Below are 144,179 nucleotides of genomic sequence, written 5' to 3'. Positions count from 1 at the left end.
GCACCCGGAAAGGTTCTGCATTGGTTTCAGTTGACCTCATTTGTCAGTGTCTCACTTCTTTCAACAAAAGCAAACCACGACCTCATAAAGGGCTCAGTTTCAAAACAAACTCACCTGAATAGTTTGGGAAACAATCAGCTTGTCCCTTTGCTCCATTTTGTTTGGTGCACAATTCCTAATATGTTGACAGGGCGTTAAAGGGAATGGCATCCTCAAAACACCACTGACAGATTTATTATCCTTATATTTTGTCCAGGAAGGGACAATTGTATTCCTGGAGTGACTAGTAAATATTTTTCACTTATAAATTAGACTGTACTTGTACTGATATGAGAGCGCTATTGATCTTCTTACATATCTCTTGGCAAGAAAGTGAATAAGCAGGTTTCCTAAAATGTTAAAATATTTAGTAAAAATAAAGTTTGAACTTCAGCCATATATTATTATTAAAAAAAATGTTGTTCCTTGTTTGAGATATTCCAAAGAAAAATATATGGTCTTTAGAATAAAACCCTTCATAAAATGCTTGGAAAATGATTTGAATGGTCTGCACTGACACTAGTGATCCAGTCTAGTCCAGTCCATCATCTTACAAAGCTTTGTAGGTTAACGCTGATAAATCAAACCAAATGCCCACATTTTTATGAATGCCTGCTGGTGTGTGTTTGCCAGGATGACGGTGTGTTTGAGGATCATTCCCAAAACACTGATGAAAAAAGTGAAAGGCTCTGAATCATTACTAACTACATTTACACGAGAGTATTGCTTAGGAAAACACTTAGTCTGTGACCAATCCTTCTACCTGAGACTGCCCGACACTGACTTATTGTTGGAAAAGAAGTGGTGACACACCGTCGTCAGCCTTAAAAACTGCATGTGCAGCAGGGGCAGCCCTTTAAGCCCTGTAATAATGCAAGTCTAATTGTTATCTTCACCACTTTGCAACTGCAAGTTTTAGTTTTTAATTTTTTCTTACCAAAATAAAGTTTGTGGTAGGAAGTGTAGGGAGGAAGGGGCAGAACCAGCCTCCACCAGCTGTTTTCTTCTTGAGTGTGAGGGGAGTGTCAGTCTGGGCTTTCCGACAGTCCCTCCCTCCTTTAAAGCTGCCCAGGTGTAATGGTCTAACTGCCAATCTGAACCACATCAAAACTCACGAGCAGGAAGCGTCTGCTCACTGTTATTACTGAGATAAAGATCCTGCGCTCACCACATACACTATTGTCATTCTGCCCACCATAAATCACCTGCAATGTTTACACCTGCAATATAGCCAAAGAAAGTTACCTCTGCTGTAATGGTAAGGAGGGAGAAAGAGGCAAAAGGCTTTAAAGTCGAATGTATATTAATATTTTATGCTTTTTCATACCTTTTATTCCCCTGAAGTTAAGCACAAAGGCTCATGAGAGATTAACTACCCTCTTCAGGCTCAGATCCTTGACCCTCCTCGTCTTTGTGACCTGTCTCTGAACCAGCAGCAGCAGCTCCTTCAAATAAGAGCCTCTGCGAATAAAAACAAGTTGCTTCTAGCTGACTACTAGCCTTGTCTCACACAGTTAAATCTTAGTCTGTCACTCTCTTTCACTTGCCTCCTCCTCTCTGTGAAATATTCATCCCAGGCGGTACAGACAATTTACACCAACATTAGCCATCAAACATGAAAGCCCAGCTCTGACTGGAAAATAACACTGTGAAGTCCCAGGTCTAATTATGCTGGTTTAGTTTATGACCTGTCAGTTCATATCCATTATCCACCGGCACAGAATGGCAAACAGCCTTTCAACTTCAGTTTCCAGCTTGCTCATCATTTCCCAACCCAGGTGGGAACAAGTAAAGACTTCACTTTTTCTTTTCTCTCCTGTTTTCCCCAAATTGTGTTATTCACTGTTTTACAACACGTGTTCATTGTGTTATTTTAGAGGGCCAGCTCTTATGCCACAGAACAGTTTCTCACAGTCTGAAAAGATCCAGCTGTCAGCTGTTATCTTTTATATGAGGTTTAAAAATCACTATTGATCCAAAAATCTCTTTACATTTAATCTAAATTAGTGAGTTTTTAATGTAACTTTCTGTATTTCAGGTGGTTCCAGTGACACTCGCATTATTCAGTTGGGGGCTCAAAGATAAATTGCATGCTGTCACATGTCTGGGTATTATTATTATAAATCACAAATAACTGAGAGTAAGATAAAAAAAAATGACTGCGTTCCATAACCTTGGATTGTGTTTTGATTTTTTATTTGATTCAATATCACTCCTGGACCAACTTAAGGCAAGTGGACAACTTCTGATTTTCTTTCAGTTTCAGTACATGTTACACCATAAACCTGATTCTAATTCTGATCTAAAAAAGATGTGTTAAACATATCTACATAGGGAGTGGGTCCTTTTCCACGGAGCTTGCCATGTTGCATGCCCATGTTTCTACAGTAGCCCAGAACGGACAAACCAAACGCATTTTTGTGTCACCTGAAGGCCACCGTAGATTCTCCTGCACGCTTGGAAAGTGAGGGGTAGGGGAGGGGTATTTAGTTTGTTTCAATCTGTAACCTCAGCGCTAGATGACCCTAAATCTTACACACTGGTCCGTCACACATATTCTTGATGTGAAAAATGACTTACTGGGACAGAGTCGTCATTAATGTTTCTAGCAAAACCTGTATTTTTTACTTGGAAACATATTCCAGTGACAGGTTTGATGGCTCAAGATCACATATCACATATAGTAGATTCCACAGTTCTCTTTATTGTCTCCATTTATGGTTGAAGTTTTACTCTCACTATGTGAACAGGTATTTCGTGCTGCAGTACGTACTAGAACTGACCACCTTTGCTGAAATGGAGATGCTTGGAATTTCTGAAGCTGGTGTTTTTGTGGGAGCGGAGATGATCCGTGACTGCTAACACAGAGCTTCTGAGCGGTTAGCTTCTAAGATGTGAGCTTATCATCAGCTGTTAAGAGCTGTGTGAATTCCTCGGGCCTCAGGCTTCGGCCCTGAGTGTTTCTGAGCAGATAGGAAGAGAGGGGGAGTGCAGGTGCAGATGTGGGCCTTACGTCCAGACGCACGTGATGATTAGACTGAGAGGGCCAATGTTACTTCCCGTGTGAGAAGAATCTCATCTGTGAGCGGAAGATGGAGCAGGAGTGAAGCCAAGCATGGTTTATAGTTAGCATAAATAGAGTGATTTTGATAGAAAAGAAGTGGTTTTGCTAAATTAAAGTAAAAGAGCAACTACTTTTTCATAATTATTTAGAGCATATAGGCCTATAAATGAGCATGCACGTTCTTTATGACCCTAGAAATACCTGTACTGGCTACTGGCGTTTTCCCCTGTCAGTGCATTGACTTTGCTCAGTTGTCATCACATGTTATTGCCTAAGTGTGGATCCTTGTTCACATGATAATGATGACAGAGACTGTGAAATGAAGTTGATAGCTCCGGAAAAAACAAGTAAGTGGATTTAGAGTTAAAAGTTAAAAGTTTTGTCTGCAGACCTACAGTTACTTAACACATACAAATCTATTAAAACGACCAAAAAGGAAAGCAAAGGTAAAGGTAAAAGCAAACAGTTTAAATTAATGATATACTATATGTTGTGATACTATCTCTTGCAGTGAGGCTCAGCTTTGGATGCAGCTTCCATAATGTGTATTTATAAACCACTGGACACCAAGCTATCAGTGTGATTTACAATTCTGGGGACGAGCACATTTTATAATTTTAGATTTAATGGTTATGACTCCTAACTATCTATTTTTAATAATTTAGGACGAGAAGCTGTAACACAGGACTCCCAGTGGTCGTATGCGATCTGTTGACCTGAACTCTGGGGTGGGGGTTTTCCCTTTACTAACATCTGAACTGGCTGAGCAGTGTGGCAGCTGCAGCAGAGCATTCATCCGCTGTGTCCTTACCAAGTTTTTGAGGAACAGGACAGGGGCAGCGAGGCAATAATTTCACACTGGACTGTCGAGGGCAATGTCCCAGAAGATCTTGCTCGACTCCAGATCTGTTGAAAAGACAAAGAAGTGCATTATGATGTTAAACTCAAAAACAATTTGTTTGTTGGTCAAATGTAGGAGGATAACAGTAAATACTTAAAAATCTATCTTTAAATGTGACAGTACCTTGACACTTATACTTGATGCAGTTAGTAATTAAAACAAAAAAAAAAAATCAGCGGAATTAACCCTCCACTTTTTCTCTTCTTACCTACACAGATAATGTATAAGACTACTATTACAAGTGGGATATGTTCTGATTATTTCAAATCTATCTTAACAGCTGATATACAGTACAGCACATATGTAGGAATCTATTGAAAGAGTTCATCATTGTAACTGCTCCTCATGTTAAGTGATCACATCCCTTCCTAGGTCCTACTCCACTGTAAGAGATGGGATTTATGAAAGTGTTTACATTTCAGATAGTAGAGGGAATTACAATGACTATTTGCAGGGGACACATATTTTAAATACCAACCTGTAATCTGAATGAAGTTAGCATTGTTGCTGTTGTTGTCATTTGTCTCCTTCAGCGATTCCACTGAGGTCTTGTTGGAGACAGCGCCTTCATCATCAGTTTTCTCCTCCATGCTCGGCTGCACTGGAGCAGGAGGACTCTGCTCAACAACGTCCTCTTTAGGTTTGTCCTCAGAGCCAGAGATATCTGGAGAAGGAGCTGGAGCTGGAGCTGCAGACTCAGCGGCGGTGGGATCAACGACAGATTTATCAGCCTCAGCTGTGAAGGACAAAAAGCAAACCATAAAGCTTTTTCAGTGGTTCTCAAAAGCATTAATGCTGTTTTTTTATTTTGCATCTAGTTAGCAAAACAAATGTAAATGAAAACATGTGGATGACTACAAACAACACACAGCCTGAGTCATATTGAAATACATTGGAAAGACCCAACATTCATCATGTCTTGCTATTTTAATAGGAAGTTAAACTGTTGCAATAGATTAATTGTGTAATGTTGTTGAGACATTTTAAACTTCTATTCTTCTATTCTGTGTTTAGCTGCCACATAATAACAGTATTTCCACTCATAGCCTGAAGTGGTTTTGCCCTCTCTGACAGTCGGGGTGGGGTGGGGGGTGGGTTTCTCCTGGGCAAAGGCATTTGGGGAGGCCACCATGTTGGTAATGAGGCGGCTGATTACTGACCAGTTCCTAATGAGCTACAGCCATGCAGCTGTTGGAGGCTGTGGGAAAGTAGGGCGGCCCCATCATTATCTGACCCAGGGTTAGGTGGAGGGAAAGCGGAGATGAAGGGGAGAGGAAGGTGACCGTCGTGCTACACATAATTCTGCCTTGACTAAGATGGCTCCTCAGGCATCATTCCAACCTTAAGAGAATCATCATGTCTGTCTGGTTTACTGTGGATGACTAGACTCTTTATTACAGGTGGACTGTTGACCTGACTGTCAGCTTAGCATTCTCATTTCATATACTGACACAGGAAATGTGCTCTGCAGGCTAATTGGTATTATGTTAAAATATATTGGTTAAAATGCAATATTTAAATAAGTTAAACATTTTCTTCCAGGGGTTACATGAATACTCTCACGTCTGTGCGTTAAGCACTGAGCTAGAGCCAGGAGGAAGTTAGCTTAGCATAAAGACTACTCGGTAGATGGATAAACTGTTGTTCATACAAAAACACCACGTGACTCTGTCTAAAATACCTCAAGAACTATCAGATGGAGAGTCAAGATATTTCGAACAGATATCGAAGAAGGGTGATCCCGATTTTAGCCGATATCTACCACCACCATCAGGTCAAAATGTGTTTATTTGCTAATAATATCCCAAATCAACCTAAGCTCTAGTTTGAGTTTAATGCTAATTAATAAATGTTAACATGCTAACATACTAAACTAAGACAGAGATGCTAGCTGTTAGCATGCTGACTTTAGCATTTAGCTCAAAGCGCTGCTGTGCCTAAGTACAGCCTTACAGAGACTTCCACAGCTAGCATGACTGTAGACTCTGTCTTGTTTGTGAGTTTAAAGCATCATTAAGGCCTAAGCTTCAAGTGAAATACCTGTCGGATGGCTGAACAGCATCTCAAAGCCACTTGAGTGTATGTTACCTGCGCTTTAGCATTACAGAGCCCAACAGTAGTGACGTCAACACGTAAAATGACGAAAATAGATTTGAAGTATAAGAATAATCTCCTTTGCGTTAACACATATATAGTGCGAATGAAACACAAACCTAAACGCTTGAATTCCTTTCCTTAATTTCCGTCACATGCGTGAGACTGACGACTGAAGAACTTATCTAAGACGTCTCCTGTGTTCAAATGTGCGCTGTTGCGCGAACATTTATCGTGTCTCGAGCACACCTTGACTTTAGACAAATAAGATACAACCATGTCTTATTGCTAATCTAAGATAATCACCAATAACTCTAGCTCAGTACCCCAGGTCCACCTGCACAGGTGATGTCACTTATTTCAGCTGATTAGACCATTACTCAGGGATGTGTGGGATGGTGGGCCCCTCCAATATTTTTGCTGGTTTCAGTACCTCTGTGTGCATCTTTATAGATAACTGCCATGTCCTTCAGTGTGTCAGTGCGACCGTTTTCTTAGCGTCTTTATGTGGGCTGTATCTATAGTTATAACACAATTATGCATCCTTGGCCAGTTCTGTAGAAAAAGTTTTAAATCGCAATAACACATTTCCCTATTAAGTAAAAGAAGATAAAGAAGAAGTATTGTACATAAGCACTCAACCCACAGGAAGTGACTAATCATTTGGAAAAGATAAATAAATGAAAATAATAAAAATCCTGATGAAACTTGATTAACAGTTGATTATTTTTTGCCCCTTTTGTCACTTCACTATCCTTTGGTATGAGACATAACAAAGCGGCCATGGTGTACTTATGTACAGCTTGCAAACGTCAGCTTACAAACTTTCAGTCTAACAGTCTAATTTTTCAGTTACCTCATACAAGTTGCTTAAGTTACTTTAGTCATAAGTTTGCAGGATGATGTGTGTTTTCTGGTAACACTTTTTTTTCATGCTTATCTCATGCTCTCATTCAAGTAGTTTCTTCCTCTCTCTTCTTCTTACTCTCTGTGATGAAAAATGACATTTTCTGTCAGAGCTACTGTCACAATAACCCAAACCCAACCTGTTTCCGAGGGGCCCCTAAGGATGGGGTTAGACTGTATGAGTGTTTCCATGAGGTCATGGGTGTGGCTTTGTGTTAAGCAAAATTGTGGTTATTTTCTGTCTTATCTTGCATATGGACGTAGGTGCTGTAACAACAAGCCTTGGCGAAGCCAGAGGTTTTGTAATTGTGGAAACCATAATTTGCCAAGCGTCTGGCTGGTTTCTGCAGAGTTCCCTTTAGTGATTGAAACAAGTGAGCCTGAGTGCACTGGACAAGCAGTCATCATCAGATCAATCTTTTTGCATTCAACTTGAACCAAGCAACAATTACAAAAACTGGCTCCCCACCTGCTCTGATTGCTGACAAAGTTTCATTATTTCTTTCCCATGAGTGGAAATGAACCATTTGAGCTGCTTTTCAAAGCAGCCATCAGCACTGTCCGTTTTAAACAAAATGTGGCTCAAGGCAGAGAGACAGGCCCAGACATGACTGAACCTTTTACCTTTCAACATGGGGAGACCTCTGAGTAAAACAGGAACACAATCAGGACAAGAATAAGCAATTTCTTTTTCTTTTTGCTTGAGCAAATTGTACACTGGGGGACCAAATGTTTGGTTAAAAATGTAACATAAGATATACAACTCACAGAAGAAGCATTCCTCTTGAATTCACAATTATTTAATATATGACTTGCTGCCTATGGATTTGGTATGCTTGTATCTGAATTTGAATTATACAGAATAACACTACATGTCAAAATGACAGGAGATATTGGATATCAGCTGTAGTCATGGTAGACTGCATTGGCTTGTAATTTGTTAACTTGGCTTCCATTTCCATCAAGTGGTGGTCTTTAGTACTGCAGGACACATATCATTTTTTTTCTCCCTTCCAACTAAGGAACAGTTGTTTAGTTGTGCGCACACTTTCCGTCACAAACATTTCAAAATTTTCAGTGAGTCCTTAACTGATCTTATCTTTGCACAAGCTCTTTTTTATGCTCCGTGTGAGTCAGGTGTTCTTGCATAACGTCAAATGTCCCTTTCTATGAAACCAACTGTGGTGATAGACACACTGTGGTATCATATTTTACAAAGTTGTATAATGTGCACTAAAAATCTAACATTGTTTTATTAGGCTGTTAAATCTGTTAAATCAATCCTTCCCTACAGGCATCTGGACGTTCAAACTACCTCACTTGATGTTAGTGTTAGTAAATATAGTGCAGAGTGCTGTCACAAACCACACTTCCTTCTACTAAGTTTAACTGATCTTACAAAAGAGGAAAGAAAGTAGCACATACAAAATTTAAACTCACAGCTAAAAGAAATGCTCTCCTTTGTCTCTCTGAACTCCATTGATAACACACAACAAACAAAATACTTATCAGTCACAGACTAGCTCTCACTTTTCTGCTCCTCTTGCACTTCTGGTGGTGCTGCTGGTTCTTGTGGCTCTTTCGTGGTAGTTTCTAGACTTTCAAAAGTTTGCAGACCTGAAAAATGTACAAGGATCAGGATTCATTTTTGTGCAACAACAGAACAACACAACCCCTTTCAAATTTGGAAGAAGTGTTTTTTTAATCTATTCTCATAGATATTGTTCTTCATATACTTTGACTGACCATTTTGAGCAACAGCATCAGCAGGGTCCACAGGCTCCACAGTGCTGAGAGGGATGTTGGCTTCATCTGGTCTGGAGGTGAATTCAACAGAGTAGCGCTGAGGCGATTCAGAACACACACAGAAAAACAAACATCAGTGCCACAACATTTAAGAAATGGTTTGATATTTTTGTAAATGGGAAGCTCGATACCACTTTCATGTGTGAGCAATGAAGCAAGAGCCTGCAGCCAGTTAACTTAGCTTAGCTCAAAGACTAGTGACAAGGGGGAAATGGTGGCCGGGCTTTGTCCAAAGATAAGAAAATCCGCCTTCCAGCAACTCTAAAGCTCACTAATTAACCAATTAGATCTTGTTTCTTTAATCCATACAAAAAGTGAAATGTAATGATAACAAAGTCCTGGTTTTACAGAGTAATTTAAGTTGTGTAGCGCATGTAAGTGTTTTTTTGTATGGATTGAATTAACTAGATGTAATGTGTTGAACAGTACATACTACCAACTATAACTGTTCCTGTTTGGAAGTGGAAGTGAAGAGCTAATAAACTCTACTTACTCTTCCTCTCCTCCGTGCAAGGAGGCAAGCGAGTCCAAATCCAACACTTACAATGATGATCACAACAAGGATGATAATACCTGAAGGAGCAACAGTTCATGTTTATAAAGACATTTCTCACGCTTAGCGATGCAATGTGGATGCAGATAAATCTATTGTGTGTGCCTAAGCCTACAGTATAGATACAACCTCAAAAATACATTGTGGTTTGATATCATTTTAGATTTTAAATTTAACTCACCAACATTGTCATTTGTTTGTTGTGGCTTGGGATTGGCTGTTGCTAGAAATACAAAAAGGTATATTTAAAGAGAAAGGGTTTACTTGAAACAGTGCCAACAATTAAATGTCACCTTCTATTATCAGAAGATGATTGGGAAAGCTGTTGCTTTAGTCCATCCTTACTTACATATTCAACTGGTTCATGTATCTAAGATCATTATTCACTTTGGTCTCTACCAACTCCTGAGGGACACATCTGGATTTTAGCTGTTAAATGCTCCACTATGTTCTAAAGCTAGTTACCAACTTTTCAGTCAGCCCTTAATACTCGGCAGGTAGTGTACAGTGGGTTTATTAGAGCCTTTTCTCTAAAAGCAGCTGCCTAATGAGGCGGGAGGGTGATGAGGGATGTGAGAATGAATTTAAACAGTAAAGCTGCATGCTGTAAAACCAAAACAACTGTAAGATACTAAAATTCTCTGTAGAGCTGAGGAAATCTGTGAGTTTGGTGAAAATTTTCTGAGGCAATGCAAGTGTCAAATCCTCAAACTAATCAGGGAACACCAAATTGTGGAATATAGTTAATTCATAAGCAGTCTCCACTCACTTGTCGACACTTGGGTACTGGTGGCAGATGTTCTTTTAGAAGGAACAATGGGTTTAGGTGTGGTCAAGAGACTTGTGGGCCTTTGGGAGGCTGTGCCACCACCTGAATCAGAGAAACACAAGAAAACAGACAGGCACAACCATAAAAGAAGGAAAACACAATGATGGATGGATTGGCTCTCAGGTCCAAAATCTCTGACGGAATTGGTTTTGGGTAATACAACATTTCTGGATACACACATTAGGCTATAAAAAGTTCAGATAATAGCTTTCACCTCTCTGCTTTGTTGTTGAGGGCATGATGGTGCTGCTGGTGCCATTGATGTACATGTCGCTAGTTGGACTGGAGATACTGCTGTCGGTGTTTGGGTTGGTGGTGCTGATGGAAGGTGCATTGTTGGGGTTACTGTCATCAGTGCTGAAGATATGGGTGTTAAATTCAGTTGGAACTGTGGCTGGCCATCTGCTTGTTGAGTCCTCATTTGCTATGGCCGAAGCCACAACCAAACCTGCAGGAAAAAAAAAATGACCAAAGTTTAAACATGAAACATTTGTATTTTTTCTTTTTCTGTTATCATCGAGTTAAGATCCAACAAACCAGTAAGTCCTCCAACCTGAACATGTAGGTCATTTGTCCCCACCATAGGAGCATCTTTTGACAAAGCACCCCTATGGAGGCATGGCATACTGGACCTCATGTTGTCATGGTTACAGTAGTAAACACGTGGTTAAGCTTATGGAAAAGTAATAGTTTGGTTAGGTTTAGGCGCTTGGTTTGGGAAAATATTGTGGTTTGGATTAAAATATGTGTTTTCGTAAGGTTAGGTAACTTTTGTTGTCATGGTTACAATGATAAACACACAGTTAAGGCTGGGGAGTGGTCATGGTTAAAAGAAACAATGACGACTATTTGTTTCAAATGGTAAATGGGTAACCCGGTCCCGATGTTGAAGTCCTGTGTTTTGTGGACCCATCCATCCACCCCGATCTCCTACTAACATGGACTTTGTCGCTCTGTATACCATGTCAACAATAAACCGTAACTATGGGTCACAATAAGCTGCTAGCATAGATGACATATGGGCTTGTTTTTTTTTATTTGCTGACCCTCACAGTAGTTTTTTTTAACTGAAAACCTTAAAGGGAACCAGTCACGCAAGTACTGTATTTCAAGGTGTGGCCCTATATTTCTGGTGACGTTTTACTCATACAGTGTTCCGAGTACAGCATATAGCAGTCTGACTTGCTTGTATGTTTTTACTCATCAATAATTATCTTTAAATACTTTTTTCTTTGTTCTAATACATTATTACCATCTACAATAAATTACCTGAGCCCAGAAAGAACATTTGAGGATCAAGGCTTTCAGAAAGATATTGACAGCAGCACTTAACACTTTGTTAGTTATAAAATTAATGATTAATACAGTGATAAGCAAGATAAACACATAAGGAGCCTTACCCAGGATAAAGACAGAAGAACCAATCAATGGCATTGTAAGTTTGCTTGACAGCTGCAGTAAGGTGAAAAAATCTGCAAAGTCCAAATAAATCTTTGATCAAAGACTTATGTCCCCAAGTGATGCTTTCATACACTGCTTCTTCCTCAATGCCTCACAGCGTTGCTTGCATCTAAAGGCACCAAAAAAAGAGGATCAATGCCTCTGACCACAGCAGGATGTACAAAATTGCTTAAATGGTGTGAGAGGAAATATGCTGATGGTACATTGCTTCAGAGCAATATGAGGTTGCAGATGTTTATTTGCTGAAATAGCCTATAATCTCTAATGGTTCACTGTTGATCTAAAGTTTAGTGAACAATACGGACTATTTGTATCAACTTTGAGAGAGCAAATATTTTATCTCATATTTGCCTCTTAGTGTTCAAGGGATTGATTTGGCTGTTTAAGTCTTTGAATTAGTTTCCTCTTAGCAAAACTGTATGTAAAGGTTAGATTACCAAGAAACGGATAGTGTTACCAAATAGGTTACTTGGTACAATTTTTCCATTGTTGTCAGTACCAGTTTCTACTCACTAGATGTCGCTGTAACTATGGGGAAATATGCCAGACAGGCTTAAGGCAGTTGCCTTCTTTTCTTGCTGAAGGTATGACAAACTGAAGGTATTTCTTGTATGATACACTGTGAAAGAAAAGAGGTACAAAAGCTTCACAAAATTAAGCAATCATGTATAAGTTTAATGATAAAGATCAGTTACAACACTGGAGAAGCAAAAGCAGACATTGTGGTATATTTTGTGCTGTGGTGGCTAAGAAAAATATGATGATGGATGACTCAACAGATCAGTTGATAACTCAATCAACAGAAAATTGATGGCAACTATTTTGATAACTGATGAATAATTAAAGTCATTAATCAAGCAAAAATACCAAATTTCACAGGTTGCAGCTTCTCAAACATGATGATTTAACTTACCTTTCTTTGTATTATATAAATATCTTTGGGTTTTGGACCATTGGTTCAACAAATTATTATTCACACACATTTGAATACACCTCCTTGGAATCATGAAAAATATTTGTCACTATTTTTTCATTTTACAGACCAAACGATTAGATAATCAATCAAGAAAATAACTGACAGATGAATCAATAATGGAAAGTTATCAGTTGAACCCCTGAAAACCATATTACAAATCTGTAATGCTACTACTTTTTGGATGTGTATGTATGTGTGTATAACTGTACAAGTGTATCAGCATGAATTGTGTGGGTGGAGTTGTTGTGAGGGTGCATGTGTGCTGAGCCTTGTAGGTTCATTTATTACTGTTTATTTCCTCATGCCAGTGGTAATCAGCAGCAGGATTAGTGTTAACTGCCACCCAGTCACTGGCAGGCTCCACGTGGGCCACCTCAGGCCCCTCTGCCGAGTGGCCTGACCGGGTCTGTGCGGGACCTGCTCGCAGGAACTGGGAGTCCGCTAATCCTGAAGAAAGACCCCCGTCTGGCTTCCTCTCTGGGCCACCTATCACCACATCACAGAACCCAAGCACCAGCACTATGCCTGGCCCAGTGGATGAGCTAATGAGCACTGAGAGGAGAGGAGAGTAGAGCAGAGTAGAGTAGAGGAGAGGAGAGTAGAGGAGAGGAGAGGAGAGGAGAGTAGAGGAGAGGAGAGGAGAGGAGTGTGTTTCTATGTGTATGTGTGTGAGAGAGACACAGAGAGGGGAGAGAGCTGGACCACCCACCCGGAGGATTCAGAGGCACAGGATTCACAGCCCATTCTGTTGACCTGCCACACCGCCCCAGCTCTGGGCAAGGCCCTCCCCAATTGTTCCGCCTGCTAACATGAGGAGGGGGGTTAGACAAGGAGGAATGGGGGTGGACGAGCAGTAAACAGTGGGCTGAGCTTCTCTCCTTCAGCGCACAAAGGGGCTGAATTGTGTCGGGACTGGAGCACTTTTTAGAGTGGCCCTGCCATGGGGCCTGAATGAAACATCTGTGGAGGCTGAGCCCGAGGGAGAAAACGCTATTTTGCTGTTCAACCACACTGACAACCTGTTTTCTCTTTCTTCAAACCCCCCCCCCCCAAACACACACACACACACACACACACACACACACACACCACCACCACCCCTCACTGTTATTTCTCCCTTGGCCTTGTAAAACTATTCATACTGTATACTCACATTTGCCAAGCAAGTAACAGAGAAGCAACAGTAAATGAGGGAAAAAGCTGAAAGGTGACATTAAAGTTTGTTTGAGGATGCAGTCAACTGCAAAACTGCAGATTTTTACATATGCTTATGAACCGGCACAAAACTTTTTTTCAATTCAGTTTAATTCAATTTACTGTATTTCATCCAAATACATATTAAAAACATTCAATGTGAAAATTAGATTGAAACATATCAAACACTAGTAACAGTCTGCTGTGTACCGGCGTCCTGATTTCAGCACATATGTGAAAGCCTCTAGATTCCCCATGTACACTCCAAGTTTACTGTAATCACTCTGGCACAGCTTAGAAAACAATGTTTAAATCACAAGGACAAATATTAAAAAAGGATAAATGTAGAGGCTTAATTGTTTAAATGTATGAATTAACAAAAATTGCAAAAAAAAAAAAAACTGTTTAAAAACCTTAGAAGAAAACTGCCAGTTTATTACAACTTGGGAGATGTTTTAATAGTTTTTGCCATCACTTCTCCTATGTTATGATAACATTGTTCACATTCACCGAGTTAACTGCTGAGATCTGGCTTCACTGTGGTGTTAGTGATCCAAACCACTTTATTTGGAGTGGATCAGTGTTGATGGTTGATGATGATGATGATTACAGTCGGTTTAAAAGATTGTCATCAACTATAGTAAGGACAGTAGGTCAAAGTTGAAAGAAGGAGTCAGTGTATGACGTGATGGATGTTTACAGTATGTGGGTTGTAATTTTGCTGTTTGCCTAAATTTTCTCCTACGTTTGGCTAATCTGAGGGCTTGTTTAAAACCTGTGAGTTCGACTGACTGCTTTTCTTTTCTTGCCCCATTGAACTTCTTTTAAGCAATGTTGCTGCCTTTCCAGACCTTGACAGTTAACTAATGATAGCGATGGCAGTGATGGTTAAAACAGAAGTTATAAACTGGATCTGTACTTTGTGCGAGTCCGCAAGCTGCAGGTAGCCGATGTGCTTTCTTCAGATGGATACAGTGAATACAGTAGCGTATGGAGGCTATCATGGAGTGTCAGCCTCTATGGAGAGTGCTGCAAGTCCATCCATCCATCAACATCACCTCCGTAAACTCCTCCCTCCCTGAGAGAACCCCCCACACTCTCAGCCCTCTTTCCCCACAGCCCTGTCCTCCTCCACCATATGCAGCTCAAAGAGAGAGACTACTGAGACATTTCAGTTTAATTGAAGGGGAAACAAAGATCCCTGCTTACTTCCTGGTCACCCATTTTCTTTAATCAATTTCCTCCCTTTGGTCCTATATCATCTGTAATTACTTTCCCTTTCCCGCCCCTTGTGGGTCCCTCCTGGAGCAAAGGTCCACACAGAGACACACACACACACACACACACACACACACACACACACACACACACACACACACACACACACACACACACACATAAAGACACACACACTTATTGCTAACCCCCTACCGTAAGCAGGCAATACCTTCAGCATCAATACTCGCTGCCCCCCTTTGGCTCCTCCAGCCTGAACAATGGAGAAGACCCACTGGCTCCAGAACCCCACCAAGCAACCCCTGACCCTGCCCACCTACTCTACTAAACCCTTACACACACACACACACACACACACACACACACACACACACACACACACACAGGTTCATGTGGTATGTACTCTTATATTCCAGTCGTAGACATTGTCACACATGCACACAGCTCACACGAGCCTGCAGTGAATGGGGGGAGGGAGAAAAGGAGGGGAGGTGAGGACGGGGGGAGTAGGGCCACTTTAAATACCAGCTCAGCTTATAATCACTGGAGTTTGAACTTAGAAGACTTCTTATGCTAAGAGGTCAAGAAGCCAGAACACTCATTCGCTCTTTTCTTTCTTCCCGGCTGCCCTCTGTCACTCACTTCTCTCAATGGCTCTCTCTGATCCATAAGCTGGTTACGTACAGTGACACCAGCTGAGCTGCGCCAACGCTTAAATCTTCCAGCAAAACAATGAGTGTGTTGTCCTCCCGGTATTTGCAACAAGTATACATAAGTATGAAAAATTCAACTTTGACTTTCTCTGGCGCTTAAGCAGCACAAAGTGAATCTTTTGCCAAATGAAATTTTCTGGGGGATCTGAGCTTATTATTTGTGAACATTTCCCAAGGGAATTCATTGAATTTATCTTACCTGCCAAAATGAATTATGAAGACAATGTCTGTAAATATAACATCCATGTTGAACACACTGCTTACCTCAGGACATTTTGTGTACATCTGGATGAAAATTCCCTCCAAATTATACACCTTTATTGGACTTCACATTTCCCAAATATGACCACCCAGAGAACACAGACCGTACCACCCACGCACTATTGAGTGGATTTATCTCTCAGCTGATGCTGCTGTGCCTCATGAATGAAAGCAGCTTACAGTATTGGCATTGTTACCTTGTTTGATGCGGAAGCGAAACGTCAGAAACCCTTATATAAATAGGTGTTAACCATGGGAATAAGAGAGGAAAGGTGTTGCCTGCAGGCAACAATCACAATCTAAATGCCAAGGAAAGTGCTGTTGCAATACTGTAAAAAAAAATAAAGAGCTCAGGCGGAAATGTGTGTGTGTGGTAAAGACAGATCTAAATTTGGCTCCCAGTTAGTCAGCAGTGTAGTGGGATTACACAGACAGGAGGTAAACAGTGGTATCAACCAGAGGATACAGATAGTGCAGCAGCTAATGATTATTTTCATTATCCCTTGTCTTTTGATCATTTTTTTTTTTATCAATCTGGCAATGATTTGGTCCAAAAATGTCAGAGATTTGTGGAAAAATGCTTTTCCTCACAATTTCCCAGACTCCAAGTTGACTTTGTCAAATAGCTTGTTGCTAGAAACATATTCAATTTACATCAGTATAAAACAGAGAAAAGCAACAAATCCTTTCATTTATCATTAGTCAAGCAAAAATGTTCAACATTCACTGGTTATAGCGTCACAAATGTGAGTATTTGCTGCTTCCTTCTGTTTTATATGACTGTAAATCTTTGGGTTTTAATGGATGTTCAGACTGAAAACAGGCCTGTGTGATATTTTATAGACTAAACAATCAATCAATAAAAATAGGCAGATTAATCAATAATGAAAATAATCTTGAGCTGCAGCTCTGTAGTTACAGTGATGAGATACTTGTGTTCAGGACATGTGGATTCAAGATAAAGGCTACAGTCTCTCTGTCTGTCAGTGTCCATTTACCAACCAGCTGTTTTTAAATTCAGACACACTGGCAGGACTCCAGCACTGTCAGCATACCATCATCTGTACTGTGCCACCTAGGCAGTAGATAAAACCAACTGGTATCTATCCTCTCACACACACACACACACACACACACACACACACACACACACACACACACACACACACACACACATGCTTGACAGACCATTGATGTGGTCCTTCTTGTGTGGGATTAAAGAAAGAAGACAGCAGGAGGAAGAAGAGAAGGACAAGATGGATTTTGGCCCCAGAATTTCTGGACAGTTTTCAAGAGTCTAATGTGCAAATGATAACGGTTCATCCAAACCGTGTGTGTGGTCAGGTGATGACACACACGCAAGCGTGTTCACACACACAACCGTGCCCACACACACACTGTATGCAAACACATCGACTCTGTGATTGGAGCCTTTGGTCTTCATCAGGTCAATCAGTGGAACCGTGAGACCTGGAGGCGGTGAGGCTGGATGTCCTTTTGCTTCCAGACTTCAATGTGGCCTGTTCCAGTAACTCCTGAGCAAATACAGACCATCAGTACTCACTGATGTGTGTGTGTGTGAGAGAGAGAGAGAGAGAGAGAGAGAGAGAGAGAGAGAGAGAGAGTTAAAGAGAGGGAAAGAGAGTAGTAGTAGTTGAGTCTGGGAACAAGCTCTGTGTGGGGTACAAAATGAAAATTAGAGGGTATGACCTCATTGTCATTTACTGTAACACACATTGCACATTATCCATCCAGGTCATTAGCCCAACCATCAGCTCTGAGGCACCCATAATGCTCAGGGTCTGCTCGGACATCACATACAGGATGTGTAATGCAGTGATCAGTAGTTGGGAATATGCTCTGGATGGAGTGTGTTCATTAAAGACTAATGGACGTTTGCTGTTGCTATCTCATTGGGGGCCCACCTGCGACTGCCTGTGAGCATGTGAGTGCACATGTATGTATTACATGTAGCTGCTTGCTTCATACACACACACACACACACACACACAAACACAAGTAAAGCCCACCACAGGCGGAGCCCACCACAGAAGGTGCACAGATGTGCCGCTGGCTACAAGCAGAGGTAGGTCTCGCATTCAGAAATGATAGCTCTCATATGGCATATGGCAGTAATAGTGAAATCTGACATCATTTCCATTCTGAAATATATGGCCAGGGAAAGAAGACAGATTGTAATGCTATGTAGTGTAAAAGGAATATTCATGACCTTTTTTTTTCAATCAGGTTATGTATGGACACTGATAAGAAAAACGTGTAATCATGGAGTTCCACTTCACTGGTGGTTGTGTGACAGCTGGTGATTGATTTTGTTTGTGTTGGGGATTTCTGAAAAATATATATGTTCAGCCTGAATTCAGAACCACATTAGTCGGAAGACCACCAGCTCCTTCCTCAACAGGAAGACTAACACATTTCTCTCCTCCTCACAAGCACACATCCAGAGCTTTGTGTTTGGATGTGCAAAAAAAAAATACACATGCAAAAAAGAAAAGCATTAACATCAATTCAAGTACAGTAACTGCAGTAACTCACCCCCCCCCCCAAAAAAAATAAAATAAGTACAGCTAGTGTTATAGACAAATCCTCTAACCTAAATGACCATATAAGTAATTTGTTCAAACCCACTGAAATAATGCTCGAGGGTAATGCATACTTTGTCGCTCAACAATAAAAGGTAACCATGGCTTGTAATAACCTGCTTGGACAGACGACCTAGGGTCTTTTCTTTCTTTTCTTTTTTTTCTTACAGCAGGACAGTCTCTGCTCACAATGAAAAGCTAACATGCTGATGTTCAGCAGGTATAATGGTTGCCTTGTTCACTAGCTTAGCTTTGTGTGTTAGCATGCTAATGTTAGCTAACTGGCACTAAACTACAAATGTCAACCTCATGGTAGCACCGAAGAAAAAGTCAGAAGATAATAAATTGTCTGGAAATCATGAATGTACAAAATTTGTGCCAATATATCTCTAAGATGTAGCCATATTTCACAGGATAAATGAAATAGCTGACCTACTGGTGACGCTAGATGAAGAGAATCATTAAAGTCATTAGCATTCATCCTCTGGAAACTATGAATACGTGTACCACATTTCATGGGAATGCATACAGTAGTTGTAGATATTTTAGTGAGGAGCAAGGCAAATGATGGACAGACCAATGGCGTTATGCTGCTGACGTGGCTAAAAATCCAGCAGCAGTAGCTTTGTTGTTACTACTCTGGACAATTCACAAAAAACACAGTTAATAGTTTTCTTTGGAACTCATTCTCCCAGTATAAAGTAGTTCTTTGGTAGAAAGTCATCACAAAAAAAAAAAAGAAATGTTCTTTCATGACGAGCACCACACACGAATTAAGGATGGTGGTATAAATGAATCAATCCCCAATATCTTAAGACCTGGCCAAATAAAACCAAAACTATATGAATGGCAAGACACAACTGGATTAAATATGGGTTTTTTTTGTGTGTAATTATTCTTTTTTGTGTTTCACAAACAAACAGCTCTGAGCGAATTCAAACCAAATGGCAATCAAACATGATGAAGAAAAACATCCCTGCCCGGTGCCAAAATCATCTCTTTTTTCGAGAAAACCACAAATGTAGCAGATTAAAGCTACACCAGACCAGGCCTGCCAATACCAACCAGCTTCATCTGCCATTTAAAGTCTTCTAATCCATCATTAGCAAGAAGTTAGGCCTGACGCTGACACAAGCTTTTCTCCTTTCACTGGGGTGCGCCCATGAAATCTGCTCCGACTTGCTCCCACCAGGTTTGATACTTCCACTGAAACACATGCATGCGCACACACTAGAAAATTGTCTCACTTCCTGACAACAGCATGCCCTTCTCTCCACCTCGTAAAACTTGTTTATCTCATTTTAAGTTCCTTCAATAAAAATCATTTTTATAGAAAGTCTCCCTGCTTGTTTACTCCCAACAACTTCCTTTTGATCTCATCCCGCAACAAGTGCCACGCTGAGGGCACGGTGTCAGTCTTACTGTAAATCACGAACCAAGTTTTCCTAGCACCATGACACACGGTGCAACCAGTAATGACCATGGGGAGGGTCGTGGTGGAAATGTCGTGGGGGTGAAGTGGGAGCAGAGCAGGGGTGTCCAGCAATGCGTCACCGATCCCCTGAGCGCTTTCATCTCCTCTGATAAGTGCCATACCTAATCAGGTTAAAGCAGCGCATGCCACGGAAGGAGAGGAAATTCCGGCCAAAACGGTAACGTATCTGTTCCGCTCTCATGCGTCGCATTCCTCCAGCTAATTAGGAGTAAATATCTGACCCCGGAGAGAAAACGTCCACATTAGTCCAACCAGTCAGTCGGTGTGGTCCATCTGCACTCTCTCTTTTTGCCCCCCCCCCCCCCCCCCGCCCCCCCCAAACCCCCACCACCCCTTCTCCCCTCTCACCCTAATTTGGCACACAGATGACAAAAAACATAGGGGAGCTCTCAGTAGGTTTCTTTCTTTCTTCTACGGCTCCCCTCCTTTTTCTTCTCCAGCATTAGGCCCCATCATTACTGACAGGCTATCAGTTGTTCTCATACCAGATTATCTACTGCCAATGACCTCTAGGTCATGGCACCGTGCTCTCTGCCACTTTCTCTCTTTGCTTTGCCTTTGTCTCGCCACAGATACACTTCAGTGAGTTTTTAGGCTTTGCTAACACCAAATCAAAGATGCTATTGATCATAGCGCCAGTTTAAGTTTCGGTAGTTTTAGTTAAAGGAGAAGCTTAACAGCATTGCATGTTAGTCTAAATTAATCGACGAGATAAGATCGGTTTTAAGAGAGATATTCATCACTGACTGCAAATTTTCAAGGCTTTGTCTTATTTTACTATCATCACAATATTAGCATTAATGTCATCAGACACTCAAAATGGTGCATTAATTGCACTACATAATACTTTTCTGCCTTATTTGACAAAGCGCTTTACAATTTGCCTCTAATTGAACCACTCACTCACATATCGATTGCGGTGGAGCTTCCATGAAATGCAGGGGCCTGCCCATCAGTAGATATTTGAGTGTCAGTGTCTTGCTCAAGGACATTTCGACATGTGGACAGGAGGCTCGAACCACCAGCCCTGTGGCTTGTGGACGACTTGTTCTATCTCTTTTGTCACAGTTGCTCCGTGTGAAGTGGGTGTGAATGCCATTGTCAATGTTGGAAACATGTGGCAGGAATGGCTTTCCAAACCAATATGACCATCCGACAAGGAGGGAGATGGAATGCATTGGTGCCTTTGGTAATGACTCAGATAATTCACAAAGTAAAATGGACTTGTCAGACTGAGAAACAATACTGAGGTCCCGCTGTGGCCTCATTCTCATAATCGCGGCCTTACTCTTGTACCATCATTAAATAAATTTCTTGTTTTTACTTATTATATTTTGGCATTTTGCCTTTATTTGACAGACAGTGCAGACATAGACAGGAAACATAGGGACAGATACAGGGATATGACATGCAACAGGGGCCCCTCGGCTGGGTGTTGAACCGTGGACATTGTGGTTATGTTGCATACGCCTTAACCATTTAGCTACTCGGATGCCGCAAATGCTTAATTTTAGAAAGAAAAAAAAAATCACAACTCTAAAAGTTTTTTTTTCTCTGTCGCATGGAATCAGGAATTAAGTAGCATACAAAGTTTTACCTTCGTGCTTGGTTTCGTGTGAATATTTCACTCACTCTCACTCTGTCTTTCGTGTGAAATTCGGACTTGGTGTGGAAATACCTGTAGATGGCGCCCTTCACCACCATCATCAAAACACCAGCTGAAGGAATATTCATGTTACAGAGACTTCTAGACACTCGTAGTGACCCAGCACCTTACAAAGACATTTTATGTTGGTTTTTAATTTGGTGTCCATCTGTGCATACAGTATATAATTATAGTATCCCAGGTCAAAACAACACATACTCTCATTGAGTATGTTTCCTCGGCTGAAATTGGTGTGTGGTTTGTAACAAAGTGTGCCAAACATCACCGTTATTAGTTGACTTAGACTTTCATGCTTTTGATATAAAGAGGAAACAAGCAAGGATGAAATTCAATGAAGCCTGAAGTCCATTTATAACTGACACACACCAGCTTTTTCCTGTCAGAACTTTTGTGCTTTGTTGATTTCATCAGTCTGCAGGAAAAACATGGTGCAATACATGTTCACTCCTGGCGTCCATGTTCAAAGAAACAATAACTTATCCAAAAATGATTTTCATGTCATTGTCGGCTTCATGTCATAATCAATTTCTGCAAAATTTTCCACACCACACTCTGACAGTTAAATCAAAACAGTCCTTGGTAATTTGGCTGCTTCCATTCACAGCCCATGTATTTATAACTGTGCAAACAGACTCACTATGTCTCATCAGCTGACGTACGCAGCATGCCACACACATAGCAGCAGGAAGCAGCCCAGTGTAATACACTTGGAGTTGTTTAGATTACATTACAGAGAGAGGAAGGTGCTCGGGAGGCACATCATCATCCTGACCCATGATCCTGACCTCTGCACAAGTGGATGTCAAACCGCAGTCCAAATGTTCCAAACTGGACTGCGGTCAAGAGCAACATTAGCAGGGGTTTGGCAGGAAACATCAAGATTGTGACTGAACTACAGTGGGCAGACATGCAAAGAATTTTAGAGACAGTGCAGGCGGTGTGAGTGTGTGTGCAGCACAGAGGGTCTGTCATCCACTACAAAACATGTCATACTCTTACTACAACCTTTATGTAACGCTGCACTTGCATGTCATGAGGCATAAAGTTAGGCGATGCTCTGTAACAGCAAAAAAGATGTTAAAAATTATATGGAATGTAAGACTGAGAAACGTTTCCAAGGCCAGTGACAGATCTCCGCGTGTACAGAAGCTGTCATGATCCTTGTCTGTAGACAGTGTAAAGCACCAAAAAAGGCTGCATCAACTTCAGTGTGTTAAACAAGGCATTCGTCAACAAGAGGAGTAGTGATGATATTGCTGGGTTATGCCGCTGCAGCAGCAACGCTACAGTGTAGTAACCCACATAAAGAGCTCACACACACACACACACACACACACACACACGCAAACATACACACACACACACACACACACACACAGGACTTTAGATTATAAAACATCTGAAGACCACATTTGTGTGTAACAGCTAGCATTTACAGCAGGGTGGCTCGCAATGTTTTTTTTATTCATATTTACTTTGTGGAAGGTAATTAGTGAGCTGATCAGAAACCATATCTGTTCCCCTGTGGTCAACCACAGCTCTCTTTCCACTTTGAAGTGTTTGCTGAGCAAAAACAACAACATCTAAATGCTTCCAGATATTAAGACAAGAACTATTCTCAGCATGCTTTTAATCTACTTGTTCTTTTAAACGGGTGGAAATTATGGCTGACTGAAATAAAGTAATTCATATATACACATGTGCTATATGTGGATTACAATATGGACAGATACCATCTCTGTGGTGTTCCACTCCATTCATTTTTCTATACTCTTCCTAATTACCACCAATTATGGCCATAGCTGCTCATTATTTCAAACATTACTCAGTGTAGAAACATTTTAAATATTATGATTGAGTTGGGAGGAAATCGTCCCCACCTAATAAATGATTACACATTATATATATAAAAAATGCTCTTTCTTAAGTTTTAGAACACCTCTGAGCAGCACTCTGATTTTCAGTCTTACTCTAAACCTGCAATCAATTATTTTTGGCAATTTGGAAGCATCAGTAAGAGTTGCTTATTATACCTCCAGCATTAAAGGTCCCCTTCATCCAATTCTCTACCAACTCCTTTGGGAAGCTCTTCAGTTGCTAAATGCTCCACTATGTACACAAGCTAGTTGGTAACGTTGCCTTTGTGTTGTTTAGTGCTGAGCGGGTAATGTACAGTGGCTCGTTCTTTAGCCTGCTGTGACTCAAAAAACGACACTATGAGAGCGGTGAGCAGTTCGGACAGCTGCAGTATACGATGAGCTGAAACTCAATATAAAGCTCCATAGAAGCCCAGTTGAGCTGCAGATTGAGATGATGATTGTCTGTAGGTCCATCTCTATGAGTGACTCCTTTCACACTGTAATTACGCCTTCATGCCAGTGACAGCCAGGGCCAGTGGCATCATGTTTTCAGGTTGTCCGTCCATCTGTTCGTACATCCGTCCGTCCCATTCTCTTGAACCCAATATCTCCGTAACACCTTGAGGGAACTTCTTCAAATTTGGCACAAACATTCATTTGGACTCAAGGATCAACTGATTAGATTTTGGTAGTCAAAGGTCAAAGGTCAAGGTCAATGTGACCTCACAAAACACTTTTTAGCCATAACTCAACACAGCAATTATGACAAAATTTCACACAAATGGTCAATACTAGATAAATAGGGATGCAACCTGAAACAATGTCACATTAAGATCCAAGCTGTTCTGGAGCTTTCAATCATAGCACGTGATCTTTAGCAGAAATTTGAGTTTGTCCAGTGGTCGTGCTCATGGAATCGTAGGTGTTCAAATTTTGCTGGCTTAAACGTTAAGGTTCAAGGATCGTTTTTGACCTTCGAAGCAGCAGCTGGCAACAACGAGGTCCCTTCAATCACTGGTCTGGAGTTTTTGGTCATATCACATAATCTTCATCAGCGGACTGAGTTTGAGTTTACTGTTACCAAAGTAAAGAATGTACTCTGACCATCAGTCTTAGTTATTGCTAACATTAGTAATTTTCTGTTATAAATATTGATATTTATTATTCTCTTAATCTAAAAAGAGGTTCCTTCATCCACTCCATCAATTAAGCACAGAGCTAAAAAACATACTCATGTCAAACTAAAAGCAAAAGTTTACTGATTGATGGTAAAAATGAAAGCTTATGTAATCCACATATCACTCAAGTGCTGCTCAACACACACACACACACACACACACACACACACACACACACACGAACATGTGCACGCGCTGGTCAGAGGTCTGTGGTTTGAGCCTTGTTGTAGTCAGACAGCATGATGAAGTGTGTAGAGACCAGAAGAGAAAGGAAAGTGCTTCCTGGGCAGTGATGTGTGACAGGAGATATCAGAGAACTGGTGCAGGGTCAACCGTCACTGACAGCCACCACACCTCTTGACATCCACCCGAGACCCTGGGAGTTGTGCTCAGCAGATATGGGTCAGTGGAGGCTGGAGACGTGTAGGATCATCACCTCATTGTGTGTGTGATCATCATTTATTGTGTGTGTGTGTGTGTGTGTGTGTGTGTGTGTGTGTGTGTGTGAACTTTTTCTTATGTGTCTCTCTGCTTGTATCCACACTATCTGATTCCTCGAGGAACAGCGTTGGCTACCCAGGTGGTCCTGAGTCGTGAGGAGAAGAGTCAGTGTATTCAGGCAGCAAGCAGGTAACCTAAACCTTCACACCCCCTGCCTGCAGCTGCCTGATCTCCTCCCTCAGGAACCCAGGCTTCTTTTACATGCTCTGCGCTTTGTTCCCCACCCTGCAGAACATTAGCACTACAATGACCTCTGCAGAGAAACCTGAGTCCATAAGAACCTAATGGAATAGGGCAAGGGAGGCACTGGCAGGCTGCAAGAAAAGGGTAGCTGATCAAGAGTTTATATTCCACTAAATTCTTGAAAAATGGGTGTTGATAGCACTCGGTTGGACCTCGTGGGGGGTTTTGTTTTTGAGTAGCGACTGTGGTTTTTTCGATATGGACTCAAGGATTTTTCAAAAGTATCCCCCTATCAGTGGTGAGGCAGGGGGAGAGTGAAGGGGACAGCCATGGCATGTAATAATGGCCTGTCATTTTTCATCAACATTCCCAACAATGCATGACCCAGACTGGAGCCAGAACACACACTTGCACTGAAATACATCACTTAGGTCAGAGGGTCGACCAGCGTCATGATTACTGGGACCAGGAGAGCCTGCGCATGTATGTGTGTGTGTGTGTGTGTGTGTGTGTGTGTGTGTGTGTTGAGTGGGGGGTTTATTCCTAAACGTCATGGCTGGGAGTTTTAGATCGGGGATTCCTCTGTAGTTTGGAGGAAAAAGAACAGAGCGGAGAAATGACGTTGGTCTTCTCCCATTCATCTCCATTTCTGCATGTTCTTCTTGTACTTTGATTTGTTCCATCAGGATGTATTTCTTGAGAGAAAGTCAAGCACACAAGCCCTTGAGCTGAGAGCCCTCTGGGAGAGGATGGCTGCGCCACACAGACCCCCACACCCCGAACCCCACTCTTAGCCCCCTTCTCAAATTAGATCCCAGGTCTAATCAGAGACAGCTTGGCGTTGTGGGTGGAAACTAGCCACAAACCTCATCTTCAAATGACTCTTGGTTGCTGTGAGAGGCCCCCCTGTTCTGTTGACTGGGCAGGATGGAGCACTGTACGAGGCGCTCCCAATTCTCTTGACCACACAATGGAAAATGGGAGAGAGACCACACAACAATGAGTGATTTCCAACACAGCGGCTGACCTAAACCCAGTTTCAAAGTGAAACTTTACGATTATAATACCCCGACAAGAACAATATTCAATACTGTACAGTGTAACATCTTTCTTTCTCTTGGATGGCAGGTCAAACAGCAAGGTAGGAGAAAAAGAAGAGTCAAGTTTGACAGGGAGAGAGGTGGAGGAGGGATGTCTAAAAATCAACATAGATAGATAGATAGATAGATAGATAGATAGATAGATAGATAGATAGATAGATAGATAGATAGATCTAGGAGGATGCTGAGGAACTTCCATGTGCCGTCAAACAGGTAGGACGCAAGCCACACAACTTCCTCTTTACCATGAACAGCCAGAAAGACAAACACACAAGGCCAAACTCAAGGGCACCGTTCACAGAGAGGGAGAGAATAGATAGATGGTTACAGCAGGTCATTTATGTGCAAAAATAACAGGAACCATTGGAAAACAAAACAAGTATCTTGAATCTTAACATTAAAAACTACAAATATAGTAACAGCCATTTGACCTTGGAAGACTCAGCAGTCGTCGACGTCAGCGCTGAATTAGACAGCAATCAGCCAGCTATGAGCCCTCCTAACCCACTGGGATAAAACACAGAAAAACAAAGCAGTAGTGGATTTCTGGCAGCATTTCTTTTGGCAAGCCTTCATGATTATCACTTTGTGTGGAAGCATTCATTTTGCTCTCAATTGTAAGACAGGAAAAAGTCAGCTCCCCTTATTACACGGGTAATGATAGATTGCTCTGGCTGAGAGCACATGTCCGGCCAGCCAGCCTGCTGCGTTGCTACCTACACCACTGATGCCAGAGCAAATGGGTCCTTATTTAAATCTTGTCAAGGGTAAAATTGGGGCCGTAGCTAGTCATTACAAAGTGGCGCATAAAGTCTAATTTGGGTAATGCTGTGGTGGCTTAAAAGCAGTGCGAGTAGTTTTTACTGCTCCCTATGTGTCTTTGTGAAAATGAAATAAATGTGCTTATTTCCATCAGTGACAAATGGAAACTTGTAATGGCAAGCACTCTCTCCCTAAGGATGTTTTTCTATTCTCCAACCAATAAACATTAAGAAACGGAGAACTCCCACCAGCCAGATGACTCCTGGTGGATGTGGATATTTTCATAACAGCAAATGAATTCTGTGAACAATAGCTAGATGTAGATGTGACGCTAACATTCACTCGAGCACCCTGTAGATCCCCCAGGCGTCTTCTATGGAGTAAATTCAGGTGTATAACTTTACCTAAACCACAAAGAATAAGACAACTGAGCAAATATTAACGTCTCAATTATTTTTCCATTAATGAAGACTCCATCTCTAGCCAATCTTCCTCTCTCCATGGTGAAGTTATTAATGTTGAGTGCTCATTACAGCTGTTCAAACACTGGATGGCCAAATGACCCATGCTCTAGGAAAACACCGCAATCTACTCTGGCAGCATGTGCTAGAATAATGTGAAAGGGAGCATAATAACGTTTGTCATAACTCATAGGACACGGAGGACCTGCAGAGAGAGGCCTTCAAACCCAAACACAGTGTGCATGAATGTTTGTGTGTTTGACACAAACCAAAACAGGCAGCTGTTCACACCAGACCAGCAAACAGAGCAGCGGGTCCAGGGACTGAGGCCCTCCTCAAAGGCCGCGTTTCATCTGTTGAGGAGGTCCAGAGATCAGAGGGACTTAGAGGGGTAGGCACAGAAGGGAAAGTGTCTTATGGGGCCGATGTCAGGGGCCAAAAATAGCGGAGAACGCCACACTCTCTGTGTCTCTCCCTCTGTGACTCATCGGGAGTGCGGTAATTAACAAGAGACGGTTCGCCACCATCGTGGCTGGAACCACACAGTGCATGGTGGTGACAAGGCCCAAAACAAACGCTCCTTAAAGAGGGACATGGTGGCAGGGGAGGGGGGTTAAAGAAGGGGAGGGTCGGAGAGCAGGAGCGTGAGGATATGTCACACTTGGAACTGATCGTTATTACCAAATTCTTCCAAGGAGCAGGAGGAAGCAAGAAGGAGGGAGCAGGAAACCAGAACGACAAGAGGTGAGACAGAGAAAAAGAGGAGACGAACAAGAGTTGTCTCATTGCCTGGATGTTCATCCCTTCAACATTTTTCCCCCTGAATTTTCCAGTTATAACTGAAATTACTTGAAAAGTGGAACTCCCTGCTTTTTCCCCTACCTTTGCTGCATTTTCTCTCCATGACACGCAGTAATGGAGGTCTGTTCAGGAGCTAACCAATGAGAAATCCCCAGTTGACTATAATAGGCTGAACAGGCCCCTGGACATTAAATTACACTGCCTGCACATCAATTAATTCACCTCCATTTTCTCTGCAAACATAATGGTCCATTCACATATCATCACAGACCACACTGAGCAAATATATGCCTTCATCATCTCTGTATGTTTTGGGTCAATGTTTTCTTTGCATTTTGAGTCATATTGATTTATGTCTGGACCTGGTAGTGTGGGTGTGTGAGTGTGTGTGATGGAAATAAAGAGATACAGCAGACAGAGACATGTGCATGCGTGTCTGTGTACATTTGTGTGTTTACTGTAGACCTTTGAGATGCTACTGGAAATAAGCCATTAAACCTTACATAGCTCACCATATAAAAACCACATAATATGTTTTGTGGGAGGGATTGTTGGGGATCAAAGACGGAGCAGCAGATATGAGTTTCTGTTCCTGGCTAGTCGAGGAGGGGGGTTGTCATACCAGACATGGTGAGCACATACATTTCCTTGGGCCCTGGGCGTGTGCTGAGGTTCTGCTGGGTGGACTCATTACTCACTGTGAGCCCTGAGCCTGGGGTTGACGGAGAAGCCTGTGTCACACCCACTATGCACTGACCGTTGTGTAATCCCTCCTGGGGTTGTGGAATGAGCTTGTAATGATGACTGGTTTGATACGGCTTCACCCTCTGACACACATGCAGAGACGCTTGCGAGGCATTCATGCAAACAGAGACTAAAACATGCTGTGATGTAAATGATGCTACCCCTCAAGAGCTTCTGTCCATAACAGGAAGCACTTAAAGCAGAAATTTTGTTGCAAAATCAATTATTTCCAACAGAACGCAGTGATCACTGAAGTAAATCTGTGTGAATGTTTTGCGGCAGGTTCAACTTTGGTGAACCACTGACCAGAGAACCACTGGAGAGATCGGAGAGTCCAAAATGGATGAAGCTATCGTAGCTTATTAGCTGTGGGTCACCATCTACTTTTATTCAACGTCCTCTGTCGCAGGTCCACAAACAGGATGGTGAGCAGTTATGAGACAGAAACCGAGCGTACAAATTCACTTTGTCTTTTGAAGAAATTGTTTGTTCTGTTAGCGACCCAGCTAGCAAACTTGTTAAGTTGATGTATGAATTCTCCCGTGCCCATTCCTCAAAAATTTTAGTTCTTAACAATGAATCAATGACTCCCCCGACGTCTCGGCATCCTTCACCTTTACATCTTTTAAGCCTCCTTTAGCTGTTTGTTTTGGTTTTACTGCTTATATTTCAAGAAAACAAGCAGACAAGCTCTGATTTTGCCTATAAAACAGAAGACAGGAAAATTTGCATGGAGATCACCCTGGAGCTAAAAGGAGAGCAAATGTTGGACTTAAATTTGACAGGCGGATGTCTAAAGAGGCATTGTTTGCTATTATATTTGCAATGACAACTTTATAAGGTGATAATACTTCCTCTGCCCCAAGTGGCCAAAAAAAAAAAAAAAGAAAAGAAAAAACGAAAGAAAATCAGTCAATGCAGCTTTTAACACAGTCCTCAAGCTGAACTGAGTGAAGTGAGTGTTTAGTTTCACTGACCAAATAGACCTTTCTCATAGCCGTCATTTTGACTTGTCATAACAGGAAAAGCACAGGTGAAACAAATTCTGCTAACGATGGGTCCCAGTAAGCCACGCCTGTGAGCCAGCATGCACATACACAGTACTGTGGAACTGACTCACTCAAATGGGATACACTTGTTATTCACTGTATGTTATTAATTACACCCGTGAATTTGAATACAGGACAGACTTATTTATTATATTATTATATTATTTAAACCTTTGCTTTGCCTACTGTGACATGTCAGAATGTGTTCTGTGTAAAAGCCCTAGCAGCAGTCATTCATAAATTCCAGACGTAGCACTTTGCACAATCAGTTTCCCTAGAATGTTCCTGTTTCCAGATTCAGACGTTCATAATCTTTAAAAAATGTGAGAATAAAAAATCATTTTGAAACGGCAAGATGAACCAAGCCATCCCGAGTCAGAAAGAGGAGTGGTATAGCTCTCTGACCTGTTCACACTCGGGCAGCATAATTAGGCTCGCCCCCGTGATTTTGTCTCTTTATCAAGAATGTTCACAAATCCCTGTGAATGACATCATCTTGTTCTGGGGAGTTGTAGCCAAACAGACAGAGAGAGAAGCAGCACCAAGCGTAGCATCCAGATCCAAGCCCTCAGCAGTCACTCTCTTGAGCCAGCAGACCTGGACACCAGCGGAGAAAAATATGCCAAATACCTCCCCCATCCAACCACCACCCCACCCCAACCTTGCCCCCCCCCTATTATTTCTGCCCCTCTCCCTGTTCTTGAAAGCTTGGTTACATCATCCTCAGTGTCCACATTTCAATAATGCCTCTGAAATCTCCCACTGGCTATAAGACTCAGGGGGAAGCTGGGATGGAGAGAGAAAAATAGCAGAATGTGTGATAAAGAATAACAACACGCATACAGGACTCACTGAGCAATTGTTGAAAGACGGGACTTTAAAACATTTGAAACATGCCAATCGGATGCAGCTTTTCTGTCTGTCTTCTTCTTCCCTCGTAATCCCTCCCAGTAGAAGTGTAGAAGTGTAGTGGTAAGCGTTTGAATTGACTCAGGCTGGTCAGCCGAGCTGTCTTTTCAACCCCCCCTCCCTCCCCCCTCCCATCCCTCCCCACCATTCAGCCAGTGGGGGGGCTCTGAGCTCCATGCAGGCCCAGCCATAGCAGACATTTTTGTGGTGAAATCATTAAACCCACGTGCAGCTCTCTCTCTGTGGTCACTGGGGGTCGTGCTCCTCTGCCTTTAGCTGAATAAATCATAAAGTTTGCCGGGGGACCACACAAGAAGCCAGCCCAGTGCAGCCAGCCCATCCAGCCTATGCAGCCAGCGCAAAACACATGCACACGCACAGCCCCAGACCTTGTTATTTTTCAGAAAAACACCAGCAGTGAGACAGAAACAGAGGGAATGAGACAGAGAGAGGCGAGGAGGCAAAACTGCAAAGGCACAAAAAATCAAAGGGAGAGAACATTGCATAGGAAATGTTAAAGTGATTGTAACATATATAAAGTTAACAGGGAAAAGCCTCCCTCTCAAACAGAAAAGAAATAAGTACATGGACAGCATGGTGGAAATAAACAGACAGAAAGGGAAAGATTGAAACAGAGTACAGTGAAGGAAAAACTGAAGCACAAAAAACACATTCAGAATCTGAAAAAGATGTCAACAACATTTGCTAGTAACATCAGATCGGATGGGACTGAAAAAACAACATTTTTCAGACCGGGCTCAGGAGCATCATAAAGGAGAGAGATCCTCTCTCCCGCTCTGTCTGGATGACCTCGCCAGACTGATCCTTCAGACAAGTCCTGACGACTAGAAGAGGAAGCACTGTCCTGTCTGAGGATCACATACTGTCTGGGGAACACTTAAACAGGGCCGGCTGAGAATGTGTGCATGTGTTTGTGTGAGTATGTATGTGTGTCAGTGTCCATATTTGTGCACCAATTAATACCATAAATTACTGGAACAGATCACTACTAAAACTGTCACTGTGAGCTTAGAGAGGGAAAAGCTTCTGTTCTGTTCGTGGACACTCCAGAGTCACGTTTTCATGTTAATTTGTACTCCAGAAAACAGTACCGGATATTGTGGTGGAGGAAATATTCAGATATTTTACTTAAAGCTGCCCAAATCAACGTTTTTATATCAAAAGTGGATCAAATGACTGCTTTTAATGTGAAAGTTGTAGCTCAGAGTGATGAACCCACAGATTGTTTTTTGATTTTAGTTCAAGGCCCACAGCTTTTTACTGTTTGGTGTAAACTCAGCACTTGCATCTTTGTACAGGAAGCAGACGACAAAGTTAGCAACATAGTGGAGCATATACCAGCTAAATAGAGATATTTTTCCTCAGAAGTTGGTGGAGACCAAAACAGAGCTAAAAGGAGAGTGAACATTTGACTTAACTTACAGTACCTTCATCAGCTGGACAGAAACTCGACTTTAAATGAATGATAATGCTGCCCTGTGTCTGCTGGGTGTGTAAACAGGCAACTGTAACATGTTAACAACTTTTTAAGGTGTATAGCCTGTTGTGCTGCCCTCAAGTGGCCAAAATCAATTATTGCAGGATTAAGCAAAAGTAGTAAACAATTAATTGAAAATTTAAGTACATAAAGTACATATAGTACATATTTTGTATGACGCATTAACATGTAAGAAGCATTTTAATATTGTAGTTGGTCACGAGAGAGAGAAAGTTTATTACTTTATAAGTATTTATTACTCTCGGCTATTTAAACAGTGGCAATGGATATTTTATATGATGGCCATATATATCTGTATTAGATATCTAATTTCTTAATCTGCAAAGTAATAGGTAACTATCAGTTAAATCTAGTGAGTAACTAATAGGCCTATATTATTTTCTCCAAAATATTGTTGTGTAAAAGTATAAAATAGCATAAAGTAAGACCCCACAGAGGTCCTTGAAGGTGGTTCCAGTGGGTCCCCAGCCAAAAAGGGAAATAATTTATTTTCACTATAATCTCATCCATAAGAAACACAATGACAGAATGTATGACTGTTTTGGTCATGGGTTTCAAACATTTTTTGTAATAACAAAATCTTGTCAAATGGGGGTCCGTGGTCTAATTTGTGTCAGTTTAAGGGTTCTTGATGTGAAAAAGAGAACCACTAGCATACCTCATAATTGTTCCTAAGTACATATATGAGTCATCGCACCACTGATTTTCTCCAAATGGTAAGACGTGTCATTACATATGTGCACGATGCATTTACATCATTGCACCATCAACTTCTCCAAATCAAATTCAACTCATCAACAAATCTAAACCGCCAAACTGCTGCTATCTGATTCTGTTTTTTAACGCCGTGCTACCCTGCTCTGTTGTCTCCTCTTTCTTCACCTCTATCAAGCCTCATGTCACCTGACTAAAAGGTGGGGGTCGTCACGCGTGTCACGGTGAGAAATGTAAGTGGCAGAGCAGCCTGGAGAAAGAGGAGAGGGTGAGGTTGGAGGTTGAAACTCTACCCTCACCGTTAACGGAGGCCATAACACCTCTCGACCTCAGGCCACACATTTCTGAGTGAACTTTGGCCCTGTGACCACACCAGTGGTGCTGGGTACCTCCTTGATTCAGACATGCACACACACACACACACACACACACACACACACACACACACACACACACACAGTATATCCTCAGACACCCTCTGGCTTGCAGGCCGGCAGCCATTACCTGGAGATTGTATCAGTGTCAGTTTGTGGGGGATTCTTGCTCCCTGGGGTAAAGCACAGAGGGCAGGCGCCTGATCTCTCTGTGAAATGTTAATGTGGAACAAAACAGGCTGAACTCTGAGTGTAGCAATATGTGGAGCCCTGCTCATTGGTTAAGAAACTCTATCCCCTCTAGCATCAATTGGCATGTGACCAAACCTGAAACAAATCAGACAGCTTTGAGTGCTTTGCAAAGCTTTTTAAGCACACATTGATGGTTCCACAGTTGGATCAGTGAAGCATGCTTTACAGTATATCTACAGTTCTCTGCCATCATTAAACTGAGACAAAAATCTCCTATTCAAGCTACAGTAAGAGTCTTCATTAGCACTGGTATTTCAATTCTGAAGACAGTAAATTGGCCAAGGAATGCAGCTTGCTCCTTATCAAAGTCTAGAAGCCAGGGATCTGGAAATGCCTTGCTTTGTTGAACGTTTAGTTTATCTGTCCCGTAATTGCACATTGTAAAACTGTCTCTCTGGGCTTCTTGCTATCCCCAGTGGCCAATGTAACCATCTGGCCCTCGCAAAGATCTGAGCAGGAAGTTATGTGAGACGTCAGAGGATAGGAACTCTGATAATGGATATTTCGCCTCACATGAAGTTGGCTGATTCCTTGACATTCCCGTCATTGTCTGAAGTACCTGTCACTGCGTGTTTGGCCATGTTGCCAAAGTCGTCAATCTTAACGGTGCTTTTCTGCAGTAAGGTGCTGAGAAAAATTGGTGTACAGGTGGAACGCATGCAGACCACTATGTTACTCGACCTTTTATAAATGGTTCATTGAATCAGAAATTCTGGCATCTCTTTACATAAGTGCAGGTGGATGGAGCACACAGCCAAGTCTTTGTGCACACTAGCATTGCAGTTTCACTATGGGGAGCACCTGCTGTATTCCTGCACAAATATGTCTCTATTATGAGTTTATATATCAAGCACATGACATGGTGAAGATCTTCTTTTTTTCTTAATTTTTTACCTTTATATTGCTGATATTCTGTCATTTCAGGGCTTGTAAGTTTATCAAGACACATGTTCTGTGTATATGTTAATCACCGGGGTCCCAACCATTAACAATAAATCACTCTGTTAACACGTATGAGCAGGTGGCTGGCAGCCTCTTACCAACCAAGTCACACGGTCCAATTGTATAGGATGAGAGTGTGTGTGTGATTACATCCTGCATCTCTACCTACCCAGAGGGTTGAAGTATTTGAGAAAGCTGGAGACAGAACCACTGATATTAAGACAAGGAGGTCTGAGCAGAGTCACCCCTTGCAGGGAACCCCCTCTGCACAGATCCCTCTTTATGCTCCTGTTTATTATGGTCCCAAGTAATCCATGCCTTGTGCACTACACCAGAGCTGCCATATGTCAACATCTTGCTGGTGGTTTGCAGGGTTCCAAACAACAGATAGGGTGCACTGAACCTACCATGTAAACTTTATAAAACACATTCAGCAGAACTATAATTATTTACAAAACCAGAGCATGGGAATATTTTTAGTCGGGGAGGGGTGATTTTTTTTTTTTTTTTTTTTTTTATATAACAGGAGTTTGTTGCCCATGGTATTTGTGGTAGAAACTTTATTGCGAATTATATTTTACGAGCAGCTTGTTATGATGGCACTTTCAAAGCCATCAAACAGGTTGAACTCAAAGAAGCTCTCATTGGCTGAAATGGCAGAGAAAGCTGCATTGTACATGTGTTTAATTTGCTCAGCTTTTCCCAGCGTGGGTAACACACAGGTTTGTGTATGTCAACATTTCACCTTCAGTGTTTAGTGTCTTAACGGTCTAATGGAGTGTTCTGCAAAATTTAGTCTACCTTTCTGTGGAGCAGGCGTGGCAAAAAAAAAAAGAAAAAAAAAGAAGAAAAAAAAACGGGTGGGGAGAGGGGTTGTTGGTGAGGAGGAGAGGGGGGTTATTTTTGTGAGCACCCCTACAATGCTCCACCTGTGCCTCAGCCATACCCCAGAGGACCACCCACTTAGGGAGAGAGAGGGCAGTCGAGAATCCCTGTAACCTCTTTGGGTGGGCAATAAGGCCTTGTGCTGAAGTAGAGTGTGTCAGACAACTGAAACACTCAGGAGGAACGACTCTCAGCGAATACTATCACACCACCAGCGAAGAATAGCAAGTGCTGGTGTGAATTGTGAATATGTGTGTGTGTGTGTGTGTGTGTGTGTGTGTAGTAGTAGTAGTAGTAGTAGTGCATGCATATCAATATATGTGTGTGAAGTTAATCTAGAACTTGTGACTGGTCTCTGCCGTTATATAATGAAGTAAGAAAAAATGTTAACGTTAATTTCATCATCAAGCTCAATTCAGTCAGATAGCACCGTGCTACACATGATGCTATAAATAACAAACGTCTGCAAAAATTCTTCAGCGCTTCCTCATACTTGTCTCATCCCTCTCATCAACACTGTCAGAGTGAATTTCATGCGGATAACCATAAACATTAACAACTGTCAGTTATAATACCAGCATGAAACAGCTAACACCAGATGAGTAGCAGGCCTCCACAGAAGACACACTGAGGTCTCAAAGGTCAAAGACACACTTCACCATTACTGACATATGTAATGCTGAGCAGGTTTGGCGCAAAGGGAAACCTTGTGGTAACACAAAACACCAGGGACAAAGAGGCAAATAAGCCCAGGTCATTATTGTTTTATCCCTGGAGTCTGCTACATTGTGTTTTATTACCAAAAGGATAAGTTCTCGCTTTCACGTGTATTGTCTGCTCTGATTAGCCTGTGATGAGCGGACGATACAGATACATCTCTTTCCTCGTGTCTTGGTGAACTGATCATGCTTTGGAAACTGTTTTTCTTGGCAATATTCACTTGTTAATTTTTGCTATTTTCCTGAGTAGGCTAGATCTGGCTCTGAACATTAAAGGTGTGACCCGATGTAAGAGAAATAACCCTCCTTATCTGCAAGCTTAACCGGAGGTCAGTCATTATTAAAGCCTTGATGTGACCCTGGGGCTCTAAGGTTAACAGAAGAGCTTGTTGAATGGTTGAGCAGTTTAATTCTTCACACAATTACTTGTGTCACTTTTTGTATGTACCATTGAGTGCAATGCTATGAATGCCTTAGAGAAAAATGTGTGAAAGTTTGCACCAGTATTCCAACTGGAACAATTATAGCATCTCGCTCCTCTCTATGATGGCAGGCTTTTCATCCCGCCTTTTCGTGGAGCTGTTGTGAGCAACTATAAACATGTTTGCCTTCAAACTTGTTTGGATGATGCTCATATGAAATTGTTCATTTTGAGCTTACCCTTTTAGGCTTTTAGGGCTCATGAACAACAACAAAAAAGACTGTCTACTTTCAGCAAAGCAGAGAGAACATGTAAAGAAAATACACATTGGTCATTAAGAATAGCACATGCTGCATCAATCAGTTCCTGGGAACTACAGAACTGGCATGAATAATATACAGCATAGTGTAAATTACAAAATTTTTTCAATGTAGGCAATACTGGTAGAAAGTAAATGTAAATTATACATAATAGCGAGGTGAAAGGATGAGCGTCTGGTTGTGTTTGCTTGTATCTATCTTTGCTTATGTGTATATAAATGATTGATGGCTGAGGAAAGAGGTGAAGGCCTCCTCCCCGGTGGTCTGACTGGGCTCTTAGCCACTGTGCAATGACCGCTGCTGCTGCTATCCCTGACCCACATCACCACATCATTGACACTAAACCGACCGCCAATCTTCCGCTGGCCCATTGCCTTTGGCACCGTCTGCACTGGAACTGTTTGGATTATCACCCTGCTTCATAATGAAGCCCGAACAATAATGAAGAGGAACGCTGTATCCACAAACTACAAGATAAAGTTTGTTTGTCTATCATTATTATCAGACTGAATAATATTTTCCTCTTTTTCTTTTTTTTTAACGTGGTGCACAGTGCTGCACAGGCCAACACTGCGGTGCACGTGTTAAGTGGCAAACACAAGGAGGATAAAACAGCTCAGGAACACTATCCCATGTTCAAATAAACAGAGGTGTGTGGGGTCCGAAGAACAAACACACATTCATTAGGTGTCTCGGTGCCTCCAGACCCGTAGTGTTTGAGCAGTGATGCACACAGATACACACATACACACACACACACACACACACACACACACACACACACACACACACACACACATCTTTGCTTTACTATATTTGTGGGGACCAATCATTGACATAATGCATTCACTAGCCCCTTACACTAACCTTAACGATCACAGCTGAATACCTAACCCCAAACCTAAATCCAAGTCCAAGTCTCAACCCTGAAACAGCCATTTAAACATGTGGGATTCAACAGTTTGGTACCGAGCCCCCCCCCCACACACACACACACTCACACACACAAACACATGCAGTTTCCCTTACTCTCTATTTTTTTATCTCTCATTCTCTGTTTTTCTCAGACACGCACACTCACACAGATTCCAACCCCCAATTAGACAATCAAACAGCTCCACTGACCCTTAGCTTCTCTGGGATTTGGAGTTTACACCCTGACATGGGCCGCCCATTCCTGTTTACCCGAGAAACCTGACTGATGGATTGTATTGTTTGGCCTTTCGCTGCTATAATTGGCTCTGTTGTATAGGTTAAAGCTTGGGATATATTCCGCAGACCCCAAACATGCCACGTATGGCCTCTGGGTCAATAACACTCATATCAGTCCATGGCCCCCTAAATGGTAAAAGGGTCAGGAGCGAGCGTCATTGGCTTGCTAACGACATCAGTCGGTGGCGATGACTTCACCATCTCAACCTCCCCCCTCCATCTCTTTGCTCCTGAACCAGAGACACAAGCTCGGCCAAGTATGCCTCCTAACCCCCACAGCCCCCACCCCAATGCCAGTAAATATTTAGCCAGGACTCCACAATATGACACACAGCCAGTCCAAACAACCTGCTAAACAATGATCATTGGCATATTCTGTATACTGCACTGCCTCCTTTATGTAATGTATGATATTTTGTTAACTTGAAATGTCAAATTGTACTGACAGTGCACTGACTATCAATCTGACACCACAGAGGAAGGAAATCTACATATTCAAGCTGTAAAGTCAATGCTATAAATAATGTACAGCGGCTGGGTGTAGTGTGTTTCTGATCTTATCAGCAACATACCACAAACACAAAGTTGTATGTGCTTAAGACAGTCAATCTCAAAAATCAATAACCAGGCCAGAAATAAGAAGGTGACTGCAAATACAGTCAGCCCAGAATATCAGAGTAGTGGTGCAGCAGTTAGTGGCTGCTCTGGGCTAAATAGTGAAACTGGCAGAGAAGCATCAGTGATGCATCAGTATTTTGAATTTTTGCAATTCTTTAGCAGAAGGCAATTCTTCAGACATAGGTATGTTATGATGGAAAATAACTTAGTCGTGTGGCTCTACAAGAGTCATAAATGGCTAACCTGCTGGTTGCTAAGCATTCAACAAAGAAAGGTACAAACACATGACACCTCTCTGTTTGGACACTGGAGAAGTTGTCACACTTGTGTATGCAAACATTTGCTAAAATATGGCTTCCTCTCCTCTGCTGCCTTCTAATGAGGCTGCAGGCACACTGATTTAAGTTTGTCCAGCGTTTCGCAGTTGATCTTGGAGACCACGCCAATTCCAATAAATGAAATGATTTTCTTCAGTTTTTTATGCATTCACGTTTGTGTTACACTCTCAAGTTACATTTCCGTCTACGCCGGAGGTCTACAGCAGTTATGAATCAACATGGAGGTTACTGTAACTGAGCTGTATTCCAACAATTATAGAAGTTTGTATGCTGTGACTGTGGGTAACCATACTGCCAAATACTATTTTGGTCACCAGATAATGCTGTACTGTTCATGGTAGCCAAAGTTAGCTAGATAGACAAAACTTTATGAGCTAGATGGTTTGAAATGAGACAAAGGAAAAGACTAGGGGAAAAAATCTTCTCACAACTCTGCTGCGAAAGAAAGGGAAACGTTGTTGTTTGGTACATGTGCGAGATGGAAAGTAGCTTCAAGTATGCATTAAAAGTACTCCTGCATTTTTTTTAATCACAACATTCACTGAAGAGCAAAGTTTCATTGAGTGCAAGTTGTTTGTATCTTGTGTTTTACCAAAACGCTCATGTACATGTATACATGTGCCATAAATACAGGGTATGTGCACATTGCTGACAGCTCAAGTAACAGAAGAAGAAGGAGAAAACGGGAAGTTGACGTAACTGATGCAGATTTTGAAAAACATTATGTGATGCCAAATGCTGAGGTTGTGTGGTTAGTAACATCCAATAGTACTCATGTGGGTTTAGTGTGGCCCGTCATAAACTGACACTTCTCACTATCTCTTTTCTGCACCACTCCAACATCCTCCTTAAGTGTCAGATTTTTGATGCTGTTGATTTAATAGTCATAAATATGTTTTTTTTTTTAATGGGTGATCAGCTCTCACAGCAGAATCCTCTTGCTGCTCGGCTTGCCTTTTCTAACAGTAAAATCATTTGCTATGAAAGATCAATTCCTTGACCTAGGGGTATCTGACTGCAATGTATGTCAGGCCTTGTGGATGCACACAACATGTTAAATGGACTGCTCTTATATAGTAAGTTATGCTTTTCTGGTCTTAACAACAACTCAAAGCACTTTACACTACAAGTCACATTCACCCAATCACACACACATTCATACAGCAATGGCACAACGGGGGAAATTTGGGGTTCAGTATCTTTCCCAAGGACACTTCGAGCGGGGGATTGATCAACCAACCTTGTGATTAGAGGGCAACCCCCTCCTGAGCCACAGCTGCCCTGTTTGGCCTGTGTTTTGGTGTGAAATATAAAATGTAAACAAAATTCTGTTTGAGATTCTCTGTGTACTCTAAAGACAGGACTGCCAGTGACCTTTACTGACCTAGACGCATCTTTAAAAGTTCTGTCTGGCCTTTGAATATAGAGAATGTGTGACCTGTAGGTAAAAATGTCAAATGACAAATGAGATGACAAATAGAGCAGAGATCTAAAAAAAGTCAGTTAGTTAGTGATGCAAATTAAAGAATTATATATGAGTGGGCTGGATGGATAAATTAAACACACTGCAGATAACAGACTCAAAAGTGATTTCTAAAAGCTTAAAATGTCACCATCTTCCAAAGTAATCACTCACTCACTGGGATTGATCAACAAACTGATCAGAACTTCCACAGACATACAGTATTATTCTTTTCCTTATGAAGCAATTGAACTCAAATTTATTGCTCATTCAAATGCTGCACTGTGTACCGAATGTTCATGCTGCTCACGTAGAACAGGACAACACGACGAGAGAAAGATATCTTCTCCCTTGAATGGCTGCCACATTTTATTCATTGAATAATAAAATAAATGCACAACACTTGAACAGCACAGTGTAAAACATGAAACGAGTTCAAGAGTGTTGAACATTACTGATGGGATCCAACCGCAACAGCACTGTCCAGTTGACCACACAAATATTTGGAGTACGCAGTGATACTTGGCAGTCTCCTTCTCCTTGAAACAGCATGCAAGCCACATGTTGTGAAAGACTGGTAGGAAAAAAATTCACTTTCCCAAGGAAAGACAAGTGTTGAAATGCATCAGAATGTTGCACTGTGGTGCACAAATGATTTATGATCAATCCATCCTCTAATTTGCTTGCTGGTTTATCTCACCAGTACTGTCGAGTTCAGTCAACTCTCTCTTGGATATCAGAATTCACAAAGCTCTTTTGGTGGGCCCAGTGCACCGCAGGAACATAAAGGCTCAGTTCATTTAGCATCTTAATAAAAAACATGCCATATGGCTTCTATGTCTTGGCCTGTAAAATCATAACAACCTTACTAATCAAAGACATTGTGTCTAAGGAATACTGATTTAAGTTGTGGCCTGATGTTGGTGAGACACCGCATGTCTTTCTTTATATTTCTCTGCCAAAGGCTGAATTTAAAAAGTCAGCATTTTGCACCATACAACCGCAACAACTGTACATCTACAAGTATCGACGTCAAACACCTGTTCATACAGGCCCCCATTCATCTAACAAAACTGCTGTTTACAATTATGATGTATATATAGTGTTTGCACCAAATAGACTTATTCAGTTTTTTTTCTGACTTAAGCCTGGTGGTATCCATGCAGATAGTTGGGTTTGGTTTTATTTGTCCAGGTTTTGAGACCACCATCACCTCAGTACAAAGGAGGTGTAGCTCATTGAGGCTGTACCTGGGCACAGTGTTGCTTTGAGAGTGCAAACATCCTCACAGGTATGATGTTTCCCGTGTTCACCATCTTAGTTTACCATGTTAGCATGTTTTGCCAATTAGCACTAAACACAAAGTGCAAGTGAGGTCCTTCATTCTGAAGGTATTTGGTCATTAAACAAAGTATTGCAAAAATTCAAATTTAGACCTGATGATGGCACTCTATAAATAGTCAGGGAATCATCAAAGATATTACAATTCATCCTCAAGGAAACATGAATGTGTGTAACAAATTTCATGACAATCCATTTTATAGTCTTAAAGCCATTTCACGCCAAACAACAATTGTCAATCAACAGTGGCTTTGGAAGAAAAATCAGGGGATGACAAAACTGCAGTTCATCTTCTGAGGTCCATGAGTATCTATTTCAAATTGTATGTATATATATCTTTTTGAGATATTTCAGTCTGGTTGTCAAAGTGGTGGACTGTCTTAATTAACAACTTTTCTATCCCTAGAGACATGCCACTAGCATGAATGAAAAAATTAAATGAAAAAAAATTACATTTAAAATATTCAACAATAACGTGTCTTTCCAGCGACAAGGTACACCACCGATCACTATCCACAGACCTCACTGTGGACAGTTTTCGTTGGAACTACTTTTTACAGAAGAACCTGTAGGCAGTGTGCTCTGTCAATTATTCCAGGTAACAAGGCACTGATGCTGTAATCTTTGTTTTTTAAAATTTGGTTACAGTGTACATCTCTTTTAGGCAGATCTCAAACTTCTGCTTATAGGCTTGATAAATAAAAGATGCCGCTTTACAGACAAAAACATCTCTCTGACAAGGAGACGATGGATAAGCAGCAGAGGGAAACATTTTATCAGTGTCTTTGTACATCTTAAGTCATGTAAGTATACTTAAAGTCCTTGGTGGTCCAATACTGCTATCAGCATCTGGAATGCAGCACAGTGGGGACTGCACCCAAAAAAAGATCCATTCTGTATCTTTGCAATTAGCTGAAGATAAACTTGGGTTTTACACTGTCCTGATTTATCCTTTGCTTCTTAAATTATTTACAAAATGATCTTTCCCACAAGAAAGTACAAACATGTAGTCTGTGTTTATGGTCACTGACTTTCGTTAATTTGTTGTCTGCTTTAAATGACTGTGAGGGAGTATGAAGATAATGAAGCGGTGTTTATGTTTTTGAGTGCTTGGTGGTAATAGGCCTGCAACTGTTTTCGTGTTTTATGTTCTTGTGCATATTTGTCGAAGTGTATGTATGGAGGACATCTGCAGGTTTCAGACCGCATGAGAGACAGCCTGTCTGTCCATGTGTCGATGTGACGGAGGGTTTGAGGAATGGGATGGGGACATACAGTGGCAGACAGGGCAGTGACCCCATTTGTCTGCGATGAACCCTGCTGAGAGAGGTCTGAGACCAGGGAAGCAACTGCTCAATCAGACTCTGTGCCTTTGCATACACTTTTGTACCCAGGTTATTGTTAGATTTTTGCATGAATTTGAAGTCATGTAAGAGATTGACAGAGTGCTGAAGGAATACAATTTCTTGGCCATTCATCCTCTGAGGTCCATGAATATGAAATTGTCCATGAAGAATATACAATTTCTTGGCCATGTACATATTGTGTTTTTAATGTTTTGTTTTTTTTTCCCATGTGCCATGTGTCAAAAAGAACTAAATCTAAAGTTATGACTTTAAAACAGATGAGTCTGAAGCTGGTTTTCACAGTTTTATTTATATATTATATTTGTAAAACTGAGCAACATTAACATACCAAGTAAAAACTTAGTGCTCTTCCCCTCACAACCTGTTCTCCTAATGTGCTATAAATCCAATCGACCCTAAAATAAATCAAAGAACAAGAAAAAAAAAAACCTCATTATATAACTGACTGATAGCACTGAAAATATGACTGTCTTTGTTCAAAAATATGTTGGAGGGCAGCGTAGAAAGACACCTGATGAACGACCACACATGTTCCAAATACATGCATATACATTCAAATACATTTCACATTAACCAGATTGTTGCAGTGGATATAAACCCATTCTGTGATTTCGTAATTGCACTTGATTTTTCCCAGTAACCTGTTTTGTTGTTGTGTGTATGAAAATGTCATGACTGACTCAAACCTGCCATCACAGGGGCCGACATGGAGACCACCTTCCAACACAACGCTCACTCTGCTGCTAATGAAAACCTTAAGGCCATGAGGAGGCAGAACACATCTGACTAACACGCAGTTCTGCATGACCAATTCGGAGACTCTGTAGCTATTAAAGTGTTAGGTGATACATAAAGAATAATAGCGGGGCAAGGTGGAAATGCACCTGGACATAAATAATGAAACATTTTGGTGTCACACTGAGTTTAGAGCGAGTGAGGCTAACAAAAGCAGTAGCAAATCTGGCACATTACAGTTTTCAAGCTGATGCATCAAAGCTACCACCAAATACCTTCCATGGCTAGTACGAACCAAAAACACAAAGGAGACCACAGTTTGAATTACATTTGGGGAGGCAATATGAAAATGTATACTGTAATAACTGGGCAGTGTTTTCTAGCAGACGTACCTTGGACTAACTGAAAGGGATTAGAACAAAAAACTTCCTGACAGGAGAGGCTGGCACATTATGAAAATGACTCATGCTTGGTAATCAGATCCCAGACAAAGGGGAAGTTTTCACTTCGGCTTTTTGATATAAAAGAACTACGGCCAGACAAGAAATATTACTCTGAAATGAGACCTCAAAACAATTCCCTGGGACAATAAAACACAGTGGGTTCCCAAACAGTGACCTTTGTATGGGGGGGATGAAAGGAAAAAAATTTCAAACTGATTCCACACCACACCTCACCGCCTTCTCTGGAGTGCCTGTTCCATTCGCCTTTTTTCCTTTTGAGCGCAAAGAGACTGTGTAAACCGGGATTTCACAACTGACCACAAGCCCTGGGAAACCATATAATGTCCACTTTTGAAAGAAGTTGTACAGTACACTACCAAACCAGTCATCCCTCCAAACCCATGCTGAGGACCACCTTGATAGCTACTTTTCCAAATAATGGAAGTAAAAATACTTTCCATTTGCTTAATTTCAATAATGATAGAATTAATTAATCAGGCCAGTGTGTCTGTTATAGCCTTTTTGTTTGAGAGATAAAAGTTCAATACACAGTATGTGGCAGTAAAGCTACACTGCAGGCAAGTTTCTGTAAGTGTAGAGTGAGAATTGATGCCTTCCATATCCACTAAGCAAGCAATAATTTGGGACGTATATTCTTGCTGGTTTGATTCTTATTAAAGAATGACACTGTTTAGATTAACTGGTAAAACCTGCAACAGAAAAAAAAACGTCATTAGAATGAAACGCCATTTGATATCACCTGTTCTTCTTACCTGTCTGTATTTGAACGAATAATAAGAGTACAACACAAACTTGTTGTACTTCTTCACATTGAATATTTTCACTTGAGCTGATCTGCTCAGAGGCAGGTTGATAGCCAGCTAATGACATTGGTGGGAGTGTTTTAGACAGTACATTTAAAAAAAAAAAGCAAAACCAAAAAAATCATAGTCAGGCAGGTGCAGATGTGCATGCACACACACACACACACACACACACACACACACACAAACACACACACACACGCACACACATATAAACACTCCTCTGCCTGGCTTATTCAGATGCCATGAGATGAGAGGAGCGTTCAATAGCTCGGGCCTACCTGATGGAGAGCCTGAGAGGCCAAGCAGGAACAGATGGGCTGAGGACGGCGGGGTACTGGGAATGAGGGAGTAAAGGGAGGGAATGAAGGGAGAGAGCATCGACAGTGAGAGACCACCATCATTGCTGCCCACACCAGACTACACTTACCACCACCCTCCCGCCCTCATCCCATCCCACCAAATTCATTTGCAGCACAGTAATTCTCAGCTGTAATGAATCTGCAATTTGCACACATATGTATGGTGCCTAACATGGTACTACTTTGGGTTCTGTTTAACCCCCGATGGAAACATTTACAAACAAGTGACCACAAAGAGTCATCAATCAGCACATTAACCTCTTACTTGCCTTTGGGGGATTGTGCTATTCTCTATTATAGGGTTCAGAAAGGACCAAAGAAACTGCAACAGGGAGGAAGTGGAAATAGTCCCTTTCAAAGCAGACTACAGAGGCAATTAGCCAAGTACTAACAGGACGGAGCTATGGTCACTTCAATCGTTGTCTTCTTTCTACTTTAAGATTAGAAAAAAAGACATGATCAAAGTGAATGCAAGAGATTTGAGAGTTAAGAGGTAGAACGACCACTTCTTAGCTCCCTGAGTTGGGATTTAAAAAGTCACTGCGCTGAAACATCTGGAAAGGCATCTCTCTAAAGTGAACAACTGATCAGTTTCCTACATTTCCTGTGAGGAGAAGTGAAAGCCAGTGTTTCTGTATTTATCTCCCCGGAGCTGTGTCATTGTATTGTGTGTATTTGTATGCATCAGGCATTGAGTATCGCGTAAACAGTTACAGGACACTTTGTCTTCTCAACTTGTGCAACCCGGTATGTGTCTCGTGCCATCACGCCAGGGAGCCCTGGGTGGCTTCAGTTACTCATGCCATGTGTATACTTTAGCCAAACAAGGCCTAAGGACACTCCAGGGTGGTACAGAGGAAGGAGGGGCGAGGAAGCCAAAGGCGAGGTAGTGTGGTCCGATGGTTGAAGCCAGTGATTTAGGGGCTGTTGATACCGGGCAGACAGCCCAGGCTCAGTCACTGACTCACTGTAGATGACGCTGCATAAGTCACTACACTTAAAATGTCCTCATGTGTTTATATCTGTTCAAGTGGAAATCAGGCGCACTCACACAGCTGTAAATCGCTACTGGATCTGATTTTCTGGTTTCCCTCTCGCTTTTCCCTGAAGCTTTCATAAACAGATGGCAGAGGCTCATTAAGCTGTTGTCAGGACTATTAATGACATTGTGAACACTTTCCGAGCTATGTATGCCTTAGGGCGTACGATTGCCAAATCTGGGCCATTAAAGAAGGTGTGAGAGTAACACAATGCTGCTGTGTGCTGCAAGGTGAGGGATGGATGCCATGAAAGAAAAGTACACACATGGTTGAACGGCTGTTAGCAGTGGGCTGACATTAATGATTTCATGTTGGTCGTGGAGCTGAGAAAAATGGTATAATGTGATGTCATTTCGGCACTGTAGAACTGGAGTACAAATGCATTGTTCTATATGTGCTCCAGTTCTGTGGTAGAGGGAATTTACTACAGTCATATTGTCAGATTAGTCGTTGCTACTAGTATTACTTTCAGATAATAGGTTTATAAAGTCAAACTGACAAAACTATAGGCCCATTTATGCTTTTGCACTAAGCCTTCAGCGGCTATGTACTTTAGTTTACTCCGACAATATATATCTACGTGTGTAGGTAACCATCACTCTGTATCACAAAGTAAATGAAAGAATGTAAACACATCCTGCAGGCACGCAGCTGGTCACCAATGTCATCGATAGGAATGTAGGTTGCAACGTCGGTTACCAAATTCAATGTCAAGACAACGTCTAATGCCAACATTGATTTGACATATAATACTGACAAAAGCTGATGTTGAAGTCTTTGTTGCTTTTAAGTTGTGTTGTTAAGTAGCCGAAATCTCATTCCAATCCCATCCTTACATATAACATACTGATATTCTAGTTGTGAGTAAAACCCATCAACTGTTAAATGTCACAGTCTCAATTAGCCAACGTTGGGTCAACGAAATTTTAATTTCCAACCACAATTTAACATCTGTCCAGAGTTAGCATCGTTACAGTCCAACATCTTACTGGTGTTACACTAATGTCTCGTGCCTACTAGGCAGGTACTGTGGATAATGTAAAGCCTTATACGGTGAAATCCGACTCTCAACTATAAATCAAAACCTACCTATTCGCTTTTGGTATTTAGTCAAAAACCAAAGTATTGATCAAATATAAATTCTGACCTGATGATGTGATTACAATTCAAAACCTGAGGACCTTTTAGGAAGACAAAACAACATCATCCAAAAAGTCATGACGCTAGCATGGTGAAAAAGCTAATCATTTGAAAACAGAAGTGTCATAGGTAGAGGTCGAATTTCTGAAAAAATCAGAAAAATGACAAGAGTTGACCGGTTCCAAGTTTTACAGCTATTTGGAAAAGACATTCTTTTCCGTTCTCTTCCGTTCGTGTTCACAGATTATTATTGAGTGAGATAATGGCCTTTTTTTGCAGTTACGCAGATGAGTGTTGGCCACCTCTAAACAACACCCAGAGACAACTTTAGGTGGACTTATGAACTGTGAGGTGTGAGGCAGTGGTTTCGCAGGCTTCGAATGGAAAAATTGAAAAAGCAGGAGTGGAGTTCTGTCATCAGTCCTGCTGTGTATGCTTGTGATTACAATGCTGAGTTATGAAGCAAACAATGCAGAAACAGAATGGATGGAGAGAACAGAGTAAACTTTGAACATCCCCTCAGTCTGGGAAACAGTGGAGGCGGCAATGAGGGCCCGCAGACCTCCAGACTCATGTTGTTGATCCTTATGTGGTCACACACAAACCTAACCATCATCCTCGGGGATATCCTCTCAGAAGGTCAGAAACTGAGTGCATAGGAATTTCCCCACTGACCCAGCAGGTGGTTTCTTTTCTGGGAATTATAATGCTAATATCTTAGTAAGATCAATATTGAGTTGCAAGCATGGTAGCTTCAGAATTCACACCTGAATTTAATTGCAATAAATTTAATAAAACCAAAAATACAGAGACTAAATTATGTTTTAATAATGTGGAGAGCATGTATTGCAAGAGAAGACTTTTAATATGGGTGTTTGCTTATTTCTTCATGTGTATGTGTGTGTGTCTGCTGTGAGCCTGTGCCTCAGTAGGACTATGTCAGCTTAGGTCTGTCGAACTGTGATTCTCTCTAATGGTCTATCTCTCCCTGCAGATGTACTCTTCTCTGCTCCACAGCTGCATCCCACATGTTTTCACGCTGTTCGACAATGCAGTTATATTCTTTTTCTCTGCTTGGAGCTCTAGTGTTGGTGGTGGCAGATTCCTTCTCTGCATATGGTCCTGCTCCTTCCCTCCTTTACATTCAGAATACAGCAGTAGCACTTTGGCTATACTTGGTCCTGAAATGTCTCCAGTTGGGTAACGTAAAGAATGTAGAGGGTGGGGGGTCAGATCTGGCAGGGTCTGCCATGGCTTCATAGCACACACAGTCATTTCCATAATTGCCCACAATCAAACCAACCCCTCCTGGATTCCACCCGCTCCAGATTCCTGTAGATAAGCTGAGCTGGGGCTCTGGTGAGTGCCGGAGACCCCCAAGTAAGAACAGGTGCCGCTAATGTAACTGATTTCAGATTCTCTGAGTATCCAAAAAAAAAAAAAGGCGGTTTGGGGGATTTGGGCGGGGGGGGGGGGGGGGGTGCTGTTGTTTCTCCAGTAATTGCCATGGTTGGACATTCCCTTTCGGATCGCTATCGTGTGACTTTTCTGAAGAGGGGAATGAAAGAGGAATTGTCCTACATTCGGTTTGGTGTTACTAGGAGCCAAATTAAGATGCCTGACAGTGTGTCCAACTGTAGGGCAACAAATTGCTGGGCATCAAATCACAGTGACTGATTCACATTTTACACAGCCTGCAACACATGTAATTTTTCATTCTGTGGCCACCAGAATAAACCTTTTAGACCATATTTAGAAACAAAGTCAAACACCCATGACACAGTTTGTGATGTAACATAATATTCCCCATTTTCATAATGTTAGTGTCTTGCAGAAATATCCATTGCCTCTCCCAAAATGTCAGTTATTCAAGAACAGAGACAAATGCATGGATCACCTTTCAGCTAACATGTATTTTAAAAACTTGGCTCTAGCACATGACCATGAGGTAACTCCAATATAGTGGATAGTGGTGCGAGGATGACTCAGATTTTCAAATTAGGTAAAAGTACCAAAAATACTCCATTACATTAAAGAGCTCATGTATAAAAATATGATGAGACCAATGTGCTTACTTCAAAAGTAAAAGTACTCAACATGCACCAGAATGCCCCCTGTCAGAGGTATTATATAATGATATTATTGTCACAGATGCATCAGCTTGTAAGAAGTATTTAAATGTTGTGTATGGTTAAAGGGGAATCTTATTTTAATTCAATGTATTGTAAATCTATAACAAGGTGACCATATGTTAATGTATTGTACAGCTCAAGTATATTCCAAATACACCAGACTTGTAACTGTACTTAGTTCAATTCCACAACTGAATATGGAGGACATTTTCAGCTGCCACAAAGAAATAAAAACAGAAGAATGGGGTTTACATGACTAATAACAATGGAGCAAAGAAGAGAAAAAAAGGCTATGTTAATATACTGGATTGGGCAGAGAACTGAGGGGAAAGTTAGGAGCCTACTGTAGGCTACTTTTTCTCTGGGCTATTGTTGTCATTTGCCAGTTATCAATCAAAGTAAGTCATTATATTTTGTTTACATCATAAATATAAAACTTAAGAAAAATTTTTTTTTTACCACTGTGAGTGACAGTCATTGTCTTTGGTTTTTCGGTCGATTGAGCTCAACAGTGAAACTCCTACTGCCTCCACTCTCCGTCCTCCGCTCTGCCAGGTAACCGTTTACCTCGACGTGGACGCGACTGCGGCCACATGCGCGCTCCCGCCAAGTCATACGTCACCGTGCTCGCTCCTCTTCTCGCGCGCTGGTTAAAAAGAAGGAGGAAAGAGCACGGGAAAACATGTGAGCGCTCTGAGGACTTTAGTGAGAGACAACTTTTATTTTCTTATATGTTTTTTGACCCCGTGCATGCACAAACCGCCTTGCTGTGCTCAAAAGGAATTACATCTGAAAGGAACGTCACGGCTCTTTTGCAGTACACGGTGTTTTGAGGGTTTGACTTTTTTTGTTCATCAGGATAAATTGTGTTATTGTTTTGCTTTTATTTTTTTATATTTCTGGGTTGTACTCTATAAGCAGAAGCAACAATAATTTATTTTTAAACATCGTTCTTTATAGCAGTGACTCCAATTTAGGACACCTGCTCTGACAAACAGCATATTTGTAATTACCTTAGTAATTGGCTTCTGCTACTTGGAGAAATAGTCCAAATAAAAATATATAGGCTATTGCATTGCAGGTTAACCTCACTCTCTTGATAAAGGGGACTTATTTCGTGTTTTTTGTTGTATTTTCCCTTTTTTTCCTTTTCTTTTTTTTCTTTTTTTTTTGTTAATTTTATGCTTATTTAAAGTATGAAACATTTGCAATTTGTCCTCGTCCTGGCCATCGCGGTCAACGTATGGGAATGTGGAGACGCAAAATTCGGCGAGAGGGGAGAAATTAGCCCCAGGAGGAGACGATGTTACGACGGCAGCTTGCCCAAGCGGCTGAAGAAAAGGGAGCGAAAAGTGTTGCTTGACGGCAGCAGCAGCGGAGAAGTTTGCCACAGGTTGTATCCCCGTGTGTCCTGCTGTCCCACTAGGAGAGCTGCCTATCAGATCCTGCACCGCAGGGATGCGAGGGGAGGTTAATGTCTATCCACCACGTTTTTTTTTTTTTTTTTTTTTTTACAACTAAAACGCCTCAGGAGATGCATTTACAGCCCTTGTTTATTGTCATTCTGCCTCTTATTGACGACAGCTGAATTTAGGGATGGTCAGGGGAAATTGCCCTGGGCTATACTGCTTCTCATTGTCCCGATGAAAAGTCTTATTTTAACATTCTACAGGGACATATGCGTGTATGGTATCCTGTGGTAGGTGATCTTACCCTATCTTTGTGTTTTTGTAATTATTGCCAATTGGTCTGCCTTATGAAATCCCCATTTGAGATATATAGGCTCTTGTAGGCTATGTCTGATCTGTTAATTTATCGTGGTTTAAGTTTTTAATGTCTTATGATATCGCCCACCACCCTTACAATCTTCTGATAGCAACTTGTTTTGCTCGTACAGTTTATATTTTATATCTTTCCGCGAGGGCTTGGCTGTTTCTTCTTTTGATAACCTGTTGTAAAATTAAGTAAATTTCTGGGTTCTTTTTCATTTTGTTTTATCAAGTGTCTCGCTTTCCTCAATCTGGTGCAACTCTAATTCAGCGTGTCCAATGCGCTTCGCCGTTACCATGGTAATCACTCGCCGATTTACGTTGCTTCTCGCTACTCTCCGCTACAACTGTCAGGAGTAATGGGTACTAGCTAAACTGTTGAACCGTTTACTCGAAAAGGTAGGACCTCGGTTGTACTTTTAAAAAAAAATCAAACATCAACGGGAGCTGGGAGCTGATAGCGAGCTGTTTTCATGTTGTTGGTTTAACAACTATTCGTTCTCTTTTCGGGGTTAACCTACAGGATTTTGTTTGCTTTACGTAGCAAGGGGGAAGCTCCACCAAATGTACCGTACCCTAGCTTTTACCTAACCTTCTTGACAGTTACAGGATAGACCGAAGTGATACGTTGGGTGTTAAAATGTCGTGTAAACTAAGGTTTAAAACCTCTGCCCGGTTTCGAGGGGGTAAAGGGAGGAAAAAAGCGACTGTATGTGCTAAACTTGTAGCGGATTCCGTTGGATCCTCACCGGGCCATTCTCATGTAAACCACTCCTCGAATCATTCAGTGGCTGGGTGGTATCTCACTTTGTGTTGCGACAAAAAGCCATATTGCATCATTTAATTTGCTCAAGTCATGCAAATAAAAGGGGGGAAACTGAATAGGACGAACTCGACTTCTCCTCCTCCCCACTACACTGCCCACACACGGAGCCCTTTCTGATTATGGCAAAAGAATAACAACAACACCATTGTGTTTGTTGGTTTCGCTAATGGGAGAAGCTGGAGAACATCACTCTCCCCCAGTCATCAGCCCTGTCCAAGTGTTAATGTCTTTGAGAGGGTGTGTGTCCTTCACTATATCCCCCTGCCAACCAACTTACACCTATTCCCTGAGGACAAGTGCTTTGTTAAAGCTTAGTGTTGCCTACATCAGTGCTCTCCCCCTCTCTCCCAGTCTCTCAACCGTATGAGGTTTGCAGAGCATCACAGATTTCTTGCAATTTAAAGAGAATTGATTTTTTCAAGTGTGGCATTGTGTTTTAATGTTTGTACTGGCAGTTTCACTGGCATTTCAAAGCCATTATGCGGACGCTGTCTTAGAAGGAAGTAATCATGTAACAGCTGTTCTTCCACGTGGAGCTATGCATTGCAGCGTAGTGTGAAGCCAAATAAGTTAATAGCAGTTTTATTTTCTAATGCCATCATAGCTCCATGTTTCTGATTATGGCTCAGTTCTTGCCTTGTTTTAGCATGTCCTCAGCAAAAGTGCAACAGCTGAGCCTCATTGCCATTTTCTCCCTGCTTTTGAGGAACATACTCACCGAGATTCAGCAAAAGACAACAAACAAAGGTCTACTTGTTCTGGTTTGGATGATGGCAACATTGGAGCCCATCCCAGCAACATATGGACACAGGGCATGGCTGAGAGAACACAAATGCTACTCTCCATGGACCTTGTGCCAGCCCATGGCACACAGAATCAATGGGCAATTTAGAGCAGGAGGGCAGGCATGCCCACAACACTACATGGCATGAGTGGAGAGGGCATGGAGGCAGAGGAACACACCACACATACAGGGTCATAGCCAGCCTGGAGCTCCCTTTTTGAGTAAAATGTCAACAGTTTGATTAAAAAAAAAAATAGGATTCAGTTTGGAGTATATATATTGAAACTCAGCTAAACTAGAATTTCTTGTCACTCTTCAATTACTTATTTATACTGCATTTTGTGATGAGACATTTACTGTGTGTATGTCAGCATATTTTCAGGCAGACCCTCAGGGTATTGCCAGAGGTTCCACCACCTGTTGGGTAAACACAGCTCTGTACAACTTCTAAACAGAAAATCTTTTCCTCAGTTGCAGTTTGTTCTGCAATCAGTGTAAAGTGTAAGGCGTCCATATGTTGGCCTTGGAACCGCTGGTGTAATTGACTTCGACAGACTGCTAATTTGTTGATACCAGAATGGGAATGATGTGTCTGTCTATCTCTAAATTGGTGTTTACACATGGACCTCACACAGAGCAAAGCACTACCAGCCTGCCTGCCTGACTGCCCAAGCAGCACAGCTCTTGACCTAAAACAGATTACATTGTGTTTTAATACAGCTAATTTGTTATGTAAATAATCCTGCTAATTTCTTTTGGATTAACTCTTTGTGTACTTTTGCGTAATGACCTCAAGTCAGGCTTTGAGGCTCTTATTTGGCTTCATTCATTTCATGCCCTGAGATCTGTCAGACATGGGAATTATAATTTGACTTTAACTGTTTGTGAACTTGGGTAAGTAGGCAGTGAATGAGTGAATGAGATTTCTCTGTGTATTTCTCCAAACAGACAGGGTGTTCCAACCGCACTGTATAACAAACCAATATCAAAGGATATAGAAGTGGATATTACAGACATGCTGTTATGATGTGATATTATGCTCTGAATATAGTATAGAAAAAGTGAAACATCAGTGTACTTCAACTTTAAATTTCCCAGTTGCAGTGGCTTTGATATAATTCACTTTGTGTACATGAGATTGTAAAAACACAAAAGACAGTTTTCAGTGGCAAAATTAGGAAAGAGGCTATACCACCATTACCGGTGAAAATTTGCAGTGCTATGCAGTGTGAACTGTGGTGTATTCATGCAGATAGTGCAGAGATGCTGCGGACTTTCACATTGCGCAAGTGACTGTCTTCCTCCTCATTCCTCATTCTACAGATGAAAAAATATAAAGTTGCTGTGTGAAAGAACTGTTCAGCACAATACCAACCCTTACAGCTGCTTGTCAAATCTGTAGATAATGTAGAATATAAACAGAGATAGCATTGTCGTTTAACCTACAATGTGGCATGTGGAGTAATGTTTTGGGCAGTAGGAAGCAGTAACAACTAGGTTTATGACATTTAGTGTTGCTTCACACCTTGTTGCCAGCCAGAGACTATCTCACTTTGCATGTGACATATGGGAGCTAGGTGTTGTTAACATACAGTTGCTATCTGAATGCGCTGTTGTATTATGAGAGTAACTTTGTTGGGCAGAGATCCTTGCCTTTCTGTGTGGTACCTGCTGTGGGATTGGCTAATTTAGAGCTGTTAAATAGAAAAGTCTGGAGAGGGCTGGAAAGTGCTAAGGCATCTGTTTTTTATTGTAGGAAAAATCTAAACATTTAATTAAACACATTAATTAAGCATGAATTAACATTGCATGGTCTGATATATACACATCTAACATTGAAAAAGTTAGGTACATACTTTTAAGGGCTAATATTTTCCTATAAAAGGTCATTTGAACTCACTCAGATCATTTGTTATAGTCCTTGAAAATCTCAAACAGTGTCTTAAGTTGTCAGAAATTGAAGATAATGAAGATTTGAAAATGCACCCTACAATCTAAACTTTCCGTGCTTCATAGTGTAGTGTTTATGATGTTAATATCTCCAAATGTCCAGCTAATCCTAAACTACATGTTGGCTTGCCTGTGCGATGTGAAGAAAGAAGTAAAAAGTTAACAGCCCACCATTTTAATCAGGCATTGGTCCTTGTTGCGTGTGGTCTCCAGATTTTCTCTACCAACAACACCGAATGTGGACGTCTCCTGGAGGAGATCAAGTGTGCTCGCTGCTCCCCCAATGCCCAGGTGTTGTTCCACTCCTTGGACATGGATAAGATGCCACACAGGGAGCCAGACTTGCCGCGTCTCTGCCAGGACTTCTGCCGCGAGTTCTACTACACCTGCAGGGGGCACATACCAGGTAATTACACAGATAATAATGACCATGAATGTTACTTGAATTACAGCTCCTGTGCGGTTACCTGGTGATTCGCAAGCAAACATACAGTATACACATGAAGAGAGGAAGTGGAAGTACAGAGATGCTATACTTGCTCAGTTCAGTCTCTCATACATTTGAAATGAAACTGACACTTGTGATTGTGATAAATGCAAATTCACATCAGGCCTCATTTTTCATTGAGACTCAGCCTGCACATGTAGAACTGGCAGATTTTTGGACTTATGCAAGAAGTGGTGCGTCAGTAGTCTGGTCTGTGAATATTTATTTATCCAGCTCTTACCTCATCTGACCTCACCTCCATTTGTTGCTGAGCTTGTCTCACCCGTTTGCTTGCTTGCTGCCTCGCTCCTTGCTTTACTGTTGCACTTTAATGTATCAGTAAATTTGCCTGCCTGTACAGACACACCACCAGTTTGCTGATTAGACTGCAGACTGATCCAGCATATTTGGTCTTGCAAATAGTAGAGCGATATTTGTGCTTTTTATTATGCAGTATTCGGTCTAGCTGTGTTTATGGCACCAGGTGCAGAAAGTTTTGTTCTCTTGTTTCTGTTGGGTTTGTTTGGATCATGGAAGTTTATTTTAAGCAGCATAAACTTGCAAATATTTCACTTTTTTGAAAACTTTGAGCGTAGTAACAATACACAGATTTGAGGCATTTCCTGACATGTGAATGGAAAATATTAAATTTGCAAAGGTCGGTGTGAGAACAAATTTCTCACATGCACTAACAAAAGCAGACCCAGCCTGACCAGTGTACCAGAAAACTTGACTAGAGCAGAATGAACTATTTTATGACCTGTTCCCTGGATACTGCTCCCCAGACTCAACTCCTGGAGTTGATTCTGTATTTGGGATGCATACGCACCCTAGCTGTGGTCTAGACATGACTGCCCGCCACTCGCCTTCCTCAGACATAAGCTGTCACTTAAAAACCTGTGTCTCATGCTCTGCTATCAGTGTTTTTATTTAAGTAGTAAGTTAACATGAATCTAAACACAGTTGAAGTGTTGCTTTGCCGGCCCTTGTTGTCTCTGACTATTAGCTGTACTGTGAGATGGCAGAATCCACATAACAGGGAAAAAAGTTCATTGATGCAACAGTTTTCCTCATGGATATGTTACTGTTAAATGATAGGAACCCTTCTGCCCCTTGAAAGCATTTGGTCTTCAGAACAATTTCCTTTGAAGGGATGCAAGATCACAGGTACCTGTGCCTTCAGAGTGCATACCAAACATGATCAAACACTTTTTGACTGTCTTTTCTCCTCCAGCCAAGTCTTCTTCCAATCTCTGTCGCCACAAACTGATTAGATCTGCCCAGATTTGCAAACAGAGAACAGTTTCAAACACATTTGTCTTCAACCCACCCACATGGTATGCTGCAGCTCTAGTCAAATATCAAACACATACATTCCATCCAAGTCCATCCGAGTCTGCATCTAATGGCCTGCTGGCATATCATGTACAACACTTGAACTACACTGATGGTGGCGAGGGGACGCCACAGCGCACAGAAAGAGGGAAGAAGAAGACTGGTCTGGAATGACATTACTTTCTCATAAGCTGACAGACATATGGGCTCAGAGAGTCAAACCAAAAAAGCTCAAGAGAGGAATCCAGAGAAGAATCCCCCCTCCCTCTGTTCACTGTCGTGCTCCTCCCCGCTCAGCCCCCCCAACCCTCCACAGATCAGCATATGTGGTGACGAATGACACATTTATTTTTCTACAAAGGTTGTGTGTATGTAAAACTGCTGAAGTGCATCAAGATGTCAAGTACTTAGGGTGGGCCACCCAGGTTGCCTTGGAAGATAACCAGATGGAAGTATAACTTTAGCGCTGGGGAGCCGGGAATATGGACAGAGTTCTGTCTCTCTCTCTTTTTCTCCACCTCTCGCTATCCTCTGCTAAACTCTGTCTTTCTTGCTTATCTTTTTTCTTTTTCATGCTCTTCCTTTTCGTCTCTTTTACTTCTCTCTTCCAATCTTTTCCAATCTTTTCCAATCTTATTTGCATAAACAGCAACAGTTCTGGTGGCATTTTTGTATATGCAAGTCAGTGACACTGAATATAACCATACACATGAACAGACAGTATGACAAGTCCTTAACTTCTGCTAATTCAAAATGGCTGGCCAAAGGTTTTAAAATGAAACAGTAGCCTTTACAGCATCCATAACTGTCGTCCTGCTCCCATGAAACTCCCCACTGGCCCTTGATTAGGCCGTGCACTTAGCCCCTATTTCTCCGTAAAGACATTTACTGCCTTGACTCTCACTTCAGCATAGGAGGCCTCCCACCTTCCCCGCACTCGTCTTCTCTTATGTCCTTCTCCCCTCTTCACTCATCCCCCCACCCTGCACCCGAGGTCCCCAACCAGCATGGTTAAGATAACTGCAGACACAAGTGGGTGGGTGGTATAGCCAGAGATGTGTGTGTGTTTCTGTGTGTGTTTGATCTCCATGTTGTGTTTAGATGTTTGAGGGGATATCCTATCACCTCTAGTATTTGGTGCGGTTAGCCCTTGCGGTTGGTGTGTGGCAGGAGAGGGAGATGAAAGGAGGGACAGGGAGAATCCTGTTTGTGTTTTTATCACTGGTGTATTTGCTCTTCTCTTTCCTCTGAGGGACTGACTAAAGGAAACAATATTGGCAAGATTGTTTTTAGGTCGCAAAGGGCCTCTGAGACCCACTGCACACTGCTTTTTGCCGAGAATAATGTTGTGACTGCACTGGCTGGAGGCGTAGCTGTGTGTGACTACCATGTTTACGCAGATCACTTTTGGCTCCGGCAATGAAACATTTTAGGTAAACAAACAGACCAAAGGGAAATAAGAAATGATGTGAGGGCAGTTTTACCTTGAATTCACACGCTAAATTAGTAGAAAACAGTCAGTATTTGGGCAACATCACATCTTTGCCTGGCAATACAAGCAAAGAATATCTTTCAGCCTGAAAACATTTTTGTTTATTCAGAATTACATGCCATATTTAACAGGTTGATTATTTCATTTCCCATGCTGTGCCCATGTGTTACTCACTATTGCAAAACAGTCAAACCCTTTTGAAGGATAGAGCAAGTGGTTATAGAACAAGAATTCAGGGTATAATGAAATGGTGTTTGGTCCAATTCATTGAATGAACACAGTTTTCTAAGGGGAAACTACAATGGAGTGACCTTTATACCTCAGCTTGTGTGTACAGCAAGAATAAGATGTTAAGTTTATAATGTTCTGAGGTTATGACATAATATGAGGACAAATTTAAATACCATCATTTCAAATTCTGTGAAATCTGGAAGTTTCTCAGCCTTTCTATGTCAGTGTTTTTCCATTTGGTTCTTTCTTTCTGATATGCAGTATAGTTTCTGTTGATAATTTGATTGGATTTGTGTTGGGGTGTGTTCAGGCTGTGTGAGAAGAGCCTCTACACCAGCTGGATGAGGGGAATATGACTGTGATTTGTCATGGCATGTGTGGGCATAAACACTCGGGTTTGATTTTTCTGTATATACAGTGTTTATTTGCAGAACATCCTTCATAATGTAAATTTAATCCCCTGAGTTAACTGCAAGGGAGACATATTGGTCGCAGTAAAAAGTGAAATACTTTTGACCAGACTTACAATGGGACATCCAGTTTAATACTTACACGTCATTAATCATATACATGGGTCTCCGTGCTTTGTATCTCATGTCTCAGCCTGTGGAGAGTATTATGGGGTGAAGGTATACACTATGTAGTTTTTTATAGAAATGATATCCTTCTGAAGAACACTTCTTCTGGGATGTCACTAAACAACAAGACACCAACCAACCCTCAAATGATCCATAATTCAGCTGATATATACTGATACTGATATATGCTGATATTTTCAGTGCCATACAGAGAAAATGACAGTCCTGGATGTATGTATTTCAAATTCTTCATTATCAACTGCAGCCTAGATGACCATATCCAGAGCTAACTTTATGTGTCTTACAGCCACTTGCAAGGTGTTGCTATCCATTTCCAATAGGCTTTCCGTTTCTTGTTCTCCCATCAGCAGTCACTGTAAATTCATCGAACACTGGCAGCTGGAGTACACTGACACTCCACACTAGTTCTAACAATCTAAAGTAGCTAGTATTTAAAGGAGGGGTCCTCCAGTTGGAGCAAATCCAACCTCATCACTGTCCTCTATGTTGCCAAACACACTTCAAAGAAAGCCAGACTCTGAGTTTTTTCCATAGGATTTCATTAGGATGAGTGCAGGAACATCATTTCATAAATCAAAATAATGAGAGTGTAAACTAAAATTGAGAATGCAATCTTTTTGCTCTCTGGAGGAGGCATAGTTCACTGCAGAACCCCGTCTAATCTGTGATCCATTTGGTTTGGCCCTCTTTCTCTTCACTTGTTCATTTCAGCCCAGTCTAGCCAGAATTTGGTTTGGCTCATCAAGCATAACTCCAGCCCTCCCCGACACACAAGCACATCCTTTCTCTCTTCGTGTGTCTCTCATTTACTCTTTCGTTCTCTCTACGCATACTCATGCACGCACACACATATAGTACAGCCATGATACGCTACATAAAGTACCATAAAAACAACATTAGGAGAATATTCATTTAATTTTCTGGATTTAGCCGGCTACATGAGCCCAGTTTATGAAGTCATTTAACCATGCAGTATCTACAGTAAGTGTAAGAGCCTCTGTCTATGTCTGTATCTGTTGTGTTTGCTAGAACTGTTCCAAGCTGATGTGGATGAGTTCTGCCAATACTATGGGAGGAGGGATGCCAGTCTATGCTTTCCAGATTTTCAACGAAAGCAACCACAAGGGCAAGATTCCAACTACTTGGGAGATGAGAAAATAGAAGATATCAGCAGGTTTGTAGTCTGACTTTTACCATGTTTTATTCCATTTGAGGATTGAGTTACAACATGGAAGATGTGCATATTATTATTTTGAATTATTTTTGGCTAGTTTTTAAATGTTTTTCAGCCAAGTGAAGTTTGCAGGTTTCATTAGTGCTTATGAGTTCAGATTCTTGACATTCAACCTTGAGTTTTATGTTATTGTAGAAACAGACAGCTTCTGTCCATGTTCTGGATTTACTAGTCTATTTTGACACGGTCCATACTTTCTGTCAGAAATGCCATGCCATTTCTTCTCTAATCCTAAAGTTTGTCCAGACTGCTTTTGCTCAGCTTTGCTCACATAATGAAAATGCTTATCCTGCGTCATTTTGTTTGCCTCCCTCACTGCAAAGGTCTGTACATCACAGAGGGCTTTGCCCTTTTGTCCATGGGGGGATGCCTTTCATCTATTGTTTTCCCTGAGGCAAGAAGGCCAAGCAGCATGTGCACCTGAATAACAGCAACCAACATTCAGTCAAATAACCTCTAACAGTCAGAGTCAGGGGCTCATTTGTTGCTTTTGCGCCTTATCCTCTGAGAGTTGTACTCTGGTAAATGACAGTAAGCAGGACTCCCGTACGTTGGAGGCTAGGAGAACGTGCCAAAATTCAGTCAAACTTATTGGCTAATAATATAGCCTTTTTTTTTTGGCGTGGACCTGAATTGCTCATGTGCTCCTTGCGTAATACACAGAGGGAGTAGTTTTGCACTTTTTGGTATTTTCATGGCTGTTGGTGTGTTACTCATCCTGGGAGCACATAGAAAACAGGATAGGACAAGAAAAATCCATCATTATACATTATCAGTGTGTGTATCAGTTAGCTATGGGCTGGTATCAGTTGTGGCCAATTATACCAGTCTCTTTTATCACACTTATAATCAGTGTCCTCTGCACTGAAGTTGCCATATTTAAAGGTGAGAAAGCTGCAAGGGTTTTTGGCCTTGTCTCTACAGGTTGGTCAGATAGATGCAGAGTGGAGGGTAGACAAGTGTGAGTCAGTGTGAACGTCCTGCACTACTTCTGCTAAATCTCTTAAAAAGATGGCGTTGACGCACACACATTATACACAGAGAGGACTGAGCTGGTGTTTTTAAATGAAGATGGAAAGACAGAGAGAGAACAGGTGGTTGTGAGGGAGTTCAGTGATGCAGAGAGGAGAATGGGGCTTTTGTAGTCCTATAATATTTCATGGCTCTGAGTAAAATATGTGTGTCCAATGCATCCTTAGGATATCATAATCTGCCACACTGCTGATGACTTTCACAGCCTAAAGTCGCAACCAGCCAGACAGATGTACTATAAATCAGAAGTTTGAATGTTTAATTTTAAACAATCTGATGTGTGCTGTGCAAGATTTTATATAGGGAACCAGTGGATCTGGGGTACATAGTCAGACTTTGTTACCCAGATCAAAGACTGTAGATGGGAAGTGTGGTGTACTTTTTGTGCCCTCAGATGGGTATAGAGGGAGTTAATCAGTAGAAAGTTTTCATATAACACACAATTTGTACACTTGAAAGAAACTGGTAGGAATCAGATGCTGATAAACTGGTTTTGGATTTGGAGTTGGATATTTAAATGTGTTTATTGCCAGGAATGCCTAGTGAAGTTAAATTAAGCAAGAAAAGCATTCATAAAACATACATAATCCTCCAACTAAAATCATGGCACAACAGCTCAGAACAACAGTGTGCAGTGGGCTGTCAGTGGTTCAGTCTGGTGCATAGTCAGTGGTACAAAACTCTGTCCATCTTCACCCATATAATGTAGTGTTTTGCCAGCGACACTCACGTTTCTCTGTTTCTCTGTCCATCGTGGTGAATAGAAGGTCACCAAATGAGTTAACTAGCAAAGGTGAGAAAAACCTCACTGTGCACATTTGACTTCCCATTTCAAAACCAAGGCATGGGATTGGTAGAGTGTAGTTGTATTTACCACCCTAGATAGCAAAGTGGCATGTATTTATGTTAAATCAAATGGCTGTCAATGGAAAATGATTGTTAATGCCATGTTGTTATATCTTACTGCTGATTATTTCATGCTTGCCACCAAATACTACTACTCCACATTCTCTCATGCCCCTTCTACCTTATAACTGGATTATTCACCACCACTATCGGTCTCTGGTCTTCTGTATCTTCCCTGTTACCCAGGAAACACAAACACAACTGCTACTGTGCCCAGGAGGTGTTGAGTGGTCTGAGGCAGCCGGTGGCCGTGGTACACTGCGGGGATGGATCTCAGCGGCTATTTGTCCTGGAGAGGGAGGGTATTGTCAGGATACTCAACCATGACCTCGAGCTAATCAAGGAGCCCTTCCTGGACATCCACAAGCTGGTGCAGAGCGGTCTGAAGGTAGGAATGAGCTTGCTTTCATAGTGTAAACTGTATTGAAGGAATTACAGTGGTAGTATGATAATAGGGAAAAGAACTTGGCTGATGGAGTATGAAATATTTTTGTGACACATTTCTAGAGTAGGCGAGTAATGTGGGGGAGCCTTAACCCTAGTCTTTACAACGCAACTGTTTGCACCTATGTAAACGTGTGAGGAACATCTCCAGCCAAGACAAATCCCTTGAAAGTGGTGCCTGCTCACTATTAGCATTCAATTATGTAATTATACCAAGCAAGCAGTCATTCATCAAATCTGGTCGCGGCTAATCATTTTGCTATTATCTGCTAATTAACTGTACGTACAGCACACATCGTGCTCACTGCTAATTTTCCGCTAATTCTCACAAGATGGGTTAATGGCTTTCTTAATCTCTCCCATATTGTTCCCTTAAGGTTTCTAATATCATGGTGACTTACTCAATACCCCACATGATGACTGTTTAAATTGGAACCTTGGCTACACTCTTTATTCATGTCAACAAGAACATTTTTATCGGATGTCTGTGATAACTTTTAGCCTTCTCTTGCTCTCTTAGTGTAAAATGATGGGGGTTAGTATTATATGTGGTGTGCAGAGCTAAAATAATTGACATGTCTACATTTCTGACAGGAAGTAGCATTGATGTAGAATTTACCTTGTCTGAGTGACACACTACATGATATGATGTCAGGGGGCAAGTAAACATGTGCTCTACTTCTGTTTGGTTTTGCACCCTCTCTGAGAAAAATAAACACAGGCAAGGAAGTAAAAAGAAATTAAGGTGCAAATGAGGTATCTTTTCTCATTTATATCTTTGAGGCTGGTGCAGATGTTTGGAAAATGTCAGATGTGTTGTATAGTAGATGTTTGTCAACAAATTGTGTGTAGTGGTGTAGTGTTCTTGAAATATCTTCTTTGTGACTTTGGAAATATTGCAAGATTTAGACATATATTGTTTGTAATGTGACATATCCTGTAGTTCTAAGAATTCTCTCTGGATATCTCAGTTACAAAGACATCTTCATAGTAATGTATTGATATTTATTTTTTATCCATAATCATTACTGCATCTCAGATTTAGAATCTGAAAATTGTTCTGGAATTGTTTAGATCGAACGAGGAGATGGTGTAGCTGGGATGTTTGGGGGCACACTCCCAGACAGGAAGTTTATCTATCACGCATGCCTCCTGCTCCTCCACTGACAAGACCTTTTGTTTACAAAGAGTCAAACGGAGCACGGCATTTGAATATGCAACTGCCTCTTGCAGGATGCTCTCCCTGCTCTGCTCAGCTTTCTTATCATCATTCAATCCAAACTGGTTGTGGATAAAGTCATCATTATGACAATTAGACGTGGCTCAATCCCCCCGCAGGCCCCAGGAGTCCTATTCTGTGATGTTGGCTGCCAGAACGGGCTCCCAGCCACACGGGGTGGACAGGACCAGGGGAGGGCTAAGGTGTTTACTGGCAGCATCAACAGGATGGAGCTGCCTTTATACAGAGAGAGGAACCCAGGCACCCAGGAGACAGGGCAGATAACAGGTTTATCATCAGCCCCATGCACATGCTTTGATTGTAATGTTCTGTGTTTCCTCCTGCTCTTCTATCCCCCTCCTTCCATGGATCCCCCCGGTGCCAATTAAGCTGAACTGCACAGAAACAATGCTGTGCTGTGGTGGTGTGGGCTCCTCGCTGCGCTGTGGGTGTTCTTCTCCTGAAATTCAATCTCTATACTCCAGTCCCCATCCCACCACACACACACGCACGTGCACATGCTTACGCGTGCGCGCGCACACACACACACACACACACACACACACACACTCTCTCTCTCTCATCGTAATAGTGGTCTCTCCAAACCTAACTGACTGGATAGGATATGGTTCACAATTTCTGTATGTGGCAGATTTTAACTATTGTTCTTACTGCAATCTTGATGAAATTGGATTTTTGAGTCTAAAACAATAACAATTTTTGAGATTTTAAATATGAAATGTAGATTTAATAACCCATATTTGTGCCTTACACACATACTAAAACAAACATTTTTGTCATTTTTTTAGTATTGTTCTGCTCCAATGTTCTACTGTTGCGCATCAAACTCGGCAGAAGTGATATGGAAGCACTCTAGTCATTTAGTTTGCTTGTTTATAAAAAATACAATAAAAAATAAAATATTGATTACAACTTAAACTCCAAACAATACATACAGTTCTGTCACCAAATGAATAAAAAATTACCAACCTAAATTTCAAAACTTTCAGTCCAGTATTCAACAAACTAAGAGTTTCTTTTGCGGTAATTTGAGTTATGCTCAGATTTTACTAAATTCTCATGAAGTGTGAGGAGGCAATAGTATGTTGTGCATTATATATCCAAGTGCCACACAAGCACAGCTGTGATTCAGTGTTGTGTATCTCCTTAGTTTTACAGAGAGCAAAACTTTCAGCATACATGATTTATATAAAGATATAAAGATGTATAAAGAGTTGCTCTCAAGGCAACAGTTAAAGCCAAAAAAGATACTCTTTGATATACATGCAGCTTCTTCTATATTCTGTAATGTATAGTGTTTTTTTGTAGACTTGGACGCTAAACTTCAGCCACTGTTCAAACAATGACAGCATCTTGCACTGTACAGCTTGAGAGAAGACGCTCCAGAGCAGCATATGTGATGGTTACAGTGAGTGTTATAAATGAAGACATCTGTGAGCAGCACCCCAAAGCTGACAGTCCACTGACATGTATTAGCCTGTGTAACAGGGGTGAGGGGAGTGGGAGGGGGCTCCAATAAAATATTTCACTGCTAAAACAAATAAGTCACAGCATGTTATTCTTTCTGTCTGCTGCTCTGCACTGTCAGCGGCCATCAGAGGCTCAGGGCTGCTCCCATACAGACTAAAATAAGTGGCCTTACTCATCTTCACTATTTACTCTGCCTAGAAGCAGGGGTGGGGTCAAACTCATGTTGATCTCACTATTATCCTCAGACAGTGGGATGTCTGCTTGTGAAAGCTGAAGTGCTTACAGATATGTAGCATGCAAAAAAAACGTCTTTCTATGAACTTTATGGCTCAGATGATGGATTATATCTTATTCTTGGTTGGGAGGATTACTGTATCATGGGAGTGCTGTGTATCTCCCATAGAATTTATGTATTAACAGGTGGAGGGGTTGCAATGGATATTTGACTGTGTGATTCTCATTGCACAAGAGAAAAGCAGGGAATACTACACAGGATGTGTGTATTGTCTGTGTGTGAGGGAGGTGTCAGCGTACATGCTTCAGGTAGTCTTTGAGTGAAGGGCGTATACATTGTTATGCTCCAATCAACTCATGTGGAATGTCTTTTGGTGGAGGAATGCCCATGAGCCAGTGAGGAAGGATCAAAAGGTTCAGGGTAACAATGCATGAGCCACCACATGCGTCACTAGGACTCAAAGACAGCTGCCCCTGCAGAATTGGAAATCGTAGCGTTGTGTGTGTCACTACCTCCGCCACTCAGACAGGGTCAGCATTCCATGTAATGCACCGTGAGATGTGAGATAACAACCGCTCTACATCCCTGCACCTCACTTTCCCAGCTTTCTGTGGAATGACGCCAACACTTTGACAGTGCCAAAGCCGGAGCCCCAGAGAACAGAATTGGAGGGAAAGAAGGAATGCAGAGGCAGGTGTTTGTGAGAAATGAAGAGATAATACCTCATGAGAGATTCAATCAGAAACCCTTGCCCGGCTGTAGAAGAATGATGGCAGTCATAAAAAAGACAAAGATGTTCTGGACGAAAATGGACGGAATGTGTTTTAAGTTGACACAGCAGAGTAATTTGTATAGTTTGATGGAGCTTTGGAGATGGTAGGCACTATAACCAGAAACATTAACATGTGTTATGTAGGAATAATGTCCCCATAACAGTCAGGGAGCTATAAGATAAAGTTACTATAAAAAAGCAGAGAATCTTGTAGCCTACTTCCAAATCTTCCTCATCTTTGTGCATATATATAATTCATTAAAAAAAAACAATTTAATGACACAAATATGAAGCGTTACACAAAGTATAAATGCATACATTGTGGTAGCTAATTAAATGTACTATGACACAAGGCAGAACAACATTCCTAAATCTAAGTGCCACCTCTAATTTAACTTTACAATGGACAATATGTAGAACCTGTAGTTTGTTCATTCTCTACATGAGCTTGTTTATACAGTATATTAGTTTTTGAGCTGTGCCAAGAATATCTTACTTACTGCAGCTTTGGCAGTAGTTTTACCATGATCAGTGCTCAGGTTGGCACTTTGTCTTATTTTAATCAAGGTATCTCCTTGGATTGGCTCTGCAGTGAAAGGCTCTCTGATGCAGTGTTTGTTTCTTATGGCTCTGGTGCCAGCTCTGCTGTTCGCCTGCTGCTGAAGGAGCTAGTCATTAGCAAGGAAGCTAATATTTCAGCTCATTTAACCACTGTATATCTTGGTGGTCCCACCCCCCTTTTGGCTCTGGATCTAGGCCTCTTTGGAATTGTGGTTTTTGACCCCCTCCCTACGGTGAGTTTATTTTGGGGATGTGGGTCAGTGCATCCCCAAATCCAGCATATAGATCCAGCATTTCAAGGTGAGGTGGAGTATTTCTCTTCCCAAGATGAAACTTTTTGACATTCTTTGGCAAAGTGCAGTCACCTCTGCTCTGACTAACATGCAGCTGTATAGTGTGCTGCATCCACTCCCACATAACTCCTTTTTTATTTGACTTCAATGATCTGACATTTAGTAGTACTCATAAATTTTTGCAGAGGAACTCTGCCTTTTGGGGTGGAGATTTATTTGTCAACTTTCACAACATTTCACTTTATATTCAGATTTATGGAACCCCTGTGGCTTATCATGTGGGCCTCTGTTGTTGCTCATTGGTACTTCAAGTACATTCCTTCGCAAAGAGTCATCTCTTTTGCATTCGCATGTGGTCTGTGTCACTGCTGCATTTGACTGGGCAGGGCCTAATGTAGTCCATACAGAACTAGGAGATCCAGTACACCAATTTATGATGTGTGTTCCTTGGCTTGTGACATAGACTACACCTATCCAGAGCCTGCCACTCCAGTGTAAACCAAGATATTTATTTATCCTTTAAGGAATACCTGAAGGATGAGACAGCTGTATTAATTGACATAATGTGTCTTTGCCATGAGTAGGAGAACTTTTCTGCATGATGTTCACTTTTGCTTTTTTATTACTTTGTTAGTGAAAGTAAAAAAAAGTCGAGCTGTTTTGGGATACAATCACACAGGGACCACTTTATAAACATTCTTCACACCTAAGCCTAGCATTCTGTTCATTCTTTTGTCAAGAAGAAATAGTGAGGGAGAGTACAACATAAATAAAGGGCCGACCTGGCTTGCCTTGCCTAGGGAATGAAATGCTATAGCTGATTATTACAGCTAACTATGATGGGAGGACCACCAGGGTAGTGACAACTGATGTAGCTGCCTCCGGGGTGAGACAAAGGTTTACATATTACACAAGCAATTTAGATGTTTTCTAAACATGTTGCCAAGACAGTGGGAGTTGGCAGCTTCTTCCTTGTTTAGGTTTTCTTTTTTCCTCTTTTACTCTGCCCCTCTAACCCAACACCCCCCACCCAAGCCTTGAATTTTGCATGGATTTTGTGTAAACCGGGAAAGAGCGAGGGGACGGGGAGCAAAAAGCATGGACTGAAGCACTCTGCACTTTTGTGCTCTCTATGAACTGTGAGTGAGCTAATAAATTCTTTCAGCCACTCAGCGTAGCATTCACGGATATCCCCCAAAGATTACACACACAAATCACTGCACAATGGAGGCCACCGGGAGGGCCTGGGCGTCACAGGGGCCCCCGACCCTGAGGACAAGCGCACATAACCAGGCTGCAGAGAAGTCTGGGCAAAGGCGGGGGGTTGTAGAGGAGGTGCAGCTCTACTCAGAGTCAAATGCTTTATAATGGTTGGTAATGGTATATTCAAGGAGGTTGGTGAAGGTGTGAAGTGAAACAGGCGAGGGTAGAAAAAGAAAGAATGAGAGAATAGCAGGGGTGTGAAAGGGAATGTGATGGATAAATAAAAAAAAAAGGGGGGGATTAGGGAGGTTGAAGAATTAAAGGGGGTGGGGGGTGATGGGTGTGCAGGGGTTGCATGTAGTGGTCTTGGTGATGATGAAGATGACCGAGGGGGGTGATTCCAACCCCACACAGCCAAGCAGAAGCCGAGGAGGGACATAATTAACTCCTGGATCTTTTGTGTTTCTCATCTGACTGCAGGGTGGAGATGAAAGGGGCCTGCTAAGCCTGGCATTCCATCCCAATTACAAGAAGAATGGCAAGCTCTACGTCTCCTACACCACCAACCAAGAGCGCTGGGCCATCGGACCACACGACCACATTCTCCGTGTGGTTGAATACACCGTTTCGAGGTAATGGGAGAAGTGTGCCAAATCTACCTTAAATATGGGTTGCTCAGTGCCTGAAAGGACACCAAAACTTCAACTGCTTCACGGTCTACAACAACTGACTTATCTGTTCATCGCTGTGAAATATTATAGACTAGACATGCATTTCTTTATGTAAAGTGTGCTTATTTAACTAAAAATGACTTTGAGGTATCTATATTACAAAAAAATACAGTTCGAAGGGAAAAGGCATTTTACTATGTGGTCAGTTGTAAGGAAGGCGAGTGTAAATTCTCACAATCTCGATTCTCACAATAAATGTTTTATGAATCTTCTCATTTCTGAATTGTAATGTATAAACAGGTAAGTATTATAATGCAATATGAGAGAGAGAAACGTTTTGAATTCAGAGTCCTGGAGGGATCTATATTATTGACTGTTGAAATCAACAACATTGATCAGTCGCATTCTTGCCAGAAACCGTGTAAATCAGAGTAAATATGAAAGGTTCAAGGACACACAGAGTAATTTCTCTAAAGATGCAATGAAAAACAATTTTTGTCTTATGGGGATTAAGAATGTAGGTCGAACTAACTTTCAGTGTTTTGCTGAATATGCGACGGCCGTTCATTTACAAGACTCAACTTGATGACAGCTGTATTTTGCCATTTTCTGTGTAGATGTTTCACACTCCCTTCACAATGACCCATGATTAGGAAAAGAATCTTCTCTCACGAACGTGTTTAAGTGTTACATTTTAATTTGCATAATCACAGTTGTATGTTTGACTTAATGACCTAATCTTAATTACAGTCTTGGCATGCAGTCTTGGTGACTGCAGTGTATAGTCCTTAATTTGAGGGTCCAATAGAGAAATGACAGTTAAAGTAGTTGATGGTAGTTTACGAGAGCAATTTTTTCTTTGGCAGGCTGCCTTTTTAAAAATTGCAGGACTACCCAAAATAACACATCATGAAATATTTGTTGCTGATACTGCGAAGCCAAATCCTCACTTTGCACTAGGAATTGTGAAACATTTTGAAGCCTGTGTTACATCCTCAGAATTCCACCCACTGTCTTCACCTTAATGGGCCAATGCATTAGATTTAGACTAAATGTCTCCAGACAACAGAGTTTTTAAACCCATTTAATGTTGGATTTTGTTGGGTGTATCATGTCAGCGTTTCTTATCCATGCCATGGTATCATTTTACGCACCAACACAATTATTCTTTAAACTAATTAGAGACTATCAGAGTGTGCACTCATTTATAAAATCATGTCTTACGCTGCATATTTCGAACTATTTCATTTCTTCAGTGGCTTTTACCCCATTCAAGATACAGTCGTGGGCCAACTGTGGGGCATCCAAAGGCCACTTAGCAAGACCCTACTATGGTGTATAGCTTTGAATATTTATGTGAGACCATTTGGAAGCATCTAGGTACCGAAATGTTGTGGACACTCTTATAAATATTTATCACTTGGCTATATAGGAATCATAATTTTCAAAACGTGATGACTGGAACCAAATGTCACTGATGTTTTATGTTTTCCTCAGGAAAAACCCAAACCAAGTGGACACCAGGACGGTCCGGGTGCTAATGGAAGTAGCAGAGCTGCACAGGAAGCACCTAGGAGGCCAACTGCTTTTCAGCCCTGATGGTCTGTTACATATCGTCCTGGGAGATGGCATGATCACCCTGGATGACATGGAGGAAATGGATGGACTCAGGTGAGATCACAAGTCAGATGATCATGTACAAATGATTGAGTGCTTTTGGATTTCCCAAGACTGAGTCTTTTTCTAGCTCGTACAATTGTGAAGGTGTTTTTTGTTTGTGTGTTTGAATGCAGTGATTTCACAGGGTCTGTCCTAAGGGTAGATGTGGACACTGACTGTTGTACGTCACCCTATTCCATACCACGGAACAATCCGTACTTCAACAGCACCAATCAGCCACCTGAAATCTTTGCCCATGGATTACATGACCCAGGCAGGTGAGTGAAACATTTCATGAGAAACTTCTGCCACATCATACTGAAGAACTTAACAGCTGTTCCTTGCAAAAAGATCCACTCTTCAATGTTGGGCTACTACAACTGATGCAAACCTTTTTTCTTTTTTTCTTTTTTTTGAATCAAAAAATGAGTCGCTTTCATAGAAATGATCCTAATACCCTGATTTATAATCGCTGTTTTTTGGAAAGAGTTTCAAAAACTCAGGCTGTTCTTATGCCAACCTGCCACCTTGTAGTTGGTTAGTGTCAAAACATCACTTCTGTTTCTCCTGTATTCATCTCTGGTATTCTGTACTGTAGGTGTGCAGTGGATCGGCTTCAGACGGACAATGGGAGTCTCCTAATCCTCTGTACAGATGCCAGTGGCAAAAACTCATCATCAGGAAGAATACTGGAGATTACTAAGGGGAAAGATTATGGTGGGTTACAATTTCCATGAAATTTCACAAAAAATGTTCATAAGATTTACCTTTATTAAGTTTGGAAGGAGTTCATTATTTTGCAATGTTAATATAGCTTGTGATAAAAACAACTTGAGTAGAGTTTTGTTTGATGGCATTACGTCTTAAGAAAGAAATGAAAATCCATTAACCTCTTGGATAACCTTTCATATTTATTCTGCTGAAAATGACATCTGTTTTTACAAATGTCTTTCATTTTGTAAGAACATGGTGTTTTGGCAACAGGTTCAGAAAACACACCGGATTGAGTGCAGAGACAGTGAAGGTTAAATGTAAAAATGATGTGATCTAGAAAGATTCCCCCCTTGTGGAGTGTAGATTTGCCAAGGGAATGTGAGATTGTGTCCACAAGTAAGATTTAAAGCTGTCAACAACAGTAACTGTCTAGATGATGTTTTAGCATTGTTGAAAACGCAGCTGAGAGGGGCCTCGTTCTTCTCACATTGAGAAAATAATCAATAACACCAGTGCCTTGACAATGCTTAGCCTACATCTCTTAACAAAAAAACAAATTACTGCTATTTGTTCCAAATTACACTGGGCTCGTTATCTTCTTGACAATGAGTGTTGCTTTGGCAACCCAAATTAATCCTTCAACCTTGATCTCTCACTCCAATTTAATGCTGGTTCTTGTCACAGACCGCCCCTCACTTGGCTAGATCCCTGACGTAGCCAGTTACCCAAACTCCAAAGTGATTACAGTTGGGAAATGAGCACACCAAGTCTTGGATCATAAATTTTTAAAGGCAGCAAACCTCCATTCATATTTCCCTTTGCCAAGACAAGTGTAATAAAAAAAACATGCCATGTTGCCTTAACATCACTCTTACAAGTAAAAGATTAATACATTCTCTTCCTCTTCTGATAAGGACATATTATAGTCATAAGTTGGCTGCCAGGGAGGAAGTCTTCAATTATCGTGCTGTCCCATTTAAAACAAGATTCACTCTTTCTTCTTTGTCCTTATAGAAGTGAGTTTCTACCACACAGCCATTATTTCTAATGGACCATTGACAAAATGAAATAAATGTTGTTTATCTTTTTGATTCTAACACAACAAAACAACACTCACTATAGACACAAATTAAAATAAATATAATAAAAGCACTAAAGTAAATCAGTTGATTACAACCCCTGAAGAATGCAGATTGATCAATATTGTGATTACATTGTATCTCAGTGAGATGGAATCTATTGCTTCTATGACAAAGCTGTCTGCTGGTGATGCGTGCAGTCAGCATATGGTAATAATATGTATGGATGACAAGTAGTTGGATAATTAGCAGTGCCTAAATGAGACCTTTACGTCCTTGTCCCTCAGAAAATGAGCCTTCTGTCTATGACCTGCAGTCCAGTGGAGGGGCACCACCTGTGGGAGGCTTCATCTACAGGGGCTGCCAGTCAAGAAGACTGTATGGCAGTTATGTATTTGGAGATAAAAATGGGTGAGTAAGAAAAGGGCTGACTGTTGAAAAAGTACTGATTAATAATACAAGTGAACATTACGTTTCTGTATGTTGTGAAATCTTCATAGACTCCCTATGCTCTCGAGCTGGGCCCTCCTTTATTTTGACTTTGATAGATTGTACTAGCTCCATTTAGTGGCTACTGGTGTTCAAGTTCAGTTTATTTGTCAGTTATCAGAAACATCTTCATTCTTTTTGAGATCAACATGTCTCTTCCTTCTCTTCTCACACTGAAAAATGTGTCCTTTGCATCGGCATGTGCCAAAGTAAACACAAAGTTCCATGCACGTGGGGGAAAACAAGTTTGTTTTCAATGTGTGGTCGTTTAATTCTGTGCCTCATTACAATTTGGGGGCATATTGTTGTGGCTAAGTGAAGGCTCCGGCATGATGTTTGTTTTGAAACCAAAAGCCAAGGTCTTAAATACCACCATGTGGGACATGAAAATGGGAAGATGGGTCAATGAACCATGTTACGAGAAGTAAAAGTTGTCTTTGTTTCCAGATCTCAACTGTAACATGGCGAATCATCTGCAAATTAATTGCATTGTATTTCTCTCTTGTAAATTTAAGACATGTGCATGCTATGTACAGAACAGACTATAGGGTATCATCTGACAGTCTCCATGAGATATACTGACAAAGCGGTGAATGTAGTAATTGACCTACTCTGTGTGTTTCGTTTGCCTCAGTAACTTGCGGATCCTCCAGAAGTCTACATTGTCAACATCAGCAAGTGGTGAACAGTGGCAGGAGAAAGCTCTGTGTCTGGGCTCAGCTGGCTCCTGTGGCTCTATGCTTGTGGGACACATCTTGGGTTTCGGAGAGGATGAACTGGGTTAGTAGGGAATTGATAAGAAACCTTCACAGTTCTACAGATTTTCTGTCTCTTCTTGGATTCTCAGTCTTGTTCTCCCTGACTTTTCTTTCTTTCTTCTTTTGTTTTTTCCTTCCTCACAGTATCCAGAGAAATGACAGCTATGTGTTAACATATTTTATGAAGTTTTACAACAAGAACCCTTGAATGCTTGTTGACTTCAAATGATGGATGTCAAAACTATGGAAAAATCATGACTTAGAGTCAGTTTATTGTATATTTATGGTGTGGAATTTTCCAGTTGGTTATTTAACAAGACGTACGTAACCTTTTACTTTAACAGAGCATAGCACCACGACTGAAAATCTAAGAAAATTGCAATACCCAGTCAGCAGGAAGTGACATTCAAAACTACAGGGAAACTAATACCTGTTTGACTTTACCTTAATGGCACATTCCCAACAGGATATTAAACAGTATATACTTACTTCTGGATTAATTGTCATTTCCATAAGATAGCAAGGATACTCCAATGACCCACTCACTGTATCGGGCCACCTACAAGGCAGATGTGTTACTGTTTACATGGGGGGCTGCAGCGTTAAGATAAGATAGGGTGAGCTGAGGTGAGTGGGTTAATATGATACAGAACATTTTACCACTTGGACCCCCACCAGACACTCACAGAATTATTAACTGTCAGCTCTGGTGTTTCTGATTACAACGAACACATGATGTGGATCACTCACACAGCCATCAGACACGTTTGATCACAGTTCTTGCCAGGTCTTGGAGTTATTATTTGATGAGGAATTTAAAGATTCCTGCATTTGATCATGATTTGCAAGTGGTGCAAGAATCATGGAAGGGGGCAGGAGTGTGTCCCAAAGTATGGGCCCCACAGACACATGTTTACAATTTGTCCCCTTATGGAATTTTCTCGCGGGCTTGTTCCTCATTAAATTATCCGCCTGGTTCCCAGTCATGAGTATCCAATTGTCCCATTAAACTTTTTCTTAAAGTCCTTTGGCAAGTGCAGCATTGCAGAAGCTTTAGCTACACTCATTCTCTTCATCTCATATCCTATGTCCTGTCCTTTTGTCTCCTTTCCTCATTCTTGCACATGAATTGGACATGGATGTTTACATGGTATTGCACTTATTTGTGTCCTCAAGCATGAAGTTAATCACTGGGAAGTATTCAGCACTTTATATAGAACGTAATGCAAATCATGCAGATGGATTTTTTTCATGTGACTTTTCTTCTTTTTCAGGCGAAGTCTACATACTGGCAAGCAGTAAAAGCATGGCACAGTCACATAGTGGGAAACTCTACAAGCTGGTGGATCCCAAAAGGTACAATCAAGAAGTACTATTTTTCTTGGGGGGTGGTTTAAATGTGTCATATTTTGTTTTTCCACCATCATATGCTTGTAGAGTGTGGTCCTAGGTCCACAAGTAAGTGATCCCTCAGTACTTATACATACCACTTAATGAGATCTAATTTCATGTTGAATTCATTTTATGGTGAGACTAAGATAATCCCACATATACTGTATGAAGATCTGACACTCACGCAGCCATGGGTCTATAGTTACTAACATTTCACAGCAGTGACGTATTTTCAGTCCTCACTGCTTACACATGTCCCCTTTCCACACACTTAGCATATCGCTGTGACCAGAACCTTTATGCCCTTCAACAAGTCATCACATCACCACCTGCCTTGGCCAAAACAAATGCTGAGCAGGAACTGGAGAATAATCATAGCATTTCAAAATGTTAGTGTAAAGTATTGCTAACAGCAACATCAACTAGCTGACAGTGTTCACTTTAGTAACTATTGCCTGCTGGTTATTTTCAGAGCATTTGACAGCAGGGTTTATTCTGCTGAGAGTAAGGAAAACACAAAGGCACCTGTTGTCAAGCAAAGAGACCTCCACTTATTCTGTTTAAGTACATGTCGAAACATATGCACATGTCCATACATATAACATAGAGCACGTTTTATTCGTCATTAGGTGGACGGAGTTCAACAACACTGCCTGCAACACAGGCATCAACTTTTCTTTAAATGGTGCAAAGCCAGTCCATTTCTGTGCAGCTCAATTAGTTGATGTTAAACAACTGGAATGTGCAGGGAACAGGCGTGTAAGTGCAACTTCATAATTCAAATGCGTGTGTGTGTGTGTGTGTGTGTGTGTGTGTATGTATGTATGTGTGTGTCACTGTGTCATAATACTTACCATATGTATCACAGTATTAGAAATCATTCTGATAGTGATGGATCTATAAACTGTTTGTGCAAAGCCAAGTACATGTGAAAAACATTTGTCACTCACGACCAGAAAATATGCAGACAGGGCATGAATTCGTCCCACATGATACAGGAGGGATGTATAAGCTTTTCTTTCTGATATATTGCCCTGGCAGTGAAGAAATCACTGCAAACATAAGCAGACTTTATAATTCAAACCAATCGCTTCTTAGGTTTCAAGCTGAACCCCCCATATTTCTGCCTATCTTCTTATCAGGGCTTTTGTAGGAAGTTGAGAGACTTGGATCCTGCAGGGTTAGGGCGGTCTGCTCAGGTCAGTAAGTGGGTCATGTCCAACTTTGAACTTACTAAATGTACAGGAAAAGTCCCAAACGAATAATATTTCTTTAGGCTAGGTCAGATTTGATTAAGAGACGCAGATAAAGTAAGAGAGGCAGACTCGGAGAGAGTGAATTTGCATGCTTCAGAATCACAATAGAAATGTATCCGCAGCTGATTATTCCTGGGTGACGACAGTGCCACCCAGGCATTAGCACAATTAATTACAGCACAGATGTTTCAAAGGGGCCCTGGTGGCTCGCTCCGTATTTATGTTTTCTGGCATGGCCACTGGACGCATTTCTCCCAAAGAACAATTCTTTCCACCATCAACTGGACTTGTTTAGTCTGTGCGGACCCTGTGGTGTTGGATTCTTGACTCCTAATACATTCTGGCTTCATTATTAGGATCTTGTTACAGGGAGGATAGAGAGGGGGTGACAGGGGGGAGTAAATGGGGTAGCTAACGTGTCTGACCTCAGCGCGTTATCAAGTCTGGTGGTCCTTCCCTTTTTTCTCCTCCATACTGCAGGGACATCTGGACCCTAAAGCCCTCTCAGAAAGAGGTTTGTTTTAGAGTATGGTGGTTTTTGTGGTCCAGTATAGCATCTAGCACTGTGTTTTGATCAACTGTGTGTTTGGGAACATAGAGGGGGGAAAAGAGGAACTGTTAGGGCGAGCGGTAAAGGCTTACAGGGAAACATCAGCCATAAAATCCCTCAGCAGTGTTTGTGTAAACATGTCCTGGCCAGATGACTTCATTTCTAGGTATTTGTTTGTCAATTGGAGTGCCCCTCCAATAATAAATAGGCCACCATGCATTTTGAAACATGCTGAATGTGTGTGGTGTGAGAGTGTATGAAAACAAGAGAGAGAGAGAGAGAGAGGGAGAGAGAGAGAGAGAGAGAGAGAGAGAGAGCAAGACTGGGCTTGTTTGTGGTATACCAGTGGGATAGAAATATTTCCACTCATTATCTCTATATGATGACCTAGGATGTGTTTAAAAGCTCTGAATAATTAGTAACTGGACCTTTTAGTTCAGATTCTCTTCTGTTGATCCCAAAGGTTAAGAATGGGCAAGACAGGTTTCAAAGTACTTTGAATAAGACAAAAAGGCTTTAAGACAAGATTTTAAAAAAAGTTAATATAAAGAGTGAAATATGTAGATAATGTAATGTCTGATTGAGACAAAAATGTTTTCTTTTGCTTTTCAACAATCTTACTTCCTCCATGAGCCTTGAACAGTAATTGAACAAAGCAGTAGCCCTCAAACTGAGTGAAACCTCAGTTTGATTGTGATTTTCTCTGCTCATATACTGTAGGCAGGTATTCGTCAGCAAGTCTGGCTGCTTTTCAGCCCCACTGAGTCTGCATTTAATAACATAATTATTTATACAGTGAGAGCATTATGTTTATGCCAAGAACAAATAATGCTAGAAAGATGCCTTTCTTTTTGAGAAAAGAAACATACTAACAAACAACATGATGATATTATCATACAGCACAAGTCAGGGATTTGTTTCAGTCCCTCTGTGTATATACAATACACCATGGGAACCATCTAATAAAGTTATGTGTTTATCATATAATTCAAAAGGCACATGTTGCCCTCCATCCATGCATGGACAGAATCTGCCTTGCTCTTACAGTTGGTTCTTGGCAATAGCTTAATTGTAACATATAGAGCCAGACCTCCTGCTGATTTCTGGTGTAAAATGCAGTTTGCCTTTCTGTTTGTTACAGCCCCTCTCCACAGAGAAGAAGGGAAAGCTCTATTACGCCGGACTTTTCACACAATCAGGTTTTGTCAGCTGCAGGCTGGACTGATTGAATTACAGTGAGCAGAGACCTTAAAAAGACACTGAACTTTGTATAGGGTCCTGGGACCTTTTTTTATGAACTACATTAGCCATGGAAGTCACAAATCACTGGATGTGCAGGGGAAGGAGACCGCGGGTGCTCGTTTGTGGATATATTTATCTGTATGTGTGCCTCTCTGTGTTACTGTGTGGGTGGTGGGTACACGCGAACATGCACATCTGTGAGCCTGTGTGAGCGTGTGGTACGCTAGCTCCCAGCACGCTGCAGAAAAAAGCCTTTTCTTTATTTTCCTATCCCTCCTAAATCTTCCTGCATCTCTGCTGTGGTCCTCCCCTTGACAAAGCTGCTTGCCAGTCCCACTGAATAGCCCTGGCTCCTACAATACACAGTAAATTTCTTGCACAATTAAAACAGGGAATGAAGCTACAAAAGAAGCCCCCAAACAATGGAGTCGGATGACAAAACAGCAAAAGAGACCACACTGGGCCGTTTGATTAAGCCATTGTTAGCGCGCACAATGTACACCACTCCACAGCCCTTTTCTCACATATACCTCATGTCAATCAAACAGGCCCTGCGAGCCAACAAGCTAAACACACACACACACACACACACACACACACACACACACACACACACACACACACACACACACACACACACACACACACACACACACGCTCACACAGACAAACATAATAATCAAACAGATCAGCTCAAATTTGTGGGAGAGCATCCACATTGCTCTGATGGCACAGACCTGAAAGGATGTCAGTGTTAAGATATGTTAATGTTTAGCTGATGTTAGGGCAGAAGAAAGGGCAGATTTTACTCTTAACCCGCATCAATTTTCCTATTTCTCTGTTTTACTTTTTCAATCATTCTTGAAGTCGTATGCTTAGCCCGCTTTCCTCTCTATTTTCATTTCAATTATGATGTGATCTGCAATTTATTTGTCTGATTTTTGTCGTCATCATCATCATCTCGCTCTCTGTCCATGTAACTACCTCATGTGTGAGCACTGTCGCCCTTCTCCCTCTCCCTCGCTCTCACACATACACCACCCCTCCCAAAGTTGATAAATTCCCACAGTGGCTGTTGACCCAGCTGCCTTTGTCAAGTGGCGCTACCAGCAGGTGCTGTTTTCACAGCCACCCTGGCAGTCGTACAAACTGTTTAGTAGCGCTGCTGACCCCTGCCTGCTATTAACAGTGTTAGCTACAGACCCCCCAATCCTCCAGGGACTCTTACTCTTTCTCTCTCTCCCTCTTTTTCTGTTTGCTTCCCTCCTTCGCTCTTTTTTAACTACATGCAGCCTGCAACAACAAAAGCCAGTGTGGATGGAGTCTGGAGTTGGGTGCTGATGGGAGCATGGGAATCACCCCCCCACCCCCCTCCCCACCCTCCAAATTTAAAGCAACTTTAATGCACACACACACACAGTCGCAGTATTGTCACTGCCATCAGTCAGCGTGTCTGTCACAGCATTTGCAACACATTTTTCAAACTGGGAAGTAAACACTCACTCAGTTAAATAAATGCCGTTATCATCACACAACATCATAGTTTGAGTCATTTTCCACCAGCTGACAGATTTTTACTGGAAGTTGAAGTCTGTATCTTTCCACACAGTCAAACCTGTACAGTAGGTAAAACAGAAATAATATTTACTGTACGAGTGAAGGTCAGAACAGATGACACTCAGCTGAATGAAGAGAGCACCTAGGAGTGAATTCACAGTAAACTCAACTACCCAGATGGATGTAATACGGGTAATTTAAGACACTGCTGATTTCACTTGTAATAGTACCCTGGTTGGAGATCGTAAGCTCCACCTGGTTTTGGTTGTACTGCTGATTGACCATTTGTTCTCCAGAGGAATGGTATATATATACTGTATATCTCGTGTGTATATATATATATATATATATATATATATATATTTATATACTTTTTTTTATACACACTCACACACACTGACGTCATTACTCATGCCACTCAGCCCTCATACCATCACCAGTTCACAGGAGTCCAGTTACCATGCCTGTGTGTAAAAGTGTGTGAGTGTGTGTCCTTTAATGTCCAGCAGATAGTGTTGCCTTGTTGGCATTTTTACCTAAGTACAACAGAACTGTTTGCACATCTATATTTCTCCCCCTCTCTCTCTTCCACAAACACACACACAGATAAATGTGTGTGTGTGTGTGGCCAGTGGGCAACAGGCAGTAACCCACGCTTCACATTTGAACTTGATTACGCACCCACTGTATTATTTCCAGATTTGTAGAGCGTGATATGAAATAATTCTGTTTCAGCCCATTTGCTGATGTGCGTGTCTGGATGTTTGTCTTAATATGGAACGATCACAATATGTCTCTTTGGTGTTCAGACTTTACGCATGTGGTGTGGAGATGTGTGTGTTTGTGTGTGTCTGCATTTTCCAAATCATGTTTATATCTGCGGGAGCCCAGTGTTAACCCTATGCCTTGTTTTGTTCTTCAAGTAGGGAGAATTTAAGAAAACATGAGTAAAAAAAAACCAAAAAAAAAACCACACTTTGCCTCAGTATTGTTGTAGCTGTATAGTTTAAATCCATCTTAGACACTAGATTCACACTTGGCATGCTATGAATTGACAACATACTGTACAGGAGAGCTGCCAGTACACTGATGACAAATTGGAGGAAAAGAAATCTACCAATTATAGAGATATAAACACATTTTAACTTGCTACAGCGATTTAAAAAACTATGTCCTACTATTCTTATTTATTTAACATTGCTATCCCACTTATAACATTTTACAAATATCATCATCATCATCATCATCATCATCATCATATGATGATTATCATACGATAAAGACATGTATTATTGTTGTTTGCAAAAGCAGATTTCTTGACCTCGTCGTATCATTCAAAATCGCCTCACATTATAGTAAACAAATGGCTTTAACTGCCACAATACACCAAAGTGTTAGACAGAAACTATTTTCTACAGTTTTCCACATATCATTGTATTGTATAACTGTTTACCTTAGCCAGTAAGAGTTGGATTATGATTTTTTTTTTTTTTTTTTGCTATTTTGTTTGTTATTTTTAGAAATGTTATGAACGGATTTTGCACAAAACTTTGTGGAAAGTGTGGTGATCTGGCAAATAAGAACTGATGCTGGGTGTAACTTCTCACAGAAGGGTTCAAACTTATAACCAGACTCATGAAATGTAGTGCATTAATTATCCATTACTAGCTCAATCAAAGAACCTGTGGACACTGGAGAACTCATTTCTGTTTCAATTTGAGATACAGTATAACTACACACACCCTTACTCTGCACTTTGCGTGCCTTCCATAAATCAATGCGACCCTGTTTACATCTCTAATTATTTTCAGTAGAGTCATTGTTATTGGATTTAAGCTCAACATTTAACCCAATTTAAAATAATGAGGGAATGACTTAACCCTGCAGCCTCAGAGCCAAAGATTTCCATTTTTTGTATTCCCTCTCTACTAGACAACTAGAACAACAGGGAGGGAATGAGTTCTGTAATAATCATACTTAATAATCATTATAAATAATAAGTTCTCTAATAATTAAATGTTCTTTTCTCATTTCAAGGAAAAAGTACATAACAGTGGACTTTTAAAAAAATCCTAAAATAATGATTTTAATTTTCGAAAAATGAAATGAAAACTGTCAACACTCCCAACCATTTTTATAATAAACAATCTGAACACATCTTAGCAGTTGAATGGCTTTAACACCTCTTTTTCTCTTTCTTTCCCTCTTATATCCCACTCCATCACTTTCGCCACTTCTTTCTCTGGCTGCTGTCTCTGGTCTTGTCTCTCCTCCATGTGCGTATCTCACTCACTGACTCGAGTTGCAATGATTGGCTGATTATCTAGTATTGGCATCACATCCCCTGTGCTGTAAAGGCTGGAAAAGCTGTGCTGCTTAAAATAGAAGTGCTCAGTCAAAATTCAATCATTCTTGGTAATTTATAGGTTATAGGTCTTGGTCTGTATAGGATGGCGTCGGCCCAAACCCAGGGCCCTCTATTAGTGACTTCGGTATTTAGTGATAATATTAAATTAATGCCTGGCCCTACTTTGTGTAATTTGTCACCATGGCATGTGATGCTTGTGTCCATTACATACTGACTTTCCCTCCTTCTTTTGAACAACTGTTGCAGGCCTCATGCCCCTAAGGAGTGCCAGCGTCAGGTGGAGCCTCCAGAGCTGCTGATGACAGCTTGTTCCAGACACTGTAAGAACGGACACTGCACTCCTACTGGCAAGTGCTGCTGCAGCCCCGGCTGGGAGGGACCCTTCTGCCGAGTTGGTGAGTACCTTTTAGGACATCTGCATCTGCCGCTCTCAGAGTTTCTGAATCTGAACAAACATCCATGTGTTGTTCCTTTCCAGATGTGCAAATGAGGTATAGTAATGCAAAACATAAACAGTAGGCCTGCTATAGTTTTTCTTATAACGCATCGAAAACCTATTTGACCTTTTGGGACTTCAGTTCTGAATGAGTCACAACCCCAGCTTGTGTTTCTTGTCATCTTATTACCTTACTTTTAACCACCTCTGTTTTCCTCTTTTCCCTCTCCGTGATGTAGCCAAATGTGAACCAGCCTGCCGCAACGGAGGAGTGTGTATGGAGCCCAACAAGTGCCTGTGTAAGAGCGGCTACTCCGGCGCCCAGTGTGAGAAGAGCGAGCGGGGTATGCCCAACGACCAGGAGAAAGACGGTATATTGGACCACATCATTGACATGACCTCGTACCTCCTAGATCTGACCAGCTATATCGTATAGGGGTGCGCAGAGGGGGGCTGCTCCCCACCGTCATCCTCCAGTTGACACAAATCTACCTACCACCACCAGCAGACTCTAACGAGGTGTCCTTAATATGGCCTCTTAACCTCCCTCACACCCACACAGGCATGTACACATAACATACAAATACACACACAGGATCCCCGTCAGACTGCTTTTCATCCACATCACCATACCAAACTCTTCGTCTTTTCGCCTATAAGCTACTTGCTCTTGAGCACCAGGCCTGGCATCCAAGCCGTGTTCACATTTCAGACAGTCCTGCAGACAGCAGCGAGATGATTGACAAGCATGGCCAAGTTATGGAAGTTCCACTAAGACATTTCCTCTCTTGTTCAGCAAATGCCTGCACATGGCTGACTCCACAGGAACAGGAACTCCACAGGAATAGACCATTTTAAACCAAGACTTTGGATCTTTTCAGGGGCTATCTGTTGCCTTACTTTAGACCCCCCAAAAAATGGAGTTTGAGGCATTGCAGCAGAGACAGATGATTGTTCAGGGGTTCTCTAAGGATTCAAATTGTGAGGAGTGGCGTGGCTCACAGATCCAATTTGTGCTCATGGTCCCTTCAAAACACAGCAAAATATGTCTACATACAATACACAGACTTTGAAGGAACCTCATCTTCAACTGTAAAAACCTGAGAAGTCTATGAGAAGCGTGGGTCACAGAGAGCCCACAGTGCTTTGTGCTAAACTATTCTAAAGGCACTAATACAAGAGGGATAAACCAAGTTGTCTCACTTTTGATGTTGTATTTAGTTTGTGGGCACATTGTCATAAAAAGCTATAACAGTATACAGTATGTATACTTTGTTTTGCAACACTCTTTTGCTATCAATGTACAGAATGGATCTACAACAGAGGACTGTTACGTAACACAGAAATAGGAACGAGTGAGAACATTGTACTTTGTCAAAGCCAGTTTCATACAATCTGAACGGAGTTATTAGCTCCCATGCACTGTATTCATTTTTTGTTTCATTCACTTTATTATTCAAAATGAATTTAAACATTTATTAAAAGCGCAATGAGAGTAGTTTCACATTGTCACAGATACACACACACACACACACACACACACACACACACACACACACACACACACACACACACACACACACCACACTAGCACAGGTATGATTCAACAAACTCCTTTCATTGTGTCACACACTGAAACTGAACCCGGACTCAAAACTACAAAGGGAAGAGATAGCGCAGTGATGTATATTTCCAATAGAGCTTACCTAAGTACTACTTAGCATTGCAAAAAAAAAAAACTATAGCATTACTATTGTTATCATAGAGGAGGGTTTATTTTTTTAAGCGTAATAATATATGGGAGAGAATGGTGTTTATAGAAAGCAGTTTTACACTAAGCTTGTCAGTTCATGTTATTTCATGTTGTACTTATACATATGCAGCTTTTAAGAAAGACACGTGAGGATACATTTCTTTCTAATTTTTTTTATTTTTTTTTATTCCAGTGTAAAAGTAATGCATGTCTGTGCCTGCATAGAGTAATTCGGAGCAGTTGGCTGAGTCAATCTAATTTTTTCCCCCTGACATTTGGTTTCATTACCACTGTCAGAAATGTGTCTCTGTTGTGAGACGATCAAAGACTCGGGCCACCAAGTCACTGTGGAAGCAGCTCGCAGTCAGAGGCAGATCTTATCTGTGAAGAGCAGATTTGAGATTAACCTGAGGATCTGTCTAATGGAGATAAGTTTGAAAAAAATATCAAGACTGAACACTACTCTCTAATTAGCAACAGTTAAACACAGACTGGGATTGTCAGGACCCACATTAATGTGTTCATCTATTAATTAATATTAAGTTCATACAGATGCAGCTCATATACATGCATGTCCATGTTCACCTAAACTAATAACTTATCTTATAAAGAACTTTACATTTGATCTTTTGCCATTTCAAATTCCAAAAGAATACGAATTGAGTCATTGAGTTTAACAGTTTAACAGTTAAAATTTTGCTTTCTCCCCAACTTTTATTTTGAAAAACAAGTTTCCAAGTATCATGGTTAATTGAAGGTCATTGTTCATAAAAGACGTATCTGTTGTTCATCTCCCGCCTTGCTTGTGTTTGCTGAAATAAATCAACTCTACCTGGTCTAAATGAGTCAAAATGGAATTCATGCTGTAAAATGGAAAATTATCATTTTTTTTAGCACTTAATGTGAAGTTGCATTTTAGCTGCTGAGACGGCGTGGTGTGAATAGAATAACCATTTTCATTATTTAAGTAGTTACACAAATAAAATAATTATTTAAGTTCTCTATGTTGTTTTTACCATTGTACTGTATGTGACTATTTTTTATTCCTGTATTGTAAATAAAACTAGGGATAACTTTGTTTCTCTTAAGAAATATCAATATGTCTATTAAAATTTATAGCATGTCTGAAATACTCTTGTCTCTTTTGTTTTGGTTGTAACAGTCTTGTTTGGATAGTTAGATAATATTTGGAAAACCTTTAGTTTTTACATGTCTTTCATTTCCTAATAATTTTCTAACAATTACTTAAAATCCAATGAAATACTCACTCAATATTGATTTATTATAAAAGACCATTTTTTATATAGAATGTTTAATATAATAAATGTTAAATCTTTTGCATGTTCAGCTGACTGGAGCTTTAAACCTCTGTTAAAGTATTTTTTTTGGCCACTTGGGAGCAGCGCAACAAGTTGCAAACACAACGATGACACATTATCACCATATAAAATTGTTATGATGAACACATCAGCAAACAGTCGGCTACTATTGTGTCCAGCAGACTTTGAACATTAGCATTCATATGAAGTTGTGTTTCTGGCCACCTGCTTAATGTAAGTCTAGTATTAACTTTAGTTTTGGTCTCCACCATCTTTTGCCCCAGCTAGTTGCTAACTTTGTCTGCAACTCTGGACAGGGGGTGCACAATGGGTTTATCAGAGGTTTTTAGCTGAAAACAGTTCACGATCAAATGCTCAGAACAGCTACTTATGGGCTTTGGTTTGTTTAGTCACCTGCTGTTTCAGAGGTTAAAACTAAACTCTCAGGGATGCCCCCCTCCTGGATTAGGGGGTTAAAATACCATCCATGAATTGAATCCCTAGTTTGAGTTAAGTCAGTTTTATTTATATCGCCCAATATCAAATCACACATCACAAATCGTCAATTTGCCTCAAGGGCCTTTACAATCTGTACAGCATTCAACACCCTCTGTCCTTAGACATCGAATTGGATAAGGAAAAACTCCCCCGAAACAACCTTCAACGGGGAAAAAACACTGAGGAAGTCCAGGTTGGACAGACGTGCAGTAAATGACATGTACAGGATAAGGCAACATGGTAGATTTTCAGTATGGACAATCAGGTTTACAACATAATAGACAGATTGTAAACATTGTACATGTAAAACAGAGACTGGGGACAGTTTTAGTTCAATCTCTAATAATGGGATGGTAATTAAATGTATAGGTGGCCTGTACTTCATTCATGGCTCCATACTGGGAATTGTCTCATTTCTGGTAAGTCAGCTGCAACATTTCCACTGATGGTTTTTCCTCCAGCCAGGTAAGAAGAATAAAGAGAAGGATGTTGAGAAAATGTTTAAGTTATACTGGGGCCAACGTGGCTGCATTCCCAGGGTTTTCCCTTTACCGCTGCCTGAATGGAAAAGCTGCCCGCAGATTTGACAGTGAGGAGAGAGCCGAGTGATGGCTGCTATGTCGTCATGCAGCGTCATGGCATCGCTCAAAAGTTCAGGCTGAAAATTCCTCATTTGAAATGGAAATTCTCCACTTTGTTTTTCGGAAGTACGCAAACACGCATGCCTGCATGGAGGCACACACGCAAGAGCCACTGCTGATGGCAATATTAATTTCCTTCTCAAAATACCAATGAGGCTTTGTGTTGTATAATGATAGTGAGTGGAGACCACCCACCTCACTCTGGTCTTACACACACACACACACACACACACACACACAAAGCCATATTTAGAGTAATGCAATACTAAGTTGTCTATGCACTGTTCGGATCCAATCAAAATTGCATAAAGTGGAACTGTCCAATAGTGCTGCGAGGTCCAGCGTATATTTGAGTTTATACACTATCTGTGGCATGAATCATTACTTTTCATTTGGAATAGTTTTCTTTTTCCTTCCCAAAGGGCCCTTGTCTGGCTATCTTTCCCAAACAGTGTAACCCAGTACTTTGAATAAACATGAGGAGCCTGTGTACCAAATATTTGTAGGACTGAGATGGCTGGAAGTGCATGCTATAATATTGTATACATGAGTGAAAGAGTCAGCACAAGCAATACTTATAGGGTAACAGGAGGAGGCCTACGGAGCAGAAGAAAACAATAGCGCTGTGATTAAAAAGAGACACGTCATTCTTTTCCTTCTCATCCAGAACAAAGTGAACAATTCATTATACTGCATTTACTTGTGTTTCTTTTCTGTAGTAATGCATTAGGTCCTCTGGGAACTACAACTGATATTCAATAGCTGCTCTGTTTACGGACTATCACTGCTCTGTGCCATAGAAATCAAACAATGAAATAATTGATTGATGCACACAATTGGGTTTAGGATAGGTGCTAGATAATAACAGATGAGATGATTAAACTGATTAATAACTATCATACAGATTTGCAAATTTTTTTTTATTTCAATACATTATACACTGGTTAGACTAAAATATTGGGATTATCACATTAATATAGAATTAGGCAGGTATACAGCCAAAGTATTTTGTGATACAACAGATGTATACAGTCTGCCAGTTTTCTAAGGTTTGAGACTTGATGACGGAGTAATAGACATTAATACTTGTATAATTATAGAGATTTTGTAAATTTAAAGGATAATGTTACAAATGAGATCTTATTTTTGAAGTTTTGTGCCACTGTGTTTATGAAATATAGCATTAGGTCAGTCAGAGCAGTTACGTTCCATTTCATTCACCAGCTGTGAGGCTAGCAGCTGTGTCAAGTGACATCCAATCATATTCATGCAGGTGAACAGCGCAGCTATTTCTCTTCGCACATACTTCTCAATGGTTACTGTGCTTGTGCACTAATGCCAGCACTGCGTTCTGCTCCCTCCATTGGCCCAACCTTTTCCATACGTGCTAAGCTTTTGATATTGTTCATTTTGGTATTTTTTTGGTATTGTCAAAAGAGCTGAACCATTTCTGCCAAGTGGTAGGCCTAATATAAAGATAAATGGCCATAAATGGAAAGCAATGTCGCTGCATTTTCAAGTTATCAGCAATTCTTTAATTATGCATTTTACAATTTTTGCTGCAGCCTTTGAGTGACCATGTTAAGGAATATGTAGATGAACTTTATCAGAAATCTCTGTATATTTTAACATAAGATCCTTGATTGGCACCATAAGTTGCTCACTTAAAAACTCATAAATTTAAAGATTTACCACGCTCGGCCTTGCTCTTAAGTGTCAACTTCAGATAAACTAGTTCACAGATTCATCTTAGCTATATCTCCTTTCTTTGCTAATGTCAGTCCAGTAATGGTCTGCACACTGTGGCCAAAATGCCTAAATATTTGTGCGTTTTACTGTTACAGATTCAAAAAAATAAAGAGAAAGCAAATGTGAACTTTGAATGACTATTCTCATTCTGGGTTTATGTTTGACCTGTGATGATGTCGGTATCAGCTCCTTGTTTGTGGCACTATTTGCACGGCACCGGTAGCTCACAACCAATCTTTGAAAGTGTGGAGTAAGTGAATTTTCGGGTTTTGTAAGTTCAAACCACACCATGCACATGGACTTCAAGAATAACATGCTGTACCAGTGCAGGTATAGTATGGTAGCTTATGCAGTGGAAAAACCATAGATAATTCTCCCCTGTCATAAGTGGAAACTTGAAAAGCTTGGAGTCTGTGTGAAGTATGTGTTTCAATGGGGCTAATTGTTTAATAGCCTTTTCAGGGTTTCATAAATGTAATGTGATTTAAATCCCTTTGATTTGCACAAAGAGGGCTAGATCTTTGAGTAAATCTGGTAGAATTAAATTATTTAAAATGTGGACCACCATGTTTCAATGTACTTTCTTTAACTACCCACAAAAAACCCATTTTCCCGCTCTCTGGCACTCATCCTTTATCAAACCCACATTATAACCCATTCTTCTAACTGTTGACTCAAATGATTTGATTTTTCTGATACCACCCATGTCCACCCATGGCAGTTTTCTGGAAACTTCTCCTGATGTTCACTATGATTGTGACATCCCTTCAGGTCTTGTTTGACTCTCCGTGCACCATGAATAACTGTTTCCACTGTGATCTAACTGTACATTACCACTTCACCACAATACCGCAGCTCTGTGGAAATCACTGTTTAATGTGTGCTGCACATTTGATGTCATGTGTTAACATATGAAGTCATGATGTCTTGTCAGGGTAGGATCCTAGCTGGGGAGCAACTTTGATTAATCTTGTGCATTAACTTCTGTGTTTGTCCACCCTGGCACTGCTCTCTCGTGATTTTCAATATAAATTGTGGCCCCTCCGGGTTCCAACATATTGATTTATGTGAGAATACATTTGTGGTGGTTGCTTCAGTGAGTCCGTAACTGCAAATTTGTGTGTGTGTGTGTGTGTGTGTGTGTGTGTGTGTGTGTGTGTACGTGTGTGTGTGTGTGTGTGTGTGTGTACATCTGTGTGCACGTCAACCCCCCCGCTGTATATCTGGTTTTGTCACACCCCTAATTGCGTAGTGTATTCTGTGACCTCATGTGTTTACTCTGGGCTTACTCAGTGAGTACTACTGCTGAAACGCACGGCCGAAGCAGCTGAAATCTCATATTCCCTGGCCCCCGATCACTTACTAATGAAGACACACTTTCCAACCAGCCTGCTGCTGCCGCTGCCGCTGCTGCTGCCTTTTACTTCTGTCTCGCTAAACTCTCAGCTTATCACATAACACAACAAACCGCACTAAGCGACCACCTTGGAGGAGGTTTGGGTGGATTTAGGCTGTTGATTTTTGTCTGCTTCTTATTAGCTGAGGGACATTTTTTCCTGCTGTCTTCACACCTCCACAATCTCATATTTCACACTTCCTCAATTCATCTCAGTGCCTCAGTTATTTCCCCTCCTGAAGCATTTCCTCTTTTCTTCTTCATATCAGCTCTGGTATCCATCTTCGTCCTCCTCTCTGTTCATCTATCCATCCACTCCTCATTCCATCACTCCCCCTCTCCCTCTCCTTCCTCAGTATTTCTGCTCCTGGATTCAGAGCTTGTTTACTCTCCCGGACCACAGCACTGACTCGCATCCATGAAATGATGCAATTAAGGTTCCCACTGGGGCTCAATCTGTCATGTTAACACATGCTAAACCCCCACAGAGGGCTGAGAGCAGCACTGAGTGCTGGGCGACAGGTAAGACTGACTGGGGTGAGGGGTGGTGGTTAAAAAAAGAGGTGAGCGTGAGATCTTGTACAGCAGAGGGAGCAGACAGTAACAGAGAACATTTGGAAAACTGTGATACCATAAAACATTGATAAGAGATGATTCTGAGTGAAAACATCAGTTGTGTGTTAATGTGTGTGCGTACTAGCCAATGTCAGTGACTAGGCTTCTGAATGCCACACACGTCATCCCAAAACACTTATTACCTGCCTTTGTATATATATATGTATATATATGTGCATATTTCAAAGAGTTAAGGAGAATTTAATTTATTCTATATAATGCACACAACAGAAGGAGCTGAAGACATACAATGAAAATGAAAGTTGAAGACAATATCCCTCTAGACATGGTTGGTGGTGAAAGACTGAATATATATGGCTGATCTGTATTGATGTGATGTGCAGCAGGATTCCTGAGCTAACTGGAAGGAACCGTTCAACAGCTGGTTCTGATGAAACTGGGTGGAGGCGGGTCAGGCGGACGTCAAATGGAAACGACAGCTGACAGCAGCAGAGAAAGGAACTAATATTAAAATTTGACAGTAATTAGATGATTGGCTCACAGTGGTTGCATCAAAATCTGGTTGGTTGATGTGAACTGCGAACATCCTTAAGGCGCAGTCAGACCGGATTTCGCTTCCCATGAATTTCTATGAGAAACAGGACAAGAAACATTCGCTCTGATTTTCACAACCAAGATCTCGCTGCTTTCCAATGTCCAGCCAGTTTCAGTGCAAAGACAGCGATAGAGATTAATGACAGTAAAATGTTTCATAAAATGCTCTATAATTTACATCTTTGTGGACTGCTGCTTTTGTGTTTACAACCCTACCCACACTATTTCCTGCCCCCCCCTGCTTTTAACCAAACAATGTGAGTAAATTTTCGCCTGGTTGATTTTGGTCTGACTGCAGCTTTAGTCAGCTGACTTAACTTTTCACTGAGCTGAAATTGCTGCCATCAATTCCCTTTGATGGAAGATCCTAGAGCAAGTTCAACCATTCGTTTTATTACAGTTTCTTCATCACTCCAGGGGCTCCACCTCTCTCTTCTTATCCAGTATCTTCACAGGGTTTGTTTGCGGGCTTTCCTTTCAACCAATGACTGTCTTAGCTGAGGGATATTTAAACTTTCCTACCTGTTTCACCTCTCTGCTGTCAAATAAATCTACTGCTTCACCACCCCACTGCCACTATTGTTAGGTCCTGTATATAGCTCCCAATGGTTGTCTAATTGGCTGTTATCTATAGGGATCTTTAATATCACCATAAATTGATCAATTCTTCAATTCAATCTTTCCTAAACAGAGCAACATTTAACTTGTTCTTTTAATTTAGTTTCTCATGCTGGGAAAATGAATAATGCTAAACATTGCCCAGATGGCCTAAAATATTATTAGACCCAAAAGAAACAAGGCTCTCACCCAATACTGACAGTGAGTTCAGAGCTGAAGAGGAAGCTAGGCTTCTTCATATTTTTGATTTGACTCACATTTTTCTCTTTTTTCCTGACAAACAATCTGTCCATCTAATACACGACATGCCATGTTGCAGATTCATTCAACCAGTTTTAAGAACCACGGATATAAAGCATTGCTGTTCACTTGTTGTGTCTTTTGAGTGAAGTGTGCTTGTGTGAGTGTACGTATAGCGGCATGAGGGTCGTTACATTGCATGTGTAATTTTATGTTTATATCTCATATTTCTGTGTGTGTGACCTATATGAATGTGCGTGTGGCTGTCAAAGACAACACATCGCTCTCTGTCTGCTTCCCCTCTCTATGATCCTCAGCCGGGCTAGGTAAACAACTGATGTTGGGTGGAATGGACCACCTAGGTATAAGTTTCCATGTGGGGGTATCTCCTCAAAGCAAAGCAAGGAAATTTTCCGAAACACTTTAAAAAGAGTTATGCAAATGGTTTACGGCAGCGCTCGTGTGGCTGTATTGTTATATTAATCTGTATACACTGCGGCTCATCTTGGCAGGGCCCTTTGTTTGCCTTCACTCTTAATCTGCAGGGCTCATCTCAAGCTTACATCACTCAGAGTCAACAGAGGGACATCCGCCGCAGCCTTACTGCTAACACTAGAGCTAACACTGGGGTCAAATAGTGTGTGTGTGTGTGTGTGTGTGTGTGTGTGTGTGTGTGTGTGTGTGTGTGTGTGTGTGTGTGTGTGTGTGTCAACTAAAGAGACCGAGCAAAGCCAAAAAAAAGGTCATCAAGTTGAATGTAAGTGTCCACTAATGTTCACAGCCACCTGAACCACTGCAGCAGAGCAAACTAGTCAGTATCTTCCATTTCCAATATAAATGGCCCAGAACAATTTTCTGGCCCTTTGTAACCAATATAAATTTTCTGTTCCCCATGTTCTTATACATATTTACTCTTCAAACACTGACTTCCCCTCAGAACTTTCCTGCCCTACGAGAAATAGAGAGAGGAACAGCAAAAGGAAAAGAAAGTAAAGCACAGTTGGTTTTCTGTGCTTGCAAAGATGTGGTTTCCTCTGACTGAAGTGGGGCCATAGCTTGCATCAGCCCTCTGTCCGTGCGTCTGTGTGTCCAGGCCACTGAACTCTGCCAGATGCCTGCCGCCTTGTTATCTGTGCAGGCACGGCCCGTTCTGCTGCGCTGTGTGGGCCAGACAGTTTATCACACACACTGCTAGCAAAGAGGTTGGGGTTTTGCTCAAGTGATAGCACACACACATACACACACCAGAGAGAGAAAATCAAGCATGAACACAAATGCATGTATAGGTCCTCCAGTAACCATTGTCCTCCTGCAGCATGTGTCTGTTGTAATGTATACAATTCACTTATGACCAGCTCCTTTAAACTCAAATAGCAAGTGACAATCAGGAGGTGATTACCCTAGTTTAGCACAGAGACTGGATGCAGGGGAAACAGCTAACCAACCTCTCTCCAAAAGTTAAAAAATATACCTATCAATATATTTAAAGGAGCATAGCCAGTGTTAGAATGAACAGCTGATTATTTCCCAGTCTTGCCAAGAGCTTCAGCCGTCATTGTGTTAACAAGATGTTATAGTAGCGCTTCTTCTTCAGAGCAGCCTGTACACAGTGACTCGGTATCAGAAAGTGATGGTACAGTCCGGCCAGACCAGGGCTAGCTTGTTAGCATGCTGACTTCAGTTTGCTGGACACAGCTCTTGGCTAAACTTGCAACATTTCTTTTTCTTGACCAACAACAGTTTATCCTTCCACCCGATAAACTTTAACAATTTGAAAAATAAGAAACACAAGATTCATTGTGTTAATTAGTGAACTTCAAAGACTTCAGGGATTAGGGCATGGCTAGGGAATGCAATGTTGGCCTGGCAGATGTCATATATCTCAACAACTATTGGATGGATTGGTTCCCATGCAATGTCTTGTAAAGAGTTTGGTGATCTCTTCTTCTAGCACAATAATGAGGTTCAAATTAATGTACAAAGAAAGAACAAAGACTTAGTCTTATTTCCTCAAATGTCTAACTATTCCTTTAAGATTTGATGTATAATTAACTGAAGCTTTTTAATGAGTCAACATTCAAAATAAAAATAAAAAACTTGTCTAATGAATCAACATTTACTGCTAAACATAAAAGTGAAGAAAGGCTTGGTAAACAAAAAACTCTGATTGTTTATGGCTCTGTTGCTGTCACAACAGACTGCAACAGTGCATGGCCGTACAGTCAAATCCACACAATCACACAAATGCACCCCCATAACTCCAACTCCAGCTTAGAGCACACTCTACAAAATGAATCATAAATAACTCAAGTCACTGTTATTCCAGAAATGAAGGATTACAGAGTAAACATGCCCCTTTCGCAGTGAAATATTGAACTGAATAAGAAATATTGCTCATTCCTTTTCAGAAAATATTGCCCACTCATCAGTGCTACTTAAGGTAAAAACGCATATGGTGTATAATTTTTCCTTGGCGATGCTCTGGTGGCTTTTGCATGGTTAAGTGTTCTTCTGTGGTGCTGCCTCGCCATTTGCCAAAGCCCTAATCCTCGTTTTGGTACAGAGACTGCATGTGGTGGTGGTAGTGGTGGTGGTGGTGGTGTACTGTGTGTGCATCCTAATCTCTCCAAAGCTCTGTGTCTAATGGCTGCACTGCCTCTCTGTACACTGTGTACTTCCAATTTAGCTATAGCCTAACAGGCATGGCAAAGTGGTGACAGGAAGAGGTTGTTATGCAAACAGATTTGGAAGGAAGGAAGGAAGGACGGAAGGGAGGAAGGAAGGAAGGAAGGAAGGAAGGGAGGAAGGAAGGAAGGAAGGAAGGAAGGAAGGAAGGAAGGAAGGAAGGAAGGAAAGAAGGAAGGAAGGAAGGAAGGAAGGAGATCAGTCTGCAATTTTGTAACCATATAAATCTTATATTCATATACTTTGACCCTGTCTTTGAAATGCCTCATCATAAACAAAAATTGCATGGTGGCAAATATTACTGTGACAGCTTTGCTGCATCAGAAAACATTAATTAGGGGGGTACTGTTTTACACTCCATTGTGCAAGACCTATCAATCAATTGGCAATGATAGTACATTTCAGTCTTATGTCATGTCCAGGGTTCTTAATTGTGATGGGGGTTAAACTTTTCTTTAGGGCTGCAACTAATGATTAATTTCATAAGGAATTTAGTCTTTAAAAAAGTAAAGTGGTGAGGAATGCCCATAAAAACTGTGAGAGGTAAGATTTTCAAATTGCTTGTTTTTGTCCAACCAAATGTCCAATACCCAAAGCTACTCAATTCACAATAATATAAAACAGAAAATCCTCACACCAGCAAACGTTTGGCGATTTGGTTCAGTTTGTCTGCACCTCAAAAATGAATAATCAAACTGAATTGCTCTTGTTACCATTTTCTGTTGATCAATTCAACACAATAGCTGGAAAACAAGTCATACCCTTAAAAAGAGGGTGAAACCACCCAATGTGTTCTCACTGCAGCCATATGAAGGACTCATTCACATAGCAGCTGACCTGCTCAGATACCCTCCTCAAGTCTTGTACATTTAACCCAGTGACAATAAAGGGTTAAAATATTGATAATGCATTAATACAATGTTACTGTGTTTTCTTGTTTGAACAAATAGTTTTTTTTTATCTTAGTTGAACAAATATGGAGATGATCAGCCACTCAGTAGCCCACTCATAGTTGGTTAAGTCCCGCCTCTGGTTGAACATGACAGGTGGATCACGAATGACCTGCGCGATCAAGGTTGTGTGAGAGACAGAGATGAGACGTGCTCGTGTAATGGCGACGGGGGAAAAAAGAAAGTTGATGAGTAGCATTAAAAAGTAAACAGTGAGTAAAACCTACCAAGCTAACCAACCAACACAAAAGAGTACCAAAGTAGAAGCAGCCGGAAGTTTGGAAGTCCGGTTTTGTCTTTTCCAGCTATCTCGGTAAGCTAGCAGCATGGAGCTAATGTTGTTATTTGTGTGTGCGTCGCTGCGTGGCGTGTGTGTCGAGTTGGTTGGAGAAATGTGCGGCCGGAGTTATCGATTGCTGACTGTGCTCAAGCAGTAATGTTAAAGCCAGACGTTGAAAATGTAAATATTTAAATTTCAGTGTTAATATTTTTACTGTAGGAAATGTGAGAGTATGTTAATGTCACTTGAATTTTCAGAGTGGGTGTGGGCATTGCAAACATTAGCAGGGACATATGTAACATTGATATTGATCAAATCTTTCCTGTTATTGGATCAAGGTAAAGCTTACTACTATTGTCCTAATGGTCATGTTTTTGTATTGTCTAATCAGTATTATAGTGTACAATGATGTATGCTGTTATTATGGTGCAATGATTTAGATGTTGATCTTGAGATTGGAAAGTATTTGAAATAGAGTTTAATGCCTGGCATGGAAATGTTATCATTGAGTATTATATTATATGTGATACTAAATGTTACATTGTTGTTATTATGCTTTAGTTTGAAAGTTGTACAACAAATAGATTGAATAAAATCTTAAAGTCCTGTTTGCCAAATCAAACAGGTCAGGTCTTAGGGACAGATTAGAGACACCCCTGGAGATGATGGCGAGCCTCCCAGTGTGATTCCTCTTGGAACCTGGCGCCCCGAGTTGATTCGTCGAATATTCCACCTGATGGTAAGGTGGAGCACATCACCAGGACTCCCACACAAATCCACAAAGAGTGCACATTATTCCATAAAACTGTCACAGGACAGTCATGAACATTAAATAGACTGAGAGTGATATAGTGAAGTGAATGAAACAAATCTGTTTAGAGAATTTTGTTGCTACAAAAAAACTAGCACATCACTTGCTTCCTTTAATTTTATGAAATAGATAGTCCTATGATGCAGATATTAAAATTATTTCACCACATAATTTGAGAGAACCAGATGTCTCAAACAGGAAGTCTATGTGTAAATGTGCATATGTAGTTGCACATGAAAGATCACAGCCCGAATGAGAGTGAGGTAGATGATTTAAAGTTGGTGCATCTGCATCAGCAACATGGTGATGAATGGCATGAGGCTTCCTCCCCTTTTTTCTCCATTAAATCTGTTACATTGTCCTCCTGCCACAACCATCACTGCCGTCCTCATCAGGCCCTCACAGGTGTCCCACCCGCTGACCTCGTCCCTGACATTTGGTCTTTAACCCCTCACACCTGGGCGACTCCTTTGCATACCCCCTCCGAACTCTGACCCCAGACTGTCCATCATCCTGAGGTCCCCTGCTAAAAGCATTAACCAACAAACTATAGTCACTTGGTCGTGATGAAAGTCTCAGCGCAGCTACTCATAAATTAGAGAAACACCCTTAAAACAACGATGATATGTCCATACTTTGACACACAACTTGTGTTTTTATTCTGTCCTACTGTGGTTCCTTTTCTAAATCTCAAAATACTATTGGATGTCATGGTTAGATATCTATTGATTACCATTTCGTTCAGAGTACTTCACACCCTCTCTTCAGATCTTTAAGGTACTATATGTAAGAATGTGAAGCCACTTACATGTATTATATGTTTTTCATTGCCAATGTGTTTATAGCTTGTAATGTAACGTAAAGAATGAGACCTTCCACAACTTTCTCAGTTGCCTATAACAGCATATGGACTGATTCCTATGTAAAGGACTCTGGAAAAATTTTCAGAGAAACTCCAAATGATGTCAGCTGCAGCGCCAACACAGTGCAACACCAGCTAACGTTAGCTTAGAAGTTAATGCCAACCTACAGAGCGTGAGTGCGTGTGAGAGGAACAGGACGCTGACTGCAGTTCATTTAATGGCCACCGGTATCAGTAATAACAAGGTTTTTCTGAATGCTACATATAGAATCTTTAAATTTACAAGTTTTAAATTATATCAGTTTCTTGAATTTCACATGAAAAAGAAGGTCAGGAGAAACATTGGTAAACATACCTGTGTATCCAACCAGTCCTCCGACCTGAGCAACCGTATAGGCCGTTTTTTTCTACCTTCTGATATGACCAATGGGAGTGTCTCCTGAAATAGCGCCCCTCCAACAGCGGCGTACCTACCCTTGTTGTTACCTTGGTTGCTATACTAACAGTCATGGCTTGGTTAAATTTTGTCAGTAAAACTACTTGGTTAGGAAGATTGTGATTTGGGTTAAGATAAGTACTTCCTCAATGCTTTTTGTTTGTCATGGTTACAATATAAACTGCTGGTTTCACATGGGAATTGAACACCGCTCTCCTGTGTCATACCCACACCCACAGTCTCTTCCTAACATGGACTTTGTCCCTCTTTATACTACATCACCGCATTTTTCCCTTTGCACCTGTCATAATTACTATAACCACTAGATGTTGCCTAACAACAAAACACAACTATGGGTCATGATAACCTGCTGCACAAATGACCTATGGGCTCATTTTTTTACAGGAGGACAGTCTCATGTATTCGCATGTGTTAGAACCAGATGTTCCTTTACAATTTCCCACGTGTGCTTGGACAAATGCTTAAATGTAAATACATGAATATAGACAAGGAAGAAGTATATATGCAATGTGTTTATCATGCATGAGGGATATAGTAAACTGTACTGAGTATTTGCTGCTATGAAAAGTCAAATAGCAGAAAACTTTTTCCACCTGTCATTTGTTTACTTCAGCACTCCGCCAGTCAGGCAGCTCCTGTGCAACAGGAGCAGATGTCCAACCTTTATGTGATGTGGCGTTGTTTTGGTTTTGTCTCTACAGATAAATGAACGTGACAGAAAGATACGTTGTGCTGCAGAGTGGGATGTTCATTCTCAGTGGTACTGGTAGTATACAGTAGCAGCCATAGGAATGATCTGGTTCAAACATATTACTTAATGCACTTTTTTTTCAATAGCCTATGCAGTCTATTAGTAATTTCTTGGCTTTGATATATAAAGCATCCCATAAACGTTCATTGTCATTAAATGGTGAACCTAAAACTTTCAAGCCTCACATGTTTACACTATACATATATAAACAAAACTGTAACGTGTCAAAAGCCAAAAATGTGTCTATTTCACAGCAGGTGTCTTCTTGAAGTAATTTCTAACATACTTACATAAATACATAATTTTACATTGTTACATTAATGTATTTCCACAAATCTGCATCTTTCTTGGCAAGTAAATCCTCTGTCAATGGGAATTTTTCAAAACAAAACACCCAAAAAGGGCAAAAATAAACAATTTAGAGAGTTTAGTCCAAATTAAACTATTTTAGTGTCAGTGTTTAACCCCAAAATGATGGTGAGTAGTTATAAAATTAAGTTTAATTTGACTTTCCAGTGCAAACATTCCTAAAGAAAATTAGAAAATGCATCTGAATTGTCACATTACACCCACTTGTCAGTATTACATATGAATAAGTAGGATTTAATGAGAGCCGAAGGGCTGTCTATATGTTCTGTGTGATTGACCACCAACACTGTTCCAAGAACCTTATTTTCACATTGGGGGGGATTCACTCCGACCTCATCATTTATGAATGATATTATATGTTTTTTGAGCAGGTGGGGGTGGGGAAGGGGCTTTAAATGACATCTGATCTCTTTGTGGGGGCATCCCTTTTCAAGTCGAAGAATCAAAGACCACCAGTGTGTTACACCTCTAATGTGGTCAAAAGAGGAGGAGGAGGATTTGCAGATTTGGCGCTGACACACGCTTGAAAATCTCTATCCTCTCCCACAAAGTCCACGCTGGCAGATGGAAGAGAGCACAGCACGCCGCTCTGATCAACTCCTGCACTTGCCACACACTGTGCTCACACCGACAACGTTTATCATTCTGTTTTACTGTTGACGGCCACTTTCTTTTTTTTTCTCCATTTCCCTCACTCCTTTCCTTTTTGGCAGGCGGGATTAAGTTTAATTGTATCGTATATGACAGATATGGAGTGAGGTTTGGCGCTAATTCAAGGCAGACCATGCAAAGCTATTTTATGGTTTCTTTCCACCTCACTTGCTGATGTGTGGTGGTGACACATTTGACAAAAACCATCCAAGACGGAGGTTTGGGTGGGGAGCTGTGTGCGTGTGTGTGTACATGTACAGAGAGAGACATAGTTGAAAATGAACTGAGACAAAAGTTTTATGCACATCAATTTTCAATTTTCAGTCACCCTTAACCGCGACTTCTTCTCTGTCATCCAGCACCTCATACAATCACATTTTTTCGACAAGTACAATTGGTTAAATCTCAAAACTGTGAGCTTTGCAGTTTGAGTGCCTCTAAGCTATGGTCTCTCCAGTGGTGGCACCCTGAGGCCACCTACCCAAAGTAATCTCATAATTAGCTGAACGGGTTTGGGAGAAGCTGCCAAGTATGTTCCATTTGTTGTTTTGGGGTCAGACAAATTGAGGTGTCAATTGAGAGCAGAACAGTCTGGTTTGCTGTAAACTGGTTAAACAAGCAAAAATAATACAGGCCTTTGTGTGTTGAGGTTTAATCAGTTTGATCTGGGCCTAGAGTGAAGCTGTATGGAAGTTAACACACGACATCAACCTTTGAAAGATGTTTTTAACAGCTGATGTTCATTCATAAGACAGATTGAGCATCAAGGCATCGTGTGTGTGTGTGTGTGTGTGTGCGCGCGCACTTGTGTGTGTGCGCTTGTGTGTGTGTGTGTGCTTGTGGTTCTGCCTAGTGAGTGGACCACCAGGCATCCAGACATGGACTCCGCCTTTGAGCTTAATACAACTGATTGCACTCTGATCAGAGCTGGTAATAGTTAAGGCTTCAAAGGCACTACCTCTGAGGCTGCCAGCAGTTATTTCCGACCCTGAGATCTTCGTCCCAGCATTCAGAAAACACTTAGTCACCCTCTATGTCTTTCACTTTTTGTGAATAACTTTATTTATTTTTACTCTTTTTTGTTTTAAAAAAAAAATACTTTTAATACTGTACTAGCAAGCAAACAAAGACAAAAGAGAGAAAAAAGTCATTATTTTGTTGCAGGGTATATTATTATATGATAATATTAAGATATAGTATTTATAAACAAGCAAACAAAAATCAGTAATAGTGATAAGAAAAATATAATATTACTCTTATATTATCTGAATTTGAACCATATATAATTTTAGTTTGACAGCTCATTTTTGACCTTGAAACAGCAATTGAAAATGTCTAGTCCAGTCCTCATTTGTTCTTGAGTTTTTGTTTCAAGTGGTCCTTTTTAGCCAGCACTTTAAGGACTTCTTAGCCATGTTGGTTTAAAGGGACATGGATGGATGGGAATGATGAGAAGTCTGATGCCACACCCATGTCTGTATGACTGTATACAAAGCTGGAGGCAGGAGACAATTAGCTTAGCTTAGTTTAGCTTAGCTTAGCTTAGCATAAAGACTGGAAGCAGGAGGAAACAGCTACCCTGGTCATTATGCTTTCTCCCTCTCCTATAGTGCGTTATGTAGCTTTTTGTGCATGTGAACGGTCTACAAAGTCGCAAGGCTCAACGTACTTGCCAAATGGATTAGAATCTATCAGGGCAAAACCCGCTTTTGCATGAAATGGCTCGTTGGGGGTCCAAGCCTTACTTATGGACCTGTTAACGTTAGTATGTCTCTCAGTGCCGCCCACCTGCAAGCTGGACACTCCCTGCTAGCTTGGCACCCAGCACAGCACACAACTACTTAAAATGAAGGCCAGGAAAAGTTCTTTTTACCTTTGTAGCCATACTGAAAAGACACTGTGTTCTCAGTTGCTTGGAGAAATCTACTTTGTTTACTCTGCCAATGGCAGAACCACAAAAAACTCAGTGGCTGGAATTCATTTTTCCACTGTTCAAACATTTTACTTTAAACTTGGACTGCTTGAAAACCCGTGCACAGTTCGACCTGGATTTTCGCAAGTTATTTCTGAAGAACGCAGCAGTTCCCACATTATGTCGCCCAGTGGGTCACTAAGGTTCACAACCTGTAAGTCTGCATAATTTGTGGATTTGTGATGTTTAACTGGGTTGCCAGCAACTCATTCATTAAGGTGAAGCATTGTAGCAACCTGCACAAAGATAGAAACGTGCACCAAGATATAAATGTTAAAATGTTTGTCAATTTTGACACGCTAGCCTATACCTCTTTAGTGTTGATAAATGATCCACAATTTAACCAATAATTTCAGTGACTATGAGCACAAAAGTATAATTAATTCACATTACCCAGCATCATAAACCAGCAATACAGTAGGTAGTACTGACTCTCTACCTTCGAAGCAGTGGTGCAGTCCAATGGTATGTCTGTTCCTCCATTATTTATATTGCTTTAGTCCTTAAGTGTCCATAGATTGAAAAAAAAGAAAAATCAAAAGGGCTTTTTGTAGAAATATTTCAAGTTATGAATATTGTCTTGGGAAGTCCACTGCAGACTGTTAGAGACTTTATTTGCAGCAGGTCTCTCCACTTCTGCCACGTCTCTCCTTCCAGCTGCCTGGCAATAGGTACGCTTGTTTTCCTGTTCCAGTCCAGCTTTTGAAGGTGGATCGGGTCTTTCACGTTCTTGTTAAAGATCGGACAAGGCAGTACAGAGGCCATCGTAATAGCCACAACCGTTTGTTTACGGCTGAGCGATAATGCAAGACGTGGGCTGAACATGTAGTTGCCAGCAAGCTGACCAATCAGAGCACACTGGGCTTTGTGCTCAGCTGCAATAGGGGGGAGGGGGGCCTTTAAGAGCCCAGGGCTCTAACAAAGCGTTTCAGACAGAGGGTGAATAGATTACAGTATAAGATGTACTGAAAAACAGTTTGTCTTTTTGGAACATTGAAGCATGTAAATCTGTTTTGATAGACATCAAGAGTAAAATGATGAACAATAAATATGACATTATGTCCACTATATGTCCCTCCAAGGTCAATGATGACCTGTAAATGAATCAACAAGAAGTACTAAAAGTCCTAACAGAGAATAAAGACCATGTGATATAATGGGGAGTAATAGATATAGATATAGATCTTGAGTGGATATTGTTTTGTCAACCAATTATTTAACTTGTATATTTATTGAGTATTCACTTCTTTGCATTCTTCAACTCACATTCTTCTGCTGTCTGCCTATTTGTTTTTCTCCCTGCCTCTCTTTGTCCCTCTCTGTCTTTTACACACAGGTGAGCTGTCACACCTCTTTCTCTCAGCACACCCTACAATTACACCATGTGACCCCTCTTTCCACCCCTCAAACACTCACACACACTCAAATGCCCTTTGACACAGAATACACCTCCAGAATCGCCTTTTAAACCCACACACATCACACAACAAGTGTCTCATTTGACAGAGAGAGGGTTTCAGAGGAAAGAGGAAGCTAATATGTACTTAAAAGGTTATAATAAAAACCGTGGTGGAAGAAAATGAGTGAAATAAGGGTCTTTGTGGTGATGGTGCATTTCATTACGTTCTCCGTGGCTCATCATCGGGAAAGGTAAGAATCCACGAAAACAAAAAGTTATTTGATGTCGATCTCATTTTTGCTTTTGGAACTTGGTATTTTTTGAAGTAATCTATCTTTTTTAAAACAATATATGATTGCTATAGTTTTCCTTTGGATAGTAAAGATAAATATTGCACGATGACACCAAGAATCTGTGCAATTTATTTGCCCTCTTAAAAAAAGAGAACGGCTGTGGATCTTTCTCTCATAGACTGTTGGTGGCCTCCTCCAGTACAGTGTGAGCATGTGAAATGAACCTCCTTGGCCTGTGTCTAATCATTTAATAGCCTCTTATTGCAGTGTGGGTGTGAGGAGATTTAACAGCAGCAAGGAATTAAACTTGTTCAGTGGTTCTGTATGCCATGTAGTTTATTGCACTTTTGTTTATGACAGCAGATTTTAATGAGGGAGAAATTATTACTGCTCGGAATATAAGGACTTTTCTTATGAATGCAAGGGAATGAGGAAGGTGTTTCATAAGTAGTTAGGGTACAGCTGCAGTAAATGAGTTCCAGTATACTCTACAGATCTGCTAACCTGTTATATGGATGTGGTTATATGTGTAATCAAAAATGTAGCTGCCTGGTAAAAAAAAATTAGGCTAGCAAAAACCACACAGATAAAACTTCTGTTTAAAACTAGTGTTATAGTGCATTACATTTACCCTCTGACATTTTATTTGAGTGTCCCACTTCTGAGTGTGAAATTTATGCACAGTATAGTGCAGAGCATAGTCCATAGCATTTACACTACAGTGTGGACAATGTAAGTAATCTGACAGCTACTTTACAGTATGTGTGCATCCAGTGTCCTTATTACATTACCGACCCATTTTAAAATACCTTTGCTCTAACACTCATTTATGGTATCTCATCTTTTCTTTTTTTAAGAAAAGAACATTAAGACCAACTACTGTCTTCAAACTCTACTGGAAATGAAATGCATTGCCTTACTCCAGGGCATCAGTTTGTGTGGGTTCTGGGGCGAAACTGAAGCCCTGAAGTCTTGACGATGCTTAATGATCTGATAACCTTTTGTCCCAGCCTCCACAGGTCAGTGGAGGATGTGCTGGAGCACACTGGGGGTCGTGCACAGCTGGGACACTGCAGCTATGGTCAAACTATTTCCTGTTGTTCGGGATGGAGGAATGTTAATGGCATTTGTCAGCGTAAGTTACTGTGCAATTTAGTGGCAAAACAACTACGATGACACATTACCTAGAGTTCACAGGTTATCAGTCCAGCATCTCAGCAAAACAACAAGCAGTAGAAAATAGTGAAATAAATGTAAAGAACCTTTGATCCTTGTACTTTTTTCTTTGCACATTTTTTCATTCATTGCATTTCATCCTCTATTCTAAAATATAAATGTTTATCATCATCAGTGGTGGAAAATAAATATGTGATTTTACTCAGATGCTGTATTTAAGTATAAGGTTTCTAATTTCCCAACCAACTAAATTAAAGTACTGCATGTTACATATGCATCACTAATAATCCATATACAGTGTGAAGTGTGTACTTTTTCTCTTGATACAGGTAAATTTAGCTGATTTTACTTTTGAAAAGTAGTGTTTTGAATGCAATACTTGAAATAGAGTTTTCTGGATATTTTGATATTGCTAGTGCATCAAATGACTATATGCAATGCAAAATATGTCACTCATATTAACACACTCTCACCGCTCTCAGCAACACTGCATCGACCTGCAGTGTGGGACTGTTTTCACTGCACACTACCTGCCCAGCACCAAACAGATAGACAGACATATTTAGAGACTACCCGGTGAACATAGTGGAGTATCTAGCCCATAAACAGATGGCCAGAGACATGACCATATCAACTTTATAACATGACACGTGTTAGTGTTGTGTTTACACATTTTACCATTTATATTGTGTTTATATTGTGTCCATTCTTACCGCAGCAGTGTGCAGGAAATCATGCATGAATGGGAAATGTGTGGGACCAGACAAGTGTTTATGCTCCAGAGGCTATAAAGGACCACTGTGTGATGAAGGTAGAGTGTAACTCACAAAATCATTATCAGGCTTATGGTTTTAATTTCTCAACCATTACCTGTGTTGTTCTGCATCATTTACCACAAGGATTTCTATCTGCTGCTTGAATAATGTTTCATATTGACTCCAGATGTGAATGAGTGCGGTTTGCCGGAGAGACCATGTTCCCAGCGCTGCATGAATACACACGGTAGCTATCGCTGTTACTGTGAACCTGGATACATGCTCAGTGCAGATGGATACACCTGCAGCAGTGAGTAATTTCCTCTTTAAACAGAACATTTAAAACTAACAGGCCAGTATTTAACAATCCAAATGTACTGACAGATGATATTTCTGATGTTGCATCAGTTTTCCACAAAAAGCCATCTGCCATCTTTATACCATAATTGGAGGTTAAAGTATCTGAGGACTTAGTCCTTGGTGAACCCACCTTGGTAAGATAACATAAATGTTTATGACAGAAATTCACAGTTTATATTATAGAAAGTGATATCATAACAGAGCTTTCTGGTAATCGGGTATTTCAAGGGAAAAATGCAAATGTGTGATTTATGTTAAGATACTGAGTTTTGGTTTTGAGTAGAGTTTGGTCACCATCTTTATTTATAGTTCTGTTACCAGTCCCAGTGTTGCAGAGCCTGTACTCGTGTGTTGTGTGTGTCCGTCTCAGCGGTGATCCAGTGGCCCATTTCTCTGACCGATCCTCAGCCAGTGTTTCCCTGTTTGTCTTCCAGGAGAGGCCGCATGTTCCTCTCTGCGCTGCCAGTTGGGTTGCCAGATGGAGAGAGGGGGAGCGGTATACTGTCTGTGTCCCCCCGGCCTCCACCTGGCCGCTGACAACAAGACCTGTGAAGGTAGTGCCTCTTTAGATAGAAACACCCCCTCAGCTCATTACTATGGTGAATCACCATAGCTAGATGCCTCACATGTTTAGATTTATACTGCATGTCCCTCTTATTTATGAGATATGCAGTATCTGTTTGTAGGGGCTTTTAATTTAAAGCTGGCTCATTCAATGGCTCAAATGACTGTGTGCATTGTGAAAGGGATCAGTTGCAGTGGCAGTCCACAGTTTCGCATGCAGATCGTGTTAACTGGGCCTACCTGCAGCTAACTTGCCATTGGCACATCAGCAATGTGTCTGTCCATCCAATGGGGGAAAAAAAGCCTTTAATTACCTCTCCTCAGTGTCCAACCGCTTTGTAACTGAAGTCCCCCTCGATAACTCGGCAGCAGGCAGCTCCTGTCCTGTAATGAAGCGAGCCTTCGCCAGCCTCTCTCACGGCTGTTAAGGAGACATTCTCAAACTGTGGGAGTGTTTATGGTGGGAACTATTCAGCCTCCAAAGCGAAGCGTCTCACCAATGCTCAACCATACTTTAAAGTTGACAAATACAAGGAACATGGAGCTGTAGCGTTGTCATTTTATATACATTTCTTACATCAAGGTAACAGGTATTTGAGTTACCAGCACATTAGGTACACTAGATAATTGCAAAGCAATCCAATATAAGAGCCCATTGCCACTGACATGATTGGGAGCTTGGCAAAAATATTAGAAACATCTTTCAGATTAATGCAACATATTTTAGCACCACAGCCTGATGGCTTCATTACCATAGCCTTGAATCAAGACCTCTCTGACAGTCATTACATAAATTCAAAAAGAAATAATAATTAAAAAAAAAGGATTGTCTTTACTTTCTAGTTTTGGAAAGTTTTTTCATCATTTTTTTGAGTTTTAGTTTTTCTGACATTTTATTCAGGACTGTCTCGAAAAAGAGGTACCCTGATCGAGAAGAGACTATTAAAATAAAAAAAAAACTCATAATACATGTGCTGTAGTTGGATGTGACAAATAAAGAAGCAGTTCTTCAGTTATAATCAGTATAAGTTCACAATGATCCCAACTGGCTTGAGGTGACTTTAGAGAACTACTTATTTATATTCATTATTAAGAAATGCACAGCAGCCTACTAAAGAAGAATGAGGGACCTCTTGGGGGACTTAACACTCTTAAGTAAAACATTTGTGCATTTGGGTCATTCCTTGTTTTTCAACAGCAGTGCACCTTTCAAAGCCTCAGTACAAAGAGGTGGTTGCAAGGTCAAGGTACTCATTTCTGCCCTCATGTCTTTTTGAAGGTAATTATTGTTTTGAGCAAAGACAAGAAACATTTAAGCACCTTGTCCTTGAGAAGTTAGGTGTGTGTGTGTGTGTGTGTGTGTGTGTGTGTGTGTGTGTGTGTGTGTGTGTGTGTGTGTTTTAAAAAGGTGAGGGTGGGCTGGATTGTGTGGACAAGAAGTTTGGACTGTTGTGTAATGAAATTAGCCAGATGTGATGCTGATGTTGGACATGTGTTTGTGTTTTGTTGCAGATGTAGATGAGTGTCAGCGAGATGCTGATGTGTGTCCACTACAGCAGACCTGCAGGAACACTTTTGGCAGCTTTGTCTGTGTGTGCCGGGATGGTTTTGTGATGGGGACAATCAAGGGCTCAGTGCAATGTCGAGGTTAAAAAAAACAAAACAACAAAGTACCCTTTTCTGTTTGTCGCTGTTGTATTTGATTTGCTTTTTGGAACACTTACATCCAGTATGTGGTGGGGAGGGAGCAAATGGGATCTCATGCAACAGAAGTTCTCCACAGGAATCAGACCACGGATGTTAAGATGACGTGTTATCCATCCTAGACCACTAGGTCACAGGGACACCCATGTGTGAGATTTTTGAAGCCACATTCAGATCTGTTCCATGTCAGCCCTTGTAAATGACTAAATGGATCAGAGCACAGCTCCACATGTTCTCCTCATCTGCGTTAATTGGCAGAGAGAGGGATCATGTGAAGATGTGCTTTGGCAGCAGAGGATCTAGAAACCATGTTTATTTGATGAGCACTCATAGCTCACCCACTCAGCTGTGGGCTCACCCACAAGCTGTTTTTATTTTCATCCATCCGATGAGCATTGCAACATTATCTCTTTAGCAGGTTTGAAACAGACAGTTCTGAAAACCCTTTGCTCTCCCCATACTGATTCAATATGACTTAGCTACGAAACAGCTCTAGCGTACCTTCATGCTCTGGAAATTAAAAGAAATGATTAAATATCTGACAAGTGTCAGTCATTGATAAACATTTCTAATCTCCTTCTCTTCCGCTCTACAGATAAGGATGAATGTTTAACTGGGTCTCACCGGTGCAGCCGCCACGCTCAGTGTGTCAACACAGATGGTTCCTACACCTGTCAGTGTTTGGAGGACTACATCGGCAACGGACGCACCTGCTGGCCCAGGAGAGCCCCACAGTCCAAGGCTCTCATGTACTTCAACTACAAACTCTCCAAAAGGACCAAGCAAATACAACCTTCATCTTAGAGCCACGCTTTACATCTTACATGGCTCAAACAAAAAGGACATACAAACATTAGAGAACAATTTAAAGGTGTTCAGGTAAGAAAAAAATTTGAGCAAAATTGAGGACATTTTCCACACTCAGAACATGCTATAATGTCAAGTATTTTGCTAAGTAATGTCAAAAATCTTTGAAACAACTGGAAAGCTTGTAGCCACTGAGCCTGTTATTTTTCCCTCTCTTCAGCAAGGCTGAGCCTTGAACACCCTCAGCACTACTGGTTGCCTGTTTGTTGTGTGTTGAAGAAACCTTTCATTTGAAAAATGCAACAGGACCATACTCTGTACTTTGCTTGTGTGCTTCAACCCAAATGGACGGTGATGACAGAGGGGTTTTCCTTACGACGACATCACCAGTGTCACAGAAACACCACCCCTTTTATTTTATGTCTGTACTTTGTCCAACAAACCACTGTGCAAAAGAATCAAATGTTGCTTGTGCATAGTTAGTTATTTATAAAAGATTCCATTAAGTGTGAGTTTTCTCCATGAAAAATGCAGTTTTGTTAGAGTACATCAGAATTTGTTAATAAAAGGCTGACCTCTGGTGGATAGATAAGGAACCATATCTCTAAACCTGGGAATTTTGGTGAAACAAAATGCTGTGAAAGGATATTTACTATGACTTGTAAGTGGACCATATGATGTGTCTGTAAAGGGTTATTATGATGTTATTTTTCTGACTACCCAATTAAAATAAAAAAAAAGATGGGTGAGAAATTAAACATAGTCAGTTTGAAGGCATTTGAAACACAGACTGATGTTTTCATACCTCACTGTTTATCCTCTGCCCTCTTCCTCTGTTGTGCCACAGGGAATGTTTTCAGACCCACTAAGTCACACACAGGGCGGACTACCACACAGCAAGAGAGCATAGACAGGTCAGACCAACCAAATACCAAGTATCTTTGTCTGTCAGCAGCTGTCTGGAAACCTCTTCCTGCGTTCAGAGAGCACAAGAATGGAAATTGAAGTTTGTTTTTGATGTTTTCCTTCAGGTCAATTTCACGTTTCCTTCCGAACGATTAGGATCGTGACCCTGGGAGAGGGGGAATTGCAATACTTGAAGATAATAACTGTAATGATAGGAGATGGTGGTAGGGGGCACTATGTGTTGTGTCAGGGCCTCAGTTGTAGTCCTGCAGGCTTTGGAGCGCTGTGAGAGTCGAGCTTGCAGTGAGAACAAGCAGCTGCTGCCTGCTGAAGGGCCCTGCCACTGACCCTATTCATCCCAACAGCAGGTGTCACATCAAGTCCCCGCCTCAGCCTCACGCACACACATTCACACATGTGCTCCTCACACGCACACACACACATACACCCATCTGCAAAATCACCGAGCCTCGTGCACGTTTACACACACACACACACACACACACTGTGTGTGTGTGTGTGTGTGTGTGTGTGTGTGTGAGGGGGGACCTGGAACTACTTACAGAGAACAAAGAGGGAAATCAGAAAAAAATGCAGCCTCTTCGAATAAATCTCACCACAATGCTGAGAAAAATCCCCAACCTCACCCCCAGAAACGCAAGAAAAACCTGGTTTCTCTCTTTCAAAGCAGTCAAAAGTGTCTTACAAAAGCAGAAATAGAAAACATTTTAGATAAAAGGATCCAGGCCCCTTTCTGAAAAGGACCTCACACCAAGTTGTGTGTAATTCCTACCAGAAACTGGTTTATTTACCAAAAAATAATAAGATTTAATGCCAAAGCACTTAGGCTACAAATAAAGGACAACAAGTGGTGGGTACACTGAAGGGGGCGAGGGAGAAAAAGACGACGCCGGGGTGGAAATTTTCCCTTTTCTTCTGCTTGTTATTTTCTGGTCCTCTGTTTACACGACACACAAGATTTCGCATGGAGGAGTAGCTACAGGAACAGTGGCGCTAGAGCCGTGCAGAATAGCCTCCGCAAAATAAAAGAAAACAATAAACATGTCAGAGGAATTTGGACATCTGCAGTGACACAAGCTCTCACACCGAGGCCATGGCAATTTCACGAATCAAAGCGCTGCTGCCTCGGCTTTCCTTATATAAAGCAAAATCAACATTTATCCTGAGAAAGTGAGCAATGATGCTGACAAGTGCATAGAGCCAATGACAATACAATAGCAGAGATGCTAGGAACAACCGTGCCACCCACGTTGCTGAAAGACCATGCTTTCAAACACCACCACTGAACTGTAAAACCACTAAAACCCCTGTCTTGCCCATACTGTCCTTTTCACTTTAGTCTGAAATAAGCCAGTCTTTTCTCCCCTGTGCTCCATCAGAGGAGGCTTTTCCACGGCAAATTCTGGTATTATGTTCCTATAATGTCAGTATAAGGAAGAACACAGTGCAGTGTTTCCATGAATGAATTAAAATTATAAATGCTGACCAATCCCACTCAGGGGAATGAGCCAAAGTTTGAACCCTTGGCGTAAAATTATAAATCTTGTTAGGAAGCCATTTTCTCCTGCTTGCCTCTGCCTACAAAATCTGCAATAGAGTAGAGAGAGTGTGACAGCTCGCTGCCAACAGCAATCTTCCCAGATCCCTTTTATATACTTCTGAATGTGACTAAAATGAGCTGAACTAAATAAAGCTGAGCTTGTTTGGTTCTGTTTCCGTATCATTCCTCGTATTCATGAATCTGTGCCAAAAAAAAAAATGAACAAAATGAAATGAACTGGGCTCATTTGTTTCAGTTTAGAAATTGAAATAGAATCACATCACAGCAGCTTAACTGACCCACTATACCCAACTTTGCCACGGGGATAATTAAAGCTTCCGGTTATCTTAAAGGCGGCAGTGTCCTCTCAGTCACTTTTAAATCACATTATGTGGAGTAAATACATGTGAGTCACTCTCTTCTGTGTGACCCCAGGAGGAAAAAAAAAAAAAAAGCCCATGTGCATCCACGCTTTCTTGTAATTCTCATTCATACTAATACAGTCCTGATGAATGTTCTGCTGTGTGGTGGGTAGTGTGTGTGAGGCTGAAGGAAAACCTGATGTGGAAATATCCGCAAGACCTCAAACGTCTTAAAAAGTGAACTCCCAGACACCCTTGTTCAAGCTACGCACACACACACACATGCACACACACACACACACACACACACATACATCCTCTCTTTCAAAGGCACTGAGCTTCAGTGTATCAGTGACCTTAATTCTTGTTTCAGGTCCACATGATGACTTTGAACTCTGTTTGAACAGTAAAAAAGCTGCTCTCCTTTCCTCTCCTTTCTTCTGTCTGCTCCCATTCTCCCCACAAGGTACATATAACAACTGGAACAGCCACATCATAACATGAAAGTGGAGACTTGACCTGACCGGAATTCACTGTGCCTAAATCATTCTTAATATGAGAGGCGAGCAGCCTTGTTCGGGGGATTATCCTCGATAGAACAGGAAAGATTTCCAGCTAATCTATATAGGAATGCCCACTCCGGAGAAGGTGAAGGGAAGTGGCTGGGACCAAAGGTTTTCTCCTAGAAGCCAACACACTTCATTATTCTTTTGTGCAGCAATTAGAGCCCAACCGCTGAGAAAAGCAATATATTTCTGTTCTTTCATAACGTGTGTGTCCTCAAAGGTAGAAAGAGAGGAGGTTTGCTTCATGGTAGTGCAGAAACATTTAGTCAATTAGTTGATTAGTCGATAGGCAACAATTGAAGTAATCTGTCAATCAAAATTGCAAAGTATACTAGTTCCAGGTTGTCAAATGTGAGGATTCACCACCTCTGTGTTTTATATTATTGTGTGAACAGGTTTAGGGTTGGGGCTGTGTGGGATTGAAGATAAATTTGATGGGTAATCATCACTTTTCTGACATTTTACACCATTAATTGATTAATTAATATTGTAGTCAAAAGATGAAACACTGTTGAAAATAATTATATTTCTGTGATCTCTTGGTCCAGAGCACAAAAGATGGACACAACATCAGGATTGTTTGCCACTTTCATTATCATGACAGAAAAGCTTTTGTAAGTTTTTCTATTAAAAATTAAAAAAAAAAGACCCTGGTGACGAATCCACAGATTATCCCTACGCTCTACAGAGAATTTTAGCATCTTTCAGCTCCTTGTTTTGGTTTTACTGCCTACAAGTTTGCTGTTTTGATTCACCAAGCTCATGAGGACATGAAAGCTCTGATAAAGCTGCTGTACACTACCTGCTCAGCAGACAGACACAGTTAGTTATTAGCTGGTGAACATAGTGGAGCATTTAGCATTTAGCAACTAAAGAGCCAGATATTTCCCTCAGGAGTCAGCAGAGACCAAAAACAGAGCTAATAGAGAGTGAATATTTTATTTTAATTTGAACGATTACCACAAGCAAGACTTCAGATGAATTTTAATGTTGCTCTGTGTCTGTCAAATGTAGGCTATAAGTTATCAGTTGTCTGCTAACCAAGCGCTAAAACTGCAGTGGCAAAAACTGCAGTTTCTCAAATGGCCACTTGAGGCTGTCTCCAAAAGCGAGTCAGTCCCCATAGACTCCCATGTTAAAATCTCCAGTTTTACAGCAGAAAAAAACATGTTTACAGTAGCTAATGGCAACTGTATGAGGGTGAATTTTCATTATTATTGTTTTTTTTTACTCATCTGTTTACATTTTATTAATTATTACTTAATGTTATACATAATTGGGGGCATTTTGCTTGAGTGACAGGTGGGTAAGCATATGCTTGCCACAAATCAGCATGCACCGAAGTCTTGGCTTCACACACTCTTCAGAAACCTCTGGGTGATGTCACGGAGGCTACGTCCATCTTTGTATGTAGTCTATGCTGCTAACATGTTTCCCATATCAACTTCACAGGGTGATAATATGCCAGTGTTGTGTTTACAGCTTCACCTGCTGCCCCCATGTGGACAAAACATCAATTGCTGTAGCTTAAATCAGCTCTGTAAAAATTACAAAAATGGTTAATTTTGTTCACAGCAAAGGATGTACAGTAACTTAATTCAAATGTACTAGAGAGGTCAGCTGTTGGGGTTATGGGCAGGGATTGGAGGGATGGGATGTATATACTGCATATGTGAGTCTGAGAGAGAACATGTGTCTGAATACATGTGTGTGTATATGTGAGTGTTTAAGGAACATTCTGGCAAGAAGAGAGATGGGCAGAGTTTTAATTAGTGCTGTACTGGAAGCTCGAACAGTGGAATCGTTGTGGAAAAGGCCACAACAGCTGCAGTGGCTGTTTGCTGGCTATTTAACAGAGCTCTCACTCCCACCGTGCACCCTTCCAGCTATCCCTGTTTCTCTCTCTTTCTCCTCTACTCCTGTGCTAGTTCAGGTGTCTGGGGCAGCTAAGGAAGCACTGGGTGGCATCCACCCAGACTCGCCGAGCTGGCAGCGGTCACTATGTTGAGGAATGTATGAGAGGGTTGCTGGCAGGCTCGCTGCTTGGCAGGTTGTCCCGCTGGGGAATCACTCAGTGAGAGCGCACTGCAGCCAATTCCCTGTCAGTGGCCGGTGATCTCACAAGGGCAGTAGTCGGGGAACATAGACTTAGACACAGAGACGGACTGTAGTCATGCTGTGTAATACCTTCCCATTCACTCTGCCTAACCGCCACCCCACCCTGCCCATGGGGACACACTCTAAATTTTCAAAGTGGAACTGAGAAATGAAAACAGCATGTTGCGCTAAAAACTTCAATGGGTGGAAATTGTTTTATTACTGTAGAGCTCAAGTTGCATGTTCATTACACTTGAGTTGTTGTCCAATTCAGCCATTCTGACAGTGCAGAACAGGAGCACGGCACAAGATGAATTATATGTTTACAGTATTTAGGCACAGACATATTTTGATGTTCTGTTAATTGCTGCCATGTCTATCTTATGACAATGCAAAGGAAACAATATGTTGCTCAAGAAACTCCCCCATTTCCCGCTCCATTTCTAAACCCATACAAGCCAGGCCAAACCGAACCTCAATTTCCACTTAAGCTAAACTTGAGGAGGAACCGACAACCCCAAAACCTCACCTCAACCTGACCGCACTGCAACCACTTCTGGCAGTCCGTCCCATCGCTGAGATGTTATGAACCGTTGGTTGAGATATTGTTTTACTTTAGGCTTTACTCTGTCTATTTTGGCACCATAGAAATCAACACTGTCCTCCGTGTTAGCTCCATGAATTACTGGCAAACCATTCAGTTTAAAAAGGTTCTTGAAAAAATTTAGTCTATTTTGACGGAAAAGTTTAAATAATTTGACATGGAATGTTTCTTGAAGGCTGAACGAGAGTCTGATTTTCCATCCAAATGAACCAGTGTTTAGCTGTGAGCCAGGTGCTGCCAAGAGACTCTCAAAGGCGCCTTTGACACAACTTCTCAGTGCATGAAAACTGTTTGCAGTGCAACACTGACCTCTTATGGAAAATCAGAAGATGTGCATATGAAATTTGAATGGTCTAAAATGCAGAAAAATACATGTCTCTAATGTTCCAAAATGCATGTTGAGAAACCAGTACTTTTTATTTTTGGATCAATTATGTGAAAAAAATAGTTTAAATGGATGTAACATGCAATGTAACATTTGTTTTTAAAGTGCACCCGCGCTTCATCAAAATCAGTCTCAGACATCTTTGGACCAGATCGCCGAAATTGTAACAGTCAGTTCACATACTTACAAATTTAAGCACATGGTTTTTGTCACACAACCTGAATTTTTTTATTTACATTGGAGGATTGCAGCTGGATAACTGCTGACTAATATGAAAACTATTGTCATTTCAAAAGTCCATAAATCATCTTAGTTTCCCTCCTTGCATCAAAGTTCCTATATTTGACATGAGTGATTGATAGGAAGACATTTATTGACATGGGTTCAATTTCTGACTCCATTTAGCTAGACTGATGAAGTGTAGCTTTTCATCTGTTTTTATCCTACACTGTCTGTTTTCAACAAATGATGTTGTTGCTTGCCACTGACCGTGCTTTCATCAAATAAACCCCAGTCATCCGTCATTCTCATGTGACATTAATCAATGGCATGGAGATTCTTCCCTCTTAAAAAGGAATATCCTTTCAATAAGAAAATCACTGCTGTCGTTAAAACACTTTTTTCACATACAGAAAATATTCAATCCTGGAGAACAAAAGACAATTTGGATATATGTTGTAAAACTGTGACTTTGCATCTTTGTTAGTAAGATTGTTAAATGTCCATTGACAGTAGGGAAGCGTGGGTGCCATGCTGACCAGAAAATATAAGACCAAACTAAAGATGTGATCATTGAACAGCTCAGTATGTTATGGCTTTAACACTGTGGTCCTTTTGTCTTTCTTAAAATCTCTTATCTTATTGCTCTTAACTTGTATCATATGCATAAATTACAGATTATTGGCAGCAAAAGCTTCTCTTTCCCTTGGGTTTTTTGGCCATGCAGTTGTGGGTCAAACAACAGCACAACAATAGCACAATTGCTGCTTCCATTCTCCTCAGGAAAATTATAAACACCCTTCACATTTTGTTGCACATGGCGTCTGTTATTTTTGAGTGATTTGCAGAGACCCACTCATGCAGGAGCTGTTTATTTTGGTAGTGTTTGGGATTTCCAGAGTTTCCTTTCTGTTTCTCATTAGAATTGTTTTCTCTCAAATCTGACTCATCTCAGGGACAGAAACAGAAAAATGAATTGAATTGAACTGAACTGTCTTTTACCCCTTTATCAAAAGTAGATGAGGGAAACATTGTAAGGATCCTGGCTATGAGACTCAATAGAAAATGTTCCCCAGGGCTCTTTGGTCTCAGGCGTCTCAGGTGAATGGACATAGTGTATAGCAGATGCAGCCCTGCAACATGCTCAGTCCATCCGTTCTAATTATTTTAACGCTTGTATAATCAGGTGACCTAGTGCTGAAGTGGCAACATGATAAATCTGGAACAGGTTAGGGAACACTGGCTTTTAAATACCTTGCTTTTTCTTTGCTTGTTTAGATAGAATATAATGAATAGAAAATGTTTTAATAAACTTATGGTTTGTTCATGTGAGATTTATTTTTTGATAGGTATTAGGCCCATCCAAAAGATGGAGCCTACCAATTCATGAATGAGTAATGTTAGTGTTGTTAATGCTTTCTACAAATATTATTTATGAAGTTGAATATTTCAGAATTTATTTCTTGAGATAATAACACAAAGTTTATCAAAATGGCATTTTCCAGCACTGGAAAATATGAATGCACCATTAAGCTACTTGATGTAGCCTACAGTGCATGGTACTGAAAAGCTTGTAGCTCATCTGCAAAATATTGCAATGAGCCGTCTTTACCACCAGGCAGCGCTCAGAGTCTACTTCTAGATTTGTTGCTCCTCTGCACCAGTGAACAGTTCCATATGCTTACATGTTATGTTATCATTCATGTATACAAAATGAGTTTCATCAAATAACTCTTCCAATCAAAGCTTAATTATGACTAGTTCATGATCCAAAGACTTAATAAATGTATTAAATGTATCTCTGGTTCTTGCGGTAAACCTTGGACATCCTTATTTGAAACGTAACCATGCATGGAACCTTTCAGGATTGTTTTGCTACTGTTATGTATAGCAGAAATTATATTTAAGCTGCATTTTTGTTCCTGAAAAGATGATAATTATGGGTGTCTGCTACGTAACCACAGAGGAACAGTTATCTCTCATTTTCCACAATGTCAGGAATCTTAAATTGTTGATTTGGCTGCAGGGCTGGTCACACTTGATGAATATTTTGAGATTAAATGAGGAAAATGTTCAAGTCAGTCTTGCATTATTTACTTATGTGGATTAGTGTTAGTGCTCTGTATTTGCATTGAATCATTCGAGGGACTTTACATGTCAAATATAAATAGGGCTGTAGATATGTTTAGGCAAATCAGATTCCTAGGCTGGGGTACATTGCAAAACAGGCTTAACTGTGACTTAGTGCTTCTAACCAAACATAATGCAGACGTGCCTTTTTATTAACCTTTGCCATTTTTGTTTGTTTGGGACTCTTTGACAAGGTTTAGTTAACTTAATAAGCTTTCATCTGATCCTTTTTTGTGAAGATATAGTGATGGTATTTTGTATCAAGCTCACCAGACAAAGGAGAAAAAGTGTAATCCTCAGAACTCAAAAAAAGCACATCAAAGGAAGGTGTATCAACTAACTGGGTAGAGCAGGAGTGTTGCTCTGATGACCTGAGAAGAAGGGCTGCTGTAAAAGGTTGTAAAAGATGGGGATCCCCCCCACCCCCAAGGGCCAAGTCTTTAAACTGAAGATGGAGGGGGTGGGGAGATGAGATGGGTGGTCACTTAGTCAGCTGAAAGCAACAAAGCAACACATGACGCCACGCTCACACATGAGCAAAGCCTCAGTTAGTGTATTCAGGAGTGGTCTGAATGGTAGTTGAGAGGGGAGATTATTTAATAAGGCTGGGTAGTTAAGTGAGCTCGTTCTGTAAAAGTCTGATCCTGTTCAAGTCCCTATTAAATTTATCAACCCCCTCCTGCCCCCATTAAACACACACATACACATCTGACCTGGTCACGTGACAGCTGTAACCACAGAGATCAATTGGTGACATCATCACAATGTCTGGATACAGTTTCTGTCCCCGAGTGCAAGTGGGGAGGGAATTCCCATGTTGGCCGTGTGTATGCTTTCCTTCACCTACTGCTGTGACCTGCTGCTGTTTTGGTTTCAAGTAAGCACTGGCTCAGAAAATAGATTAAAATCATATTTTTAGCAAGTTGTTTGCAGCCACATTTGCAATGTGGTAGCAACATTCATTTCATATTGTGTCATGACACCGCAAAGCAAATGCCAGCACCCCCCCCCCCCCGCTGAGTTAGACAAACTTAGCTATGTATTTATAAGTGCTGTATTCCAAAACATTTCCACTCATTTGTTTCTGTAAATGACCAGAACAGAATTTGTTTCTTGAATTTTACAAAATATTTAAATAGTTAGATGTTAAAATGATCATGCAAGCAAATTAAAAGGTGCAAAGAAGAGCACTTAATACAAGACTCTACAGTCACACTAGCAGTTGTGAAACTGTAATCACAGAGTTGCTTTAAAGGATAGTTTCACAGTCTGTCTTAAAACAATGATCAGGTGCCCATATGAGCATTGAAATCTTGCATGCTGTAATCATCCCCTCTGTTCATACTGGCCATTAAAAGATCACTTCTTAATGCTCTCTCACAGTGTAAGTGACAGGGGACAAAATCTAAAAAGATGGTAGGTTTGGAAGAAACCCACTTGATTCAATTAACTTAGACTGCTGAAGTTGGAATATTGTTTTGCACAAAACAATGACTATGGATTTTGCCCCCATCACTTGCAATGGAAGTGCATTAGGGATCTTCCAATAGCCAGTATGAACAGGAGGAATGATTACAGTGACCAAAAACTATATTAACTATATTGTTATAACATATGAACCTATCCTTTAAGCTAAATGCTAACATCAGCATGTTAACAAGCTCACAAAGAAAATGCTAACATGCAGATGTTCAGCAGGTAAAGCGCTTATCACATACACCATCACGGGTGTGTCATTAGTTTTGCAGGTATTTGGTCATGAACTAAGGTTGTGGACAAATTTTAAATTTTGAAATGCCAAGTTTATTACAATCCATCCAGAGGGGGACATGTGGATTTCTGTTCCATATTTATTGGCTATCCAATCAATAGCTGTTGAGACATTTCACTCAAATGTCAACCTCATCGTGGCGCTAAGTCAAGGGGTCGTTAGGATTCATCCTCAGGGGACCTTGAATGTCTGCGCAAAATTAATGGCTCTTGGGAGATTTCAGTCTGGACCAAAGTGGTGGACCAACCTCAGACCAGCATTGCTATCCCTGTAGAGCTACACTACTAGTGTAGCTAGAGCAAGAGGTAAGAAAAAATGTGTAAGCAAACAAGAAAAAAATGTGTTCATTTCCAAAATTTGCTTATAAAAAGTTTTACTTTGAATAGACAGGAGATAAATATTTTCTTTGTTGTATTACATAGGATCATGTTTTGCTGGAAAGATTCCAATGATACATAATCCAGGGCAGCAGCAGCAGCAGCAGCTAACCTTACACTTGTAACAAAAGATAAAGTATCCAAAACATGTGTCCGGACACCTCTAACAATTGAGCAGTCCCACAGATAATTAAATAACATGCCTTTCTGTGCCCCACATTTCATACAGTGATCTAGAATATTGGCATTAAATCGATTTAGCAGAGTTGGAGTTATAGAAAATCTCATTATCCATTTACAGCTCTTCTGTTGTACTCTTTGACATTTGACCTCAACTGTCCTTGTGGTTTATCCACTGGCGTAATCATTTTTGCTGCAAACAATCAGTCATCAGCTTTGTTTGAGGAGCAGTCTATTTTTGCCCTACAGATCTGTCTTTGGAGGCCAAACCAGGAAGAGGTGATGTCATGATGGCTATCGCTTACAATGCTCCAGCCAGCCACCCCCCACCCCCACCCACCCCCTTACCCTCCCTCCTTTTCTCTCCTGAGGTATGACCTCAGCCTGAGTGTACAGAGGGAACATCTGCTTGATGATCTGGTTAGCAGGATGCTGGTTTGATCTGATGCAAGACATTTCACTGGAGAGAGGTTTCTTATGTGGGGGAAAATATGTGTGATCAAATAGGTCAGAAACAAGGAATCTAGTTAAAGGTTTGTGTGTATCCTTGTACAATAAGTGCATTAGTTCATTAACTAGGGTATTGTAGAAGCTATTTGCCCACATTTTTATTCCACACAACATGGAAATACCTTTAGCAAGAAGATCTAGCAAAATACTGTATGCATTGCTTAAAACTGTGACCCTGACATTCCTCAGCATTGCATTAGATGACTCAGTCCTGTATCTGCAGTACTCACTCCAATTATGATGTACCACAAGGTGTCAAGTCGACTATAAAATAAGCTATGAAATTAAACATTTTGTTACATATAAAAGTTCATTCTTGACCTTTTAGTTTAGTAAAAAAAAAAAAAAGACTGAGAGATGCAGTTGAAGGTTCAGGGGAAAGCCTACATGTGGACCTTGAGTTAAGATAAAAGCAACCTTTTGTGATTCACTTACACAAAACAACACATTTTTCATACACTATAATATTTATGAGCTGTATTTTCCTTACATCTCTACCTGCTTCAGGTGCTGGATTCTAAAGTCAAACTAAAAACTTGAAACTGCAAATGTGCCTCTCTCCTTCGGGGTAACTCTACTAAGCATAATAATTTGGTGGTGAATGGATAAAAGCACTATATAAATGTTGCCATTTTACAATTTATTTCTTTCAATGTTTGATGAAGGTAAAACTGACAAAAACTTGCCTGGCAGGTACCAGTAAACCTTTGCTCAGCAGCTGAGTTCAGAGGAATCTTCAAAGGTATAACATGTCAAGCACAAATTCATTAGTCAAAGGGAAATGCCCTGGAGTGGACGGCAATCCTTTGCAAATCAAGGCAGAATACTTATGGGCAATTTAGAGTACTAAGTAAGAACTTCACTTCTTTGTGAAACGATGGGAAATTCACATAAACAAAGGTAGTATTGTAAAAAAACATTATCCAATATTAAGACAAAAAGACTAAATAAATGACAAAGCCACTTGACGGTGCACCTGTATAATGAGGGACAGCTGGCCAAGATACAGGTGCATCGCCATGTGTCCACTCAGGAACAAGCGTCTGTAGTTGGTTGAAGTTCAACGTGTCACCACCCCCTTGTGAAAAATGTGCCACGACTGCTTTGACTGACAGCTGTGCTATCTAGGGTTAACTGTCCCATCTAACAAGTGACCGGGACAGCTGCTGTCAGACACCTCCCCTCCCCAGGACTTTAGGACTTCTACTCTACTGAAGCAAGGGAGGGGACCAGCGCAGACCACCCTCCATACCATAGTTCAGGCAACAGGGAATCTCTTTGCTGGGGGTGAACAGAATTGTCTACATGAGAGAGCGGGAGACTTGCAGACGCAGTCCTCAAGGGAGTCTCATTTTACACAGTGGATTTAGATAAGAAATGCAGCATTATCTGGTGAGAGGACCACTGATCAAACCTCTAAAAGACCAGTGAGAACAATCAATCAAGTGTCAGATAAGGCGTATGTCTGCCTAGAATGCAAGTAACTTATAATTTGTCTTCACTGCATGTAAATGGACATATCTAAACTATAAAATGACAAAGCAGTGCGCCATTAGGACCTCAGGTAGTGCCACCCTCTGATTGGTGCATCCTCTGTCTCTGTGCAATGAAGGTAGAAGAGATAAACCAAGAGCCCCTGGAGACAGCACTCAAATATTACCACCCCCAACATTATTTCTAGAAGGACTTGCAAAAAGCCGTGCCAAATGAGCCATCCGTTTGAAATGCGAGCTGACATGATGCACTGCTGCCATGCCTCACATTGCTGCAAAAAAATTCAATGGGCCTGCCAAGAGCCCTCAGATGGCAAAATGAATTGCATGTGTGAAGGAGTGTCATCTAAACACGTGTGTCAGTCATCGTTGAGCATTTCAACCCCGTGCTAATTCATGGAAGTCTGTGGCGTTAATGTTGTAATCAATCCTAACCCATGAGTCCACTCTTCCTCAGTCTGGTTAGAGACAGGCAGAGCTCCAAGGTTTCTAAATGGCACTGGCTCAGCGTTAACCCTGACCCTCATATCTCACCCTCATACACGTTCATATCTGTGCCTTAAGTGTAGCTGGTGTCAGGCTCTGTCCAAAGGTAACAAAATCCACATCCTGTACCAGAACCTCTTAAGTGGATTAAAACAAACATGATATAACGTGTTAATTAGTGAGCTTTAGAGGCGTTGGTAGGTGGATTTTCTTACCTTTGGATTGGGCCAGACTAAGATAAAGTAGCTGGCTGCTGTTGTTAGCTTCATGTTTATGATTTTTATTTTTTTCCTTAGAGTGAGTCCTTAGAAAGGCCAGGCTACGTGAGAAAGAAATACAAATTGATAGGAGAGGGTAAACTTTGACCTTCCCAGACCCTATGTAGTCTCAAATGGGGGAACATTTTTGAAACTGTTGAAAAACTCAAACCAGAATTTAATTTAGAAAAAGGGGATCTGTACAGATATTCAAAGCTAAGACATTTCTATGATACAGAAATTTTTAAAATTAATTTCAGCAGACAGTAATGATGTGATTGAAGTGCTGGCAGGTAAATGCAAACAAACGACCTCAAAGCTTGTTTCTAAACTGTATAGTAGTTTACAAAACCGTAACAGAAGGAATTCACTATATGTAAAGTTGAAATGAAAACAAGAATTGAACATTAAACTGTGGAAGAGTGCAACAAATATCTACTAGCTTTAAAAGATGGACAGAATTCAGAGGGAAGAATTTAATGAATTTTTTTACTACATCCCAAATAAGAAATAGACAATTTGGTAAAAACAAAACAAAACAAAAAAAAAATAGCAATGTTGGAGACAGTGTTGGCAGATGAATGCCAATCACGTGTTTTTTTTTTATCCTGTATAGAAATACAAACATTTTGGGACAGGGTTATTGAGACACCTGAGGAGAGTTTCCCAAGGACCCCTGGATTGTGGGATTGATACCATAATTCAAAAGAGGGACATTTATCAATGAGCTGGTTCAAATCTCACCCTCCAGTGTGACAATGTGGCAGTAGCTGGACATTGTAGAGTTGGCGGCTGTGGCTGTAGCTACAATGTCCAGCTACTCCTGCAGGATGTAGAGTGGGTAGTAGTCTTACTTACTTTGTCTTATTCTTGGGCAAGATACTGAACCCCACATTGCCCCTGATGGCTGTTCCATCATTGTATGAATGTGAGTGAATGGGTGAATGTGGCAAGTATTGTAAAGCGATTTGAGTGGTCAGTAAGAGTAGAAAAACACTATATGAGTGCAAGTCCATTTACCATTTACCATAGAGGAAAAATATTCAATGGAAAAACAACTACGCTAAGACTGAATATAAGAAAAGAGATGGCTCGTGTTCGGCTGATCTGAAAAGAATGGATCAAAAGTTGTAAAGAGACTAGTGTCCCCACCCCTTTATATTTATCTTTATATTTATTTAATTTTTTAATTTTATTTCTAATTTTGTCACTGACCAACCATAGACCCAGCAGACTTATTTGAGGAAGTACTTTATGATCTTTAATACTCCCTTGTGTGCTGGTATGGGTGTGGAGGCTGAGCCCCTTGTAAGGTACACAAGATCTTGTTTTGAGGTTGGCACGCCGGTAAGTTTCCAAGTAACCTGACTGGCTTCAGGATTTTCTCAACACTGCTGATTCCCAGCCAGCTGTCCTCGGCATGCTAGCCACCAACCAGTTCCACAGCCTTTTAGCTGCAAGCCTGTCCTCTAGTAGGCTAGTCTAGAGTCTGCTAGCTATCAGCATGCTAGCCTTCAGTCTGCACACCAAGCAATTTGCCTGAGGTTTGTGAGCCTGTAACCTTCCTGTCCAGAGATGGACATTGTCTTTTCCTGGGGACTGACCTAGCCTTTCCTGGGAGATATCTAGGGGTGGAAGGGAAGCAGAAGAAGAACCAGAACCGAAACCAAGCAGCTAGCATAGCTTCATGCCTGCAAGCTGCAGCAGAACCACACCACACCTGGACATCCCTCAGTTTGGAAGTTGAATCCAGGCTGAAGTCTTCTACATTCTTGTAATGTTTTAAGCAACATTTTAGATACTGAAATACCGAAATAGAAATCACATGGTTGTGATGAAGATATCTGTTACATCTCCCCATGCCTTCTCATGGCTTTAGATTCACAGGGTACTTATCTGTTTCAGCTACAGGTGGCCTAAGGTTGGCTTATGAAGTGACATGTACTAAAATTGAGAGTGTTAGACAGCAGAGAGATGGGAAGGAGCTGACCTCTCTGTTGGCATTTTCTTTCCCATAAGTGGTTTGAGTCTTGCTGTGTGATGGCTCAACAATGGGGATTATCATCTAAATGCATCCACATTCACGTCTTACTACTAGAGCGAGGCCAATCTAAGGATAGGAAATAACAGAAGCCTCCTTGTGTCTGGTCAGAATATGTATGAGCACATAATTTGTGTTATTACTGTCACCTTTATCAGGATAGCAATATTGTGTATGAATAATCACAGTGAGATGCAACTAGTATGGTATCATCTGATATAGCCATTACGAGAAAGAAGGACCCTTTTTTATAAACATTCGGGTACCTTCCTTGCCTCTGATATAATAATAACTACATGAGCAAGGTAAATAGGCAAAGGTAATTCATCTTTAGTGGTCACATAAACCAGATCCAAGCAACTCCATTAGTAAGTTTGTGTGATGTGAAATGGAATTTAGTTCATCTTATCCACTTTGAAAATGCAAATATTTGCATTGTGCCTGCTGTATATGCTGTATAGACAGAATAGCAGACACACTCATGTCAAGTAATCAAATTTAGTTTCAGGGGATTTGGGGTGTAACAGAAAAAGGAGCAACAGTTTAATCTGACTATTACAGTTTATATAGCAAGATACAACATTATAAGCAGTGCTACAGCTACCACTAAGTACACTGAGGTCTTACCTTTTTTTCTAGGAATTATGGGGCTTTAGTAAACTGTCAGGAGTTTACATGATGCAGCTAAATATTAAAAACGGGTGGATATTTTATAGGCTTATTCCAGCATTTAGTAGGCTTAACGTATAGGGCAAAAGTAAATAAATAAAGGATTTAGGCCTATTATTACCCCAACAGAATTGTATGGTGTCCTAGCAAGGGTCCTGGGTAAAAGCATGACTGATTTAGCAGTTCTTAGTTCTGGATGTCCTTTGAGCAAAATATCCATAATAGAAAACAGTGGTGGAAAAAGCAGCAGATCCTTTATCAACCCACTTTATACCCCAGTGGAAAGCTTCAGATGGGTCTATAATAATGCATAATGTTTTGTGAGCTGATCATATGTTTGTGTGTAGCATTTTACTCTGCAAAGTAATCTACAAAGTAACTATAACTGGTACTATAGCTGACAGATAAATGTAGTGGGATTATTTGCTGTGCAGTAAAACTATAAAGTAGCACAAAATAGAAATATCTCAAGTAAAGTACCTCTAAAGTGTATTACAATGTACTTTCTCAGTGATTTACCTCTTATGTATATATTTTCTATGTACTGTATAATATAATAAACTTAACCAACTAGCTTTGGGTTTTTGACTGTTGGTCTGTGTGTTAAATCACTTGACAGACAGAACTAAAACACAGCTCTACACCATGTGAGTGAAATATAAACTAAAATAGCCTAATTGAGTTTTTAAAACTAGATTTTAACACAGCCCCTCTCTCAGGGCTGTACGATAAAGGATCTGTCAGTCGATGTTCCACTTTCAAAGAAACTTTCAATTCAATCAGATTATGTAGACCCATATGATATGGAGTAAACTTGGAACTTTTAGGGCCCCTCAAGGTGGGGCAGTTAACTGCAATTTGTTAATCCAGCCTTGACTTTGTTACGTTTCACCACTGATAGTAATCCTATGTTATATACAGTCCACTGGGTAATTACATTTATGAGATAAAATTAGATAAAATACCATAAAGCCTGATAGTCTGAATAAACTCAGGAGCCCCCTCTACTACTATTGGCCACTCTACCTACTACTCGCTACCCCTCTACTGTCTGTGGTCTAATGAATGTGCAGCTGCCTATTCTGGGTTTGTGTCTGGGTTTGTGTGTGTGTGTATTAGAGGGGAATCCTTACAATAAAAAAGTTAGAGGAGCTTCTTTTTATTCTTACCCATCCCCATCCTCATCATCATCATCATCGCCGCCCCTCCCTCCCCCTCTTCGCACTGTTTTCCCAGATTTATTCACGTGCAGCTCGCTCCCGCCTTACTCAGACATTCTGTCGCCAGCGCCGTGACGTCACCTGCGCCAGGAGCCTCCTCCGCTCTAAACGGTTTCCCTCCGCCTGAACTCAAGATAATCTAGTCCCCCTCACCGCGGCAACCCTGAACTTGACTGATTAACTCGCTAAATAGTGAAAAGACTTTGAGGATTTTTTTAAATGAAAATTTTATTATTTGATGCCATGTTTCTTTGTTAATGTTAAGTAATTACCGCATATTTAAGCTCATGCACATAAGTAATAATATTCCTGTTAAAGCCTATTTACCATAAGAAACGCCTGTAGTGAATGTTCGTGAGTAGGCTACTTTATGGTATTTTTTAAGATGCTATATTGTATTTGTAGAGCCTGGTTAATTAAATAGCAGCTGTATCGATAATAATCGTTTTGTTATTATTTTTAAAGAAAAAATGCCAAAAGAATTTGCTCCACTCTTCCAGCTTCTCAATGTGAGATTTTAATGTCTTTCTGTGTTATACATGATTATGAAGTGAAGATCTTTAGGTTTTAGATTATTAATCGCAATTAAGTCACCATGGACTTTAAGAAATTATAACTTTTTCACTATTTTCTGACATCAAGCAACAATCAAGGAAATAATTGTCAGATTAATCAATCATGAAACCAATCATTAGTTGCAGGCTTGCAGCCATGCTTGTATAGCATTTTAACTATTTTATTTTCTGTGGAAGTGTATTTTTATCTATAAGGACTGCTTGACATTTTAATGTAGTTAATGTAGTTATTCTTGTGTTCTGACATTCTCCTTTTTGTGATGGAGAATTCACATTTTTGTCTCTGTCTTGATCAGATAAAATATAACCTATTACATCACAAACTATTTTGAATTCTTCTTAAATGTGTCACAATGGACAGATTTAGCGCACTTGTAAATGACACTTCATGTCCTCTGCTGCCACTGCTGCACTGCCTGACTGCTATTTTCATGCATTATCATGCATTATTGATGAGATGGTCTGAAGACCTGTTGGAAGTTTCACTCTTGACATTGCAAAATTATGCCTCCATATACCCACCACAGGAAAGACCTGTGTCATGTCTGAGCTGGTTGTGTGTATGTGCGTTACTGTCTTGAGGTGGGAAGTTGAAATGATGGCATGTATAAGCATGTTCCTGTGCTTACGCTGTTCTTGGACACTTTTGTTCTCTTGACAACATAAATAGTGCTTATCATATCACAATCAAAGCAAAGCTGGAACTGAGAGAAAGGCTAAATGTGGTGCAGTCCAGGGGTTCACAACAGATAAGCCTAAACCTCAGAGTTGTTTTTTCAGTTTAAACTACTGTAAGAGCTTACTGTCCAAAGTTTGAAGAACTCTTAAATTTAGTAAGAATAGAGAAGAATGACTGAATGTTTCTAAATGGGCCATTTCACAGTTTGAAGTTACATAGCCTGTGTTTGAGACTGATTGTCTAGCAGGCTAATTAATGTTTTGTACTATTTAAGATGATTTTGTTGTATTTGAAGAGGGTTGAGGGTCCATACTTTGCATGGAACCTCTGAAGTGAAGAGACCCCCCTTTTCTCCTTTCCTTCTCTCAAACAAGCAACATTTCACCCCACTGCAACCAGCAGTTTTTGCAGCAACAAACTCAGACATCTGAAAAGAAACTCTCCTTCTAAATTAGCGAGAGAAAAACGCATTGTTCCACAGTTACATAATCCATTTCCACACGGTGAATGAAGATATTAGACGTGTGAAAAGTAGGTCTTGTTATTGTCGGGACTGCATCCCGCGGCGTGATACTGGCGCTCAGCGGAGGGTGAGACGGCTCCGCGACTCACTGACGCCAGGCCGAGCAGACCGAAGGCAGGCAGAGAGAGTACACAGGAGGAGACAGAGATAGAGAGAGAGGGGGCTGCAGTGAAAGAAAAAGGTACTGTAAACTTTTGTTTTCGTTTATAACATGCTAAATGAAAAGTTTGTTTGTCTGTATTTTCACTCGTAACAGTGTGCATGGCCACTGTTGTAAGGAAGTAGAGCCAAACGGTCACCAACTCAACAATGTATCTACTTGGCAGCTTCAAACTTTTTTTTTCTTCCTTTTACTCCCAGTATCAGACTGGGGTTTCAAATTTAGCCACATTTGCATGAAGGTGTAAACTAATTTCCCAGGCTACGTGTTAAAAACAAGTGTTTTGATAAAGAACTATCGTAATCTTGTAGTAATGTAAGCTAACTTACTGTATATTGTGTCAAAACTAAGTTCCAGTAAGAATGCTGTGGAAAGGCTGCTTTGAACACTTAAAAACACCATCAGCTGTGTTTAAGTCACCCTGAAGCATGCATCAGTACAAGCATATGTAAGTGTAAACTATGTGGTGGCTTCAGCAGGGAATATGGGTTATTCTGCTGCTGTTAAACACATGGTGTAGGGCGTTAAGCTACAGGATGTGGAATGGTAGGTGATTTCTTTGTGTTAAACATTTTCTAAAATAATAAATGTTAATCAGTAGTGAAAATTTACCATCACAACTTCCTTAAGTCTAAGATGATGTCTTCAGGTTGCTTGATTTGTATGTCCAACTGTCTAAAACCAAAAGATATTGAATGTGTAATGATATAAAACCGTGATCAGCAAATCCTGACATTTTGAGAAGCAAGAAACAGCAGATAATTAGCATTTGTACTAGAAAAAAATGACATAAATTGTTAAAAGTTCAAAATTGTTGATTCATTTTCTGACAGTCAACTAATCGATTAACTAATCATTTCAGCTCTTTGCCATATAATAGTGGTTTAGTGTTAAACACATGGTTTACTTCTTTTTGGCTTGTTAAACTACAGGAAATGGATTGTTGGGTGGCCTTTTTTTTAGCTTTCACATGTTAATGATCAATTTTTTGATGCTACTAATTAGTGTATTATGAATAAGGAAGTATATATGCAGTATATTACCCCACACTGGTTACAAATCCACATGCCAGTCTCTTACATATTGTTGGTTTCCTTTCTCTACTGTCTTCTTGCTGCTGCAGACTCACTGAGGCTATTTCAACTGGTGCATTGGAGTGCTTCACAGGACATGTGTCCCATGTGTGTGTTTGTAGTGATGTCAATGTGTTTATGAATCTGTTTGTCTGTGTAAGTGTTTATGTGAGAGAGGGACAAAGGGGGAGAGAGAGAGACTAAGAGAGAGACGTACAGCAGCTAAGGCTAGATCTCTTGACATTATTGAAGATGACATATCAGATTACCTAAAGGACAGGAATTTGTCCTTGTCCGTGATTTACTTCCATTTATTTTATTGTTCTGTGTTGTCAAGGTATGCAGCTTTAAATTCTGTATGAAATAAAACAAATGGTGTTTCTATAGGACTGAAATGAGCATGACGGCTCTTTATTAAATGGATATGCAGATATGATTGGCTTTTATGAGCGTAATTCCCTTTGTTATACATGCAAATCATAGCATAAACAATTTATTTGCCTCGGTATACCTCAGTCAAACATTAGTCTTATTAATGCCTATCTATATAGCTATCTGTAATCATAGCAAAGGTAAAAACTACTCAACTACAAGGTGTAAATATAGGTTAGCAGCATTCCTGTATCCAGAGAGTCAGTCACAACAGTAGTGAACAACGTCAAAACCCTCCCGTGTGTCTGTACGGTCAGGACAACATAGCCTGCCATGTGTCGGGGTGAGGTGTCCACCCTAACACAACACTAACCCAACACTGAGTGCCAAGCATGGTTGACATAGCTGCTTGAAACCCCATGTGTTTGCTAGTTATGTCTACAGTCATGTGTGGACTGCTATGTCTGGGACATAAAGAATCTGATCCCAGTACAGCCCCACTAGGTCTGGACAATACTGACCACACAGAGTTTTTTTTATAGTGTTTTCCGTATGGTACATGAAGTGATGTGGTAGCTGGCTTCCATTCACTTGTGTTATAGTGTAATCTTTACTAGGCCAGGGCTGCGGATGTGTTGGTGTTTGTGAAGAAAAGTGACCCCAGTGAGTTTAAGGAGCCTGTCAGGTCAATGCCATGTCTAGTCAGTAAGGGCACTTCATGTCTGACTGTGGTTATTTCAGGCTTTGCTCTTTGTATGACTGTGGCAAAAATCTGCATTGTCTGGCCATTGAACCTCAATACTTTTCTCAAACAGGACGAGCTGACGTATCAGCCAGTGTTAGGTTATTGGAGATATATTATTGTACATGTTTGCCAATGATTATAAAGAAATTGCAGTTAAAATGACATGGTCATTACATATTGTACTCACAATTTTTTCATAACAAAATTAAAGGAATCCCTTTTTAAAAAATGGGTTTTAGTTGTAGCACTGAGTGTCAAAAATTGTCAAATGTTAAAAGCTGGCATCAAACTACAGATGAGATTTGCAATCCTTTGTGAACATTTTTTGATCAGATAGTCCCTGGGTTAAAGTAATATTTTGCCAATTTCAGAATATTTTATTCAGGCATGGGTCATTTACAGTTACCAACTAATTATTCAATCAATTGTTTATATTTGTCAAAGTAAGGAATTGGAAAAATTATTGTTTTGGTATCTGCACTGGAATTCACTATCATAATAATCAAAATTTCAGACCTGACTCAGCCCTTATTTTATTGCTGATAAGATAAGTCCGTTTTTTCAGTGGCTAGGGATAAAGGCAAAGGGATATTGAACTTTGCCGTAGCTCTTTTTCCAATGATGCTTTCATACCTCATGGCTGAATTGCCATGATTTCTATTTGTGAAAAAGCATATATTGCATCCTTGTAGTGTCACTATTTACTCAGTAATGACTCTTGAAGGCACTTAATCCAGAAGTGCTCAGTGAAGAGACAAGATATACGAGTGTTCTCAATCTCTCTCTCTCCAAAACACTCACTCTGTCTTAGATCTCTGGCTTTGCAGTCACTCTCTCCCTCTCTCTCTCTCTCTCTGCATCATTCCTCCTTTCTCTCTTACTCTCTCTCTCTTTATCTCTCTCTCTCTCTCTCTCTTCCTGCACTCCTCTGTTTATAGCCAGTGACTCCATTGAGCGGGGGGCTAATGGAGGCCCCATCCAGGACCCTGCTGATAAATAATGTAGCTTCTTTATAATGCTCCGTCCCTGGGGAGGGTCCAGAGAGCATCATTACTGCCTCCTCATCCTACACAGCCCAGGCCTAAATTGATTAACAGACACTGGAGCGGTGCAAAATGATCCATGGGGCTAGTGTAGTGGCTAACAGCTCGCACCAGGTGGGTCAAAGCCTCCGCCTGTCAGTGTCGCATGATCCCACTCTGTGCTCCCATTAGCCTCAGATGGGCTAACTGATGGCCATAACAAGCCACCCTTAACACAACAGTGAGACAGTGTTGCTTGGACTCAGCTGAAGGGAATGTTGAGGGTTTGTCGGGGGCAAAATTGCCAAAAATCTATCAGTTTCCGCTCGTCACTTGTGAGGATTTGGTGGTTTTCTTTGTCCAGTGTGACTGTACTCTGAATATCTTTGGTTTTTAGACTTTTTGACATGATTTATTAAGGAAATAATGAGCAGATTAAATAATGAAAGTAAGCATTATTTGCAGGCCTAGACCAATTAGTTATTTAAGTTAATCAGCCAATTCACTGGTTTCAGCTTCTCAAATGTGATGCTGCTTTTTCTGTTTTATAAATGAAATTAAATACATTTGTGTGGACAAAACAAGCAATTTGAAGATGTCACCTTGGGAAGTCGTAAGGGGATTTTTCACAAATTTTTGACAGCTGTTTTTCCAGTTGGAAAACAACCGAGCCAATCAGAGGTTTGTAGGTGGGATTAAGAATCAGGATTTCATCTTCTTGGGCCAGAGTCAGAAAAATAGCTTTGTCCATAAAAAAAAAATAGCTCCACGAAGATGGAAACAAGAATTGATGAGATCAGTGCAGCTGTACAGTTTGTTGCTTGTCAGTTCACAGAAATCTGCATTGTGCCTGCAATATTAACTTCTCTTAACTGCTAACAGAAATCAGCTAATATTAACACAACTGAGACTCAAACTACTGAATGAAAGATCTTTCACAATGTGTGTGCCAGAATTTTCGCTGAAGAGCTTTTACTTTTCATTTTGATTAGATTTAAAACAAACTTACTGTATTCACTATATATTTCTTAAGACAATCTTCAAAACTGCCTCCATGTGAACACAAATTTTATAAATAGTATAAAGTCTCAGGGAATCATTCGAAATCTGGTGCTCAAAAATGCAAACATGCACACATCCCAGTCTATGCATAGGTATAGGAACAGGGAGACACAATGGCGCCTTTATGTTTTGACTGCCTCACAGACAACTGTAAACTAGCATTGTCCAAAGAAGCAGCACAAAGACATATCAGACCCTTTAAATAAGCATGTGGTCAGGCCATCAGTCAGATATTACTAACTGTCATGGTTGGAAATATCCAAGAGATATGGTCTCCAGCTGCAGCTAAATGACAGCAGAGGATTGTGAAGCCTGCTCCAAATGTTACAGTACAGAACTTTCTGGAATCTTCCATCTGAAATGGATTAAAGCTCGTCTTTGTGTGTTAGTCCTGAACTTGTGCTGATAGTGCTAGCTGTCACTGAGAGGCCATCAAAGCAGCTCTGTGGCTGGAAGTGGATCAAAACGACTCCCTCTGTGTCTGGGTGGTGACCCTGATACAAACGTGATGTTTCTGTTTTTGCCTTTATGAACTATATGTTTTATTGTTATGCTCCACATTCAGCTCTGAATTCTGTGTTTTGTTTTGTGCGAAGATGTGCTCTGAGTCAGTTTTGCAAAAGACACTGTCAAGGTCGCTGTATAGTGGTGCGTCAGATTTTAGAGATTCCCCCATAATACTCAATTTAAAATCAAGTGATCTGATGAATCTACAACCTATTACAGTAGCCAGCCAGCACCAATAATGGGTGACCAACAGACATGTGTCGAAAGTAGGTATGAAACGTCTGGTCAGATTTACAATTTTGTTTACTGTGTCTTTGACCGGATGTTTCCTGATTTAAATTTTAAAAAGTAAGCCTTCTTTGTTAAATGGAAAAAGGTGTTATCTAGTATGTTTTTTTTGTTCATTTTTTTCAAATATATGTATTATATAACATGTTGTATGAAAATGTTGCCAGTGGTCTATTTCTGGGTGTTTTTATCTATTTACATTTCTGTCTCCTATCTCTCTCAAGTCACCATTCAATGTAGTGTAGGCCTTCACCATAAAAAAGTGAGAAAAAAGACCCTGAGAAATTGTGATGGAAATTTGTCTGAGTCCTTCATCAATATCCATTGCTTATATAGGGAGTCGTTTGTATATGAAGTTTGAGAAATCCAGCTACTTCATTGACTGAACACCTATGACATTTCTGACCCTTTCTCCCCCATTTTAACTGTTTTACTACAAATGAAAGAAAGAGGTCAGAGTTGGCCAGTTAAGGAAACCATTTTCTCTCCTACCCCGCATCTGAAGAAAATCTTGCTGTTCTCAGCAAAAGGAAGTGATGTCGCTGCTGTGCTGGAGATGACAGATATGAAGACATAACTACGCAGCCTGTTTCCTGCCTCTCTGATGGTGGAGAATAGTAGTCTTATGATGCTATAGCAGGGTGTGATATCATAGTTGGGTCTTGAGACACAAGAGAAATCAGCGTTGAAATATGATTTTCCTTATTCTCTCACACACACATATAGACACACCCCCGCCCACTCATATGTCTGTCCCTCATTTGTTAGTGGTTCAACGTCACTTTTGATTAGCCCGTTGCAACTTGCAGCTTTCCAGTGAGTGTAGTGGTTGGCAGTAGTAAGTGCCTCCACAACACACATGCATTGTAAACAGCACCTGTTCACCCCTCCCTGTTTGTCAGTGTGATACAGCCTACACATGCAGTAGCTGACAAAGATAGAAATTGCTATTCATCCCATAATCTGAAGGGCCAAGAATAACTACAGAGCAGTCTTAATGATGTATTTGTTCCTGCTCGTAGGAAATCCAATATACTGCAGGCTTTACTGTCAGAGAGTGATGCATCCTCACCCGTGAGTCAGTACAGATAAAAGGTGGAGAATTTCTGACAACCTGTTTATTTGAATCTGGGATTGCATCTGAACATTTATGTGCAGCCAAACCTCAACCGTAACTATGTTTTATCTCCCTAATTGCATTCAGAAAAACTTGAAAAGAAGGTTGAACTGGAAGAGCTCAATGCACTCTTGTTTTCCCTTTTAACAGCTAGAATGCGTGCACCTCCTGGCTACTGAATTGCTCCTGTGGGACTCAAGTGAATGGGCACATTTATCCTGGGGTCCACATGCACTTCCTTTTTATTGTCCCACACATTGCCAGATTCCTGCCCAGTACCAGTGTTTGTTGGTTGGTGGTGTTAAAGCTTTAGAGAACATTTGCCTCAGCAGGCTGCCCATTGAAAGTTTAAAAGACTCTTCATATCTTCCATATAATTGACTAACGGTTTGCAGTTATATCAAGTCAAATTATAAGAAGGCAATAAGTAAAGTCAGTTATTTGCGAGAAGCTTAAAAATTTTCATAATTGATTAATTGTTTAAGTCACTTTGAAGCAGAAATACCAAAAATGAACTGGCTCCAGACGGTTAATGAAAATAATTAATTTTAATTAACAAATTGATTAAGGTCTGATTTCATAGTTATTATATTTGATTGTTCATGTTATTGTGGTCATGCTCTGCATATTGATGAGGAGAAAAACGTGAAGTAGCACAATCATAACTTCTAAAAAAACTTAACTAAACCTGGTGTTAATAAATCTTTTGTCATGAAATTAATTGACTGTTATTTTGATATAAGATCACTTGTAAGTTGCTCTGGATAAAAGTGCCTGCCAAATGACTAAATGTAAAAGTAAGATTAATTGTTTAAGTCATTTATCAGCTAATGGTGTCGAACATTTGCTGGCTGTAGCTTCTCAGATGTGAGGGTTTGTTTCCTTTCTCTGTTTTATGAAATGTTCTTGTATTTGGATGTAGGAAATTGTAAGGGGGATTATTATTTTTGTTATTTGAATTGATTATTTGAAACATGGATTAATTGATAATGAACATTTGCTACTAAAGCTGAACAAATTGGTTTGTTAAAGTATAGATATATAGTTGACAGAAATTTACACCACAGTTAAATGGATCTTTGTTCTGTGATGGTCAGAAAAAAGGAAAAACTAAGAACTCATAAGAAAAAAGGCAATTTGAAGATGTTACTTTGGACCCTTTCTTTTATGACATGTTATGGCCGAAACAATTACTTAATTGAGAAAATAAACAGATTAACTTTAAGTTGCGGATAGATTTTAGCTACCATATGAAATACGTGTTGAAGAAACAACGAGGATGACAGATTTAACCCCCCAAAGAGTGAATCAGGTGTTAAACCTGCAGGCCAAATTCGTATAGGTTGTGTGAGCTGCATACTTTACACAAAGTCATTTGCTGTAAATGATTTAAGTGAGTGGTGGTAATGTGACAAGCCATACGGACAGGAAGCTATCTGCAGAATGTCTAGTTGGGACTTATGTTCACAGGAGGGCGTCTGTTGTGACTCCTCTGCCAGTTTCCCTGAAGCCATGACATGGCTGTAACAACTATAACTGACATCATCACCTCATCAAGGATTTTTCTGGTGAGACATCAGCGTGAATGAAGTATAAGGAGAAGAGGTCAATGTTCACCTTAGTTGCAGGAACTTTGTGAGGGAGAGGACACTGCCGGCTGAGCTGATCTGTAGAATCGTGTTTGAAATCTCTTTTGAAGGAGATTTTTACTCACAGATGCTTACCTGCCTCTCCTTTTCTTTTAGGAAGTGGCTGTCAAGAGGACCTGACCTGACATCTAGAAAGCTGAGGATTATCTGAAAAAACAACAACCAAACACTTAAGTAGTATATCACCCTTTGTCTTCTGAGACTGGACTGTCGCTGCACTGCTCACACTTCCTTTTGGACTTAAGGGAGCGGGGAGGAGGGCGGCTTGTCCATCATGAACGTCACCTCACTCTTCTCCTTCACCAGCCCGGCGGTCAAACGGCTGCTGGGTTGGAAGCAGGGAGACGAGGAAGAGAAATGGGCTGAAAAGGCTGTGGATGCTTTGGTTAAGAAACTGAAAAAGAAGAAGGGAGCCATGGAGGAGCTGGAGAGGGCTCTCAGCTGCCCAGGTCAGCCCAGTAACTGTGTGACAATCCCCCGTTCCCTGGACGGACGGCTGCAGGTGTCCCACAGGAAAGGTCTGCCACATGTCATTTATTGTCGGGTGTGGCGCTGGCCCGACCTGCAGTCCCATCATGAGCTGAAGGCCCTGGAGTGCTGCGAGTACCCCTTTGGCTCCAAACAGAAGGATGTGTGTATCAACCCCTACCACTACAAACGAGTGGACAGTCCAGGTGAGTTATACAATTCTGAAGTAACTAGGGATGTACGAATCTATGTGGATATTGACCTGAAGTACGTTGACCATGATGTGACTGACCCACATTAAATACAGATTCTTTGACAATGTTAGTATTACAATAATTAATCCATGGCCCCATGTTATCCTACAATTAAATCATAATAAAGAGTTTTGCACTTTATGGTATTAAGATTTTAAATGAGAGAAAAAAGAGTACTTGTATCGAATCATGTATCTGTACCAGCAGACACCCTGAAATGAGGTATAAGATTCAGTATCGGTAGAGATGGAGAGAGTTGCAGGAGTGGAAGGATCAGTGAATCTAGAGAAATCATCATTATATTACCAAAAAAAAAAACACTGTTTGAAATTTTACTTTTTGATTATCTTTCTGAGTATGTAGAAATCTTTTCCTTTACTGTAATGACTTCTGCTGATATTCACTTATTCAGAAGGCAGCAGATGAAAGACAACAAATTAAAATCCAATATAAATTCTAATCATAATAGATAAAACCCTTTCCAATACTGTACAATAAAAGAAATAAAGAGACAATACAAGTAAGAAAAAACCCTCAAGAAGAGATTTAGAATATGATACTAACCTAGCCAAATTTCCTCGGGCAGGTCACTCCTGAGCCTCGGGCTTTGACTGTAAAGGTAGTGGAGAAATGAGACAAATCAAACACTATTTGGCCTCTTACTAACAGAAACTGAGGGTCAGCTGACAAGATAGAAACAGCTGTGTGCACGGTGCTTAGTGTGTAAAGGGCCGTGTGTGTGTGTGTGTGTTGTGTGTGTGTGTGTGTGTGTGTGTGTGTGTGTGTGTGTGTGTGTGTGTGTGTGTGTGTGTGTGTGTGTGTGTTCCTTCATGTGTGTGTGGAGCAGGAAATTCCATCCGGGGGAGAATGAGGGCTTTGTTTTGGGCATGGTCTGTACTGCAGGCCCTTCTTTTTTTTCCCTTTTTTTTCCCAACATTTATGCACACATGTAGACACACACAGGCACACACACTCCCGTACTTGCACGCGTGTTACTAAAACGAGGATACAAACACACCCATGACTGCACGCACAGTTTCTCTGAGGTTGACTGGAAAAGGAAGCCGGTCACACAATGGGAGGAAAGAGTTGTTGCCTGCCTCGCACACTTTTTGTTTTAGCAGCGGGTGGAATATGGGGGGCTGAGGTGATTCAACCCAAGAGCACCTGTCTGTCCACACTACCACCCTCCTCTCCCCTTCTGTCCACCCACCTACAAACACACACATCCTGTCAATCTCCCTTCACTATTCTACCAAGCACCACAGCTGTCTGCCTGCTCAACATGTAACCTTTGAAATAAACTGCTACACTGATGCACTGGCCCACTGCAGCACACATGGTCTACCTGCAGGAACAGCAGCGTGGGCCCCGTCTAACATTTCAGCACCAGCTTTATTTATCTGCACAAGTATTTATAGGCACAAGTGGAGCGTATCTCTGTGGTTTGTATGTACTGCACCTGAATAGCCCTCACATCAGCAAGGACATTTACCCTAAGTGATGAATTCCTCAAGAATGGCTCGTGTCAAAATGTCTTTTCTGAGCAGAAACCTGAGAGTCTGGGCCAAATACTGCTGGCTACGACCAACAGGCTGGAAGCCGACATTTTAAAAAATGCAGGGACATCTGCGCTCAGAATGTTCAATCATGAAAAGTGCCAGAAAGAGATTCATTTATTATCTTGGATTGAAATAAGTGAATTCATACTGAATGTGTATGTGTAGATTTTGCATATGTGTGATTGTACACAATGTCTACAGTGCAGAAACAATTAGATGATTAGTTATTACATAGACGGATATAGAGATATAAGTTCTTCATTACATCCAGTGGGCAGTTGCAGTGTCACAGCAGCCAAGTCACATAATGAGATAAGAACATTCAAGGAGGTAGGTAAGATGCAAAATACAATAAAATTCACAAGTAATAAGAAATTTAACAAAATGAAATTACATTTTCATAAAGAAAATGAACTAAAAACTAAGAAACAAAATTTAAAAACGAGTGTCATATTCTAACTTTAATATGTATAGAATGCACACTGTGTCACATCAGTGTTATGTTTACTCATTGGTAGATACATTTATAAAAGGATTTGTAAACTTGTTTTGACCATTTTTATATCGCTCTGTCTCTCCTCAGTGCTGCCACCTGTGTTGGTACCGAGGAACAGCGAGTTCAACGCCAAGCATACAATGCTGCCTCGCTTCCGCAATCCTCTACAACAGAACGAGCCGCACATGCCCCAGAATGCCACCTTCCCAGAGTCCTTTGCTCAGGCCAACACAATGCCTTTCCCGCACTCGCCAGGAAACAGCTACCCAAACTCGCCGGGAAGTGGCAGTAGCGCCACTTTCCCTCATTCACCATCCAGCTCTGACCCCGGCAGTCCATTCCAAATGCCAGGTGAGACCCGGCAGTAAATTATCTTCCACTTGTCGTCCTTTTCGTCTGTACTGAACAACAACAACAATTCACTTCTCTTTGTTCTGCCCCCTTCTTGATGCAGAGACTCCCCCTCCTGCCTACATGCCCCCAGAGGAGCAAATGACTCAGGATTGCCCCCAGCCAATGGACACCAACCTCATGGCTCCACCCTTGCCTCTAGAGAGTAACAATCGGGCAGGTAACCATGGCAGTTACTATCTCTTTCTCACATGCACACTCAGACATACGCACACACCCGTCCTTGTGTTCACAGTGATATCATCCACATAAAGCTGTCTGCACCTGCTTGCCTTGATCTGCAGGTGCAAAGATTTCTTGGAAGGTTGGTTATTTTTAAAGGTATTTTTTTCCTGTGCTCAAACTCCAAATACAAAAAAAGAACATCAGTGGGGTTATTATGCCATATCCTGTCAGATAAAACCTGAACAGTGTGTGGAAAAGGATCTGTTAGTTTTCAGTGAGGCTTCGTCTGTGTGTGTGAGCCCAGGGGAAGCTCAAAGACTCAGCAAATTAAGCTAGGCCTCAGAGCACTTTTATGAGGCCTATAAAAGCCGGGGCTTATGTCATCTCTGCTGGTGGTAATGACTTAAAACTCGTTAATGTTACGATTCACTAATTCCCTCCAACTTTCAGATCTGAAATTCAGTGCAATAATTGCTTTATTGTGTTGGACAAACACTTCTGAACATGGCATTCATGAATTTGTAATATACTATGCAATGGACATGTATTGGTCTCCAGAGTCATTTGATTTAAAGGAAAATTCTGTCATATTAGTATTTGTGTTGGTGATCATTTCTATTGGTAATATTAAGAGTGTACTCACCTCAGTTAATTGCTATACCTGGAAACATGGCACCATTTCGAAAAAGAAATGGATGGAGGAATGGTGGAGGAAGACACTCGAGTAGTCGGGTGATCAGACAGGTTTTAAACAAACCCCCAAACCGGTTTGAAAATGAAAACAAAGGCAAATTTTAAAATAACTCAAATTGTCTAATGTTAACATCAGTTTACAGACCAAAATTCTGTATTACATTCTGTCGTACCATACTTGCCGTACTTGGTAACCACAAATTTCCCATGCAATGAGGGATTATTGTTGATATTTTAAGTTCCTCACTTTTGGTTTTACCTCCAATCCAAATATCCAAATATCATCATGCACTCAAGGCCCAGAGATTCTGCCCACACATGGTGACAGCAGTAGCGGGAAGAGCTGTTGAAATGTTTGCTGGAAGTGGGAGTATGGGGAGTTTTTAAGTTCTTTTCCACAAGCTGCATCCTGTAGCGGGGAGTGGGTCTCTATTGTAGGCCAGCTCTGGGAAGAGGACAGACAAAACACACCTGCTAGCCAGTACCACGCTACAGAGGAAGTTTGGGAGAAGTATGTGCTTAGATAAACATGATTTATTCCTCTCTCTCAGAGAGGGTGAGGCCAGCTGGCACTGGCTCTCCCTCAGATAGCAGGCACAGAGAGCATAGCCAGACCCCTTCTATTGACTGTTAGCCTGCTCAATAAAGGCTGGCACAAAGATCACAGACAGTCTGCATGCTTTAGGATGCATCTGCATTGATTTTGGTCATCGTAAATGCACACAAATGTAGCCAGTGTGTCCTATTTGTTTGTTAAAATTATTGTTACGGGCTGCAGGGGACAATTTGGGAAAAATAATTGCACGGGTGAGTAGGATTTACAGCCGAGCCTCCGCTGGCATCAGTGGATCCTGGCAGTTTGTCTACACAAAGGAGTCTTAAATGTACATTAAATGTGTCTGCCTCTGTCTCTGCATCGACGGTGTACTCAGCTCACTCTTGTGACCTATTAATGTGTTTCCTGCGCAGATGTGCAGCCTGTGGCCTATGAGGAACCCAAGCATTGGTGCTCTATTGTTTACTATGAGCTCAACAATCGTGTCGGAGAGGCGTTCCAGGCTTCCTCTACCAGTGTGCTTGTCGATGGCTTCACAGATCCCTCCAACAACCGCAACCGATTCTGTCTCGGCTTGCTCTCCAACGTCAACCGCAACTCCACCATTGAGAACACCCGGCGGCACATCGGCAAAGGTGCCGTATGTAAAGCCCATCAATGTCTACGATGCACTGCCTGTTAGCAGACGAGACTAAATCAATTTATTTTGTCAATACAGATTGGGATCAAGAAAAGAACTGAACTATAACAACAAATTGAATGAACATTGTCGTGTATTGATTTTAGATTGACCACAATGATGTTTTGGGGCCTTTTTCCTTTGAGGATGACAAAACTACTGTGTCTTCGGGTGACCAATCTTCATCCTCTCTTGCTTCTTCATAGGTGTCCATCTGTATTATGTTGGTGGGGAGGTATACGCAGAATGTCTGAGTGACAGCAGTATCTTCGTCCAGAGTCGTAACTGTAACTACCACCATGGCTTCCATCCCACAACTGTGTGTAAGATTCCCAGCGGCTGCAGCCTGAAGATTTTCAACAACCAGGAGTTTGCTGAGCTGTTGGCCCAATCCGTCAACCACGGCTTTGAGGCCGTTTATGAGCTCACGAAGATGTGTACCATTCGCATGAGCTTCGTTAAGGTAAGCTGGTCAGAGACGAAAAACCAAGAATAGTATACATTTTTTTGCACTGCCTTATGCAAATATTGAACTTATTATACAATACTGTGTTTCTGCTGACTATCGGTTGAGTCTATTCTAATAGATAAAAGTATTTACTTTTGTTGTAAAACGTCATAATTTTTAAGTTTTTATTTTACAAGAAACGAATCCCCACAAAAATCTGACTTACAAATAACATCTGCAGTATAAACATTAACATTTCACTGTCTCAGTGCATATTGTCAAATTTTCTCAGCAGAAAATATCAGAATATACTGCTCACTCTAGTGTAGTATAGTATATTCTGAAAGCAAAGCATTCAATGACTTTTGGATGTTTTGAGGCATAAAACGCTCAGGACTGGACCAAGTTAAAACTTCCAAAATTTTTGTTTTCAAGTGGAAGAGTGGACAATGTGTTTTACCTATGCTTCATTAGGCTGAATTATTTTGTTTGTGCTGCCCTTTCTTGACTTTTTTTCCTTTTTCATTGTGTGTAACCATCCCCCAATTGAATTATACTGCTGTGCCGGAGTTTTAATTTATTTATTATCTTATTGACCAGGGGAAAATCAGTTTAGAATGAGCTGATCCTTTTAAAAGAAGTTTCCAGTGAAAATCTTAATGTTCATGCTGGACAGTCCAAATTATGTGAAGTGAATACATTTTAAAAATGAGGAGAAAGATGAACAGCTGTGTCCTCATCCTTATCCTAATGTGTTTCCAAATGTTCCAGGGCTGGGGAGCAGAGTACCACCGCCAGGATGTGACCAGCACACCCTGCTGGATTGAGATTCACCTGCATGGTCCCCTGCAGTGGTTGGATAAGGTGCTAACCCAGATGGGCTCCCCCCACAACCCTATATCCTCCGTCTCCTAGGCTTCAATGTCCTCAGCCCTGTGGCTGTCCATACCCCAGCATTTTGGTATAAGTAGCAAGAATAGGGGCTAACTGGTCCCAGACTGGTTTGTGGTTCAGTCAATAACTGATAGAGGTTTAGACTAAAACATTGGCTGATCTGGGACCTCAAAGGTCGG

At 40.9% G+C, this 144,179-nt stretch overlaps 3 protein-coding genes across 3 annotated transcripts in view; 2 read left to right on the top strand and 1 right to left on the bottom strand.

Annotated features, from left to right (window-relative positions):
- The window catches only part of LOC111216647 (mucin-5AC-like), a 16,908-nt gene extending 5,152 nt beyond the window's left edge, over nt 1-11,756 (bottom strand). Inside the window, exons 1-9 of the mRNA XM_022738239.1 lie at nt 11,593-11,756; nt 10,407-10,640; nt 10,133-10,234; nt 9,545-9,586; nt 9,304-9,383; nt 8,751-8,847; nt 8,535-8,621; nt 4,483-4,740; nt 3,915-4,009 (exon numbers count right to left, since the gene is read on the bottom strand). Of these exons, the coding sequence (XP_022593960.1) occupies nt 3,957-4,009; nt 4,483-4,740; nt 8,535-8,621; nt 8,751-8,847; nt 9,304-9,383; nt 9,545-9,586; nt 10,133-10,234; nt 10,407-10,640; nt 11,593-11,626 (987 nt within the window). The 5' untranslated portion in view covers nt 11,627-11,756 and the 3' untranslated portion in view covers nt 3,915-3,956. The remainder of the gene's footprint in view (nt 1-3,914; nt 4,010-4,482; nt 4,741-8,534; nt 8,622-8,750; nt 8,848-9,303; nt 9,384-9,544; nt 9,587-10,132; nt 10,235-10,406; nt 10,641-11,592) is intronic.
- Nucleotides 11,757-51,203: 39,447 nt separating this feature from the next.
- On the top strand, nt 51,204-86,401 carry hhip (hedgehog interacting protein). The gene is made up of 13 exons (XM_022738349.1): nt 51,204-51,970; nt 56,047-56,239; nt 61,007-61,151; nt 63,336-63,537; nt 69,848-69,999; nt 71,536-71,709; nt 71,832-71,975; nt 72,296-72,414; nt 73,778-73,901; nt 74,614-74,759; nt 76,012-76,093; nt 83,349-83,497; nt 83,778-86,401. The coding sequence occupies exons 1-13, from the start codon at nt 51,701-51,703 to the stop codon at nt 83,972-83,974; spliced, it is 2,097 nt and encodes a 698-aa protein (XP_022594070.1). The 5' UTR covers nt 51,204-51,700; the 3' UTR covers nt 83,975-86,401.
- Nucleotides 86,402-129,519: 43,118 nt separating this feature from the next.
- Nucleotides 129,520-144,179, top strand: part of smad1 (SMAD family member 1) — a 15,962-nt gene continuing 1,302 nt past the window's right edge. The window contains exons 1-7 of the mRNA XM_022738237.1: nt 129,520-129,560; nt 137,471-138,048; nt 140,242-140,505; nt 140,609-140,725; nt 142,393-142,614; nt 142,865-143,121; nt 143,878-144,179. The exon at nt 143,878-144,179 is cut by the window's right edge and continues 1,302 nt beyond it. Coding sequence (XP_022593958.1) covers nt 137,649-138,048; nt 140,242-140,505; nt 140,609-140,725; nt 142,393-142,614; nt 142,865-143,121; nt 143,878-144,021 — 1,404 coding nt within the window. The 5' untranslated portion in view covers nt 129,520-129,560; nt 137,471-137,648 and the 3' untranslated portion in view covers nt 144,022-144,179. The remainder of the gene's footprint in view (nt 129,561-137,470; nt 138,049-140,241; nt 140,506-140,608; nt 140,726-142,392; nt 142,615-142,864; nt 143,122-143,877) is intronic.

This window comes from Seriola dumerili, unplaced genomic scaffold, assembly GCF_002260705.1.
Source record: "Seriola dumerili isolate Sdu_G_001 unplaced genomic scaffold, Sdu_1.0 BDQW01000035.1, whole genome shotgun sequence".
In the NCBI taxonomy this organism is placed as follows: Eukaryota; Metazoa; Chordata; class Actinopteri; order Carangiformes; family Carangidae; genus Seriola; species Seriola dumerili.
This window is presented reverse-complemented; position numbering and strand designations above follow the sequence as displayed.

Excerpts from the sequence above, each read along its gene's own strand:
- hhip (XM_022738349.1), top strand. The coding sequence starts at position 51,701 with ATGAAACATTTGCAATTTGTCCTCGTCCTGGCCATCGCGGTCAACGTA. Across the intron at positions 63,538-69,847 it reads TGGTGCAGAGCGGTCTGAAG|GGTGGAGATGAAAGGGGCCT; the intron begins GTAGGAATGAGC and ends ATCTGACTGCAG. Across the intron at positions 71,976-72,295 it reads GGATTACATGACCCAGGCAG|GTGTGCAGTGGATCGGCTTC; the intron begins GTGAGTGAAACA and ends TCTGTACTGTAG.